Source organism: Dryobates pubescens, chromosome 21 (genome assembly GCF_014839835.1).
Source record: "Dryobates pubescens isolate bDryPub1 chromosome 21, bDryPub1.pri, whole genome shotgun sequence".
Classification (NCBI taxonomy): Eukaryota; Metazoa; Chordata; class Aves; order Piciformes; family Picidae; genus Dryobates; species Dryobates pubescens.
The window spans coordinates 10,117,472-10,257,269 of record NC_071632.1 but is presented as its reverse complement, the minus strand read 5'-3'; the positions used below and the strand labels follow the sequence as shown (position 1 = coordinate 10,257,269).

Below are 139,798 nucleotides of genomic sequence, written 5' to 3'. Positions count from 1 at the left end.
GGAGGAGAAGGCTCCAAGGAGACCTTACCCTGTAGTGATTAAAAGGATTAATAAGAAAGCTGGAGACAGACTTTTTAGCAGGGCCTGTTGTGACAGGACAAGGAGTGATGGTTTGGACACAAAGAGAGAGATTCAGACTGGAGAAAAGGAAGGAATTCTTTATGCTGTGGTTGGTGAGAGCCTGTCCCAGGTTGCTCCATGCCTGGAACCACTGCAGGTCAGGTTGCTTGGGGCTCTGAGCAACCTGCTCTAGTTGCAGATGTCCCTGCTGACTGCAGGGGTGTTGGACTGGATGACCTTTAAAAGTCCCTTCCAGGCCAAAACATTCTACGATAATGAACACAGTAAGCATGGTGAGGAAAGTCAGCTGTCACAGGTGACAAGTTAAACAAGACCAGGTTGACCTGGATCAAGAATGAGTGTTGTGACAGCCAGAAGAGCCCTGTCTTGGTAGGCTCACAAGCTCTTTGTCATGTTCATAGGGAACAACACAAAACATCACCCTGTCCCTGACCAAAGGTGCAGTTACTACCTCCACCCAAAGAGAGGATCTCAGACCACAGCCTGGATCTCATGGAGACCTCCACAGTTCAGGAACAAACACACTCTCAGGAGAGGTGTGGAGAGCTGGGGGCAGTTGAGTAACTTTATCCTGAGGCCCATACTCTTTACTGCAGTGGTAGTAACAAACTAGACCCCAAGCTTTGCTGCTTACCACCAGTTTCCCAACGTGACTCACCTCTCATGAGGGATGACCACAGGTGGAAGAAAGTTTGAGGCAGAGTAGATGTAGAGAGAGGCCCTAAACCAGAGCATTGACTCATTTGGTTGATCCAACAAGCAGCTGATCTTGTGTCCATAGACAACTACAGAGTGGAGACACTAATGGAGCCCGGGGACAGAAACTGTCACTTTAGGGCATAAGTCACTTGATATCAGCAGGACAGACAAAAGGAGGCACTTCTTCTGCACGTGGTTCTTCTGCAGATTCAAGATGCAAGATCTGTGGAACACCTTGCCTCCGGATGTGGTGATGCCACATTTCTCTCTCCTTTCTGGTGGACTCCGGGGGAGATGAAAGAAGGTCACAGAAAAGCAATTGGTCAAATGTTACTAAATACACAGAAGCAGCATCTGGCTCAGGAAGGCCCTGAAGTGCAGGTGGGTGGAAGCTGGGGAAGTGTCGTTTTAAGCAGTACTGCACAGGTTGTGTTCTTTTACTCTTCCCTGAACAATTGCTTGGCCAGGGCTGCAGGCATGATGCTAGCACAAGCTGCATTATAGATAGTTTTTGATGCCTCCTCTCTTTCTCTTCCTTATCTGTAGAAAAAGCCCATGGGAACCATCCTGGCTTTCATTTGAGATGGTTGGTAAAACAAACCTTATTGTCCATCTCTAGGGCCTTGGCTGGTACAGTCAGGAGAAATATTAGGCAAAGGAGAAGGTAGGCACATTCAACCTCCCAAATCCTCTTGGATATGGGCAGAGCAGCCCATAGAGTCAGGTCCACAGGGGCTCATGCTTGTGCTGAAGGACAGGCATCCTTCATGGCTTCAGAGCGGGCACAGTGGTAAGAGAATGTGGTGAGTAAACAGCTGTGGCAGGACGTATCTCCTGCCAGCACATGAGCATGTTACAGCAGGGCAAGCCTTGGAGACATGGCTTCTTAGTATCAGATATGGCCACTGTCTGGGACAGGTCATCTGAGTCCCTTGGGAGGACAGATCATGTTTGGTTTAGCTATGGAGGAGCTGTGGAGTGAGATCTGGCATAACGCAGCTCATTCCCTTATTGACTGAGAAGATGTGGTCATACAGACAGCTGGCTTTGGTCAGGGCAGTTCTGTCCCTGAGGAGACTGTCACCCCAGAGGTGAGTTCCTACTGGGCTTTTGACTCAGCATAGCTACCTGAGAACACCAAAGCCCCAGTAACCTATAAAGGTAATGGGGGAGGCAAAACACCCTGGTTGTCCTGCTGAGGGACGAAGTTCAAGAGGCACCTGAGAGAGGAAAATGGTATTCTGAGGGAAGGACAAGGCAGGGCAAGGAAAAGCCCTGGGTTCACCTAGGAGAGACTAAAGGGAAGATGGAGAATGTGCCGTCAAGCACTGCAAGAATCAGCAGAGACTTCTCAGCACACATCCGTGCCTGGAAGCCTGCGAGACAAAGGTGGATCTCAAGGATGACCAGGGGAGACAGCTCTCAGGCCAGACCACGCCGGAGCAAGCCAGCAGCGGGGCTGTGTCACTCTCGCCACAGAGGGGACACCTGGAGCTGCAGGACCCGAGGTGGCAGAGAGCGAGAGCTGGATCCAGCCGAGCAACAAGTCTGAGGCTGCTGTCCGCACACGCGTGGAAAGGCCGCAGCTCACAAAGGCGGGGACCCCGCCACAGCAACGGGAGCCGCCCCGGCCAGCACAGAGCGGGCTCCCGGGATCGGGGCCGCCACCTGCCCGGCCCGTCGGGCGCAGCTGATGCCGAGACTGCGAGCACAGGGGCGGACTCAGACCACGAGGAGCGAAGCTCCGAGCGGGCAGCGTGGCAGCCGCCGAGGCACAGGACCTGCCGCCGCTGCGCGGGCTCGGAGAGCCAGCAGCCGCAGCAGGGCGACGCCGGGAAGGCGGCAAAGTCCGTCACGGGGCGGGTTGCAGGAAAGCGAGGGAACCCCGAGTCCCCAGACCCGCGGTACGCCCAGGAAGAGGTATCGTGCCGGAGAAGGGGCGCAGCCCTGCGCCGCGTTTACACCGAACGGGAGCGGGACCGGGACGGGGACCGGACGGCTGAGCGCAGTGCTGCGGCCCGGGCTGGTCAGCGTCTCGCTGCCCTCAGACTCGCTCACCCCGGGACGGATGCCAGGACCTCGGAGAGCTCCGCGCCGCCGAGCCCTCCTCGGCTCGGGAGCCCCCGTATCCCACCCAGGGGCCTCCCCGACAGCGGTCGCAACGCGGCCTGAGCCCGGCGAACGGAGTTTGTCTGCGAAAGTTGCGGGTGCTGTGGAACCGGCCCAGAACAGAGGAGAACCGGCTCCGTCCTCCCAGCTCGGCCCGACGGGACGGACCGGGAGCGGCAGCCACAGGCAGCCCTCACCGCCACAGCGCATCGTGCCTCTGTCCCCGGCTCCTGTCCTGGTGAGCCCGGGGGCCCGCGGTGCAGCCCCCCAGCCCGTAGCCGCCGGTGAGAGCCCGGACCGGGGCTGCGGGAGTCCCGGGTGAGGCGGACAGGAGTTCGCCGTAGGCGCTGTGCTGTCTGCCGGGCGGGCTGGCCCGCGCCACTCTTACCTGCCAGGCCGGGGAAGGGGTCCGGGAAGTGCAGCGGCGGCTCGGGCGGCCCCTTGTCGCGCCCCCCCGGAGGAAGCTCCTCCGGCTCCAGCCCCTCGGTGCCTCGCCGGCAGCCGGCGTCGGGGTTGGCGCGCGGCGGGGGCAGCTCCTGCGGCGGGTAGAAGCCGTCGGGGGGCTCGGAGAAGCTGGGCAGGGCGGTGGTGAGGGCCACCATGGAGGGCACGGCCTGGCCCAGACTGGCGCAGAAGGTGTTGGTGAGGCGGCCGGCGAAGGAGGCGAGCGGGGCCAGCGGCGGCAGCCCCGACTGCAGCGGCGCGTGGGACAGCGCCTGCGGCAGCACCAGCGGCCGGTACGGCATGAACATGGGGTACCCGGTGTAAAGCAGGTGCCCGGAGCGTGGTGGCGGCGTCCCAATGAGCGAGTCGATGGAGAAGGCGGTCCCCTGGCCGCTGGGTCTCTGCATGGCGAGCAGGCGCCGCCGGCTCAGCCGGCACCAACTTTCCGGCGAGCTCGGGCCGCCGCCAACTCGCCGGGCCCCGCCGTGGCCCCGGCCCACGCCCGCCGCCTCCCGTGGGCTTCGGCGCCCAGCGAGAGCTGCCGCCCGCCCGCCCGCTCGCTGGCTCGGCGCGGCGGAGTGGAGCCGCGCTCGGAGCCGCCCGCCCGCCCGCCCCGCCGCGGGGGGGCCGGGCCGGGCCGGGCGGGGAGGGGAGGGCCGGGCGGGGAGGCGGGCGGGGGTGTCGCCCTCTGCTCTCATCCATCTTCCGCACATCACGGTCGAGTTCCTCCTTCAGCGCCCGCTCCGCCGGGGCTCGGCGCCCCGCTCCCCCCGGCGCGGCCGGCCCCTGGGAAGGCACCTCCCCCTCCCGCCTCATCAGCTGTTATTAATGGTGATTGATGATTAGCAATTATGGGGCCAGCACAAGGGTTCTTTTGTGGGGACGGGACGGGGCCGCGCCGTTCGGCACATCCTTTCTCGGGCCAACCCTGAGCCCGGGACAACAGACGAGGCGAGCTGCGACCGTTCCGCCCCGGCCCCGCCGCCTCCCGGAGTCCGCCTGCGCCGACTCCCCTGAAGGCCGAGCCGGGGTTACCGTGCTGTACCGGCAGACCACCGGGCTCCGTCCGTGGAGCAGAGGTGGTGGCCCGGGAAGGGTCCCGCCTGTCCTCTTCCAGGCCTCGGAGCTTCGCGGCGGGCAGGGAGTGAGGCCGGGCTCGGACGCGGGGCTGCTCGGAGACGTTCTCGGGACGGAGTGGGTACGGTGGGCTGGAGCCTGAGCGGGGAATGAGTATCCCCCGGCCCTGCCTCTCCGCTCCCGTCGGGCAGGACCCGACCCTGCGGCTGAGCGGGGCCGCAGCCCGGAGCCGACCTGTTGGAAGAGTGCCCACGGCGCCAGGAAGAGCCTGCCCGACAGGCTGAGCCCATCCGGACCCGTCCGCCCGGGAGGTCCCACGGCTGCAGCTGGGTTCTGCTGACCGGCCCGGGTTCACCGCCCGCCCGCCGTGCTCTGCAGCCGTACAAAGCCCCGGGCTTGCCGCTGCACACCCGCCGTGTGCCACACTTGTCCCCTGACCCGGGCCGGGCTCTCCTGCACCTCACTCGATCAACGGAGGGAGCGGTCCCAGCGCAGGCTGAGTGCTCCACGGTACGTATCCCGGGGAGCACAGTGAGGAGCCACCACGCTGGCGCAGAGCACTTGCCCTCCCAGCTCATCACTGGCCGTGCCGCCTGTCCGCAGGGACAGGGGAGCTCCCCATGGGAGCTGCCATGGCCAAATGGCGAGCAAAGGAGAGCCTTGCCTCAGGAGGGCAGAGAGATGGCCACAGAAAGCACTCAGAGGCTGGGAAATGCCAGAGATGCAGTTACATCTAGCTGACTGATGGTGTTTGCAGTGGTGTAGGCACACACCAGACTTCCATCTCTCTCCTGGAGATAGTCCTCAGGACCCCGAAATGTTCCTGCCAGCACTCATCCCTGGACTAGGGAAGCAGTACCTCTGGCTGCTTAGCTACCCAGGCTCCCTGCTGGCGTCAATGTCAATGTGAATGCACAGATTTCTCCACCCCTTTTCCTACCCTCTCCCTAAGGAAGTCTGGGGCAACACTTTGCTGCAGCCTTGCACTGTGTTTTGTGTGGGACATGACAGTCCAGCCGTGGAGCTGGACACAAATCCTGTGTGGAGCAAGTAAACGAGGCCAAATGGACCCAGCAGGCTAACGTGGTGTGGTACTTAGCCTTCCTCCACCAAACAGACTCAGTCTGAATCCCCAGGGTCCAGCTATGACACCAGCACAAGGGCCTGCACAGAGCCTCCTCTTTCTTGCCTTTTGTGCCTGTCCCTATGGCACATCCTTGCTGTCTCAAGGAAATATCTCCCCATGGCGAGAGCTGCCCTACCCCCAGACAAGAAAACAGAGGTGTGAGGACCTCATGTTAAAATAGTCATCAGGACTCAAACAGTGAATCATAAAACTGAGTCTCAGCAAAAGAGATTCCTCCTACCACTCTGATGCGAACACCTCCTGCTAGCTGATGGCCCTTGGATCACGAAGAAGAGATGTACACATTTGCTGGGCATGGCCCATGTGGACCCTGATCTGGGGTGAGGGCCCTGATGGGAGGCTGGGTAGGAGGCTGGCAGTGACTAGCATCTGGATGAATCCAGCTTAGGAATTGGTTTTGACATGGTGAGGGACCGGCTCAAGCTCTACAGGTCAGCATCCATACTCTATCTCTCCTTGCCTCAGCTCTCCTGCCTCTTTCCTGTGTGGGAAAGGAGCCTTTGGGTTGGGGTCATCTTCACACACACAGTGTGGGCTTGTTCCACTGCTACCAAAACACATTAGACCATGCAGGAAATGAAAGCACAGCCATGTGTAAGGCACTGGATCTCAAGACCTGCACTCGGAAGGGTCCCAGTCAAGGCTATGCAAGCAGCTTCCTAACTCCTGAGCAACTGCAATTTGATCACCTGTTCACTGAACCTTTTCTATGTGACCTTCAACCTCACACCCTCTTACAAATTAGCAGGATATTTGAGAGCAAGAGGAAACTCTGATCTTCAGGGACCTTGCTGGGGAAACTGGGAAAGCTGGGGAGGAACTACAGCTCCTGCAAGGAAGGACTGCCTGTGTCCCAAGCAGCAGGTCTTTCCTGAGGCTCCCATTCTGACCTCTCCAAATCAATAGCTTGCACCCTGCAAATTCCCACATGTCTCCAAGGAGAAGGCTCTGCTTGCGTGATCACACACTTCCTTTACCCACAGCCCTTGTGTCTCCTCAGACCCTGAATCTCAGTTCAGTGCCAGGAGCAGCCAGGGTGGCTGCTCCATAAGGAAAAGAGCTTCACTACAAGGCTGTAGGCCCACTGAGGGAAGGTGAGCAGAACCGATCTGGTGACAGAAATTAGTCCAGTGGTTACCCAGCAAGTCCTGTTCTCTGAGTGGTAAGGCAAATCCAAGGCCAAGCCAGGGAGTCACATCAGTAGGTTGGGATCAGAGAGGTACAAGATCAGAAGTACCTCCAGCTGAAGTCAAGCAGAATCTGAGGGTGACAGCCTGAGTGCAAAAGAAGCTCCTCAGGCAAAGAGGGGCAGAGTCTCACTGAAGTTCCCCACATACAGATGCATTATCTAAGGTGGTTCTGACGTCAGAGAGCCAAAGCCCTGGGAAGACTGGAATGTACCCAGGGCCCTGACAACTTACTCTACTCTGATTTACTTCAGCTCCTGGGACTTTGAAGTAAAGGTAGAAATTAATTTACCAAACTGTAAAGCAAAGATCTGGAGAAGAAAGGATTGAAGTACTGGGAGGAAAAAGGGAAGGACTGGCAAAGAAAGGGCAAGCAAAGCAGAGCAAATAGTGTACTACTAGACTCTGGTGTAGATATTGAACAAGACATGTACACATCCTTGCAGGGTGAGCCAGACTGGAAGGTTCAGGGTGCAGGCTGCACATAGACTTCACCACACCTTAGACCTCCAGGGGCTTTTCCAATTCCTATATCCTGTATCTAATCTTCACCGATTCTGTCTAGTGGAAATGCAGTTTCCATGGCTTCCACTTGAGGCTCAGACCTCCGCTGTTCAGTTCACTCCCTGGGCGTTTCTGCCTCCCCACACGCCTGCTCTGTGGGGAGCCACTTTATGCCCTTTTATTTGGCTCCACCCCCCTCACAAGCAGCTGCTGTGTCCCCATAACGTGCCTGAAGATGCACCATCCGACACCAGGCACACGAGAAACGGTGACTGCATGTGGAATTTGTGAAATCCCTGGTCTCTCTGCTTTTGGCAGTTGTCCTGAGCAACCTCTCAGGACCTTGCTGGATACAGAAGACCTACACTCTCCCTTCTGTTTTGGGGTTGCTGGGTCATAGCTCCATCAGCACTTGGTCCTGAGTCTCAACAGGCTCGGCCCTGAGTACTGAATGGAGGTCCTGCAAGCAGTGCCCTTAAGGAGGTACAGACCAGCCTGGCCCACCTCCTCCATCACCTCCTTCTTCAGCCTGCCTTCACTTCCCACCCTTCTCCTTGTCCATTTTCCATGTTAGTACTGCTGAAACCTCTTCCTCTGTTCTCTGCTGCAGCCATGTGAGCATGGAAGTCAGTTTGCCCTCACCTCTGAAGTCAGCAGGCAGGATGGGAAGGTGTGCTTGATGCCTGACCCTTTAGACACAGTGCCCACGTTGAAGAACTTACTTGATCTCTCTGGTCAGCACAGAGGATCTGAAACAACTTCAAACTGTTCAGCATAGATAGAGGCTTCCTGGAAGACAACTATCAGGCTCTAAGAGTGTCCTTGCTTGGTGCCTGCAAAATAAGATCCTGAGAGGCTGGTGCCTGTGCTCTTGGGTAGCAGAAGAACCATCCAAACCAGCTCTCCTTCCTGCACTGCAAGCTGCTTCTCCAAGGTGGGGGTTTAGAGGTTGTTGGCTACATAGAGGCCAATTAACTTTAGCTGGAGCTGTAACGGGAAAAGCTCAGCCTGAGATAGGCACTCAGCATGGCAAACCACAATGCAACAGGTAAGGTTTAATAACTGGCTGGCAAATGAAAGCAGCTCTGTCTAATGGAAACTGCTATGCAGCCTGAACTTTATGCCTCTACCTGCTCCACTTACCATCTCAACAGAATCTAGCACAACAGGACTACATCTAGTCACAGCCTCTAGGCATTCCTGCCTGCAATATAGCTACTAAACATATTAAAAGCAAGGAAGGGTAGTGCTGCAAAATCATTTACTCAAAGTTTGGAGAGTCTAGAGAATGGGTTGGCTGTGAGGCTGTGTTGACAGCAGAAGCTGAGCTCTGCTACCAGACTTGTACACATGAAGCAGTGCAAAGGAAGCAACCCTGGCCTGAGCTTTCAGGGTCTGTGGGCACTTCAGCCTGGTAGGCAAGAGCTAATGTGCAAGCCCTGCCCCAGCAGGGAACCTGGACAAAAGGAGCCCCTGAAAACTTGGTTCCAGCTGGCCTTTGCAAACAGTCTCACAGGCTTTCACCCCACTGTCAAGTTGCCCCATATGATTCTGTCTACTTTCTACTACTGTCTGCAGCAGCTGAGAAGGTATCTGCCTGGGGAACATATTTCAGAACTAGCCCTGTCAGAGCCACAGCTGGCATTAAGAACCCAGTAATAGTAGACAGAGCATTCCCAGGGACAAACTTTTGCTGCAGACAAGATCTCAGAGCAGAAAAAGGCAACTTCCAAGGACCTGTCCCAAGCCACAACTTCTGAAATAGAAAGACTTAAAGAGAGGAAAACTCAGTGGTCCACCCTAGGACTCAAGGGTAGAGCTAGCTTTCTAAAGCTACACCCCGTCCATTTCTTCTTGATAAGCCTCCCACAAGGCCAGCAGTAATGGTGGCCTGTCTTGTGTACCACCCTCTTTAACCTCTCTGGTTCAGCAGTCCCTAGAAGCTGCCCCTAAGATGGGTCTTCCTGATCTGAAACCCACTTATTTTCCCAGACTTGCAAGCAGAGGCTTTCTTCCCAGCCACAAAGGTCTCCCAGCAGGACCTATAGTGGTTCACCTCCCAGTTTGCTCACTGGGCACACGCAGAGGACAGGATCACAGCAATGGAATACTTTCTGAGAGTTGGAGGGTTTGCTGAGGGCACACAGGCCATCTAAGAGACCAACTGTTTCAGCAGCTGGGGCCACAGCCCCAACTATCAGAGTGTCTGCCTCATCTCTCTTCCTTCATGCAAGTCTTTAATAGCTCTAGAGGAGTGGCAGATGCAGGACCTCCAGGTAACTCCCTTGATGTGTCACCACAATTTCACTACTGATAGCTGACTCTGATGAGGGTCTTCTGACTGCTTCTGCTCACATGTAGTAACAGGCCACTCTATATTATTATTCCTTCATTTTCTTCTGAGAATCTGAAGTGAGAAACAAGGAGGTTAAGACTTACAAGACCCATAACACCTGCTCCTTCTGTCCCCTTCCCATAGGCCCTTCAGCCTGATGCAGAGGGAAGTCTGAACTTTGCACATGTCCAGGCACTCACAATTGGCTTAGTTACTTGCTGTAGCAGTTTCCAGGGGCTGAAGTAAGGCTGGCCAGGCATAGGAGCAAATTTAAGCAGTCATAGGCTGCTCTCAAAGATGTGCTTGTGTTTGGCAGGAGCACACGTGGTCCAGTAGCCGAAGGGACAGCCTTGCAGCTAGGAGCAGGGAGATGGGTGGGAAGGTGTGGATGTGAGCAGCGTTGCTGACATCTGGTGATGAGCTGTGGAATGGAGCAGGGGATTAGGGGCCCTTGTACCAATGGGCTGTGCTCCCCTGGGTTCCATCTGCAGAGCAGGGACCTCAGAAGCATCAGCATCTGCTTCATAGCACCTGGGTAGAACAGAAGTGCAGGAAGCATTTGCAGTCCTGCTCCCAACAGTGAATACCAGAAGCACCAAAGCAGACCCTGGAGTGAGTTCAGTGGAGGTCTGCCTGTGGCTACTCAAAGAGGGGCTGTGTTGCTGAGCGAGGTTGGGGCAACCACTAAGGCCCCTACTACCATGATCCAAGACCCTTGGAGTGTCTCCTCAGGTGGGATCACTGCAAGGGTCACGGGCAACCTGCGAGGTCCTGACATACTGGTGGGCTACCTTTGTGTGTATCACATCCAGCCCTGAGGTCCTTTGGCAACCCTCAAACACTGCCCAGTCCCAGGGTGAAACATGCTCCCTGCCTCCAAATAGCTACAGTCTCCAAGCTAAAGCTTGTGAGAGAAATTGACTGAAAGCAAATATGTAAATAAAGTTATAAGGCAGCATCCCCATTTGTTTCAGGATGTCTATTTCAGCAGTCACCACAGGCAGCAAATTCAAAGGAAGGAAGCTGAGGGAAACAGTACAAACCAGCAGTTAAAGAATGAGGGAAACCAATGGAGAGTTAGAGACATCCATGAGGTATCCATGAAGTGATCAGGGAAATGAAACTGTTTGACTGCCCTAGGCCAGTCCTGGGGGTGACAGAGGCCAGAGGCAGAGCAGCATGGCAGGGTGGCAGGACTGTGGATCACAGATGTGTAATTAAGCAGTCACTACTGATCACAGATCTCTGTAATTAAGCAGTCTGATCTCTTTGGGACTGGGCTGAGCACCGTGCAGGATGGATTCTGGGCTGGGCTAGGGCAGATTTTCCAGAGATACAGAGATGAGGAATGTACATCCACCACGATAAGCTATTCTAAGATGCAATTATCTAGCAGATTAATCACCCTCGCTATTAAAAACGTGTCTCGCTTCTAATCTCTGTTTGTGCAGCTTCCCTTTCCAGCCACTGGCTGCAGTTCTGCTGCTGAGTGTCCCTCAGAGGAGCTGGCAATGCTGGCTGTGCTCTGCAGATGGCCTCAGGGAGCCTGGCACGGTGCAGCCTGACCAGTGCTGGGTGCCAGAGGCTGAGCTTAGCCCCTGCCCATAAAGCTTTGTGAAAGTACTGCCAACCTTCCCGCCCTGTCACTCTGAGACCAAAAACACAGCTGCCTGCAACTGCACACTGGTCCCCAAGGATCAGCCACAGGCTGTCCAGCCACCACCCTCCCACTGTTCTGCCACCAGAACCCACTGGCATTCCATAACCTACTTCTGGCTCTCTCTGAGCTCTCTCTGAGCCCTCTCCCATTTATCCTGGGTTTTGAAAAATGGACCCTGGAGCAGGATGCCCCAGAAGCAGAGAATCCAAAGGATGGCAGTCACTGGGCATCTCCCCCAGCTTTCTGTGTGCAAGCACAACATTCTATGTAAAGAAAACCCAAGAACCCCATAACCATTTCTGCTCTGGGTTTGAAACGGTGGATAATAGTTGTATTTTGCAGTGGTAACAAAACACTTTCTATTCCATCAGTAATTAAGGAAGATGCTAAAGAGAAACTATTTAAGCAACAATTTTTATCATCTGCAGGAAGATAACTCACATCCAAGAGTATTTAATTGGCTAATGAGTTCACTGAACCATTGAGTTTTTTTCTCCATAACAAATCATGGCACACTGGGGAACTTCACATAACTGGGGAAGGGGAAAAAAAACAAACCACAAAACAACCCAGGCCTGATGTCTTACCAGCCTCTATACATGCTCATGTGCACACCCAAGAAGGCACAGAACAGTTAGTCCAGCATACAGCATGAACTCTTCTGATTCAGTTCTGAAAGGGGCTTTCTTTGCTTGCTTTCTTCAGTTAAATCAGTCAAGCTCTAAAAGATGTTCCCCAGTGCTGTCCTTACGCACAATGAAATCCTGCCCTTCAGTGCCAGCAGGAGTGCAGGTGAAACCTTATCTGTGAAGATTTGTGCCCAGGAATGGCTTTGCCCCTTTCAGCCTGACCTCAGCCCTCCAACTCACATGGGATCCTGGTAGCTCAAGGAGAAACCTTGGTGATTTCCCTGGCACTCCCTGCATGGTTCCTTCATCATGACTGGTGTCCATCTATGCCAACATGCCTTTGTACAAAGAGGAACTGGCAGTGCCAGGAGCTTGATGCCCATGTATGCAGTGGCACCACATGCTCCTAGGTTTGCAGAAACAAATCACTGTACCCAAGCTGCCCTCATCATCCAAATGCAGATCTTCAGAACTACCAAAGCAATCAGCCAGAGCTGAAGTGTGGTTTCAGTGGGAGGACTACAAGAAACAGTTAAAGTACCCAGCTCCAGCCTTCCCCATCCTCAAGGACCTTAATAGCTGAGCACAGATTACTGAATTTGGGTTCCACCACCATCAGTGTGCCTGCAGTGATAGAGAACCAGTGAAGCAGTCCCACACACACTGCTCTGCAAACAGTCTTTCCCACCAAACAGATCCAGCCAGGCTAAGGTAATTCCAGCCTGTGCCACCAAAAGGGGCAGACCCTCCTTTTACCATTCCTTCTCTCGTTACAGATATGATCTGGCTGAAAATGAACACACTGAAGGGGTAATCACAATAAGACTATGGGACCTGATCCCATAAACAGATCACCCTGAGCAGACAGGTAGCCTGCAGGAAAGTGATGACTTCAGACCAGGTTCCTGCACTGGTTCAAGGAAAAGGATCTGTGGTAACAGCATAGACCTTTTTCCAGCTGTTTTAGAAGATTTGACTTCCCTGCTCACTTCCTCCCTGTTTTGCAGGTACTCTTGATAGGTCACCTCAAGCCAGCTCCTCACCTCTCTGCCTATGGATGTTATAAAGCACATTGCTGAACTTTCCTGAGGTAAACCACCTACCTCTATGCTGCTGCAGCACTTACAATGCATAGGCTGCCACAGCAGGCATCCTGACACCTTTGGTAAGGCTGCAGCCACATTCCTGCTGTACTCTCCCAGTACTTGCTGTGGTGAATCGATGGTGTGAGGGCTTTAGGAACAGCACCTGGAACCTCACCTTGTCCTTCCAGCCTCACTGACTCTGAGCAGCACAGTACAGCTGTGTATGGCAGTGCAAACTGAAGGAGCAGAGCTATGCCCTGTGTCCCCAGACAGGCAGAACCAGACAGAAGCACTGCATCTGTCAAACTGCCCACCCTTTCAGGTCTCTGCATTCTAGGGTTTGGCTGCTGATATGGTTATTAACTGAGGCCTTGAGAGACCAGTGTACCAAGAAGAGTGACCTGCAGTGCTGCCCTCATGCACCTTCTGCCAGCCAGCAGCAGTTCAGACACCAAATCATAAGCAGCAACAGAATTAGCTTACAACAAATCTTTGAAGGATACTTACTGCTTGGATTTCTTTATAACTATGCCTTGAAATCACAGGACCTAACATTTGCCTTTCCTTTGGCTAGTGTGTGGTGCAGCCCAGCAGCACATGGCCCCACACTGTGCTCTGGTAGATGCTGGCTGCTTTGCACCCAGGGGATCAGAGTTCTCAGGACGTCCAAGTCCTCAGTGCTGGCACAAGCATGGCTGCTCTGCCCCAAGCTGCAAAGGCAGGTATCCCCAGGCACTGTACCTTTGTGGGGAGTGTTTGGGAGGCCTCTGTCCTACATCCAGCAGACATTTCTCTGTCTCCTGAGCAGCAGATGAATGGGTAGGTCAGATAGGAGACACCACTGCACACGGCCTGGAACATGGATGAGCTCTCTCAAGACTGGCATCAAGGCAAGGCAGAAGCTATACTCTGGCAGGTATAAAGAATGACCAGGGTTTATTCCAAACACCTTTGGGTACAAACTGTAAACAACTCGACTGAAGACAGGATCCCAACAATGTCAGAGGGCCCTAGATGATTGGTTCAGGTCAGAGTTTGTAGATTTGGGATAGGGAGACTCATTCTACAACTTATCCTGCAATCCAGGAGTGTTTGCTTCTTATCCCACAAAATGCCCTGACCCCTATATCATCTTGCTTTTTTTAGTGAGTCTGGAGTTTGTTTACCCACACCAGTTAGGACAGAGTGCTCCAAAATAGATGCTGAAGGCCAAGCACAAAGCTGGCTGGGGCAGGGATGTGACAACAGGTTTGGCTTGGGGAAGTGATATGGACTGGCAGGAGGTGTGTAAGGGGAAAGGGGGAGCTGGGGAGATGTGAACTGCAGCAGCAGAGATGGACCATCTGCAAAGAAGGGCACAACAGGGCTGGAACTGCAGCCCTTAGTAGAGAACATCCTCAAAGCCAAGCAGCAGGAACTGGTGCAAGGCCTTTGGCAGGTGCAGCTGAGGAAGGACCAGAAGCAAACGGCCCTCCAGGAAGGTCCTGAGCGCACAGCGAGCCAGGTGCTGCAGAGAGCGAGGTCTGTGCTCCAGGGAGAACAGTGACTGGTAGAAACATGGGTATTTCTAGAAAGAGAGAGGACCAGAGGCAGGTGAAGCTGAAGATACCACACTGGAAGCAGTAGAAGTAGACATCCCTTCACTTGAATCGCTATGGTGCATCCTCCCTGTCCCCTGCAGCACTGTGCCGGTGCCCAAACCCTCCTCAGCCCCAACCCTGCTGCAGTGCCCCAGCTTCCAGCACACATTCCCTCACCTGCACAACTTCTTCTGGCACCGCTTCCACCCAGTCCTCAGAGACACGCACGTGGTCATAGCTGTTCATCAGGGCCTCCACGACACGCGGGCAGCTGTGGCAGTACCGCAGCACCTGTGCCGGGGAGAGAGCAGCTGGGCAAGGTCCTGCAAGCCCCACTTCCACTTCCTAAAAACCTGCCTCAGTAAACCTAAAGAACTAACATCCTGGCCTCATGCTGCCCCAGGAGATCAAACCTATTGGTGGTGGGAACTGCCAAAGCACAGCTCCTGCAAAGAGGGTGACTGAGCCCACACCCAGCATGGCTGTGTTCAGCACAGCTAGGTCCCCACAGCCTCTCCTCAGACGCAGAGACTAACACACATGGCTGGCATACAGACCTCCTTCACCTGCCTCACTGCTGCCAGCACTGTTTTGTGCCAGGCTCCTTTCCCCACCTTGTTCCAGTCAGAGAACAAGCTGTTCCGAGGCAAGGACTGGATCTGCTTTGTGAGCAGTGACACCACAGCAAGACATGCCTCTGGGGGGCTACATGGGGATCTCAGGGCTGTGAGGGTGCCCATTCAGCACCAGGCTACAGAGACAGCCCTATCTGTTCCTGCAGTGGGTGCCCACCACACTAGCTGCTCCACAGAGCCCCAGAGGGCATCACCCATGCTTTGTGCAGCACAGCACTGGTGCGCTGCACGTCTGTGCAGGTGCAAGCAAACCACTCATGCTGCGCCTCCTGCACTGTCAGTACGACTGCAGAGCACACCCCACCCACCCACCCAGCGCCATGCAGAGGCAGAGCCCCCAGCTCCTGGCTCCCACTCCCTACGGCCCAGGCCAGCAGTAGCTGTCAGAGCCTATTCCGGCTGTACTAGTGATCCTCATTATCTGGCGTTAATAGGAGATTAATTAGTGTTAATTGTTGATTTTCCTGTATTTTCCCAAAGGGGAGAGCAATCTGCTGATCTCCGGGCTGGGTAATTATTGCACTGCTCAGGAATTAAGACAGGAAATTAACCCTTTTGTTGCCGGTGTCTTGCCAAGACAGGCGGAGCTGGAGGGAGGGTACGTCCCAAAGGGAAAACACATCCCCAGGAGGAAAAAAGCCCAACACTTTCTGGGGCAAGTGATTACAGAAATCAGGCAACTACTGTCCACACCACAGAGCAGAAGACTCTTACAGCAGTAGTTGCCCCAGAAGAAGACTTTGGGGAACCCATTACTAAGTCAGTTCCCCCTCTCCCAGCCCCCAGGTAGAGATGGGCAGGACAGCAAGCAGACTGGCACAAAGCAAGCCCCACTGTGACAAAAGCTTGCTCTGCCTGGGGCCCTGGTGTTCAGAGTCCCCTCTTCCCACCACACCTTGAGGAGGGAGCCAGGCCAGACACGGACGGCGCCATGGTTGAGCAAGGCTTGCACCACAAGCTCTGGATGGTGCTCCAGCTTGTAGGGTGCTGTTTGCAGGACATTGTGCAGAGCCATGTTCCCGCTGTAGTTCATGACGTTGACATTTGCACCCTGGGCCAGCAGTAACTCCACGATTTGAGCATTTGAGTTCTTGCAGGCCAGGTGGAGTGGGTGCTGACGGTCCTTGTCTGCAGCATTGATGCTGGCACCGCTCTCCACCAGCAGCTGGCAGACCTGGTAGTAACGGCCCATGTCCTGGGGCTGATGGGGCTGAGCACAGGCAGCGTTCAGCGGTGTCTGCCCCTCCTCATTCTCTGCCTCCAGCTCTGCCCCGTGGCACAGGAGCAGCCGGACGTGCTCCGTTAAGCCGTGCCGGGCTGCTATGTGCAGCGCTGTGTCGCCTTCCTCCTCCGTGCGGCTGTTCACACAGGCACCATGCTGCAGCAGCTGCTGGACACACCTGTGGGGCAAGATGGCTCAGTGACAGGCTCTCCTCTCCAGCTCCTATCCCATTTCCTACCCTCCGTGTATGTACAAGCCTGCGGCTTCCACTTTTCCCAGGAGTCCAAAAGCCCAAACTCCTCGTGGCCTGGAGCAGTGTTTTAAGTGAGGATGAATGGTGAGCTGACAACTGCCACCCTAACGCCAGCTACCTTTGCACAGATTTTCAGTAAAGTGCCACTGTGCCCAGTCTTCTCCCACATGCCCACAGAGCTCTGCTTGCACATCACAGGCCCTGAGCTGTGCAGTGGGCATCAGCAGCTCTGCACTGCTGTCTGGACAGCAGCACCAAGCTCAGCTGCATCAACTGAGGACTGGATTCTTGCAGCCATCAGTTGGACTTCAGAGCTGATCCTGGTCCAGGAACAAGCAGCTGGGCCACACCAGGCACCATGCAGGATCCCTGCCACGCAGGGTGAGGGTGGAGAAGGAGACAGGCCCTCATGCCCCCTGGGCAGCACTCACTCGATGGAGTCTGGACTCTTGCAGAGGTGCAGGGGCTGGTATCCGTCCTCCGAGACGGCCTGAGGGTCGGCGCCGAAGTCGAGCAGCAGCCGCAGACAGTCGGCGCTGGCGGCCCTGCATGCTTCGTGCAGCGCCGTGCAGCCGCCGGGAGCGAAGTCGACAGCAGCGCCGCGGAGCAGCAGCAGCCGCAGGCAGGCGGTGTAGCCCCGGCTGGCCGTGATGTGCAGCGGCGTGGTCAGCTCCTGCTCGTAGCTCAGCGACCAGAGCCCTGCAGGAGAGAGAGCTCAGGGAGCCGATAGAGAGAGTGCAGGAGCCAGGCCTGCCATTGCCCTAGGGCACCCGCTGCACATCATCCCACCTTCAGAAACTCAGGGTTCCCCTCGAGGCACTGCCCCTATCCCGCCAGTCCCTTCCCTGCCCAAGCAAAGCCCTAGGGGTGACTCTTCATTGTGGAGCCATGCTGGCAGGGAGGTCAGAGGAACAGGAGCTGTGGGGCAGGGGCTGTGCCCAGAACGTGCTCTGCACCCACAGCTCCCTCACTCAGCTCAGGGCTGAGAGCAGCACAGTGGCTGGGGAAAGCACCATGAATACAGGGAGTTAGTAAAGACATATTGGCCAGGCTGCCAGGCACACAGGAGATTCCAACAAGCCCTGAGCACGATGTAGGCAAGCATACTTCAGCAGACATAGGACATCTAGGCCCTAGGAGTGATCAAGGGGCTGAAACCCACCAGCTCTCAAAGATGCTGACCCAGCTGGAACTATTGCTGAGCAAGTGCAGTCTGCTAGCAAACAGCCTGCAGTGGTTACAGGCAAAGGGCTCCTTAAATGGTGGCTCTTGCTGCCCATCTGGTCTGGGATAGAGGACTCCATGACATGCTCAACATCCCTCTCACCTCTTTCCTCACAGAAGCAGCACATAATCAACTGTGTTTCCCAGGACCAGGTTCAAACGGAACCATCTCAAGGACCTAACACAGGGCTGTGACAATTCCTTACCTAGCACAATTCACAGCGAATCAGCAGCTCAAAGGCTGCACTCAAAGCAGGCACATAGAACCAGGCTACAGGGACAGTCACAGCAGGACAACCACCTGGAGTTCAAGTCTCCTTTGTGGAGCTGTGGGAACCCAAGCAGGTTCCAAGCATTTGCACTACCCCTGCTGGAATGACCAGGTACCCCAGAGGCACTCCTCAGGCTCCCAGGCACATGCAAATTCTCCCACAAGCAGCACAGGGGAACTTGACCACATCCCAGTGCTCTCACTCCCATCCCCACCCCTCCACAAGGCAGACAGCTCCCATCTCAGCCCCAGAAGCAGCAGCAATGCCCTGCAGCAGGCACAGGAGGCTCCAGGGCGCTGCTCAGCCTTGCCGCTGCGTACTCAGCCCGCGGATGTTGAAGCGGTAGTTCTTCCACTCCTCCAGGTCACTGGTGTCAAACACAGCACTGGGACTCAGGTTGTTCTGAGGCTCACTGAGGATTTCAGCCACAATCTCCTGATCCCCAGTCAGCAGGGCCTGCCAGTAGGCTTGGCCAGGGCCATCCACTTTGCGGGTGCAGATGGGCTCCCGACTCTTGTCTCCTCCGCCTTTGATGCTGCCCATGATGCAGGGCCCAAACCCTCCACAGAAACCAGTGCAGAACCTGCTGCTGCCTTCCTCAGCCAGGCTCTGGGCTGTGGGTGCAAGCACACCAGTGCCCTGTGCTCTGGCTGGTAACAGGCTGCCTACTCCAGGGGGGGCTCACAGGGAGGAGAGATGTCATGCCACTGCTTGGCCCAGCTTGGGGACAGCTCAGATCTCAGCTGCTCTATTCTGGGAAACCTTGTGACCAAATGTTAAGGCCAAGAGGCTGCTACAGGCACTCCTTTCAAGCAGCAGTATCTCTGCAGCCTCTGGCTATGAAGGGAGAGTGCCAAAGCAGAACAGGACAACAGAGCAGGGTAGAAATGGAGGCAGAACACCACTAAGAAAACAGAAAGGGAAGTGGTCTCATGTCTAGCTTTCCTGCTGTCACCCAGCTGCTGCCCAGACCTCACAACACTGCTTCCCCCAAACCTCCACTGCACACCTTTGCCCAGCTGCTGGCTCCTTGCACATCTCCAGCAACACACACAAATGCTAGATCTACCCAAGCCCTTGGCACTAGATGAGTTTTCAAACAAGCCACCGGAGAGCTTTTAACCAAAACTTAAAGCCAAAGGACAGGTAGAGTTAGGGTACAAGGATGGGAAACAGACACAAAAGGTAATTAGCCTTTATACCACTTCCTGCTTTTCCTTGACATTTACCCTTGCAGAGAAATCCTGGGCTTAGCACTCCCTTTCCCACCACAGTCCTCTCATTGGCAGTTCCTCACTGCAGTCCTTTCACCCGAGATTGTATTTCACCTGCCCCCTCTGCCTCAGTTGCAGAACCCTTTGCTCACAGGTCATCAGCTTTGTGTGCTTTTTGTTCAGACCACACGTTCTAAAGTATGTCTCAAGCTGCACAGAAGAATAGCAGTGTTTAGTAGTTTAATTTTGTCTCATGGACTTGTTCAGACCAAGCAACAATTAGCTGGGGGAGCAGGGAAGAGCTTAAGGCAAGGAACTTCATCCTTCTCAGTAATGAAAATAAGTGTCCAGGTTCCCTACCCAGAGTCTCCAGCATGCTGTCTGCAGACTTCACCACCTTTTCTAGCTAGAATGTCATGTGTGAAAGGGTGAAAAGAGGGAAGCACCAAGCAGACTTCCTCACCTGACAGGACCCTCAGTTTTCCCAAAGACAGATGCAGGTACCCAAACACAAAGGGGATTGCCAGGGAGGCAAAGGCTGTGTGAGCTAAGTGTCAGTAACACCATACCACTTACACTTCCTCTGGGCTTCTTAAAATATCAGTAGGGATGACCTGGGAATGACTGGGTCACCAGAAGCTACTTCTAAGGTCACCAGCTGGATAAGTGTTAAGAAAACTACCCCTGCAGGCTAGTGAAAGGCATAATCAACACCTCAGATAGGGTGAAGGTTTGCTTTGGGTTTTGTTCTGTACCCTGAGGAGTTTGGCAACATATTTGCCTTTTTTTGGTAAGCACACTGTAAGAACTCAAAACCTAGGCAATACAAGTCATAGAACTCAGTAAGTCTTCCCCACCCACAAGCCTACCTTGTCCATTTGGCTCTTGCTAGTGTGGACACCCACAAAACTTTGTCATGGCCAAGCTTTACCCATGTGGTCCACAGTTCTGTGCCAGGAAACTTGGAAATAACCCCCATCTCTGGAAAAGTGGCCTTCCTCACTAGCTCCTCCCTCCCAGCAAACAGTGGGTTTTGCCACCCATCTTCTGTGGAAGAGCAGTGGGATTATGGCCCCTTCACAGCTGACACTCCCCATCTTCAGTTCCAGGAGCCTGCACCACACTAACAGACAAGGGCACTTCCCAACTGCTGAGCACATCTCTCCCTGGAACACATTAGCTGTGATGCTGACTGTAAAGCTGAGAGATTACACTGATGAGAAGGGAAGCAAAAAGCCCAGAGAGTGGAAGCACATGAGTAGCCACAGGATGGGACAAGGTACAGCGAGGCATACAGATGGGAGTACAGCTTGCTTCCACCATCTCTCTGGTAGACTAGATCTCTGCTCCTCTTGCCCAATCCATCTCACAGAAGAGCTTACAGGGTGCGAACCCTGTAGAGCAAAGGCCCCTCTCTAGCTGATCACTGTTAGCCCTTCCACATCAACTCCCCTGCAGCTCCTCAAAGCCAGTATTTAGAGTAAGGATTGCAATGGCTGAGTCACACCTGGAGTTCACCACAGCAGCAGGCAGATATGGAGCAATTGTGGCTCGGTCCCCAAGCAGCTGCTTACAAGACACAACCACGCCTCTTCCTTGGGACAGGGATTATGGTCTGCCCAAAGGACAGGGCTGACACCTCTCTGCTGTTCCCAAAGCATGTCACAGCCTTTAGTTTCTAATGACCTAGAGTAACAGACACAACTGAAGACATAAGGCAGAAAACCCATCCTTATGCCACCTGATGCCTTCTCACCCAAGCACTCCCTCCATCTCACACGTTTCCCATCTATTCCAGCAATCTCCAAGAGGACAGTCCTGATCTTCCTCTCCAGCAGCCCTGTTACCACCACTTCTGAGTAGATCTGCCTCTGTCCACCTTCAACAAGCCTGCTACCATTTCTCCTACAACCCTGCCTCATCCAAAAGCCTTTCTTCCCAAATCTCTTCCACTCCCTCTTCCACTACCCTGGGGGTTCTTCTCAACACTTCTCAAATGCTTTCTCTGGTCCCCATCCTGGACACTTTCTGCTGCCCCCTGTCCCAGCCCTGCACACGCACCAAGCTTCCTGCAAGTCCAGCGCAGCTCCTCGCCCCTGGCCTCAATGATGAGGTTGATGGCTGCATTCTTGGGGAAGAACTTCTGCACCATCTCCAGGTCCCCAGTGAAGAGTGCATTCTGGACCAGCAGGTCCCGACACTCCAGTGGCTCCAAGCGGCTGTCCTGGCGTCCCTGGCCCACACTGCTCAGGCTGTGCCCACCACGGTGGCACCAGAGCCTCACATGCTGAGAGCGCTTCCAGTGATCCCCCTGCGGTGAGCGCCGTGTGGCAGGGCTGAAGGGGAAGGAGCAGTCCATCACAAGGGACAACAGGACAAGGCTGATCCTTGCAGTAAACAAGCTGCTGCAGGCCAGAGCCTCCTATCCAAGGGTATGTCCTTTGCTAGCTGCTCCTGGGTTACAGCTCCCTGGTGCCTGGCTGGACTCAGGCATAGTCCTGACTCACCCAGTATAAATAGTCCTACTTGGCAGCTCCCCTCCACCACCTCCTCTCCTCCCAAGAGCTCATTTGCAGCTGCTGGTTGCAATCACTAGCACAGATTAGGTACAGGAGAGGGAGAGCAGGCAACCAAGCTTGGAACACTCTCCATGTGCTTGCTTGTTCGCTGTGCAAAGCCTCTACTCTGCACTGTGCTCCCACCTGGAAAGAAAGAGCTGGGACTCATCGGGGCAGTCACAGAAAGGCCTGCAGCAGAAGTGGTGCCAGAAGTTGTAAGGGGCTGAGAGCAGAGGCCTTCCCACCACATTTTCCAAGCACACTGCAGATTGACTCACCTGCAGTGAGATGGGGAGAATTCTGCATCCCAAGAACGTTTGCTGCCTCAGCCACAGACAGGCCTGGTGTTTTATATCCTGCCTTTCCTCCCCTGATTTGACAAGCTTTGCTCCTACTCCAGCTTTGCTCTTGCCCTCAGACCCACTCAGCAGTGTTTTCTGAGTGAAGCATGCTAGAGCCACATATTTCCTACCTAGGAGAGCAGCCAGCAAGGTCGCTGTGGAAGTGACAGAAACGTCAGAACTCAGTGTGCAATTAACCTGGGGGCTTGATCCTCACCTCACTAACATGGTCACAAGCTGGCAACAAGCAAAGCTACAGCTAGGAGGCTGACCATGATCAGAGGGGAAAGAAAGACAAGGGCATAAGACTGAATACTGCTCATGCCACCAAGGCAAACATGACAAGGACAAGTGGTACCAGGAGCCTTGTGCTACCATAGGATTTCTACTTCGCACAAGCTGGGAGGACAGTGGAGAGTGTCCATGCAACAGTCAGAAGAATTGGGACAGAGGGACCACAAGAAGGCCACTCTTCCATTCAGCTGTTGACCAGCAGTCAAGGATCCACTGCTGAAGCTGCTCCATCTGCTTTTTCATGCCTGGTCCTTTAAGCTCAAGCAGTTTCCTGTGGTCATTCAAGAGCCCATGCTGGCACTCAGCTTCACAGTCACCTAGCACTAGTGCTGCAGCTCTTCTCTTAGCTGTGCCTGGAGCACAGCAGCTGAAAGCCTTGGGGCTGCAGGGGCTGGAGCCTGCAGTGGGCCAAATGCAAGGACTTGCAGAAAGTGAGCACTGCTCTGACTGAACACGGAGAACACAGGAAGGACGGGACACAGGACACAGTCCCATCACCAAGAACGCCCCACGCCAAAGCCAGCACCCAACCCTTGCAACCATGGTCCCTCCTCCTCTTGCCACAGATGACACCAGGCCTGCCTTATCAAGCAGATTTCTCCCTAGTGCCGAGCAGAAGCAGCCATGTCGGGGAAGAAACATTGGGAGCATCAGAGAGAGGTTGTGTGGGGAGCGAGCAGCGTGCGTGTAAACGAGCCTGTAACGAGTTTGTAATATGCATGTGCGGCGCGCCCGCGCAGCGTCATCACAATGGCACAGGCACTTTCCCGCCTCATTGCCTCCCAAATGGATTTTAAATATCATTCCGAGGACACAATTATTTAAAACGCTGAACTAAACACTCGCTAATGGGAAAACGGCGTGTGGCCTGCAGCAGCCATTGCTCATGGGGACACTCCGCCGCCCGTGTCAGCCTCTGCTCCGGCCCCACACCCTGCAGGGCCCCACACGGAAGCATCCTCTTCCCGCCTGGAAACCATGCAGGGCAGCACTAGGTAACTGTCCTGAGCCCAGCCCTGCAGACTTTACTTCTGTGAGAACACACTTTTTGTCCTTGTCCCACTTCTGTCCTCAGGACTGCTCAGAGCCACTCTGCCCTCTCCCAAGCTTCTCAGAACCAGAAGCACCACATGCCAGTCCCTGGGGCTCTGACAGCCCTGTGCTGCAGCTCAATAACACCAAACACCTCACCAGATCTTCCAGTCTCCCTCTGTGCCTGGCAGCAGGAGAGGACATTAGAACAAGGATGCCTACTACTCCCATTGTTACACAGCCCTGGAAGTTATGGGTATCAAATAAGACTTTTTCATATAATTAACTTCTGAATATGTGCCCAGTCCTGAGCAGGGAAGATGAAGGAAGCAGCTTTATTGTTGACTATATCCAAGACTCCAAAGTGAACAGAGTACAAAGAAAGAGAGCAAGCAAGAAAACAAACTATCTGCAGCAGTCCTTGCTGGGGAGAACACAAATGTAGACACAGCTCCAAGGATTCCACAGACCCTCAGCCCCACTACAGTGCTGGCAGCATCAGGGATAATAGACCCTCAAATAGCAGCACAGGCTCATGAGGAAGCATCTGTCTGACCTTTGATCATCACTCATCTCCTGTTCTCCAGGCAGAGATTCCAGCCCACCACAAGTTATCATGGGACTCAGTTTCCATTACCCAGACAATAGCAGCCTACCTCAGACCACACTAGGCAGAGGATGTGACACAGACCAGCACTGTCCCCTCACACAGCTGAGCACAGAAGCTTGAGAGTCCCTTGCTGGAACCCTGGCTGCACTTCAGAGGTTCATATTTTAACAGCTTTGGCATCACCAGAGCTATCCATCACCAGCTCATTTTCCTCTGAGTGCTGAACCATTTCTGCATGTGCCATTTGGAACAGTGTCTAATGATGCACCAGAGCAGCCACCTGGCAGTACTGCTGACAAGGGACACCAGTACAGGAGGAGAGATGCATACAGGTGTACACACTGGTGCCAGCTACCACTGCCCAGAAACCTCCCTCCCCTCCAACCTGCCCCACTCCTCACACACCAGAGAAGTGCTCTGCCTCATGGCCTCGCACCCTGTGAGAGAAGAGCGCACATTCTCAAGTCACTGTTCTCTTACAGAAGGGAAACCAGAACACAACACTACTATTTTTATGAACACCTTGATACAGTTTGGCACACCATAGTGTTCTTTTTTGAGGAATGTGGAGAGTGGACCAAAGATAAACAAACAAAACAACCAAAAAGCCCACACACAACAAAAAAAGGCTGTTAAGAACACATCAGGCAGACAGACATGGGGCTGGGGAATTGCAATATGTCCAAGAACTCACTGGAGACTTGCAAGGATGCAGGCAAACACAAACTTGCACAGGCCAAGGCACTCCCAAGACACTGACAATGCCTACACAGGCCCAGAGCTAAAGTCTGCTTTCTACTGTAAGCTGAATACTTCTGGGTAATTCTTGCAGTGCAGTTTCTTGTGACCACTCCACCTCCCCCGGTGGCAGTCTCTCAACCTCCTAAGGCAACTTCATCTGGATCTTACCTCATCCACTAGAGCATCCCAGTACAAGCAGGGCACAGAGCCGCAAGTTCAGCCTAGCAGAAGCTGAGCTGTGGAGCCTGCTTACAGAAGCTGATCTTTGCTAAGCATGCAGAGTGAACCCTTGTGTGACATCCCACACAGGTGAAAGGATAACTTCACAGGAATGGAATCTGGGGAAACAAGCAGTGTGACCCCAGTGGAAAAAAAATGAACCAATGCTCATGTGGGAAACAAGAAAATCTGGGCAGGTTCAGTGCAGAACTCCTCACTCCAAGAGCAACCTCTTCCTGCCTCCCCCACCTGGCACATCTGTGCTGCAGGCTGCCCTTCCAGGCCTGTGAGAAAATGCAGGGATCCAGTGAGAGGGATATGGGGGCAATCACCAGCTCCCATCATCCAGCGTTTAGAGAGGGAAAAGAGAAGGGTGGGGAGGAAGAAACACAGAGCAGGATGCACAAATTGCAGTACTGGAGAGCAAAGCATCTGCACCACTACAGCCTTACTCCTTGGGCTCACCCAGTACTGGATGTTCTACCACACAACTCCGGGAGAAAGGTTCTCGTCTCACCACACATCAGCACCTTACCCACACAGGCGGTCGGTTATCTCTAAGAGAGCCCGGGTGGCACAGAAGGAAGCTGCAGGTCCGCAGGCAGCCTGCTCGGAGCGGGGCAGCAGCGGGCTCCTGCCCACGCAGCACGAGCATGTGCATCGTCGGGTAGTTGGAGAGAACCACCTCCAGGGCAGCAGCAGAACTGCAGTTCCAAGCCATGCAGCAGCACTCCATCCCGCAAAAAGCACGACTGCAGGGCAACGGGAGTGCTGCTGACAAGGGGAGCGCACACAGACGCTGGCCTGGCGAGCACCAGAGCAGACCGTGCAAGGAGATGGGCTGCTCACCTTCCAGACAACAACGGAGCCCGCACACGATCCTGCTCTTCGGCTGGACGCTCCTGGAGTGGGCCCTAGCTTTCCACAAACGTGCCCCACAGTCTCTGCTCCTCATTGTATCTGGTTGTTTTCCTACAGCAGCTGTTCCTCCAGTCACAAATAACCCAGGCAGCCGGGGCTCAAACTGCCTCACGATTTACAATGCAGAGATTAGGGACATGAGTTTCATACATTTATTCGCAGGCAGCTGACAGGAGGCCTTGCCTCTTCAGTTGCCTAAGACCGAACACCCACTCCTGCAGGACTCCACAAGAAGGAAACTCTCCATTTGTGATGTGTTAATAACTTGCTGAGAACTAAATAGCTCAGAAAAATCAACTTGCCATTAGGTGCTCCATAGCTGACGTTCAGCAATTAAAGCCAAGGGGAATCTTTCTACAAATTATGTGGCAAATCTGTGCCATTATCAATCAAGCCTGTGATTGGGTAAAGTGAGATATACTCTACCTAAATCACTTCAATTACTCATATTCCAACACTTTATTATCAAGCAAGTCTTGGGGCAGTCTCCTTTATTTGGCCTGTAATTAATTCTAGGCTAACTGACCCGCACTAACAATGCTGCCCTCCTTTCCCAGAGTGAAACATTTCCTCCCTGGTCCTTTATTCACCACCATTACTGGCCCATTTTTTCAAACCCCAGGTAAAAGTTATGGCCATACCCATCTGGAAGCAGCTGTCCCATCATCAGATTTCCTCCCCCCAACTTATAAACGATCAAGGAAGTAGCTTATTTTTGTTTTAACTTTAATCAAACAGGAAAAAGTTCATTACAGATGGTATTTTTGTACTTCCTGCATACTTTGTCATTCCAGGACCTTCTCTTGTTCATGTAGAACCTTGTATTAATTTCTCTGCTACCTACAGATGCTTTTAACCTGCTTCATGCCTAGAGTCAGCGAGTGTTTTCCACTTACACTCTCAACTACTCTTCTGTTACTCCAGCCTCCAGCACACCAGGTACAGCATTTTCTGAACCAGCCTCAAGTTTTAGTTCAATTTTGAGCTCCTTTCATCAGTAGGTATTAATTCCATATACATCTGAAAAAGTTTTAAAACACTCTTTATCTTGACCCTGCCTTCTTGACACTCATTTGACAGAAACCTTTACTTACCTGTTTCCTCCTCTTGTGACATCATTAACACAAAAGTTTTCCACCTGCTTATTCTGAGGACAAGACATTATTAGCAGCCAGCTTCCATGTCCAGTGGCTTGTCCACTTTTACCCACTGGGAAGGAACAAGACCGCAGACCCCTCAGAGCTGCAAGGTCATACTGGAAAAGGATGTAGAGGAGCCACAGCAACCTCCCCAGGTTGTGCCCAGCTTGTGCTCCCCACAACCTCCTCGGAAGAGCACCTAAAAGGCAATGCAGCCACTGCTCGGTGACAAGCTGGGGCAGCCTTGTGCTCAGTACCCTGTCTCGGTTACGACATCCAGCACACCCCTGGTGGAGGCAGACCCTGGGCTGCAGTTCTGGAGGCGGTGGGCAGCATGCCCGGCGTGTGCCTCGGCTCCTGGGACCCTCGCTTTCCCCCCAGGAGCGCTCTGCCTTGCACACCGAGCTTCCTCCCACTGACAGCAGCTCCCCACCCGGTCGGGCCCCCGCACACCGCGCACACCGCCAGCCTTCCAAGGCCTTTCCCCGGGCAGCAGCGGCGGCCGCTCCGGCAGAGGAGAATGGGCAGTAGCAGGGCGGAAGCCTTCTCTCCCCTCCTGCCCCGGGTCTCCAAAGTGGAGGCGGCCACTCGGGGCAGGGGAGGTCTAGGCGTGCCGCGCCCGGTCCACCAGAGCAGTGCTCGGTTGAGGAGCGCTCCCCCGCACCCGCTGGGACAAAGCTGGCTCCTGGACTCGGCAGCACCCGGCACACTCAAGCCCCCCGACAAGCCCCGGCCTCGGACACGGGGCCCCGGCGCTGCCGGCAGGACTCGGTTCCGCGCCGGTCGCCAGGGCAACCGTGCCCCACCCCGCGGCGCCATGACAGGCGGGGCCCGGACGGTGTACTGCGGTTTTATTAGGATCTGGTCGGTACAGCGGGGCGCCACCGGGGCCCGTCACTTGCTGCTGGTGTACTTGGTGACGGCCTTGGTGCCCTCGGAGACGGCGTGCTTGGCCAGCGCGCCAGGCAGCAGCAGCCTCACCGCCGTCTGCACCTCGCGGCTGGAGATGGTGGAGCGCTGGTTGTAGTGGGCTAGGCGGGACGCCTCCGAGGCCAGGCGCTCGAAGATGTCATTGACAAAGGAGTTCATGATGCTCATGGCCTTAGAGGAGATGCCAGTGTCTGGGTGGACCTGCCAGGTGGTAAGCAAGCACCATCTCACACACTCATCACCCTGGGGAGATCAGCATCATTTCCCCCCCCAGGCAGGGACTCTAACGTCGAAGGGACCCACAATGGCCACCCTGAGGGTCTCAAACTTTCTGCCTCTGAAGAGACACACCATGATGCTGCAGTGGCTTTGTTATTACACTGGCAGGAACCTGGGCACAGTCCCCCGTGGAAAATAAAGTCCATAAGGAGTGGAAACACTCATGTGCTCCAAACCCTGCCTACAGCCTCATGCAGACAGCTGAGGCCTGCACAACTCATGGCCACTTCTCAAAAGTCTTGTTCTCATCTCCCCAGCAGAAGTTACCAGAAGGATTTTAATACTCACAGGGCCAAGATCAGCTGCTCTTGCTGTGCTAACTTCTACTCAATTTAGGCAGAGCCAGGCACCAGAGCCTGTTCTCGCTTTCTGATCTGGATACATCTCTCACTTCCTACCCCAAACCCCCACACACACTTTCAAGACTCAGCTGAGTCTGTCCTATCCCCACTCTCTTTTTTTAATCTCACTAAAGAACAGATTTTCTTTTCTATCTCTTTATGAGGTTAACATTCAGTGGGCAGAAATAACTTTACATACCGAGTTTCTACCAGGAAAAAGCACATTTACTTACCTGCTTCAGTACTTTGTAGATGTAGACTGAATAGGTTTCATTTTTCTTAGACTTCCTCTTAGACTTCTTGTCCACAGAAGCGGGAGAACAACCATGCATCTTCCCAGCTCCTGCACTCATCTCACCCTGCAATAGAGTAGCCCCTTAGTGCCATGCTTATATAGCACCTGCAGCAGTACCTCACCTGCTTCAGATGCAGCTCCAAGAAGCAGGACAGACACACATCTGTGACTGATGATTGCACATTGCACTAAGTGAAGGGCAGGTGGTCTGAGGGGGTCTTGAAAGAGATTGGTTCAAGTAAGCTTTCAGACCTGAAAAAATGTTTGAGGGTAACATGGCCAGAAAGGTGAGCAAGAGCAGTAGTGTCTCATTCACATGGGGCAGAAGTGCTAGGGAAGAGCTGTTCCCAGGTCCAGCCAGGGTTTTGGTGAGAGGAGGGTTCCAGCTTTGGTGGAAGGATGTAAATCAGAGTACTCAAGGTGCTGCTTCCACAATCAAGTGAGTGGAACCACTTCTGTGCTATGGAACAGATAATGCAGTCAGCACAGACTCAGCAGAAGGAATGATGGTCTAGTGACTGAGCAGCAGCACTGCAAACATCCCAAGAGCCAGCATTCCTCCCACCATCTCAGCTAGTCTGCTCTGGGAGTCCTGCCTGCTACACACAACAGGGCCTGAAATCAGTGGAGGGAAGGCTAACACCCTGAGCATGCATTGGGTCTGCCTTGGAAACCAGTGACCACGCTGGTGATGGTTGTTATGATGCATGAATTAAACTAAGCCAGGCAAAAAATATGCAGCACCACAGCAGAGAAGTGAACAAAAGGGAGGAAATTTTCTGTCCTTCAGCTAAAGAAGGAAGCCCTTCTCTGAGAATGCCCCATGACAGGTACCTGCTGAGACACTAGTGTGGTCCCTTTGGGGAGGGAATGCTGGTGTCCCTGTGCTGCCATCACACTGTCCCCACTCGGGGACACACCTTAAAGAGGCATGTCCTCAACAAATTATATCTTCTCAGGACTGAGTGTGGAGACCTGCTCAGCAGTCACTGCAGTGCTTGTGCAGCCAAGAGCAGTTCAGTGAACTTAGCTTGTTCTAGGTGTGTCCTCATCAGGAGGCCACCTGACCGCTCACCCCTCATGCAAATAAATGTCACAGTGACAAACAGTATCTAAAGCATCACAGAAGGGCTTTTTGCTCCCAAGAACTAAGACAGTGGTGATCAGATGTGACAGGCTGGAATGGTCACATCAGCGCATCTGTGAAGGGGAACAGGGCTGGGCATTAAACATACGAGATGGTGGGATGCCTGTGGGAACAGGAGTGGAATATTCCATGCTTTCTGATGTCAAGGAATGTTGGTGGGTGACTCACACGGGTTGTAAAGAGCAAGCAACATCATACTTCTGTTTTGTAAGAGGTCATGGATCAGCAAGGCACAGTGCAGGTCTTCCCCCTCTGGTGTACCTTCCACCCACCCTGATTTACAGAGCTGTATACAACTGAGATCTCCATGCTGGGGGAGGCTCTTCACTGCCACTGAAACCCATGTCACTTTGCCACAATTCATGACATACAAGGGCTCTCCCATGCCAAAGGGGCCCTTAGCTGTTCTATCTCCCCCCAGCTGCAGCTCTGTCTGGCAGCAGCAGTTACACACAGTTCATTTTTCTGACCGAATGCTTAGCTGCCTTTTCATGAACCTTTTAATTGTTTTTAAAATACATCAAAAATTCATTGAAGCTTCCATGGCACAAGGTGAGGTTTAAACACCAACTTTTCTAAAGGTTTGTTACTAAGAACAAATATAAATGTTAAACTAACTTAGGTTGCTTTGGTCTTGTTAAACTTGCAAGGAATGAACCGAGTCTTGTTCCTAGAGCCATACAACCTGGGCTGAAGGGAGAAGCACACACCCCAGCCATGCTGCTGTAGGGCACACACTGGTGAGAGTGATGTGCATTGTTTCTTGCTTCCATCTTGAGAAATAGCTCAAGTTATCAGTCACCCACAAAAAAGCCACATCTTCTGTCAGCCTGGTCTCACTGTGGTGGAGCAGAGGTCTCCTACTCATTGCTCTGTACCCGAGCTCAGGACTCGGCACTTCGTGCGTTCCACAAGTTCTGGTCATAAGTTTGGTTGCACTGAGGAACTGAACCTTCACCCCACTGTAAAGGTTCTGCATCCTCACCCAGAGCTCAGCACTAAACCCAAAACTGATGTGCCCCAGTAAGTACCACAGCTCACAAAACCAGACAAGAGTGTTCTTCCCTCTTTATTGACTGATGGATTCTCAGGCAGATCTGTTAATTACACTGTTAAATAATAGTTAAAAACAAACCAAGGCCAGAGGAGTTTGAAGTGAAGTATCTAAACTGAAGCAAAAATTGGGAAGGAAGAGGCGGGAGAAGCTGGGCTGGGAGCTCCACTTCTGTACCACTGCAACTTGGACACCCTAACTGCCACTGCCATGACACCGAGGCATTAGATTCCAAGGCCTGGTTCAGATGGGACATCATCTAAATACAGAAATGGTTGCCCAGACATAGCCAGATCAGGAGAGAAGAGCTCTGTCCAGATATAGAGGTGCAAGGCAAGTCAAGGGGAAGCAGTATTGCAGCATCCTAGAACACAGCCAGAGATAGCAGCAGTCCCGTTCCAGCTGGCAGACAGGTGAGTCACATTGGCCACGGGCAGTCTCCACCTGAGCCACTGCTCCAGAGCTCACACGTTGTGGGTCTTCTTGGTGAGCTGTGGATCCTCATCCACCAGCTTTGACTTGAGATGCTCCTTGTAGGCAAGGATGTCACCCTGCCACTTGGTGATTGTCTGCTTCTCACAGACCCAGATCTCCTGTGCAACCTGGAAGCAAGCACAGGTTTACAGCATCTTGTAAATGTAGCAAAATTATATAATTAACCAAAATCTACTCGCTCCACACTTCATCTCCTGAAGAAAAACATCTGCAATGAAATTATGGAATGGTTTGAGTTGGAAGGGACCTTAAAGATCATGCAGTTTCAACGCCCCTGCCATGGGCAGGGACACCTCTCACTAGACCAGGTCACTCAAGATCTCATCCAACCTGGCCTTGAACACCTCCAGGGAGGGGGCACCCACAACTTCTTTGGGCAATCCATTAAATGGTGTTTTCTGCACAACTTATATGAGATTTTAGAACTAAATAACCATCAACATTTCCTTTTATGTTCATCAACTGAGAAGGAAAGCCTTTCCTACTAAGCTGGGAACTGGGTGGTGGTGGGGGGGGAAAGGTAGGTCTTGACCTGAACTACCTGCCTGTAGCACACTGAAAAATAAAATTATACCTGAACTTGCAGCTGAAGCTATAGCTGATAAATCAGCACTTGACATTTGTGTGTATGTGGTGCAATTTCCTTCACATGTGCAGACTGAGTGATAAAGAACTGCCAGAATGTCTCCAGTGCAATTAAAAGAAAGAAAAAAATCTGCTTAAGGCTCCGCAGTGTTTCAGGATTTCCATTTCACTTATTCCTCACTTCTAGAGTTTGGGGATTTATTTTTTCCCTTTCAAGTACCTCACGTTTTCCTAGGCTAGCTCAGTGATTTTTTCATGTGAGCATGTCAAGGGAATGGTGTGCAGTGATTTTTTCACTCATACATCTTTTTGGGATGAGTAAGAGCTAGTCAGTTGAACACACCTTGTGTTACAGTGTTAGAAAGGTTCTCTGGCACAAGCCACTACTGTTCTTACCTGTTGGATGAGTCTGAAGTCATGGCTGACCAGCATCATTCCTCCTTCAAATTCATTGATAGCATCTGCCAGAGCATCTATTGTCTCTATGTCCAGGTGGTTGGTGGGTTCATCCAGGAACAGCATGTGGGGGTTCTGCCAGGCCAGCCACGCAAAGCACACGCGGCACTTCTGCCCGTCAGAGAGGTTCCTGATGGGGCTCACCTGGCAAACAGACACTGCTGGCAGCTCTGCAGGGAGCTGCAGGCTGCCCCTCCCACCACCTCACATTGCTTGCAGCAACTACATGACATGAGAGGACAATGTTTAGCCAGTCTTACACCTAGACTAAGCCTCTCTCCCAAGCAGAGCAAGAAAATTCCAGGGGCTTCTGAAGAAGGATTGGCTATAGCAAGAGTCAGCTTGTAGTAAGAGGCTCCAAAGGACAGTTAACTTCCTGTGTTCACTGCATCCTGGCATGACCACAAACCCACTCTCAACTTCTGGAGTGACAGAACAGTGTTCTTCTGGGGAAGAACAATGTAAAAATCAATGCTGAACTACAGTGGTGAGGACAACTCCTGCCATACATGTGACACATGTCATAGAGGAGCATGTCATGTTAGACTTGGAGCACCACTGCTGATCCTACCCTCTTGTTTGAAGCAAGTAGTTCCTACTCCCAGGTGAGAATGTTTTTAAAGTATGCTTGAGTGTAGCACTAAGCCACAATTTGTCATCTCTTCACCTGGACTCTGAGGTCACCCATTTCAACCAACATGGTGCTCCAATGCAAATAAAGTTCCTATGAGCCATGAGTTATTTTCATCTCAAATTTCAAAGGCAGAGATGCGTTCTGCTGCTGTGGTGTGCCGTCTGCATACTGCCTCACACTAGCAGACACCAGCAGAGCAACAGAAAATGAAGCAGCTGCATTTCCCTAATGAGCAAAAGAAACCTTAACAGCTCATGCTTACCTGTTGCTTCCCTGTCAGACCATATCTGCCAATGATCTTCCTCATCTCCTCCTTCTCCTTGATCTCTGGGTAGCATTTCAGCATGTACTCCAGGGGTGAGAGGTCTAAGTCCAACTGCTCTTGCAAGTGCTGACAGAGAAGAAAAATCAGCTTCAGGCTGTGCGGGCCACCCACTTCATGGCCAAAAGTACTTCACCCTTATACTCCTCTGGTACCAGCTGAGAGGCAGAACACAAAGCCAAAAGCCCCACTCACACTATAGCCCCTGTGCTGAACTATTATGGAAGGAGGCTGCATTTCAGTAGCAGCAGTGTTGCTGCAGAAGAGCAGGCTTGTGCACCACCAAGCACAGGGCAACCACCTCTCCCTTAAGAGCAGAGAGACTGAAAATAAAGGACCACAGGAAGCCTCTTTTCAGAGTAAGAACATTTGCTAAAGCCCATTCACCAAACAAACAGTGCCTTCCCCTATCTCCAAACACAGAAAGGCAGCAGTGAAAGAGGCCTTAGAACCAGAAATAGAGGGGTAACATTCCTGACAGCTTTTTCCTCAGCATTTGATGTTCCCCATGGCCACTGCAGGCAGTACCTGGTGGTATCTACCAATCTTCACATGTGAGTGCTTGCGAATCATCCCATCTGTAGGCAGCAGCTAGAAAGAGAAGACAAAGCATTTCACCAGGAAATCCCTCCATTTGCTGTGTGCCAGAACCACAGAATCCAACCATGTCTGCTCTGGCACAGAGGAGGCAGCCTGAACAGATACTATTAGAGAAAAAAACCCCAACATTACACCGCAGCAAGACCTTCGGATTTCCAAGGCCTGATTTGGGTCCTGTAGCAAATCAGAGCAACCTTGTTGCAGACTACCCCAAGAATAAAGGTCCGGAACAGGGCAGACAGTGTAGGGAGCATACCTCTCCTGTGAGCAGTTTCAGCAGTGTTGACTTTCCAGCTCCATTGGGTCCAACAAGAGCTACACGGGTATCCAGATCAATCCCAAACTCCAGGTTATTATAGATCCATGGCTGCAAACAACAAAAATCATAACATATATTATGTCTTTCCACTACTACCCAGAACCTCCATGCTGCATCTGCAATGCTGTCCTCAGAAGACTCAGGATTAGCACTGCCAAGAAGCTTGATCCGCTGGTCACATGCTGCAGCCTGCCCAGAAAGTTTGGCCAAAAGCCTCATGCTCCCAAACAAGGCAGGAGAGAAGTGACCTCCACACAACCCATGCACACTCCCCACACTTACCCCATCCTTGGTGTATCTGAAGCTGACATTCTGCACCATGATGACAGGAGGGGGGATTTTCCCACATGGCGGGAAATAGAATGACAGAGTCTGTTGACACAGAAACAAAATCCACCTGTCAGATACCCTGGAGCACAGGATAACCCAGTCATTCTGCTGTAACCACGCCTCCCTACAAACATTATCTGTAGACCAAGGTACCAGACTGAATTTTTATGAGCCCCTCTGGCAACTCATTCACAGATTTATTCTGATTGGTGGCTTGTAATCCATCTGCTGGCTAACAAGTCCTTGCTCCTTTCCCCTTGAACAAATGTGGGTTCATAATACTAGCAACTAGCAGTTGCTCTGACCATTCTCCTCCATCTTCTCCAATCCTTGGACATTAATTTTTGATTTCTGTGCCTGCACAATAGCCTGACTGATATGACAAGTGCCCTTGTCTCCCCTAGAAAATTACTCCTCCTCTTTCCATTCTTCAGCACTAGCTTGTCTTCAGTACAGCCACACGCTGCATCAGGAAGGTTGTAGCATTTTTGCTCCCAGCTGTGTCAGCTTCTCCACTCTAGCCATCAGCTAAAGACCATTTTGCTTATCCAGCCCGTGTTTCCAACACTGATCTCTAGATGCAATCCCATGCCTGATCCTACCTTATCATTCACAACTCTCTCTGTCAAGCCAGAAGCCATCATTTTCTGAAGGGTCTTCTCCTTGCTTTGAGCTTGCCTGGCCAGCTTTGCACTACCATGACCAAATCGTGCAATGTAATTCTGCAACAGAACACAGAGTGAGCCAACAACCACAACAGCAAGGTTGAGGAGGTGCAGGGATGCCCCCCTGCATGGGTAGAAAGATGTTCATGCAGCTAAGCAGCTACCTTCATATGGGCAATCTGATCTTGTTCCCAGTGGAATCGCTTCATTTGGTTTTCCTCTAGTTCCAAGCGAGTCTTTACGTACTGGTCATAATTGCCCTGGAAAGAGAGCAGAGGGCATCAGCCAGGCCCCAGAAAACAGCTCCCATCTCTGCTGGCTGTACATTACTCACTGTGTAGTACTTGAGTTTACGGTTGTGCATGTGGATGATGTTGGTGCAGACACCATTCAAGAAGTCCTGGGAGTGGGATATCAGCACAAGGATCCGCCTGAACCTGTGGCCCCACAGAAGTTATCAGAGACTAAGCTAGGAAAAGGATTCACACTTCTTGGCCCAGACAGTGACAAAGGATTTGCATGCACCAAGTCTCTCTTGCCTACTGGCAGATTAAGAACAAAAAGATAATAGCCTGGAGATGTTTTGGGAAATCTGGAGTAAAGCAGCTACAACCAGCAAATACTGCAAACACCTTTTGTTGTCTTAAAACACTCTTCACTGTAAGAGTCTCTGCCCATCTCCACAAAAATACCAGAGCTGGTCACCCATATGGTCCACGACCAGAGCTCCTGGTGCAACTGACTCCACTGCACCACACTTCTGAGAAGGTTCATCCTTTGCTGCTTACTTTGACCCTAATGCAGACTACCTAGGCCCACTATGTCTGGCTCCACTTCAAATCTGTACAATCACTGGTTAAAGCCCCTCAGAAAGAGAGGTTCAAATTGCTCTCCTTTCTGCTTTTCAGGGAGGAGGCTTGTCTTGAGTTCAGTACCCTTGCAGAAATAACCCTTCTGCAAACATATACAGCAGCAAGCAAGGAGATGTTGCTGTTACTGCAACGTAGACATGTAGATCTCAGACAGTTATTGCTGCAGCTCTTCCTCACAAGATTTTCAGCAGAAAAGCACAACCCACAGAAGCAGCAGACTCCTTTGTGCTTACGTTTTCAGCTCTTCCTCCAGCCACACACAGGCATCCAGGTCAAGGTGGTTTGTGGGCTCATCTAGCAGCAGCATGAAAGGCCGAATGAAGAGGGCTCTAAAAGGAGAGGGGAGATGACAGCACGGGGTAAATGCAGGTAACCCAAAGTCTGCTCTGAGTTCTCAGAGCTGTGTGTGTGGCTCTGCAGGGTCAGGAGCAGGCAGGCATTCATCCAAGAGGCAGCAGACAGCACACCACTCACCTGGCAAGAGCCACCCTCATTCGCCAGCCACCACTGAAGTCCTTCAGCTTCTTCCTCTGCATGGCTGGTGTGAACCCCAAGCCATGAAGGATCCGTGAGGCCCTTGCTTCTGCCTTGTCAGCATCCAGCTCCTCCAGACGTTCATATAACTCCAACAGCTTCTCACACTCCGCTGAAAGAGAACCTGCCTGTCAGCACTTCTACCAGCAACGGGCTCTCAGCTGCACCTCTGTACAGCAGGAAAGCTCTTAGTCCATCTGCTTTACCATTATGCAGCCCTCTCCATTCCCAAACCCAAGATGCTTGCTAAGAAGCTGCAGGGAATAATTTCATCCAATGGACTGTGATCACACAGGACTTTTCAGCTAGTACAGGGCAGCTGGGGGAAATGGGTACAGTGACATGAAAAGCCTTCCAAGAAACCCAAGTGAAATCTTTTCTTTGGTGGGAGGGGCACTGGAGGAAACGTCCCTTGTCTACAGGGACTCTGAGAAGCTTTACCATCTTCGTGAGCCAGACGTTCTGCCTCTCGTTCCAGCATGGCCCGCTCGGTATCCACCTCCATCACGCACTGCAGAGGAGTCTTGTCACTGGGAGGCATCTCTCGGGTCAGGTGGTAGATGTCAATGTGCTCTGGGATGGGCACCTCTCGTTTCCCAATAGCTGACAGAAGCATGGATTTCCCTGTGTGCAGAGAGACACTCCACAGTTAATTGTGGATTCAGTGAGGTTCGTCACAGAGAAATGGACGAGAGGCAGTCAGGTCCCATTGACTCCCTCCCTTAGGAAGAATTAGAAACAGAACAGAGCCTACTGCCTCACTGCCACAGGCTGCCCTCCCAGCTAAGGCTTACCACCCCAAGGACAGTGGAACAACACGAGGAAGCTCTCTGGAAATCACTGCAGTGCAGCCCTTGCCTGAATTTAGGGAATTTTCTCTTTGCTTTGCAGTTCCTGCTGACTAACCAGGTCTGACATCAGTTACCAGGACACCAGACTCAAAAGGCTCCTAACACAGAAGAAAGTAACACACCACCACTAGACAGCCCAAGTGTTTTAACCAGCTGGTCACTCTGAGTAGCTTTTCTTCAGTTACACCCACATCCTGCACCGCTCCATGCAGAGCATCTCTTCTCCAGGGGCTGTACAGCTCTTTTCCCATTCAATCCATGTACCCCCTGCTCCTTCATACTCTGCAAGTTCTTTGACCAATAGCATCAGGACTGCGTTTATTGGCACTGCTAAACCGATTTTGCAAACAGGAATCAACAGTAACAGATCCCAGACAGCTCTCCAAAGCCAGAATGCAAGCTCGTACTTCTACCAGCAATCCTGACAATTCCTTTTCCTGGGTGGGGAGATGAAGAATGGGAACTGCTGTGTGTCCCAGTCATGTCTAACAGCCTTCTTTCTAGTTTCCAGCATTTACCACCTGCACCTGCCCAGCTGCTCAGCAGCACAGCATCTCTGCCAAGCCCCAGGAAGCCCACGCCTCTGCCCCACGGCTCACCGATCCCATTCAGTCCTATCAGGCCGTAGCGTCTCCCAGAGTTCAGCTCGAGTTTTGTGTCACTCAGCAGCTCCTGGCCGTGGAAAGTCAGTGAGAGGTTGATGATGTGCACATCAGTGCTGTTGGGATGGGAGGCCAGCACTCCTGTCACAGCACGGGCGGCAGCTTTCTTTAATTCAAAGTCCTCCAGTTCCTTGGTGAGAGCATCCACCTCTGCAAGCAGGCACAGAAGTGTCAGTAGCTTACAAGTACAAGGGAAGCCATATGTCCCTGTAAGGTCCAGGACCAGAATAACAAGTCCCACGGCCTCATTTCTACAGAAATGTTGAGGAGCTGCAAAGGCAACTCAACTTTTTGGCTTAGGAGATGAGTATTTACGGTTTAACAGGAGCTTCCACTTGCTCTCTAAATAAAATCTGACCATTAGAACTAAGTGAGCAGCCAAGACAGCTGGCCTGGTAGGCAGGCGTGATGGAATGAACTCTCAATGCAGGAAAGACTACAGTGGGAAAAGAACTTGTAAAGTGTTGCTTGCATGCTTAAGGAAAAGAGCTGGCCAAACAGAATCTAGCTAGAAAACAAAGGGAAGGTTGAGAGAAGAAAAGATGATGCAGCAGCACTGGAACATGCCCTAACAATTTTTTGAGAGCTAATGTGCCCACATGCACACCTCCCTTTCTTCCTATGGTATAATCAAACCTTCCCTGTCATGCTGACCTTCTGCTGCTGCCCTAAGTGACAGCCCAGTTTTCATTCCTTGGTGAGACACTGCCATCTGAATAAGAAAATGGCATTAAGGGTCTCAGCAGTGCCCCAGCTGCTCAGAACAGAGACCAGGTGTTCAGAGTGCTCATGGTCAAGACAGCAAGGAACAGCCTGGCTGTCCACAACCAGCACTCCTGGCAGAAGTACTCACTTGGCAAAAGCACTGTTAGAGAATCATGAAATTGGTTAGGTTGGAAAAGACCTTTAAGACCACGGAGTCCAACTGTTAAGCCAGCATGATCAGATCACCACTAAACTATGTCCCTCAGCACCACATCTCTGCAGCTTTGAAACCCCTCCAGAGATGAGGGCTCCACTTCTTTCAAGGAAGAAATTGTTACTTGTGTCCAACCTAACAATCCCCCTGGCACAATTTGAGGCTGTATCCTCTTGCCTTCTAATGTTTGTTCCTTGGGAGAAGAGACCAACCTCCACCTGGCTCCGACTTCCTTTCAGGAAATTGTAGAGAAGAGTAAGGTCTCCCCTCAGCCTTCTTTTCTCCAGGCTCAACAACCCCAGGTCCTTCAGTTGCTCCTTACCAGCCCTGTTCTCCAGACCCCTCACCAACTTTGTTGCCCTTCTCTGGACCAGTGTCCCCAGTACAGAGGGATGAAGTCAGCAATTGGGGCCACACCATTGCTGATCGAAGCCAGGTGGCCTTCTTGGGCACCTGGGCCACTGCTGTCCCATAGCCATTATTATCGAGGCAAACGCCCCTTAGCCCACAGGGGCCCCTCTGGCAGCACGGACAGCTCAGGCACATCAGTGAAGGGCCAAGCGAACCAGACAACTCCCCACTGGCCGGCGTCCGCTTCCCAGGGAGCCGCCGGTGCGACCTGCACGCGTGGGAGGCGCTCCGCGCCCTCCTCCGTGTACCCCTGCCCGCGGCTCGGCCCCGCCGCGCTCCGCCAATAGCTAAGCGGAATGCAAATAACCCGCGAGAGCGGCCGGTGATTGGCCGTCTCGGTCCGAGCGGCGCCGGGCCCGGGGGTCCGCCTGCGGCCCGAACCCCCGGCCTCGAGTCAGCGCCCCAGAACGTCCCCGGAGGCGAGCCCACGCCTGGCCTCCGGCTGCCCGGGATCTGTGCCACGCACCGAAGGCCCTGAAAGCGACGCAATGTGGGCTGAGCCCGGGAAAGCTCATCTGCCCCGCGGCTGAGGCCACGGGTGGGCAGGAGGAAGGACAAAACTCAGCCCTCTGTCTGTAAGCAGCTCCTGGCTTGCTTCCTTCAGGGGGCTCAGCAGCTCTTTGTTGCCAAACCCACTCTCATTAAAGCAGCCGGGGCTCATGGTGTCCCAGAGAGGCAGACAAACAGAGGCTCAACAGCAATGTCAGTAAGAGCAGTAAGAATTTGGGCACTGCCGTAACTCCTCCGGCAAACTAAAAGAAAACAACCTAAAACGCCCACACCGTTGTGGACATCAAGTGCCAGAAGATGTGGACCGTACTTGTTTGAGAGAGACAGTGGCAGAGCCGTCCCCTGCGGAGCACACGGGCCCAAGCCGGACACCCGCCGGCGCAGTGGGGCTTGCACTACTGTAGGGCCACACCTCACCTGGCAGCAACGTTCCGTTGGCCTCTGGGGGCCGGACCTCCTGCGGCTCCGACCCGGCATCGCCGTTCTCCTCCGCGGCCCGGCGCGGCCGCTGCCGGGCCTTGGCCGCTTCCTTCTTCTTAGCCGCCTTCTTCTTGGCCAGGTCCGAGGGCATGGCGCGGCGGAGGGGCTGCGACGGAGATGTAACAGGCGCCGTTAGGCCGCGCCGATCCGGGCCGCCCAGCTCCCCGCCTTGGCGGCTCCGCGAGCCGGCCGGCCCGCAGCACGCGGCGCCGTCGGGCCGGGCCGGGCCCTGCCGAGAGCTGCCCGCCCGCCCGCTCGCCGGCCCGCTCGGCTACCCGCGCACGCACTATCCTACCCGATCCGATCCGATCCGGTCCGGTCCGACCCACTAGTCCTAGTCCTACGCCGCCGCCGCGCCGCGCGCCCCGGCCTGCACCGCCCGCTCGGACCGCACCGGCTGCTCCGCGCTTTCCTTCTGTCGCAACAGGACAGCTGCTACCGCGTGCGCACGCCCCGCCCCTCCGGAGCCGCAGCCAATCGGAACGCTTAGCGTCACCCGCGCCGGGCGGCCCTGCGGCTCTAGAAGGCGGAGTCCGCGCCCCCTCCGCTGGTAACTGGGTACTGCGCTCCCGGCGTGCACCGCGCCGCTGGCGCCAGTCCCGGACTCTGGTCCTGCCTCCGGCGCACAGCTTGCGCGCCGCGCGGTACCATAGAGCCTGAGGCTCTGCCTGGCAGAGTGTCTGCTGCGCTATACAGCGGAAAGCGGAAGCGGAAGCGCGCGAAGGTCGCGATGGGGCGGCTGAGGTGGCAACGGCGGGATCGCGGCCGGGTGGGAGCCACTGTTACCGCTTCTGCGGCTCCAGCCCGGAACTCTGGGCTGCCTCGGCCCCTGCCACCGGCCTGCGGGCAGAAGGGCCACGCTGTCTGCAGGTGAGCGAGCCCCGGGGCTGGTGACCTGCTTGGGCCGGCGGAGGGGGCTGCTGTGTGGCCCCACAGGGACTACCGTGTTCTTGCCCGCCGCAGCCTGTCCCGTGCCGCCCGGGCGCCCTGCGCCAGCCATGTCCCGTGGCCGCTTACTCCCCGAGTGTCAGAGCTGCCCCGTGAGCCCCCACCGGGCGTAGCGGTCTGCAGCAGTCTCCACCCGGCCAAACCGGACCGCCCTGCCCCGCGGTTGGACGTCGTCCTACTGGGGCTCTATCGCCATGCGCCTGGCAGCGCTGCTGGCTGCGCTGCGGCCCGTGCTGCCGCTTGTCCTGGGCCTCTCTCTCGGCTGCAGCCTAAGCCTGCTGCGAGCCTCCTGGACCCAGAGCGGAGGCGAGGAGCAGTGCTCGGGGCCGCCGGGCCGGACCGGGCCCCTCGCCGGCGGACAGCATCCGGAGGAGGCGGATGGAGGACCTGGCCCAGGCCATGAGGACTTCAGGCCTCGTATTGTGCCGTACTACAGAGACCCCAACAAGCCTTACAAAAAAGTGCTCAGGTAAGAGCTGTTCTTTTAACCAAGCTTTTGTCTGAGAAATAATCACCTAGGGGAGGGTGTTTGGGACTCTCAGTCTTCACATAAGCTAACAGATTCACGGTGGAATGTGCTGTATGAAATGCTTATGTACCAACAGCATAGTGCAAGGAAGCAAGAGCTAAGGTATCTTAAAGGGCTGCAAAACAAGTGTCAAGGAAGTTATTTTTTTATTAAAAAAGGCAACAGATACAGTCAAGAAGATAAATACACAATGTGAGATGGTTGTTTTCTTGAGGGAAAGAAGTACTTTTACAGCATTGTGTTTTGACTAGGGAGTTTTCTCTTAAAGTTCTGCTTTTAGGCCCTCTGGAGGGATGAGCCCAGAGAGTGGTGGTGAATGGTGCCACATCCAGCTGGCGGCCAGTCACCAGTGGTGTCCCCCAGGGATCAGTACTGGGCCCCATCCTCTTTAACATCTTCACTGATGATCTGGATGAGGGGGTTGAGTCAGTCATCAGCAGATTTGCAGATGACACCAAGCTGGGAGCAGATGTTGGTCAGTTAGAGGGTAGAAGGGCTCTGCATTAGGGACCTTGACCGACTGGACAGATGGGCGGAGTCCAATGGGATGGCATTCAACAAATCCAAGTGCCAGGCGCTGCACTTTGGCCACGGCAGCCCCATGCAGAGCTACAGGCTGGGGTTAGAGTGGCTGGAGAGCTCCCAAACAGAGAGGAACCTGGGGGTGCTGACTGACAGCTGCCTAAACATGAGCCAGCAGTGTGCCCAGGTGGCCAAGAAGGCCAATGGCATCCTGGCCTGCATTAGGAATAGTGTAGCCAGCAGGAGCAGGGAAGTCATTGTGCCCCTGTACTCTACATTGGTTAGGCCGTACCTTGAGTACTGTGTCCAGTTCTGGGCCCCTCAGTTTAAGAAGGACATCGAGACACTTGAACGTGTCCAGAGAAGGGCAACAAGGCTGGTGAGAGGCCTTGAGCACAAGCCCTATGAGGAGAGGCTGAGGGAGCTGGGGTTGTTTAGCCTGGAGAAGAGGAGGCGCAGGGGTGACCTCATTGCTCTCTACAACTACCTGAAGGGAAGTTGTAGCCAGGAAGGGGTTGGTCTCTTCTCCCAGGCAACCAGCACCAGAACAAGGGGACACAATCTCAAGCTGCACCAGGGGAAATTTAGGCTCGAGGTGAGAAGAAAGTTCTTCCCAAAGAGAGTTGTTAGGCATTGGAATGGGCTGCCCAGGGAGGTGGTGGAGTCACCATCCCTGGAGGTGTTCAAGAGGAGATTGGATGTGGCACTTGGTGCCGTGATCTAGTCATCAGGTCTGTGGTGACAGGTTGGACTCGATGATCTTTGAGGTCTCTTCCAACCTTAGTGATACTGTGATACCATTGGTAGGTTCCAGCAGATAAAGGCTATACGTAAAAGATGTGGGTAGACTGGAAAGGATCCAGAGAGAGGCCATAAAGATGATCCAGGGACTGGGAAGCTGCTGAATGAGGAAAGGCTGAGAGAACTGGAGTTCATCAGTCTGAGGAAAAAGAAGACATAGGATAGACTTTCTCACTATGCTCTAGTATGCAGAGGGTGGGTATAAAGAAGATGGAGACTCCATTTTTATAAGGGGTCCTATGGAAAAGGTGAGGGTGATGGCACAAGTTATTCCTGGGGAGATTCCCACTGCATGCAGGAGGAGATTTTTTCACAATAAGAACAATCAGCCATTGGAATAATCTTCCCAGGGAAGTCAGGGAGTGTCCAGCACTGGACATGTTTAAGATATAGCTAAACAGAAGCTGGGGCAATTTGTTTAGACTGTGTTTGTCCCAAGAAAGGTTGGACCAGATGATCCTCTATGTCCCTTCCACCTGGCATTCTGTGATAATCCTTTGATTGTCATCATCCATGTGTTTGTCACACAGCTATGTCCTTCCTTTACAGAACCCGCTACATCCAGACAGAACTGGGCTTCCATGAGAGACTGTTTGTGGCTGTGCTGACCTCCAAGGCTACCCTGAACACATTGGCAGTAGCTGTGAACAAGACCGTGGCCCATCACTTCCCACGCCTGCTGTACTTCACCGGACTGCGCAGTGCCAAGGTGCCTCACGGCATGGTGCTGGTGGCCCATGGGGATGAGCGTCCCATTTGGCTCATGTACGAGACCATGCACTACATCCATCAGCATTTTGGATCGGACTATGATTGGTTCTACATCATGCAGGATGATACCTATGCCCAGGCTGAACAGGTGAAGGCTCTGGTGACACACCTGAGCATTAACCAAGACGTCTACCTGGGACGAGCAGAGGAATTCATTGGGGGGGACGAGCAGGCGCGGTACTGTCACGGTGGCTTTGGCTACCTGATCTCCCGCAGCCTGCTGCTGAAGCTCCATCCGCACCTGGACAGCTGTCGCAATGAGATCCTCAGCGTGCGGCCAGATGAGTGGCTAGGGCGGTGTATCATTGATTTCCTTGGCATCACTTGTGTGTCCCAGCTCCAGGTACTACTTCCTTTCTAGGGGCTGGGTGGTAGCTAAGCCTTGCAGAACCTGTGCTCTTGCTTGTCCACAGGCAGCAAAAGGGCTTTTCTGTGAACCTCTGCCCTGGGCTTGAGGAAGAAGGGGATGTGGTGTGGCAGTGTTGGTGAGAGGCCCATAAGCAAAGCTGAGACACCAGGGGTCAGAGCATGTAAAGTATTTGGATTTCAGCCTAGGGGCAGCTGCTGATCCACAGGTTTTTGGAGGTTGGATAAAGTGCATTGTGGTACCAAGAAGCAAGTGGGCATGTAGCGTGGGGGGTAGAGTTGGGGCAGGCAGCTGTTATGTTTTCATCTTTGGGCACTGCAGTCAGCACGTCAAGAGGAACCAATGCATGTTTGCAGTGAAGGGAGGCTTCCCTGTGAGCTTGACTTCCATGCCAGTCTTTCTGACTCTTATCCACTTCAGGGCCAGCATTATCACACCTATGAATTAGCCAAAAATACTGAGCCGGAGAAGGAAGAGGAAGAGGAGTTCCAGGCAGCTCTAGCTGTGCACCCTGTGTCTGACATGACCTTGATGTACCGGCTGCACAAGCGCTTCAGCAGGATCCAGCTGGACAGGGCCTACCAGGAGATCCAGGACCTCCAGGTATGTGGTGAGGGATATCTGCAAAAGCTTCTCCACCGAACAGCTTTCCTTTTCTTTCAAGGCAGTGGAGGAAGATAATTGCTTCTGTTTGTAGGTGACTGCCAGACAGACACAGGATATAGTCCTGCCTCTGAGAAATAGTACTTCTGAGGCTGTGTCACCTAAAACTGACGGTGTGATGCTGCCACAGTACAACTCTAGGTGTTTGTCCATGTTTAGTCTGTATTTGGGCTAAATTGCAGCAGTTGCTCTGTCATCTGATGACCTCTCCCCAGCCAAGAAGGGGGATCAGGAAAGGAGAAGAGATCTGTAGGTGCAAATAAATAGATTTAATGAAATAACCAAACTATACCAGTGCCTGTAGAAAGTTATAATCAGCCCCCTGAATGTACGACTGTCACAGCAAACAGGAAGGCAGTCCTCAGGAGCAGAATGGTGAGCCCCTTCAGGGATGTGGAGAAGCAAGAGAAGGAAGGAGAGCAGGAGCAGCCCCCATCCTCAGCAAACTTCCAGCGCTGCCCAGGCTATCTCCAAACTGTGGATGGCCTGAAGCCATGGCTGGTGGAACTGGGTGGGAGATTGGCTCCAAGAAGCAATAGGGATCAGTGTGCCTTCTCTCTTTGCACAGATGCAGATCAGGAACTTGACCTCACTGACCCCTGCAGGTGAGGCAGGCTTGACCTGGCCAGTGGGCATTAATGCCCCATTTCTTCCAAAGTCACGTTTTGAGGTGATCAGCTGGGACTACTTCACAGAGCAACACCTCTTCTCCTGCCCAGATGGCTCCCCAAAGTGCGAGCTCTCTGGAGCCAGCAAAGCAGATGTCAGTGAGATCATTGACTCTGCACTGGAGCAGCTGAACCATCGCTACCAGCCGCTGCTGCGCTTCAGCAAGCGGCAGCTGCTGAACGGCTACCGGCGCTTCGACCCCACGCGGGGCATGGAGTACACACTCGACCTGCTGCTGGAGGCAGTCACCCAGAAGGGCCACAGCCACGTACTGGCCAAGCGAGTCAGCTTGGTGCGGCCCCTAAGTAAGGTGGAAATTATTCCCATGCCATATGTGACCGAGGCCACACGGGTACAACTGGTGCTTCCCCTGACAGTGCAGGACCTGGATTTTGTGGCAAACTTCCTGGATATGTTTGCTATGAACACACTGGACACACACGATAATGCCTTGCTGACTTTGCTTTTCATCTACCACCCCTACGATGCCCAGCGAGTCAGTCAGGTGGATGTTTTTGCTGGAGTCAAAGCCATGGTAGGAGAGCTCGAGAAACGCTATGCAGAAGTTAAAATCCCCTGGATCAGTGTTAAAACAGAGGTGCCGTCCCAAGTGAAGCTCATGGACATAGTCTCAAAGAAGCACCCTGTGGACACACTCTTCTTCCTGGCCAGCGTCTGGACGGAGATCAACATGGAGTTCCTGAACCGCTGCCGCATGAACACCATCAGCAACTGGCAGGTCTTTTTCCCAGTGCACTTCCAAGAGTTCAACCCCGCGCTGGTGTACCGCGGGGAGCAGGCCGCGTCCTCTGGCACGGACTTCCTGCGGGACGGGCACTTCGACCGGCACTCCTTCGCCGAGGCCTGCTTCTACAACTCGGACTATATGACAGCACGGACCAAGCTAGCAGCCGACATCCTTGACCAAGATGAGGTGCTGGAGAGCATGGAGGTGTTTGATGTCTTCCTCCACTATTCTGGTCTGCACCTGTTCAGGGCTGTGGAGCCAGGGTTGGTGCAGAAATACGCTCTGAGGAGCTGTAATCCTCGGCTTAGCGAGGAGCTGTACCACCGCTGTGTGCTCAGTAACCTGGAAGGGCTTGCGTCCCGCTCGCATTTAGCCATGGCACTCTTTGAGCAGGAACAGGCCAACAGCACTTGAGAAACGAGAAACATTGCAAGATTCTCAGCACCTTAACACTTGGCACTTTCCACCCCCTTCCCAGCCTTGCCATGGGTGGAGGGCATGTGAGGTGAAGGGAGGAGTTAGACTTCCCCAGCCCTGCTCACAGGCATAGGCTACAGGGGGAGGCTGTTTCTGTGGGGAAGTTTTGGGGTTTGTTTTTCCTTTGTTTTGTTGTTGTTGTTTTTTTTTTAAATAAAAGTTTCTTTCCAGGCAGATTTGTGTGCTTACTTGCAAACACTATAGCATCTGGGGTGATGTAAAACAAGCTCTAGGGTCCATCTTGTGTTGAGCCACTGCTGAGCAGTGCAAAGGGACAGTGAATGTGAGCTGTGTGCTGCAGCAAAGCTACCACAGCTGTGCTGCACTCAGTGGAGCACTTCCTGTAACCTCCTGGCAGCACCCTTATGCAGCCCAGGATGCTGCTGGCTGCCTGCCTTCACTCCAGGGGCATGCTCCTGGACTATGTTTGTTACCCACCAGGACCCCCCACCAAGGTTTTTATTGCAATGCTTTCAGCTTTCCGGGCAGTATCCAGGAACTCGAGGGCCAAAGCCTTGATGTGAACTTGGGTGCTGGACCAGAAGGGGTGACTGACCCTCTTTGTGGCTGCTTAAGCACTGCTTAAGGAAAGGGGTTGTGTTTGTCATGCTCACAAGAAGTGAGTTTGAAATCTGATGTTAGCATCAGATTTCAAAGGAAGTGTTCAAAGTCTGGACCACTGCTTCAAAGGGGATAGAAATCTTGACATTTGTTTAAAGAGAGATGTCTTGGTATCAAATCTCTGTCTTGCTGGGCTGCATGTGTGTTGCTAAGCAAACCTTCAGAGAGAGAGAACAAGAGGAGCTAATTGGGAAGCTGCTTGTTATGAGGAACGGTTTTGTACAAGGAGGTGCTGATCTATTATGAGCCCAGTAGAACAGGCACTCAAAATTATGTAAGCTGTCATATAAAATATGTTCTGTTAGAGATGATGCTACAAAGAATAGCATAGCTAATCTTGCATCCTTTAGGTCTGGGAAACCCTGAGTGCTGGACTATTGAATGGGCTTCTGATATACACGTGGCACATCCTACAGACCCCACCTATAGTGCAGGTCCTCCCATTTTGGCTATTAGAGGGTTACAAGAAAGAGGAGAAAAGGTGTTTGCTTGAGAATTTCTTGCCTGTCTTTTGGCCAAAGGCAGGCCCTCACAGGTGACACAATGTCCAGACTGTGCTGACAGCTGCCTGCAGGTCCTTCCATGACATTGAGCTGGTTGAGGCCATGCTGTGAGTGAGGGGCTTGAACAGCAGAGTGCAGGCCTGCTTGGGTTGGCTGGTGGTGGACCACTGTTGCCTGTCCTGGGGGCTGGGTGTTTGTGTTCTTCAAGGAATAATGAAACACAGCCTCACGGTGCCTGAGAGGAAGCATAACTTGTCAACACAGATTTTGATGTGGTAATATCCAAGAAGAATTCCCTGAATCATTCTGGATTGTACCTTTGGGAGGCCTGGCAGTGGGCAGTAGATGCTGTAGGAAGCTATGTGAGCAATGCAAGTGGTCTGCTAGGATGTGTGGGGTAAAACAGCGTCCCGTTGATGTGGTAAGTTAACTGCCAGGAAACCTCTCTTTGGTAACAATATTGAAAGCTGTAGGGGATGTGGCAGTTGAGGATATCCATTACGTAAAAGGAGCTGCTACAAAGGTAACTTTAAAATGACATGGGACAAGCTGGAATTATTAATGAGGATTAGAGAAGAAGTACACTCATAGGTAACAGGATGGTGAGATTTGCTGGACTGCCATTTAAACAAAAAGGTGTAAACTAAAAAAATCAGAATGGATCATCATTTTTTAAGTCTCTGCAGGTGGCAGTGCACGTAAGACAATGATGCAACACTGCTCTTAAGAGTATCTTGTGTCTTGGGAGAAAAATGAAAGACAAAGCTTTTTGTTAATCCAGCTCTGGGAAAGGAAAGGCAGGAAATGCTGCCAGCAAACTACTGAGTCCATGAGCTGAAGGTTCTGCCTTGCTGATCAAAACTCTGTGTTCTGAGGTGAGATGAGCCACTCTGGAAGGAACAGATTAACTCTCACAGTTATGCTGCAGCTGGAGGAAGAGCCTGGGGATGGTAAACTAAAACTGCAGTAAGGAGAATGCTGCAAAGAAGGGAGAGTGGCAGTTTCCCCAGTATGTTAGAATTTCCTTGGTTGGTGTAACAGACTGCCGGAGGCCTGTGTGAAGTTTCCTGTCATATCTAAGTGGGCAGAATTAATAGTCCTTCATGGCCTTAAATTTCATGACTCTGAATAGATAGTGAATGGAAGTTGCAAGAGAAATCCATCAAAGGCTATTAACCACAAAGCCAACACCTCTGTCAACGTGTGCCTCTGAACCACAAATCACTATGAGCTAGGAGAGCATTCAGGGAGGTGTCACTCTGTGCCTGCCCTGCTTTTATCATCTTTTCTAGACATTCAGTGTTGGCCCCTGCCAGGAACAGGGTAAATCAGCCAAGTGCACTTATAATTTGACTCTGTAGCACTGCTTTTGTATCATTATCTGCAAAGAAGGATTAGATCTTTTTCAAGGACATACTTCATCTAGAAATGATCGACTGTGTGAGGATCATGATACATAATTCATGGACTACAGTGGGGTCATGTATTGGCCAGGAAGACAAAACTACCATGACTGTCATCTTTGACCTTGTAGAATGGAGAAAACAAAATCCTGCTGCGGTACTGGTTGTACCTTCAGCTGTGCTTACCCTATCACATTCCTGGTGCCTGTACTTTTGTGTGTATCTTGCTTTCCTTGGGCTCCATGTCCCTTCCTTGTCTTCAGCTGTAGGATTGGTAACTTGCTCTTTTGGTTGTCCTTGACAGCTCTCCTATCCTGTTGGGATATCCTTTGACCACAGAGACAAAAAAGCATGTATTCTGCTATAAACAGGAAGCTTTTGCCCCAGCTGCATTTTCAGCTTCAAGAAACGGGTGGAAATAGTGTTCATCTGGTGCAAACTGCTGTAGAAAAAAGCTTAGAAATGTGACAGAGACGCAAAAGGCAGTCTGGAAAAGCTGGAGGCATGTAAATATACAGCCCTCGTTTCCAAACACCAGGGAGACACAAATCCATGCCATAATATTCACAAGATTTGATTTCAGCTTTTGGACTTACACCCAAGCTGGCAGAATTGCTTGGCTTTGGCTCATCAGGTGCCCCCATTTTACACCCAGTGCTTTTCCTTCCTTCCTTCCTCCCCTTTCTCAAAGGGACTCACTTCCAGTGCTCACCCTCTACCCTCTCCCGCCCTCCATCCCTCACTTCTTCAGTACTGCTTCAGTTTCTTCCTTTAAAGTGTCCTTTACAATCATCTTCCGCTTAGTAGTCGAGTGATGTTTTCCCGCCACAATTGGTACCGTGCGACAGGCCCAGGGGCTTCGTGGACCCAGAACCCTCGTCCTGCCGGGAGCTGCTCTCCCCCAGGGGCAGGGCGCGCAGAACGCGTGCGAGTGCGGAACAGCCGCTCCCGGTAGCTGCCCCGTGAGGAGCTGCGATACCAAACAGCGCTCTTCGGCTGTCTCCGCCCGCGCACTGCCGGTAAGCGGCTGGTTTCGCATCACCACCGAAATCCCTGGCCTCGTCCTGCCGTGCCTGCCGGCAGCGCGGCGAGCCTCGCTCGGCACCGCCCCTCGAGTTCAGCCGTGAGCCGGGCGGCTCCCCGGTCCGATCCTATCGCCCGGTGGGTCCGCGGGGAGGGTGGGAGAGGCAGGCCGCTACCAACGCCGTCGCCAGGTGGACCGGGGCGTGGGCTCTGGCGGAGCCCGACCTGCTGGACGGGACCGGGGCCAGTCCGGGTGGCGGAGACGCTGCGGTGGCGCGAAGCTGCGGCGGCAGGGGGCGGTGGGTAGTGAGGGGCGGCCGGCGGAGAAGGGCGCTCAGGGAACTCTGTCTGCGAGTCGGGACGCTGCGGCGGGTGAGGGGCACTCCGCCGCCAGGGCTCAACTGCGGCAGGGGGCTGGATGGCGTGACGGCGGGAACGGGCTGCGGTGGCGGCGGACCCACAGCCTGTCACACCCTCTCCCGCGGCTATCGCGGACTCCGCCAGCGGGCAGGACCGAGCTTTGCAGGAGCAGCAGGGCCGGGGCGGCCCGAGGGGCTGGGAAGGGTCGGGCTCTGCTCCCGCCCGTCCGCGGGAGGAGCTCCGCGCCGCGCCGCCCCCGCAGGGCCGGGCAGCGGGGACAGGGATTGCGGCCACTCCGCACTGTAGCCGCTGAGGCGGCGCTAAAAGCCGAGAGGCCGGAGCGTGGCTGGGTCACAGAAGCGGTGGCTTCCGCACCGGGATCTCGCCCCCGGCGGCGAGGGCGCTACGGGCAGTCGGTCCCAACCCGGCGCTGCCTCTCCCGCTCCTGCGCGGGCGGCGAGCGCTGCGCACTTTGCAGACGGTCCCTGCGCCGCTCTCTGCAGCGCCGCGCAGGCGCCCCGCGCCCGGCGCTGGGACGGCGGCCCCGGTGCGAGCGGGAGACCGGCACGGCGGGGAGGAGCATGGACGGGATGGTGAGCCTTGCCCCGGGTCCCGCCGTCCCGAGCTTCCATCCGGCTTGGTCTCGCGGCAGCACTTGACGTGACTGAATCCCGGGCACCTGCGGGGGGTCTGGCTGCGGAACACCTCCGCCCGGGTACTGTGCCCCGCCAGCAGCAGCCACGGGCCAGGCACGGATCCCGGGTACTGGCGCCACTCCCGCCCCGGCGGGACTGGCTCCAGGGGACTGGCGGAGTGAAGGCAGAGCCTCCGTGCTGCCGGTGTGCCGCCGGCTGCCCCTGTCGCGCTGCTCGGCTTCCCCGCAGAGCTAGGGTCCGGAGCGCCCTGCACTCGCTCTCGCCGTTCTTCCCTTCGGACTCGGCGCCTACCCGGCCCCGGGCCCGCCGTTTTCCCTAGTGTCCCTGCATCCTCGGCCGCGCTGCGCCGGTTCTGCCCCACAGGGCCCCAGCTGGTTTGGAGAGGCAGGCAGAGAGAGGCAGCTCGTTTGCCTCTCCCAGACGTGGACTGCGAGCCCCCGTGTGAGGCTTTTCCTCAGCAGAGACTGTACCGGGGATGACACCGGTACTCATCTGGAGTCACCCAGCCTGCTCTAGCATAGTCCTCTGAAGAGGAGGCTCCTCCTCTTAACACCCTGACCCTGGAGACACTTCACACCTCAGTGCTGTCCTCCTACTGACAGCAGTCTCCAGTGCTCCAGGAGCAACCAACCTACATGAAGGAGTTAGCACCTTTTGGGAGAGGATTTGAGGTGCTTCCTCTCACCTGTTTACAGAGCAAGGTGTGTAGTCCCAGATACTCCCTCAGGACAAAATGATCTGTATGAGGCTAACGCTCTGTACAGCCTTCTAGATCTTCTTGATTTCCCACACAGGCAAATCATCTCATGTGGTGCCATGAGTCTTCTGCTGGAGACTGCTGCTCCTCCTGTTCCCTGGGGCCTGAACTCCACTTACCAGCCTGGCCTGTGGAGGGAACCTCTGTGCAAGTTGCTGGTGGGAAACAGCAAGGTCTAAATTAAATGGACTGAGAAGAAAGCAAGGTCATTCACCAGTTAGCATGATCTAGGGTGTGTATTTGTGCAGCACCCTTGCCTAGTGCTGCCAGCACACTGCCCTGCTTGGAGAGGCTTGGTCTTTATACTGCTGCCCATCCAGAGGAGTCCTGCATCTTCTGAAAAGAACCACTTCCCTGATGCTTCCTCAGGAGCAACAACAATCTACTGTTTACCATGAGGACAACACTATGAGAAACCAGCCCATCCTCCCTGGCAGAAGCTCATGCCCTCTGTCAGTGAGGAAGAAGCTTGCAACCTGGCCTTGTCCCTAAGGCAGGGTGAGGGTGAGATTCCCAGCACTGTCTTTGGTTGCCTCCCTTCCCACAGTGCTGCAGTGATGTTCCTTTCTGTACCTCATGCACTCTCCTGGCCAAGCCCTTCTCACTGACTCTGTTGCTGTGTTCCGCATCAGCCCCGCTCTCCTGTCCTTCATTGACTTCAAGTCTATTTTAGCCCAATTCACCATGGTCTTTCTATCTTGTTCTCTTACTTTGACCCTGCTGCACCTAGAGCCTTGTTACTGACCCTGATGGAGTTGTCTGCTCTTGTGCTGATCATCAGTGCCTAGGCTGGCACAGTGATGCTTGTATTTCCCCCTCTTGCCCACTTGAACAGTTGCTTCTAACTGCATGACCAGGTATGAGCTTGCCCCCATGAATGCTGTGCATGATAGTGTTCACATCTCTTTTGCTGTAATGATTTTTTTTCATCGGCTACAGCAGAGAGCTGCCACAAGAAGCAGGGCTTTGTATGCACAGATGAAGCTGGTTCAGCTCTTCCCAAGTTGCAGCTCCTTTTTCCTTCTTATCCTGGTTCATCTTCCCTGGCACTGATGACAACTATGTAGACACTGAGGCTGCCTGACTAAACCCAAAATATGTGGGATCAGGAGTTCTCCCAGTCAGCAGCACTCTCACATCCTATCAGGGCAGAGTGTTCTTATAGCCCTTAAGAGTTTGATGTTAAAGAATGAAAGCAAGCTGCCTTGGTTCAAGCTCCTGGACTGGCCTGCTTTCCCAAGGGTTTCCAGAGGTGTCTGGTGGCAGAAACATTGCTGAGAACATCTCCATAAGAGGACAGCCTTTCTGTTTGGTTAGGCCAAGCAAATTCCTGTGATCCCCTCCAATCTTGACCACCTTCTGGTTCTTCAAAAGCATTCCTCACTATGATGACAGGTTATAGACAAGCAGTGTATTTCTCCCTACAATACAAGATGGCTTCCATCTGTAGGTTGATGATGGCCTACAGCCTGAGCAAAAGTCTGCTCTGGGCAACATGGGCATGCATCTCAGTGTAGCTGGCTGCAGAGAAATCCCTAATTGCTGTCTCAGTTGCATCTTCTCTTGCTTTTCTCCTCTCTTTTCACTTGTGTTGCTTATGAAGTTGTCACATGAGTCAGTGTTGTTCTGGGAAGTTTTATTTCTGTTGTATTTTATTTCCCTCTCACTCAGTGTGTACTTTCTCTTTTCAGAGCTGGATCCAAATGCATCCTCGGCCTGCTTAGAGCTGTTCCTGTTTCAAGTAGATGAAGCTCTCTGCCTCTAATTCATCATGACATAGTAGCTGGTCTCCTGCCCCATCCTGCTGGATAAGTTTCCTGCATCCTCTTGGTCAATCCACATGTGACTCTGGGTGTTCCTCAGCTACCTAGTCTGGTGCAGGTAGGTTTCAGTCCTTTGAACAGCGGTGGAAGAATGTGTCTGTGCTGTGTATGGGGACTGGAAAACGTTTGCCTTTGGACATGTAGGAAAAGCTACTTGTGAAATCAGTCCTGACCTGCCTGCTTGCTGCTATTGAACTAAGCTGGTCCTTGGACTAGTCAGGCACTTCTGTGTTAGTTTCTGCTGGTGCTGGTCAGGCTGGCTCAGAGCAAACAGTATTAGAGGGCAGTTGTTGAGAACAGGCCTAGCAGAGGCAAGAGCTAAGAGGGTATTTGTTGTGGCAGTTCATGACTCCATTAGCTCCAGGTAAACATGATTAGTTCTTGTCAGCTGGTTATTGATTTGTAGGGTTACTGTGCTTCTCCCAGCAGGTATAAATTGGCACAGTTACCTCTGCCTGGCTGTGGCAGTACACACTGTTGTTGGATCTGCATTGGTCATCTCCATGATAAGGGACTCAAATCTGCTGCTTGGGTCTTTATTTTCTACCATTAGTCTCATTCTTCTTGTTTCTACTGGTGAATATCCTGTGTTCATCTACTTTTTGTTAGTACACAGGATACTTGTGTTGAACTTTGGTTTTCCCCCACAGTTGGCTCAGTGCCTTTTCCTCTTTTACAGCCTGCATGAGTTGCTTCACTGTAGTGTTAAGTTTTCTGGTAGAAAAGGGCTTTCCAATTTGCACTGGAAATAAGAGGCCTAGGTTCTAACTTAATTTTGTGGTGGCTGTTTTAGAATTTTGAGAACATTAGGCTTGTTGTGGTCATCTGAGTTGGCCCTTTAACAGACATGTGGCTTATCCTGCTGCAGTGCAGGTGTGAACTTTGCTCAGTGCCTGCCTCTGGGCTCTACATTCTGGCAGAGCTAAGAAAGGTCTCTTACAGAGGGACATCAGCACCACCCTGCCAGTCGTAACTTACATGAATTCAACAGATATGTTGTGCTGAGTCAAACTAAAGTGTCTTGAGGCAAATGCTGTATTTTTTTAGTTGCTTTTTTTTCTTGCACATACCTTTTAAGTTTTTGCAGCCACCATCTAACTATGGGGTCAGTAGTTTGGAGTAAGCAATGCCAGAAAATCGTCCAAATTCTTAGGTCTGACCTTTCATTGTTCTATTCATTGGGAGGAGCTGTTAACAGTTCTCTGTGACTGAATTTTCTGTGATTGTTTTCCATCACTGTTCTTTTCTATTCAGTTGAATGTTCTCTTGCATTCTGAGTCCTGGGAGGACTATAGGACCACTCACTGTGATATGTTCCTAAAAGTACCCACTTCCTAAAGTGGATAGCTGTATCCAGCTCATGGCCATTGCTGAGTAAAAATAGGGCTGTTTGAGAGGCATCTTGGTATTTTTCCTCATTCCTGTTCCAAATGACAGAAGACTAAGGTGTGGATGAGAGATGTTTGGCAGGGAGAGAGACCAGACAGAAAGGGGGTGACTACAGATGCTTGGCAAAAGAAACTGGAAGGAAGGAGAATGAGAATGATAACCTGCTGAGAGGAAAGCAGTTCTGTGGTTCATTTACTTGCATTTGCACTTACAGATGGTATTGAGATGGCCACTGAGTGCCAGACAGCAAGTATGGCAAAAGGCTTTTTTTCCCTAGTTGACATCTGGGAAAGTTTGTTTCTTTTTCAGTTCAGACACCTCACTCCACTTCTTTGTGTTTCTATCACATGTTATGCTCCTTATAGTGATTAACATGTTAAGAACTCTTTGATGTTAATGTGGAATATACCTGCTAACATATACCTGCCAAGCTGGAATCAGAACTTTTTGATGAAAGGTGTTGACTTTAGCCTTCAGTACTGTGAATCACTTGGAGCTTCTTCATTTTCCACTTCAATATTCCATTGTGGTTTCTAACAGAGGGCTTGGGCTAACACCTGGAATTTGCTGATCTCCCCTTAAATTGAATAACATTGTCTGAACTTAGCTTTTCTGTAGATGAAAAGAGCTATGCTAGAGATCAAGAGTCATCACCAAGGAAAGGTGAGGTTCTGTGCATAGAACATATGGCTGTGTGATGAACTATTGGGCAACAGGCTTAAGCAAAAACAGTTGGGTTTTTTTCAGCTCATGTCAAATCACAGAATGTTAGGGGTTGGAAAGGAACTTGAGAGATCATCCAGTCCAACCCCTTTACCAAAGCAGGATCATCTAGAGTAGGCCACACAGGAACGTGTCCAGCAGGGTTTTGAATGTCTCCAGAGAAGGAGACTCCACAACCTCTCTGGGCAGCCTGTTCCAGGGCTCTGTCACCCTCACCGTGAAAAAGTTTTTCTTATGTTCATGTGGAATCTCATATGCTCCAGCTTGCACTCATTGCCCTTTGTCCTGTCATTGGACATCACTGAGCAGAGCCTGGCTCCATCCTCCCAACACTGCCCTGCACATCTTTATAAACATGAATGAGGTCACCCCTCAGACTCCTCCAAGCTAAAGAGCCCCAGCTCCCTCAGCCTTTCCTCACAGGGGAGATGTTCCACTGCCTTCAGCTTCTTTGTGACTTGTTGCTGGACTCTTTCAAGCAGTTCCCTGAACAGGTCCTCCACAGAAGTGGACACAATATTCCAGATGGAGCCTCACCAGGGCAAAGTCAAAAGGCAGGGGAGCAGTGGTGGGCTAGGAAGCAGTGCCTTGAAAAGTCAGGAAAATGAGCAAAAGAATAAATGATAGAGGAAGGGATAGGAAGCTCTGGGGAATGACCAGAGTTCTCCAGAGTTCTGGAGGGGAGCTTGGAGGTTGTTTTGAGATGCAATGCAGATAAGAAAGTAAAAAGACAGCCAGCAGCAGAATATACAAAAAGTAGGGAAGAGAGCTGTAAATTTTGAGAGCTTTCTTTATCCAGCACAAGTTAACCTCTTTTGCCTGCCTGCCACCTACTCATACTTCTGTTGGAGATACATAAAAAAACAAAAGAAAAAGAAAAAAGGAAACCGTGGCAAGTGGCTTCAGTTTGTCAGGGGAGAACTTCTTGGCTTCAGGAATGGAGCTGTATGTGATGGCTGTGTGGGAGGAGCCTGATTGGCTTTTGGAGATCCTCATTTTTATATTGTGATGTTACTAGAACCTGCAGTTGTGAAGAGAAGTGCTGTTATGCAAATTAGAACACATTAATATCATACATTGCCTTTATGAAAGACAATCCCTCAAAAGTATTACAAATTAAGGTGGGCAATAATCTTACAGTTATGATTATATTATGAAGCACTTGCTTATTTTCTCTGTTAAGTGCTTCAGGCCACATCTCATTTACAGACTTTCAGTCTAGTTCCTGCAAGCTCCTGTAGGTCATTGCCAAATTTTCCTAACTTTGCAGGTATGAACAGAATGGATGGGGATTCTCCAGGAAAACTGGCAGCAACTACTTGGTTGTGCTGGCATGGCTGGGCCTTGAGCAGTACACTTATGAAAGGACCATATCTGGATTGCACTTAAATCTCTTCCTTCTTTCTCCAGCTCTGCCAAGCATCCTCAGTGGCTTCTTGTTGGAATGCTGAGCCTGTGTGGATAACATGTGTGTGGGCCACACCTTGAGTACTGTGTCCGGTTCTGGGCCCCTCAATTTAAGAAGGACATTGAGACACTTGAATGTGTCCAGAGAAGGGCAATGAGGCTGGGGAGAGGCCTGGAGCACAAGCCCTATGAGGAGAGGCTGAGGGAGCTGGGATTGTTCAGCCTGGAAGAAGAGGAGGCTCAGGGGAGACCCGATTGCTCTCTACAACTACCCGAAAGGTGGTTGTAGCCAGGAAGGGGTTGGTCTCTTCTCTCTAGCAACCAGCACCAGAACAAGGGGACACAGTCTCAAGCTGCACCAGGGGAAGTTTAGGCTCAAGGTTCTTCACGGAGAGAGTCATTCGTCATTGGAATGTGCTGCCCAGGGAGGTGCTGGGGTCACCATCCCTGGAGGTGTTCAAGAGGGGACTGGGTGTGGCACTTGGTGCCATGGTTTAGTAGTCATGAGGTCTTGGGTGACAGGTTGGACTTGATAATCTTTGAGGTCTCTTCCAACCTTATTGATTCTATGATTCTATGACATGGCTTCCCTGAGTGGCTGTTACTGCCCCACAGTTTCTCTTTGCATTCTGCCACTCAGCAGGGGGACAGCTCCTAGGAAACTCTTGCATGGTGCATGGCAGAGGCCATGTGAGATTCTGCCCATGTATCCTCTCACCCTCTTGCATGGCACTGGTACCATCTAAAACAACTTGGCTCTTAACTCTGTCCTGCAACTACTTCCTTCTCTTTGGTCACTGATGGTGCTGACAGAGATTATTTTTTAATTATTATGATTTATTTTTATTGTTTCTGTTTTGCCAGATCTGTGCTCTCATCTTCTTTATTGCCCCAGTAACTTCCTTGTGCCTTCTTTGTGGGCCTCCTATGTCACTTTCTGGTAAATGTTTTTTGTACCTCTTTAAGTCCTTCCCTGATCCCTTTTCCTGGTCTGGTCTGACTGTGTTTTCTCCCCATCTTCATGTTTTGTACTGACTTTATTTTTCCTAAAGGTCCTGTTGCTGTTTCCCTTCCTCCTATTTGTGTTATTGCCTTGTTCTTCATGGCTATTTTGGGGTACCAGGATGACTTTGTTGCTGCAGTTGTATGCATCAGCTGCTGGCAGCAGGTTGTCCCTGGCTCACTCCAGCTCTTGCTTTGCTGGGACAGTTTATATGCATTGTTTATTCCATGTTTCTAAAGATGTTTTTAGGTTTCTTGCTTCCCAGGAGGGTACATCCCATGCAATAAGTGGTCTGTCTGCCACCTGCACACGTATTTATGTATAGTTTTTTGTTCCCAGTTCACCAGATGACTTGGATAAGAGTATAAATGACTTGTCCTGACTCCTTGTGACTTATGCAAGCTTAATTAGTGTTAATTTCCATTTCATACTTTCTCCTGAATCACTGACACACATATTCCGTGGTGTTAAGCAGACAACAGGTCCTCAGAGGTTGGAGCCAGGTGGGGAATGGTCTCTTATCCAAGTGATGAAACACAAGTGATAAAAGACAAGAGGAAATGGCCTTATTAGGTACCATTTCTTCCCAGAAAGGGTTGTCAAGCCCAGGAACAGGCTGCCCAGTGCAGTGAGAGAATCCCCATGTGTAGGGATGGCACTTAAAGACATGGTTTAGTGGTGGACTTGGCTGTGTTAGGTGTACATTGGACTCAGTGATCTTTAAGGTCTTTTCCAACCAAAGTGATTCTGTGACTCTGTGATTAGTGACTGGACCTTGTTCCCCTTAACTGTTGGGCACCGCAGTGGTTCTGCAAGTTTCGATGTAAGGGTGGGGAAGGGGCCCTTCTGCTGCCAGGCTCGCCCATCCTGGGAGGCTCCTGGCACCACGGCCTTCGGCTGCCTCTGCTTCCCCACGTCCGGCGGACAGGAGGCAGGGGCTGTGCTTCAGGTGCCAATCCCTGCCCAGGCTGCAGGCCTCGGTGACCAGGGTCATGTGCTCGGAACGGATGGGGAAGGGTCGTTGAGGAGAGGGGTGTGAAGAGAGGCGCCGGCTGCAGCGGCCCGCGGAGCCGCTCCGCCGCGGCCGGAGGAATGTTCCCGAGCTGGTGGTGCTGCTCCTGCGGTGTCCCGGTGCGGGGCCGCCTCCCTCCGGTCCCGCACTGCAGCACAGCTGCCGGTTTGGCGCTGTCGGGGCCGGCCGCGGCGGGGCGGTCGGGCCCCGCCGTGCTCGGTGCCGGGCTCCCCGCCTGGCTCGCCGAAGCCGCCCGGAGCTGCTCTCCCCCTTGCTATCGACGCCGGGAAGCACGGCGGGGACCCGCCGGCTCCCCCGCTGTGCTGGTGCTGCCCGCCAGCGCTGCGGCCAGCCCGGGGTCCTGTGCCCGGAGCCCCTTGACGGTACCAAAGTGCTTTCTGCTTAAAAATAATGGAGACGGGAGCAGGCGGAGGAGGGAGGCTTTGCCAGCCAGCATGTCTCCTAGCACAGATCAATACCTCTGGAAACCCCCAGGAGGAGGGAATTGGTTTCACTGTGGGCTCGGCCAGTGAGAGGCAATTGGGAGTTACAGGAGTAGGAGAACCTTCTGAGCATACAGGTGTTGAGGCTGACAATGTCCTTTTTATGATATCAAAAGCAGATACTAGGAATAGTCTGACATGATATCAAAATGGTTCTGAAAAGTAGAAATGTGGAGGATGATTGACATGCTGAACTGGGAGGGGGAGGGGTGATAATGCCTGTGTAAAGCTCCTTATGATTTTAAAGATGCTGCAGTGCTTTGGGCACAATGTTCACCAGTCTCAAAAAGCACTGACTGTCTCCTCGGCAACAAGAAAGGCTTGTGTCTGTTCCCATGGAAATGAACTGTGAAGCCTTCACAGAGAAGATTCTGTTCTGAACACAACAGCGCAGGCTCCAAGCTCTTTGTTGCTTGTACCTGAAGCAGAGGCCGTTGGCACGTCCTGGTGCTCTGATCCTGTAGCTGACAAGGAGGAGTGAGCAACAATAGTGTGGTGCTGCTCCTGGCTCCTTGGATCAAACAGATTAACTGCTGCTTTTCCCATCTGAGGAGTGCCTTCCGTGCTCACCAGTTGCCAGCCTCGAAGATGGCTTTGCAGCTTTCGATAAGGGAAGCAAGGCTCTTGCTAGCCTGAAAGGAATGGGAGAGTTTCTGATTCTTTCAAAGGTGCAGGCAGATAAATCTGAACAATGAGGACTAAACTGTCCTGTCTGCAGGGAGTGTGCATCTCAGCAGTGCTTTCTGATGCTTGAAAGGAGAACTATGCAGAAGCACTGACAGGTCTACCTGCACTGAAGTGGGAATTGCTACTAAAGTAAATAAGTCATATATAATAGACACCACTCCTTCTAAACCCATTAGGATTCTCTTCTAAGGGAGCAAACTTCAATTTAGCAGAGACCAGAAGTGGGATCCAAGCATGGTTTGATCTTTTTGATTTTTTTAGTATGAGGTGTGACATGCAGACATACTAGTGGAACAGTGATTGTTTCAGTGTTGGGCTGTGACTAGCCTGGCTCTGCCTTCTTTATGCCTGTTCATCAGGTATTTGCACATATTGATAAGATACCCCACTTCTCATCTCCACAGTAAAAAAAATCCCAGCTCTCTCAGCCTTGCCACATGATAGATGCTCCAATCCCTTAACCATCTTTGTAAGCACTCCTTCCTGTATGTCCATGTGTTCCATGTACTGGAGAGTCCAGAACCAGACCCAGTGCTCCAGATGTGTCTCACCAGTGGCAGGCAGAGGAGACTGATCACGTCCCTTGGCCTGCCCTTCCCATGAGTCCCCTGCATTGTCTGCTACCTTAGAATTCAATACATGTTTAGGATGAGAAAGGTAATGGAGGGAGTGACACTAACTGTGTGCAGATGTTGGTACAGCTTTCTGTGAGGAGAGCCCATCAGCGTAGCAGCAGATACTGAACCTTTGCGATAGGAATCAAGACTGTACATCACATCTTCATTCATAAGTCCTAAGAGAGTGACCAATTCCTGCTGTCTCACTTGTTCTGCTTCAGGACAGATACTAACCATTTTTATCTGGGGAGAGAGCAACAGGATCAGAAGCTGAAGGACTGTTAACTATTTTAGTTGTGTGGCTTGTTCTTCAGCAGCTGCCAGGCAGGGCAGTTATTTTCTGAAGGCATTCTTCAGGGCCTTGTCTGGTTTGCCATGTCAGAGAACTGCGTCCCATGAGCATTTCAGCCTGTTCACAGAGCTGGTCCTTTGATAGATGACTGGAGTTAATATCTAAATATACAAAAGGGGGAAACAGGGCAGAACAATGGCCTTAAAATAAGGTCATAACAAGGAGAGGGGTGTAGGCATGCAGCTTATTCCTCACAAGGAGCTGTGATTGTTGACTTTTGCAGCGCCGTGGTGCACATGGCAAAGCTGTCACAGGGTGGGGTAGACTCAGCAAATGGATAACACAGAGGGATGCAGAACAAACGGGCACTTTCTTAGTCCTATATTTGGCATTTTAGATAGTTTCAGAGCAAGTAGTATCCCAGCTAGATTTAATTAGAGTGCAAAAAAAAAAAAAGCATTTGCCAAGTTCAGAAAAGACAGAAATGCAGTAATGAGTTTGGGGAAGGGAAGAGAGTAGCAGAAGGAAATGGAGAAACTGGAGAGAAAAAAACAACAACAATCAAAACCTAAGATAAAATCAGACAAGTGGAAGCACTGTTGTAGATCAGATGCACTAGGAAAGGAATTGGTTATGTTATGATAAAAGAAGCTTTTCTCAAGAGCAGAAATATGATGAGCTTTTTTGTTTGTGTGATTCCCCCCACCCTGGTATTCTGCTCCCTGTATTTCTCGTGGTTGGAGTATTAGTGACTGACCTTCCATGACATAAACTTTTCTTTAGTTTTTAAAGCTTGTTTTATGCTTGTTTAGACTAGGTAAACATCCTGCTGCAGATTAATATCAAATAACTTAAAGGAATTTAAAGAGATTATTTTCTTGGAAACTTAGGCTTATAACTAACAATTTAGAAAGCCCTTCTCTTAACCTTAGCAGAAATTGATGTTGTATTCCTTGGCCTCATAATTATAATTAACAGTCAGTGTCGCTGTGTCGTGCACATGGACTAACTTGGTTGTGGCATCTGAGTGCTGGAGAATCTCTTTGAAGAATGAAGCTTACTTAGCTCCCAAGAAAGCACAGGATAGTCCAAATCCTGCCCCCCCAAGTACATTATTTCTATGGTTTCGAGTTGCAAGCTGAATATAAATTGATCAGAAAACAGGTGCCAGGGATGGGTGCAGCAAGCAGGAATTTAGTGGCTATTCAAAGTGAGCACAGTGAGACAGCTGGAGTGCCAGGCCCACTGCCTGTCATCCTGACAGGCTCTCTGTTACATTGCACCCTTTCTATTTCCAGCTTTTAACTTCATTGGTAAACTGTAGATGCCAGAGACTGCATTGTTTTTCTCTACATCTCCTAGTACTCTTGGGCTCTAGAAACAACAGAGTACCAGGAAGGGGAAGAACTGTTGAATGTGATAGATAATATGACCTAAGGTCCAGCACAGAACTCTTTTCTCTTTCTCAGTTTACATCCACACATGAACATACTCTGCCACGTGAGTTTTACCACTGTCAGTTCTGTTTATTTTGCAAAGTGCTGAGTGCTGTAATGATTCAGCTTCTGTTTCTCCTGCCTGTATTTCTTCTATGTATATTTTGAAGCCCATTTAGCAAGTAACTTGTGCCACCACTTGCGTGCCTTGTCATCTGGCCATGCTTTTCTTCTGGGAGCATGTGCAGCGTGTTGCTCCGCACACTTGACAACTTCACAACCCCATTGGCAAGAGCAGTTTGTTGCTCTTAAGCCGTTGTGTGCCAGCCTGCTGTGCCTGTGCTTCACTGTGAGAGAGACGAGGAGACAAACCACTCCATTGTGCTGAAGCCAGATGTTTTCCACTTCTGCAACACCCAGTTGCTCAGAAACAGCCTCAGTTGAAAGCCTGGTGTCCAGCTGAAGCCTAGATGCTGAAACCATGTCTCTTGTGTCATCTCTTGCTGTGCCTGGCATTTCCCTGTTGTTGCCTTTTAATGTATGTATTTATGTGTGAGGTGAATGGAGCACTAAAAAGGTTAGAAAACCATCCTACCTGCTGCTACAGACACAGCACAGTTCTTTTACTTCAAGATCTACCTTCTACCACCTACCTGAGCTTTTCCAACTTAAACCTTCTAACATTTCAGACTTGCTTGATACTGTCTTTTTCTTTCTCTCTTTTTTTCTTGTTTGTTTAATCCTCTGTCCTGACTGGCTGTGAAGCTTCTTGGAAAATCTTCTCATTTGAGGATTTAGTCAACATGTCTTCTACTGCCCTCTTTTAGATCTTTGATGATGGTAAAACAATCTGGATATAGCAGCCCTCCTTGGAATCTTTAGTAGCCACTTGTTTTTATCATTTATTTATAAACTTTTGTTTATAACATGTCAGTAATTTTTATTTTTTTCCTGGCAGTTACTGATTATGTTCATGTTAATAATTCCAGGCACATAGTGATGTTGTACTCCATTACATTTAAATTATGTCTGCCATTTCCACATAAACATAAGGAAAAAGCTTTTTCACTGTGAGAGTGACAGAGCCCTGGAGCAGGCTGCCCAGAGAGGTTGTGGAGTCTCCTCTGGAGACATTCAAAACCCACCTGGATTGTGTTCATGTGTGACCTGCCCTGGAAGATCCTGCTTTGGCAGGGGGGTTGGACTTGATAACTCTTGAGCTTCCTTCCAACCCCTAACATTCTGTGATTTCCCACTGGCTGCCATTTCCCAAAGTCACGGATGTTTGCTGTCATTGCGACCATTTGAGGTCAAATTTGACTTTTTTTGGAGGTAATCTATTGGTAATTGTTGTAGTTATTCTACTAGCAGGTCAAGGGAGGTGATTCTCCCTCTCTACTCAGCTCTAGTGAGACCCCACCTGGAGTACTGAGTCCAGTTCTGGAGCCCCTATTACAAGAGGGATCTGGACATGCTGGAAGGTGTCCAGAGAAGGGCCATGAGGATGATCAGAGGGCTGGAGCACCTCTCCTATGAGGACAGACTGAAGGAGTTGGGGCTGTTCAGTCTGGAGAAGAGAAGGCCCCAAGGTGACCTAATTGTGGCCTTCCAGTATCTGAAGGGGGCCTTCAAGAAGGCTGGGGAGGGACTTCTCAGGATCTCAGGTAGTGATAGGACTAGGGGGAATGGAATGAAGCTGGAGGTGGGGACATTCAGACTGGACATGAGGAGGAAGTTCTTCCCCATGAGAGTGGTGAAGCCCTGGAATGGGCTGTCCAGGGAGGTGGTTGAGGCCCCATCCCTGGAGGTGTTTAAGCCCAGGCTGGATGAGGCTCTGGCCAGCCTGATCTAGTGTGGGGTGTCCCTGCCCATGGCAGGGGGGTTGGAACTAGATGAGCCTTGTAGTCCCTTCCAACCCTGACTGATTCTATGATGCTATGGTACTGCCAAATAAAAAAAAGGTAAAAAGACACTTGGGCTGGGCTGGCCATGCCGTTTTTTACGGTTACCAATATTTCTTCTTGCTTTGATTCCATTGTGCTCTGCTTCTGATGTAGCTGTATTCACCTATTAATTATTCTACTAGTTCATTTGAAATGGGAGTGGATTTATTGGATGATCTATGCCCAGATTGCTCTGTCTTCCTTCTTTGGTTATGTGCTTTCTCCAGTCTCTTTGTGCTTTCTGAGACTGCTTCTCAGTTCCTAGGTAGCTTTGCATATTAATACATCCTGCAGTCAGTATTTGCCTACTGTTGACTTGCTTAAACTATAGATTCTTTTCAAGCTACTTCCAGAACAGGACAGAATTTCTAGCATTATTATTAATCAAAATGGCCTTAATTTTTTTTCCCTGATAAAGAAACAGGAAATCCTGTTGGATTTCCTATAATACAGAAGGGCAAGAATGCTCTAGGCAGTTGTATTAGTCTGATCCTTAGTCTGTATGTGGTGCAAGAGTTTTGAAAGAGAAAATAACTGAGCACAAGGAAGATGGAGATGGTAGATAGGATAAAGGAACAGCAGAAGTTTACCAACCTGCTCTTCCTCAGCTAATTTTCTACACAAAGGAAATGGTGCATGTCTTATTTATCTAGACTGCAGTGCAGCCTTCAACACAGTGCTCTCTGAAAATTTAGTTGGGACTCAGAAGACAGAGAATAGAAAAATTGCAAGGGAGTAAGTTGCTCAGTAAAGAAGACAGGACAGACTCTGCTGTGTCTTCAGGATTTGCCATGGGATTGATGTCATGTGATATTTTCAGTAATGTCCATGGCACAAAAATGGGGAGTGAAGTAATTGAATTTGTTGATGATGCAGAGTAGGTATTGTTGAAGCAGAAGAGAGTAAGTTCTCTGGAAAGAATTGGATGCTTCTGAAGAGTACACAATAGAGATCAGGTGATATAGGATGACAGCAGAGCTCATTGTTGTGCACTCTGGGGCTTGCAACAGGAATCAGCTCTGTAAATGGGAGGCTTTACCTCATGGCAGTGATGAAGAAGGAGAAAAATCACCTTGTACATGAGTCTGCATGCAGGAGAAATTGGGGTTATCACTGTTGTGATAGTGTGAAAGGCAGTTGAGAACCTAGCAAAGTTTGGTAGAGATTTGTGCTAGTTTCAGGGCTATTTATCACAGTATCACCAAGGTTGGAAGAGACCTCGAGGATCATCGAGTCCAACCTGTCACCACAGACCTCATGACTAGACCATGGTACCAAGTGCCACGTCCAATCCCCTCTTGAACACCTCCAGGGATGGGGACTCCACCACCTCCCTGGGCAGCTCATTCCAATGATGAATGACTCTCTCTGTGAAGAACTTTCTCCTCACCTCGAGCCTAAACTTCCCCTGGTGCAGCTTGAGACTGTGTCCTCTTGTTCCGGTGCTGGTTGCTAGAGAGATGAGACCAACCCCCTTGTGGCTACAACCTCCCTTCAGGTAGTTGTAGAGAGCAATGAGGTCACCCCTGAGCCTCCTCTTCTCCAGGCTAAACAATCCCAGCTCCCTCAGCCTCTCCTCATAGGGCTTGTGCTCAAGGCCTCTCACCAGCCTTGTTGCCCTTCTCACATGATTTCATGGCCTTCTGGAGGCCATAGGTACAGCTCCACTTGCCCTTGTTCTACAGGGATTAACTGGGACTGAAAGGAAAAAGGCTGATGGAATGATGAACAATGAGTTTTAAGAGACTGAATAATAGTTTCAATTGTTTAGTCTGACAAAAGGAGGAGTGCGTGTTGGTATGACTGCTGCATATACATGCTTCAAAGCATAAACATTAGACAGACAGAACCAGTAAGGACAATGTTGGTTAAAAGAGTAACTGGGAATGGTAAGATACACTGAAAAACATACTCAGTCATTAAAAGAACTCTTGTTTTCTAGCAGCTGTCCCATAGGAATGCCAATGTTTAAAGGTTTGTGTTTGAGAAGGTTCCATATGCCATGGTTGCTGTGGACTATCCAACAGTGACTTGCTGACCTAGCCTTCCCCTCTCTGTACCCTGTCAATTAGTGATAGCAAGTGAATTGTTTATGATGCTGTTACCAAGCCTACCCTAAGGCCATTGTTCTGAACACCAACTATCATGAAGACACAAGGCAGCAGCAGATTTGGGGGTAGTTTTTGATAGGTCTTTGTTTCTGTTTCCCCCAAAACTCCAGACCAATATTTCCCATTTCCTTCACTTTTTCAGGACAGAAATCCAGACTTCCAACAAAATCTCCTATCTTCTTTATTCTCCTTCCAGGACCAAAGTCTACTAACTTCTCACACTGTACAGCTCTGCTTTGATCATTGGCTAGAAAATGAGTGTTGTGGACTGCTGCTTATAGCATTCTGCTTCATTGCTAAGAAGAGGTGAGAAGCTGTGCACAGATGTCACTGCACAAGCTGTGGGTTTGGTGAGGATGGAAAAGTGGAAGCAGAGCCATAGTAGGGCTAGACAGCTTACTATGAGATCACACAGAGTTGTGCAGAATTGGGTAAAATATAAGTATGGTTGATACCATGATAATACTGATGGCCTCTTATTTTGAATCCTATTCTGTTACATATTTTTTCTGTCCCTGCTGTTGCCTTTGATTGCTTTTAAAATAACCAGAAGCTAAGTTTGTAATTCTCTCTCTGCCTCTGCAGAGTAATATTTGCCTCCCTGGGAGACGGTGACAAGCACTTTTCTTTGCCTTCATTGATTCTTGTTTTCTGGCCTTTATTTCAAGTATTATTTCTTTATGCATGCTACACATTGCTTCTGGTATTTCTTCACTGCAGATAGATTTTAGAAACAGTTAGTGGGAAGGCCTAAGATGAGAAGGTAGGTCAATGAAACAGTGATGCAAGATGGTAGTTGAAGATACACGAGTCAAGGAAAGACCCAGAAGCCACAGTGTAAAAGCTGTCTGGTACTTGGGAAGTCCCAAAGCACAGCAGGCAGTGATCTGCTTATGTAGATTGCTTGTTCTCATTTTGTTGTATCAATGAGCTGTGTATTTTTTTCCAGAATAAAAGAATTAAGGGGCCCTTTTCCCCCAGCTTTAACTTGTTTGCAACAGATCTCATTCTGTATAGAAAACAAGCAAACAACAAAAAACCAAACCACCCAAAACTCCCTTACCTTTGTCTTGGGAAAGTCCATACAGTTTCCATAGGGGATGAGCATAGTTCCCTGCCTTGCCCCAAGTCAGAATCTACACCATTTACACCACTCTGTACAGATGCTTGTCTAACCAGTTCCAGAAAGACCTTTGGTGATGGAGAGTCCCATCCTTGCTGGATGTCTCTGTGTTGGATGCCTGCTGTACTCTTCCTGGGAGGAGTTTCAATCCTTTATTTTTTGTTCTTTGTATGGGGAGCAGCTGTTCCCTATATTTGCAGCAATCTTTTGGAGATCTGGTTGGATATGGAGACTGTTACATTCTCTTTTTGCCCTTTACAGTTCTTGTCACACTCGCTGTTCTCCCTTGAACCATCTTGATTTACCATCTTGATTTCTCCCACACATATTTTCTCTGATGCTCAGAGCCCCAAGCTGCAAAGACAGAGCCTGTCTGAGACATTAACAATTCCTGCCACAGGAGAAGTATTACTTTGGGAGGGTTCCTCAGCAATACTGGCAGAATTTAAATTTGCAGCCTCAGAGAAACAATGAGGTGAGACTGCTTGTGCCAGCAGAGGAGGATAAGGGATGGGGAAGAAGCAGAGACAAAATGTGGAGGAGAAAAAGAACCTGGAGTGGTGTTGTCACTGCTTCTGCTGCCACCCAGGGGATGAGGGGAGTGGGGCAGCATTCCCTTCCTGATCTCCTGGGGCTTTTTACCTGCTTATTTTGTGTCAGTGCAACACTCTAAACACACTTTTAGTTTATCTTCTATTATATCCCTAAATATTTATAATGGAAAAACAACAGTCTTCATCCAGTTGTTGCCCATCTTCTGTTTAGACAGTGCTTGATTTTCACCTTGATATGGAACCTTGCAATATTTCTGATTGAATTATGCTCTGGTTTTTCAAGCCACCTCTTCAGCTTCTCAGGATTTCAATTTTAGTTGTCTCTCTGAACATAACCTGCAATCCCTCCAAGATTCTATGTTGCTAGAAAATGTTTTCTAGTTCATTATCTGTATCATTAATGACAATACTGAATAATTCTGAACTTGGAGCAAATGGTAATTCCCTTAGAATAAGCAGGGCCTTGATCTTGGGGTATTTTCTTTCTGGTGTTGTGTATTCTGTGCCATGTTGCATCAATATTTTAACTTTCAGTGAGCAGAGCACTGCTTACCATGCCTCTTGAAGGCAACCAGCACCTTCATGTGCTTCTTAAATTACCTGCAAATCAAAAACTTGAAAGCACATGCAAACATTATCTTCCCAAAACAACAGCTTGGTTCTTCTAACCTGGCCATCTTAATTTAACAAAAGCTTGAAGAATAATGCAGAAGCAAACCAAAACACATTAACTTGTGGGAGAAAAGGTGGCCTCAGAGCTCTGAGAAGTAACAATGAAGCATGTCAGCTTTTTTCTTGAAACCAAATGGGCTGGGAACACAGCAGCAGGTGTGTTTGAGGTGTGAGCAGAGGTGCCACGACACCAGTGTGCTCCAGATGTGCTCAGGCTCCAAGAACAGGTGAAGGAATACAAGTGTTCCAGAGCAAGTCCCATGCCACCAACATCTGGTGGACTGGAGAGGGCTGGCAGCTGCCACCTGTGGCAGTGGGGGAGACTTGGGTTGAACCAGCCACCTAAGAACAGACTTGTTTTCTACACAGACTTATTAAAACAACATGTAGGGGAAAAAGAAAGAACTTTAGAGAAAAATCATGTAATTTTATTTTGTGAGATGTTCTTCACTGGAACCTTCACCCAGCTGTGCAAATGCTTGGTGTGGTGGTTTTCCTTGAGGGCAAGTGAAAGAATCACAGGAAGCAAGTTTCATTCTCAGCTAGGTAATGTTGGGCAAGTCACTTCTACCCGTTTGTACCTTTTTTTTTCCATTTGCAAAAATGAAAGAGCTGCTTCTACTTATTTCTAAAGTACTCAGAAAACCACAATTCCATTATTACAACTGGGAGGTTTTTGACCTTTACTCATTCAGTCCATGGCTACAGTGAGTCTGCCATTCCTTAATTTTCAAGTGTCTGACCTTATGTTCTTTTGAGGAAACATCTTTATATAATTTCTGCTTGAAATATCCAGGTAGAGTGTAATACATAGGGTGTGATACTGCGTTGAAATTCTGTAACACTTCGGAGCAGTCCTCCTGCGGGTAACAAACTGGCCAGCTACTGCTGGAGTTGGGGGCGACAGTGGTTTAATATTTTGTGACCGGTTACAAAGATAAGCAAGCCTAAAACCTGCAGCCATAGCGCGCCCCTCCCTGCTGGTACTGTAGTGACAGCGGTGACAAAAGGGCCGTGGGGCGGGGGCGCGTCCGGCCGCAGCCTGCGCGGGCTCCGGCGTGGCGATGGGGCCGCGGGTCGGGGCGAGCCCAGCGGCGAGTCGGGGGCTGGGCCCTGCAGCCCCCAACTGCATCTGCTGTCAGGGAATCGCAAGTGCCCGGTTCTCCTTTGTCTTCCACTTCCCGCCCGGGAAGCCTGGCCGGCAGCGAGCCGAGCCCAGCCCTGCGGCCTGGCCCGGCGCTGCCCGTGGCACTGAGCTCCGTCCCCGGCGGGGCCGCGGACAGGCGGAGCCGTCCCCCGGCCCCAGCAGCGCTGCCATATGGGCTCGCTCCGGCAAGCCCTGCCGTCCCCCACCTCTCCATGCACACCGGCCGCCACCGGGCGGGGTCGGTCGCAGTCCCCGGCCCGGGCGGGCTCGGTGATGGCGGCGCTGAAGGGGTTAACGCCGCTCCCTCCCGCACGTCCAGCTGTCCCCGCCCGCGCGTCCCCCGCTAGGCCACGGCTGACCTTCACGGGAGCGGCGCCGGGCATGCGCGTCGCCGCGCCCGGCCCCGCGGGGACCTGCGGGCTGCCCGCTTCGGTTCGGCCTGGCCCGGTCCGGCCCGGGGCATAAGGCCTGGTTCTCCGGCCGCCCGCCCGGCTGCCCGCGGCGCGCCCGGGATCGCGGCTGGCGCACGCCCTGCCCGTGCCGGGCGCGCCGTTGCCATTCGGTGCCGACGGTGCTGGCGGAGGAGCGCGGGGGGACGCGAGGGGGGACTGCGCGCCCCGCCGCCGCCTGCAGCCGCGCCCCGCCGCCGCCGCCGGCCCCTTCCCGCGCTGTGTGCGTGGCCAGGGTGGGCGGGCGGCCTCCGTGTGCCGGTGCGCGGACCCCAGCTGCGAGGGGCTCCGTCGGCCGGGCCGGGGTCGGTGTCGGGGCCCGTCGCCGGGCCGTCGCTCTTCGCCTGCAGCCTCCTGCAGCGAGCTGCTATTTGAGGCCATTTCGTGCTTTGCGGGTGCGTGCGCGGTTCCCCTTGGGATATGGGGACAGCGACGCTTGCCCAGGCCCGAGCGGTAACCGCACTGCAGGGAGAGCTGGTACCGGTCCGGGCAGCGCGGGGGCCAGCAGTCAGAGTGGTCTTGGCGTGTTTTGTTGCTGGGAGTGGGGGAAAGACTGCCAAGATGGGAGCCAACATTTTGATGTGCTTCTGAGATGTAAAATAAAATTGTGGATGTAGGCCAAATGGTACCTTACCAGGTATGCAAATCACTGGAATAATTTTGGTTGTGGGAGACTCGAGTCCAGATGTTGATCCATCACTGTTCAGTCCAGTGTACACATAGCAGTTTGGTTCCAGAACACATAGGAACCTCGGGAGTAGTTCAGGCACTGCATGAAGTTACAGCACTTTGCTAGGCACATTTCTTCTGAGGTTGTTAGAGGGAACTGATAACGATGTCCACCCTCCTGGGTGGCTTGGGTCCTGACATTTCTGGGACCCAAGCCACACAGTAGTGCTTGAATGGGTGTCAACTTAAAAATCAGTGGAAGTGCATTGCCTTTATCCCCATGTCTAAGAGACTGTATGATCTTCGTGACTTGCTCCTCACTACTGCTCAGGCTGCATCTTTTCTGTGCTTGTTTTTATTACTGGTTGAGGGCAGAAATCTATTTGTTTCAGATCTGATTCTCTTACGTTTGCTGCCTTGCCAGAAAATGAGCAGCTCCTAGACAAGAATTTCAAGCAGAGGAATAGAACAAACCCCTCTCGTAACCTGGCAACATCTCGCCTATTGCTGCGTTAGGCAGGCTGGGGAGCATCAGCCCCCGGTGCGCTGTCGGGAGGCAGATTGGTGCCGCAGGCCGCTGCCGACTGCTCTGCCATTACGGAGGAGCCAGCGCTGCTGCTCGCAGCATGGCCGCCACGCTGCTGCCGGCCGCCCCTGCCCTGCCCCGTGCCTGGGCTCTGTCCGGGGCCCTGGGGCCGCTACAGCCTGCAGCTCCCTGTCCCCTTCCCCTGAGTGGCAGGTGGGCTCCGTGTGCCTTGCGGTGTCCCGGGATGACACTCGCTGTGGCGCAGGGCTTTGTGTGACAGGCAGCAAGCTGCTGTTGCCTGACGGCAGCTGTGGCGTTAATAATTTGTCTGCGCCTGTCAGTCACCTGGGTCGCTAACGGATCTGTCACAGTGGTACCGAAGCATCCCGAGGGCAGTCATCCTGCGACAGGCTGTGGGCAGCTGGGGGGAAGCAAGCTATGGCCGCCATGCTGCCCCCCACCCCCCTTCCTCCTGCTGCTCTTACACTGTTTTCCCCCTTCACTCTCATACTGTCCCTCCCTATTCCCAGCTTTCTGCCTCCTGCTGTTTCTCTCTCTTGTCCAGAGGGGTTAGTTCTCAGCCTCACATGCTGGAAATGCTGCCAGCGAATGTTTCTGTGTGCTGCCTGCCAAGTCCCTGGGGAAAAGGCCTGGAAATGCAGTGCAGGAGGAGCAGTGGGAGCGAGGGAAACCCATTGTTTCTCACTGCTCTCCTGCTGCATTTTCTAATGGGAAAACATTCTCGGTGAGGTACTGAGTTTATGTCACTGCCGAAGTTGCCCCCTCCCCCTTCCCCTTGCCCCAGAATTTACCATCCCCTGGTGCAGAGGAGAGGCTGCAGCACTGCCGTGGTGAAGCTGAGACGTGTTTTCAATTTACCTCCTGCTTATCTCTGCTGTTTGGACAGAGAGGTTTAAAACGCTGGATTTTCTGTCCCTGCAGAGTAAACACACAGAACCCGGCAGCACAAACTATTTCTGGCTTATCAGTGGAGGAATGCAGCAGCTGAGGCTTAGAGAGAGTGGGCCGTCAGGAAGGCCCTGAAGGGGCCCCCTCCCCACTCCGTGCTATTAGAAGTGTGAGAGCCCAGCAGGACTCAGAGGGGAGAGTTGGAGAAAAAGGCAGAAAAGGGAAAGAAAGAGGAAGAGAGAGAGTGAGAGAGGCTGAGCAGACCCTGATGGCTACAGACGAAGTTACAGGAGGGGCTCGCAAAGCTACGAAAAGCAAACTTTTTGAGTTTCTGGTCCATGGGGTGGTGAGTCGGGAAAGTTAGTGAGCTGGCTGGCTCTGAATAGAGGGATGAGCTCTGTGCTGGGCTGGATCGGCTCCTGCAGGGTGCTCCCGGGCACTGCTAGCTGCCTTGCCAGGAGAGCAGCGGGCTCTGTGAAGCCCCCAGAATATGCACAGATTCATTGCTAATACAAGCTTGTGTCTGGGGGGATGTGTGCTGTGGTTTTTGCTGTGGTTCTCCATGAATGGTGAATAGCGTGCTTTTGAGCCTGATCATGGTGCAGGATCTGCACTAGATCTGACCCAAAGGGGCTTGTAGGACACTTTGTTCTGTAATCAAACTTGGGTTTTGAAAAAACAATTCAGATGAAAGCTTGATGAAGCCGTGTGGTACTGCCTCTGGTTCTTGTCTCCAGCCTTGGCTCTTATGTATCCTCTGGCTACTTAACAGGTGACTTTCAAAGGGGCTTGAAGAGATTAGCTCTGCAGATCTGTAACAGTGTATGGGAACTCACCCACGAGAGAATGTCAGGGTACCGTGCTTAATTTAAACAATCCTTCAGGTCTTTAAAAATTTTCCAGCTTTTGTTTAAGAATCAGGTCTTCGATCTCCATTTAAGGGGAAACGCTAACCCTGTTTTGCTGCCATTGGAAGCAATGTTCTTTAAAGGACTCTCCAGTGACTGAGAGCAGTCTCCATTTCTAACATTTGAATTTCTTGTACTGATGCACATTTTAAAAAACCAAAACTGTTAAAGAGCCCCAAGGAATGCAGATACTGCTTGCATACCAATAGTCCTGAGTGTTTTCTCTCTTGATGATTCTGACACCTTTATGAAGACATCAGCAGGCTCCTGTGCAAAGGTCATAGGCATCTGAGGACTTCACAGCAGGCTCCTAAGTTGTCTCCCTAAGTCAGGTGTACTCCAGTTGTATATCTAGCATGTGTCCTGCAGATCCTGGATATGGTGACACTAAGGACCTCTAGGTGACATTCTGTGTTTGTGAGAACAGTGAACAGGTGATGTGGTGCCAGTGTGCAGCAGCACTCTGCTCAGAGCTTGGCGGGTGCACCGGGATGGTTGAAGAGCAGGTGTGCAGCTCTGCAGCAGTGGTTTTGTTTTGGGCATGTTCCTGAAGAGAGTCTGTTTCAGAATGGCTGTAGATGGGCAGAACCTTAGGCAAGCTGGGAGGGGTGGGCATATGGGATGCTTTTGCCTTTTCCAAGGTTTCTGTTCGTGTTTGCACACCGGTGGTCTTCCTTTAGTGTCAAGGAGAGTGGCAAAAATAGTTGTGCGAATTTGCCTCATCCGCTTCTCAATGGACTTGTTCTGGAAGCAGCATGCTAGCCTCTTAAACATGGGAAGTTTTAACTTATACCAGAAGGGATATAGCAGAGCTAATTTCCCTGACTTATTTAGATGCTGGAAAAGCCTACTTTTTCTGCCCTGGGAGTTTTACCACCAGTGGCATCTTACTTGAACATCTGCGTTTGCCTGGAATAGCTGCATTTGTTTGTCGTCTTCCTGTTGCTTATTAGGATGCTTCTTGTCTGTTATTCACTTGCTTGGACACCTCCATATATGACTCTCCTTTTCTCCATGACAATCTCCTTTAGTCCTGCTTTTGTTTCCTTGTTTGTTGTTTCCTTTGGTTTCTTCCTCATCTCAGGCTTGTTTTGATTGAAACGCAGGTTGGGGTAGTCAAGTCTTCCATTACTTACAAAATTATTCTAGAAGCTAGAACTTCATTTTGTCTCTTCAGGTTCTGCATCCTACCAGATAAGGGAATGTGCCATCACAGCTGTTACTTGGAGTTTGTATGTTGTTGGCTATTGAGTTTTATTGCCATCCACAGTGCATCAGCATCTGAATTCGTTGAGAAATCAAGTTAGATAGCGAACTTCACTGGCATTTCTCAGAGTCAGATCCTGCTTTGATTCCAGGGGAGAAAAAAAATAATCTCTTCAGATTACTTTATTTATGATAATATTATTTGATTTGATTATTGCAGGCTTCTTCCCTACCTCTAAAAAACCAAACCAAACCAAAACAAAAGGTGGGATGGTAGGTAGGATGGTAGGACGAGGTAGGATGGAGGTAGGATGTTGTGAGAAAGTGATTTGCTATGTTCACACTTAGGTGAAGAGGATAATTCTGCAGGATATTGCACAGGCAGTTAGTTCTTTTGGATTGAGTTGATCTTTCTGGAAACATATGTTCCTTTGCTAAGGTCACTTCGCCCTTTGCTCTTGTGTGCCTGATCCTGCCTTTGTTCTTTCCCATACTGCCAACATAGAAGATCTCTCCTCCCTTGTTTCTCCAAGTTAAATAGGATACCTCTTGAAAGGTGAAATCTCTTCATGGTTAGAATTCTCAAGTGCCATACTTCGTTCTTGTCCTGCTTGGGTTCTTGATCATTTGTTACACTGCTGGTTAGCAGTTCTTCTTTTGAAAAGGTTAAACTTCTTTCAGGTACTTATTTTTACAGTTCTTTTACTCTGTTTCATCAGGTCTTGCACATTGGTTTTGTGAGAAGAGAGAATTCATTTTTTTTCCTAAAGGCTTAATCCTTTGCGCTCTTTGCGCTCTTGCTAAGATTTTTGTACCTTTCTGCTCTCTCTCTCTAGCATTTTTATGGATAAATATGGCTTTAGTCACCATATTTGTGTTGATTTATCATTGTATTGATGCATTTTCTGCCGGCCAGTAGTACATTTCAGGCTGTCTTTGTGACATTTCTTTCTGGGTATCCAGCTGTTACCTTAAATTTTGTGACCCAAGCCATTCCTTTGCTCAGCTTCTTCTGTCCTTTAGACCCTGTCATAGGCCTCCCTGCTGACTGGCTCTCTTCAGAAGATGTTACTTGTGTCTCTCTCTCTTTTTTTTTTCCCCTTTTCTCCCCCCCCTGCCCCTGCTCTTTCTTTTTCTTTTTCTTACTCAGACAGGCATCTTCCCATATAGCCTTGAGATGGTTCATGGTGCAGATCTTGTCAAATCCTTTGTCCGGACATCTGTCCTCTTGTGACTCAATTGCAGCAATCTTCTCTTTGGTGGCTGGTACTGTCGACCTTGCCTGTGTCATCTTCACACGAGAAGCTGCTGAGAGGTTGGTTTTCTTGTGCTGTGTTTCTGACCTTTTTAATCTGCCCTGTGTCCTTTGTCTGTTCCCACTTTATCTTCCTTCCAAAACCAATCTTCTTGCCTTTTATAGACAAGATGCACCTATAATGGTCTATGTCCCTTTCTTGACTATCAAGTCATATCTGTATTTACAATACACTTGCTGTCAATTCAAATCACCTTCTTTTTCCCCACTGTGATCTTGTTCTTTGTCTTCTGTGCCGTGCATGGGAAGCTCCTCCTGTTAACAGAAGTCCTTATCCATAAAATATGGTTTTTTTTTCATAGTTCCTGCTAATCTCTACAGTTTAATATTAGTGACTCATCAAGACTGCTAATTCCTACAAATCTCTATATCACTTATGTGACTCCCTTGCTTATCCTCAGTCTTCTTTTTGTCTGGTTATCTATCTCTCCAGCCTGGTCATGGAATTTTCTCATAAGTACAGAAACCATTTATGAAACAACATTGAATACAATTAAAAGAAGGGTCTCAAAACAGACCATAATATAAGCAAATATTTAATAGACTGATGAATAACTCATTGCCAGCGTTAAAACAGACAAAAAGATGTGTCTGGTACCCCAAAGATGTGTATGGAGTGTCTAATAGATTTAGCAGGGATTTGGGAAAGGGGTTTAGCAGTGAATTTGGTACATTTTGCATCTCCTCATACATTGCAGCATTTTAAATGAACTGGAACCATTCAGGAGGAAGGCTTGGATGTCACTGCATGCTGCCTCATGTGTAGCAGCAGCCACTGCTGCTAGGAGAGCAAGTGCACGGCTAGCCTGATTACAAAATGGGGCAGAGAAGAATACAGAGGCAATTGTAAATCTGTGGCATGTGCTTACATGAATATTTTTCTGATTCTTTGGTCATCTGCATGACTAACAAGCAAAAAGAGAGAGGTAACTTGGAGAGCAGGCCTGTGAAGACTTCATCAATAATAGAATGGGATTTTTTTTTGTTTGTTTATTTATGATGTCTAAGGATGGAGACTGATTAGAAAAGCTGTAAAATCTCTGTCACTGGAGGCTCTTAGGCACTGGCTGAATAAATAACTATCAGAGATGATGGAGATGCTGCTGATACTTGAGGTGAGGAAGGACTGGATGACCTCAAGGACTTGTATTTCAGTATATTATAAAAATGATATTTGTTTTATTAAAGTGGGAAGAGCTAAGGCTCTTCTCCCCAGATTGAATGTCAGTCTGTTTTAAGTGGAGGAAAGTGACTTGTTTCTTCCAGCCAGTCATCAATTTGTAGAGATCACTGCTAGAAGTAGTGAGATGAGGAGAATATTAGTGGGTGTTCTTTGGTTTTAAGTAGAATTTTGCTAATGAAAAAGATTCCACTAATTTTTATGCTAACATGGTTATAAATGCTATTTGGTGAGAGCATGAGGAAGAAGTTCTGCACTGTGAGAGTGGTGAAGCCCTGGAGTGGGTTGTGCAGGGAGGTGGCTGAGGCCCCGTCCCTGGAGGTGTTTAAGCCCAGGCTGGATGAGGCTCTGGCCAGCCTGATCTAGTGTGGGGTGTCCCTGCCCATGGCAGGGGGGTTGGAACTAGATGGTCCTTGTGGTCCCTTCCAACCCTGACTGATACTAGGACAGTATGATAAATCAGCTAGGACTGGAAAGATTAGGCAAGAGCCTCACAAAGTGGCAATTTTGGGCAATTCGTTCTCCTTCCCTAACACAGGGACATTGTCAGGGAGCAGGACCCAGAATGGAGTTCCTGGTTTGCTGCTGTATTACTTGTTTTGTTAAACCAGGAGATGTTTGGGGGTTAGTGTGGAGCAGCTGGGAGGAAAGAAGGGACCTTACCACAGGGAGAAAATGTGGCTGGGAAGGTGCTTGCAGGAGATTGGCAGAGTGAAAAAGTTGTGCGGCATTCAACCGTGTAAGCCAGCTGCCAGCAGAAATGGGAGGTTTGTCCTTTCCTAGCCGTGGACTAATTGCAGGCTAATGAATACAGAAAAGTTTGCACATAATTAAGAAAAGAAAAATCATATTAATTCTAGCTAGGGCTGTAATAGAGGTCAGTGTGGCTTTACACAATTCGGGCTTGTTAAACTCATTCGAGTTGCTTGTTGAGAAAACTTGGATTTGCTGATGAGTATAGGTGTAATTACAAATTACAGATGTAATTGATCTGTGAGATGTTTGAATTGCTCTTCTGATTTTAAATAAGGAAATGCTGTAGGCATGTGAAAGCAGTCACACTGGCTTATTCAGCCCAGTACCCCCAGTTTCAGGGAGCAGCAGATTACTTGGAAGTACAGGAAGAAGGCAAAAGCCTCATGATGCTTCTCTGCCCTGTAACTCTGGAGGTTTCTGGCCCAAAGCTGCCCTGTTTGTGTAGTACCTCAGTCTGGATCTTGTGTTTGGATTGTCTTAAGCTTTGTTTAAAAATAGGTGGAATGCTTGAACCTTGCCTCTGGGATGAGAGCTTTTGGGAAACAGGGGAAGGTGAATATGGCAGACAAGCAAGAAGAATTGCAATACTGATGTTTTTGTTTACTAAATGTCTAGCAGATTAATGGTCATTAATTAAGAGGAACTCCTATGAGGTAACATCTGTTGTTAAAGGAGAGGAGAGGAGCCATCCACAACTTTTCTTCTTATACTTCTGAGTCCATTTTGAATCAGCTGGGAAGCTGTTTGTACAGAAACCTGTCACTGTCAGACATTATCAGTCTAGTCTAAATTTTTGAAGTGTTCCAGGTACTTCTATGGCCCATTCTTACTTCCAGCCTGTATTGGCATCTCAAACATCAGCAGCCTTACAAAAATCAGTGGCTGCTGTAATGTCTTGGTGTGATATGTTGTCTAGCCAAGGTAGCTTCTCATTTGAGAAGATGCACTGTTTGTATGCTTGCTAATTGTTGTTGTTCTCAAAAGCTGCCAGTGTCTCTTAAGGAGAAGCCCGTGGCTGCCACTGCATGCCATCAGAGTTCTGCTGTGTAGAGCCAAGGTGGACAGAGTCTGTATGTCAGTGGGGACCTGCTGTAGACATCTATATTGCATTGCAGTGACTCCTCTCTCTCTGTAAGATCCCTTTCTAAGTTACTTGTAGATGGTTTTGCTTTTCTTTTCTTGTCACTTTCTTTTACCTGTTCAAGTTTGGTTTTTTTTTACCTTTCTCTGGTATGTCCAGATAGGAGCCCTCCTGGTTTTTGTCCTTCAGCATTTTGGCCACTGTGATGTTGATGTCCCTTGAGAAGACTGCAGTAGAAATACACAGAAAAACACCACGCCAGTGTCTCATTTCTGCCATCAGATGGGAGAAGTTCACTTGAGGAATGACAAAGAGGAAGAGGAAAGAGACACTCCTTCAGTGTGGCAGGAGATTCAATTGGGGACGAAAGTGGAAAAGCCAAATACATGACTTGGGAAGCTGGGTGGTGGGAGAGATGGGGGCTTGGCAGCAGTTGTTGGGGAGGTGTTGGCTGGTAGCTCTGACCATGTGCTTAGCTTTGGAAGGATGTAGCCAGGGATGGATTGTGCAGGAGCTCAGGCAGTTGTCAGAGTGCAGGGACCAGCATACATGCACAAGATACTGCCTGTGTGCCTTCTGTGTGCCACTGTTCTTGGCTGCTCTGCAGGCCGCTCTTTGCCTCACCTGCGAGCTCTGAGAGTGGTCCCTTCAGCTGCAGTCTTACTTGTTTCCTGTGGCCCACAGTAGTTTTGTCCCTCTGTCCAGTCAAGGGTTTGAAGTAGTGCAGAGTAGAGCCTATGCGTGGAATCAGTGGAAGAAGAAACAAAATAGATCTGTGGGTAAGAGCAGAGTTGGGATGGGTAGAAGGATCTAGGGAAGGAGTATGGGTCAGTGCTGTTTGCACATCCTTCATCACGGACGGTATGTGTTTAGGACAGATGCCATCCCTCTGAGGAAGAGGGGAAGAACAGATAGTAATCCATAGACAGGTACAACTCTAAGATGTCCTTCCACAGATGTGATGGTATTGTCATACTCTTTATCAGGACTTTTTTTCAGTTCTGAAAAATTCGGTATGTTGTCTGTGACTGCTTTCTCTTGCACATGTTTGAGAACAAAACAAGCTTTCAGATAAGGTAGGTACTGCTCGTGTCTTCTCCTTTTATGAAAGTTTAGATAGGGAAAGCATTTCTGTATCCCAGGAGTCTGGTGGGCTTGCAGTAGGGAGATGGCAGTTGTGTAGTGACTAATATTTTATCTAGGGGTGATATCAGAGATAGGAACGTGAGAAGGGAGGGGAAGGAATGAGGCAGGGCAAGGGGTGAGGTTGAATACGCTTTTGCTGGAGCTATCTCAGTTTTGTCCTTTCTCTGTGCTTCTTTATTCTGATGCTTAACAAAGGGAACTGAAGGAAATTCAAAGATGTCAGACTTAGATCGAGGGTGCATTTGTCTTGCTGACCTTGTTCTCTAAGCCTTAAGGTGTCCTTTATAGAAGCAGGAAAGTGGGCCTGCGGTCTGATCCTTGTGGCCAGACAGTCTCCAGGAGGGGTGAACATGAGATGGCTGTGCTCAGGATCTTGTCTTTTCTAAATGACTGTCAGATGTCCCTAGCTGATTGACAGGCAACAGCAGGCCCAGTGGCCTGCTCTTTGCTGGAAGAAAGCCACAATATGTAGATTGACAGACAACAGGGAGACCTTCAATACAAGTGCAAGTGAGAAGCATTTTCTGGGCCGTTTGTTTCTGCTGACTCTGCCTGGGTCAGAGGGTGGGGGTGAGTATGTGGGAACAGAGAGAGCTGCTCTGTTCCAGGAGTTTTTGTAGCTCCCTGTTTATGGCAGAAGATGTTTCCAGTCCAGCACAAAGGCTGTGTTCTGCCTGTTTGCTGCATCCTGTTGCTGCTCTGCTCAGTGGCCATAACCACCATTGGTTTCTACATGAATATGTGTTGAGGTCACCTGCTTGCTGGTCTTTCTCCTACCTCAGCATTCCTTCTCTGTCAATACCAATTATAGCCATTGGCTCTTCTCTGGTCATTCATTCCCCATCTTTCTTCCTCCAGTTTCCTTCAGGCATGCAAGCACAAAGCACAAGGAATAGCTAAGACTTGTGGTGATCAGGGAGGGCACTGAACTGGGGCTGTGGGGGCTACAAGTGGATTTGGGTGGTTAAAGCGGAGATGCAGGTCCAAATTATGTTAAGAATCTTATTTTAATTTATAATTATATATTTAGAAATCAGGATGAGAGAGAGTCATTCATCATTGGAATGGACTGCCCAGGGAGGTGGTGGAGTCACCGTCCCTGGAGGTGTTCGAGAGGAGATTGGACGTGGCACTTGGTGCCATGGTCTAGTCATGAGGTCTGTGGTGACAGGTTGGACTCGATGATCTTTGAGATCTCTTCCAACCTTAGTGATACTGTGATAAAGGTGAAATAATTTATTTCTTTATTCATGGTCCAAACCCCATTTTCTTCCCACCTTGCTGTGGACTGTCCTATATACCCTCTGGGGTGCATGCACCCCACTTTGGAGAACACCTGTATACTTCTCCCTAGTACTTTCAGTCTTTAGCTGTTGAAAACTCAGAGAATATGTTTTCCATGTTGCAGCACCTCTTTGGAAAGAGATTCCACAGGCTGACTATCCACTGTGTGGCAAACTACTCCCTCAGGGTTGTCTGACTACCTCTGGTCTCTGATGGCCAGAGTTTATTACTCTGGAAGGGGCAGTAAATAGTGAATCCCCCCCTGCCCTCTCCAGGCTGCTCAGGATTTTGCAGAGCTCTAGGAAATGCCCCCTTTGGATCCCCTCTTTCCAGGTGGGAACTCATAGTATATTCACTTACGTGGATGCAGTTCTGTATCTTAATCATTTCTGTGCCATTCTTCACACTTTTTTCAGCTCCACCATCACTGAACTGCAGGATCCAGAACTGCACACAGCATTCAGCATGTGGGGAAGTCATGGACAGTGGCTCAGTGGTGTTCTCTTTCCCTGCCTTGCCAGTTCTTTTTTTTTCTGTTGTTACCTCTAGTGAACTGACTTTTTTTCCCTGGAGATGTCTGTTGAAGCTCCAAGATCTTGCTCTTGTCAGGCCACAGTCAGCTCAGAGCCCATTGTTTCATGTGTGATGATTTGATTGTGGTTTTTTTTTCTGTGTAATTCACTTCAGTGTATATTGAAGTACATTTTCATCTTCCTTTTAAGTATTCATTCAGTCTCATAAGGTCCTTCTACAGTTCTTTGAATCTGGCCTTCATCCTTGCCAGCTTGAATAACTTTGTGTTGTCAACAAACCTTTTCACTTGCTTGCTTTCTCTCTCTCTCTCTCTCTCTTTTTTTCTCTTTGGGTTGCTTGTGAGTATGTTGAAAATCAAAACTCCACATATGCCTTCCTTTCATTTTCAGAACCAATTACTTTTACCTTATTTATATCATTTAACAAATTATTGTCCCTGCCTATGGCAGAGGGATTGGAACTTGATGGTCTTCATGGTCCCTTCCAGCCCAAATGATCCTGTGGTTTATCCATAATGGATGCCATTGCTTCTTGGTTGCCTTAAATGACTTTGTAGAGGGACTTGACTTTCAAAAGGCTTTTGTATATGTTCTTTGTTATTTACATAGTGCTTCAAATGCTTACAGAGTGTGTGTGTATTTGTATTTTCACATACGTGTAGACCTGTAATAAACATGCATCAAAAGCAGTGTGAGCAGCAGGACAAGGGAGGTGTTTCTGACCCTGTACTCTGCTCTTGTCAGACCCCACCTGTGTTTAGTTCTGGTGCCCCCAGCATAAGAGGGACATGGAGCTGCTGGAGCAGGTCTAGAAGAAGGCCATGAAGATGATCAGAGGGCTGGAGAACCTCCCCTGTGGGGACAGGCTGAGAGAGTTGGGCCTGTTTAGCCTGGAGAAGAGAAGGCTCTGGGGAGACCTTAGAGCAGCCTTCCAGTACCTGAAGGGGGCTACAAGAAAGCTGAGAAGGGACTTTTTACAGGGCTTGCAGTGATAGGATAAGGGGCAGTGGCTTTGAGCTTGAGGGGACATTTAGACTGGACATTAGGAAGAAATTCTTTCCAGTGAGGGTGGTGAGATACTGGACCAGGTTGCCCAGGGAGGCTGTGGATGCCCCCTCCCTGGAGGTGTTCAAGACCAGGTTGGATGAGGCCTTGAGCAACCTGGGCTAGTGGGAGGTGTCCCTGCCCATGAAAGTAGGCTTGGAACTAAATGGTATTTAAGGTCTCTTCCAACCTAAACCATTCTATGAATCTTGGTAATTCCTAGGATTAAACTAAAGTCTTCTGTCTGCTTTAAATTGCATTTTACAAGTGGCAATTATTTTACTGGTGGTTTTCCTTGATGACTGGAAAGGTTTAGGATTTAGAATTGAGTTTGACTTTGTGTCTTGTACAGAATGAAGCTTGTGATTTGGCCCGAAGTAGCTCTCCAGAGCAAGCTGAAGTCCTTGCAAATGTCAGGACTTCAGGATGCCTAGAAGGGCTGCTGGCAAGCTACCACATCTTGATCAGAGACATGACTTTATCTTGAAGGATTCTTGTTGCTGGGTGAACTTACATGGCTTGCTGGTGTAGATGAAGGAGAGGGCTCCTAGTGGAAAATGTTTTGTTGTAGTGTTTTCATGGTTCCCCTTTGGTTGTTAAGTCTCCCTGCTGATCAAAGCAGCCTGCTAGTCAGTGCAAACTCTGAAGCCCTGGAGATGTGAGCTTGCTTGTAGCTTTGATGAGTGCGTGAACTGCCCCAGTTTGGACAGCTCCTGGGTGCACTGAGCTTTTTCTTTGTTCTCAAGAGCTTTCTGCTGTAAACTGGCCTGGATATGTTACTGACCACTGGGTGTTTTTCCAAGCCAGTATTTTTCATCTCTGTTTCTTGTCACCGAATACCTCTGCCTGTGTGGCTGATCAGAATGAGGAACGTGCTAGAGCTAGTGTCTGATTCTTTACAAATGTCTTTGCAGCTGGAGAATCAGGGACCAAACTGGCTCTTACTTCTGTTTTCCTTCTTGTCTAGCGACCTGGGATGCCATCAGGAGCTCGAATGCCCCATCAGGGGGCTCCCATGGGTCCCCCAGGCCCTCCTTATGTTGGCAGCCCCTCGGTGCGACCCGGAATGCCCCAGACCGTGATGGAAACAACAAGAAAACGCACAGCACCGCAGCAGGTCCAGCAGCAGCAGGTGCAGCAGCAGGTGCAGCAGCAGCAGCAAGCCACTCAGAACCGCACTAGGAGGTGAGTGTTCAGGAAAGACAATTTGATGAAGAAAAAAAGTATCTTTCTAGCAATGTGTAAGACGTCTAAGATCAGATGAGCCAGAATAGAAGGTGTGTATATTGTCAGTTTCCTAAAGCAGGAAGATTGTTGGCAAATTTTGTGCTTTGTTTTGGGTGGTCATGAACAGACTGACCTGTACTGATGTCTGGTTTTGTGGTTGTAGTGCTTTTACCTAGCAGCTCCACTGGGCTCTAAGCCTGGCAGTTAGACCTAGCCTTTAATGTTAATGACCAGTTCTACTATAGTACAATTACTGTATTATTTGTTACCTGTTCTGGAGTTTCTCTGATTTCTGACTGCTTGACAAAATGGTTTGTAAGCTACATGAGTGGGAAAAAGTCCTGTAGTCACTGAGGAGAGCCATCACAGAACTTGCAATTGTCACAGGCATTCTGACATGTAAAGAGATATGCACAGGAAATGACTTCATTGAATTAGAGGGGTTTTTAAAAAGGAGCTTTCTTTTTGCAACATGCCCACTTTGCACAGTGCTGAGTGCATGCTCTCTTTAATAACAGTGTGCTGATTGCCTTTTGGAACTTACTAGAACTCATCAGTCTTGAGTTCCACGTGAGAGCCAGTTCCTGATGATACCTAGGGTGCAGCCATTTAGGTTGTCTGCCTTCTGCAGAATCGTTGTAGTTTCAGACAGTCTTCTGGTGGTGTCATTGTATCTAGTTGTAGGTACAACATGATTCTCTAAGCTCTGTCCAGGTTATATGCTTTGGGTCAGCAAGACAGACTTGGGAATGCTTATATCTGGGATGCATCTGGGAAGGACACCAATCCTTACACCTGAATAAGGTTGAATACAGTGGGGAATGTGTGTGAGTGCAGCATGTGAGTGCAAGAGCTGCGTGGGCATCTCGGAGGCCTTACCCAGCACTAGCCCAAATGCACATTCCCCAGCACCTCCTAGAAGGAACTCCAGCAAACTGCACAGAATTGTGCCTAATCTTCAAATACACAGGGTAGATAGGGCCTGAAAAATTGTCACTGCTGGATATTTCAGGTAAACTTTAGTCACTCTCTGGTTTCCAGAGATCACTAAAGAGGAGCATTTTTGAAAAGCTGATGGCCTAGCTCACAGAAGGAAGCAGTTCCCCTTCCCCAGTTCTTAATCTCAGTGCTTCTAGTTTGGAACCCAGTAGTAGTCTCTACTGAAGTGAGTCCAGCTCACACCACTGCTTCCTAGGTACTCAGGGAAGTTTCTCTGTTTCTTCTGCCCATGCCTTCCCTTCAGGTAACCTGTTGAATGTTGTCCCCTCATTCATTTCCACCTGTCTGTCATTTCCCATTGAAATCCTTCTGAATTTTCTGGTGAAACTTTTCTGTCACCCTGACTCCAATGTTGGGAATAATTGAGTCCAATGTTTTATGGCACAAACAGGCCAAGAAGGCGTAGTCATCCTTTCTTGGCGGGCTTGGTGGAGCCAAATGTCTCATTTCTGTAATAGGCTGCTGGAGAACTTGTTGAGACCCAAGATATTGGGAGGTTTTGTTTGTTTGTTACTTGCATTTTGGTTGCAAGCCTTTGGGTTTGTTGCAGGTGCATACATATTCTATTTTCCTTTGAGGGGGTTGGAGCTTGCTCAGGCATTACTTCCAGATTCTGTGAAGTGCTTCAGTGCAGATGTGATGTTGTGAGCTGTGGAAGGTGTTGGAGGTTCACACCACACAACATTCCAGTCCCATTATTCCTGAACCTTTAAAAAGGGATGTTTTTCACTGGTGAAGTTGGATCTGATGTGGATCAATTTTCTGTCCCTGGGGAAGGATGCAGTTTGCACCTCCAGTCATAAAGAGGTTCTCAGGCTTCCCTTATCTGGGTCTGGGGAAGAATCTAAGAATCTGGTACTTCAGACCAGGCTAGCAAAGGCAAGAAGGGAATATGCCACATCGATGTGTGTAGAAACAGCTTCTGTGTGGACATAGCTTATGACAGACTTCCTGTATGAAAACAACGAGGAGGGGCCTCCTTGTGACATGAGAGAGTGGCAGCAGGCGGTTTGCTTTCTTCCATGTGTCTGTCACAGATGGAGTGATTCACCTCCTGCTCAACATAAAGGCCTCACAAATGACAGAGGTGAAGGATATAAGGCCTGAACTCCTTCTTGGCTGTGTTAGAGGAAGCTAGATGACAGGTTTAGTGGGCACAAATGGTTCTTAGAATCTGAAGAATTCAAAGGACAATGCATTGGGCAGTTTTCTGACAGCACCATTTCTCTGGTTGCTGTGGAAGTACACGAGCACTAGATTTTTTAAAGCATAGGCACATAAATGTGCTTATATGAAAGTCTGGACACATTATGTATATACACTGTAGGCACAGGTATATCTTCTCACATGTGTGTTCATGAGCAAATTTGTTTAGTTTGAGGAAGAGAAGGCTGAGGGGGAGACCTTGTTGTCCTCTACAACTACCTGAAAGGACAATATAGAGAAGCAGGTGCTGGTCTCTTCTCACAGGTAATTAGTGATAGAACAGGAGGGCACAGCCTCAAGCTGCACCAGGGGAGATTTAGGCTAGACATTAGGAAAAAATGTTTACTGAAAGAGTGGTCAAGCATTGGAACAGTCTGGCCAGGGAGGTAGTTGAGTCACCATCCCTGGATGTGTTTAAAGGTTGGTTAAATGTGGCACTTAGCAATAAGGTTTAGTGATGAACTTGGTAAAGTAGGGTTAATGGTTGGACCTGATGAGCTCAAGGGGTTTTTTCAACCTGAATGATTCTGATTATGTGAAATATGGAAATGTCAGCCCAATGACCTTTGCACATCACTTGTGCAAGTCTGTTACCATAAAACAAGCGTTGTATCTGTGGGTTCTCATCCCTCATGTGAAATGCAGATGTATCTGTGGGTTCTCATCCCTCATGTGAAATGCAGATGTATCTGTGGGTTCTCATCCCTCATGTGAAATGCAGATGTATCTGTGGGTCTCATCCCTCGTGTGAAATGCAGATGTATCTGTGGGTTCTCATCCCTCATGTGAAATGCAGATGTATCTGTGGGTTCTCATCCCTCATGTGAATTGCAGATGTTATCTGTGGGTTCTCATCCCTCATGTGAAATGCAGATGTATCTGTGTGTTCTCATCCCTCATGTGAGATGCAGATATGTCTGTGGGTTCTCATCCCTCATGTGAAATGCAGATGTATCTGTGTGTTCTCATCCCTCATGTGAGATGCAGATATGTCTGTGGGTTCTCATCCCTCATGTGAAATGCAGATGTATCTGTGTGTTCTCATCCCTCATGTGAAATGCAGATGTATCTGTGGGTCTCATCCCTCATGTGAAATGCAGATGTATCTGTGGGTTCTCATCCCTCATGTGAATTGCAGATGTATCTGTGGGTTCTCATCCCTCATGTGAAATGCAGATGTATCTGTGTGTTCTCATCCCTCATGTGAAATGCAGATGTATCTGTGGGTTCTCATCCCTCATGTGAAATGCAGATGTATCTGTGTGTTCTCATCCCTCATGTGAGATGCAGATATGTCTGTGGGTTCTCATCCCTCATGTGAAATGCAGATGTATCTGTGGGTCTCATCCCTCATGTGAAATGCAGATGTATCTGTGGGTCTCATCCCTCATGTGAAATGCAGATGTATCTGTGTGTTCTCATCCCTCATGTGAAATGCAGATATGTCTGTGGGTTCTCATCCCTCATGTGAAATGCAGATAGATCTGTGGGTTCTCATCCCTCATGTGAAATGCAGATGTATCTGTGGGTTCTCATCCCTCATGTGAAATGCAGATGTATCTGTGGGTTCTCATCCCTCATGTGAAATGCAGATAGATCTGTGTGTTCTGATCCCTCATGTGAAATGCAGATATATCTGTGTGTTCTCACCCCTCATGTGAAATGCAGATGTATCTGTGTGTTCTCACCCCTCATATGAGATGCAGATAGATCTGTGTGTTCTCATCCCTCATGTGAATTGCAGATGTATCTGTGTGTTCTCATCCCTCATGTGAGATGCAGATAGATCTGTGGGTTCTCATCCCTTGGTTCTGAGCACGAAGGGCCAAATGTGTGTCGGTGGTTTGAACAAGTCCACGCTGTGTTTGCAGGCAGGCAGCCCTGTACACGTGCAGATGCATAGCTGTGTCTGCGCACCTCCACACGTGCAGGCTGTCCTCCTGCATGCTCTTTTTTGTCTCTGTAGACAGCATGTGCATATGCACTCGCATACATTGCCGCCCTGAACCAGAGAGGATGCTGTGATCAAAGAACTTGCACACTTCTTTCCGAGATGCATAACAGACAGCCCTGATTTGTTCGCAGTTAACTACCTCCCCAGGCTGCTGAGAGAAGGGGTCCTAGGTCCTGGGCATGGGTGAGACCCTTTTGCTGATGCATGCACAGCTGTGCACCAGCATGTGGAGATGTCAGGATAATTTAGCAGGTGGCCTCGTTACTCCTAGATCTGTCACCATGGTAACGTGTTTTTTTCTTTAAAAAATGTACAGTGCCAAGAGGAGGAAGATGGCTGACAAAATTCTCCCTCAGAGGGTGAGTCGCTTTCATTTCCTATTCCCTTCACAATCAGTTCAGCATCTTGCTGTAATTAGAGGGGTTTTAGAGAATACTTTCACTTTTTGTTTAAAAATCTAATTAAAAAGTAAGTAGGCAGTGGGTGCAAGTCTGGAGAGCAGGGCTGGGGCTGGGGCTGGGGGCTGGGAGTGTGGAGGGCAGCCGGCCTGCGTCGCCTGCGCGCTGGGTTAGCCGAGCCACCACTGCCACTTGCTGGAGGGACAGTGGTGCTAGGCCACCAAGTACACGACTTGGTGCTGCAGCCCTCTGGGTCTTAAGGATGTTTTTGATCAGTGCTTGAGGCTGGCCAAAAGCTGGCTCAGAGCACAGCTGTACCTTTAGGAGAGGGGTCGTTCTCAGGTCTCTCAGGCCCAGTAGTGCTGCCAGGTTCCAATTTTTGTGGCTGTGTCCTGGTGGGACTGAAGTGAACCCGTGTAAACAGCAGACTGCAAGGGGCCTGCATTGTCCAGAGAGTCCCTAATTCTCTTATCTCTGAGGATGTGTTTAGCTTTTAGTGTCTGTCTATGCTTGATCCTCAATGCTGAAATCTTCTACTTTCTTTTTAAACATTGGAATTTCTTTCTGCTCCCCTTCTCTTTCATTATTCCCAGACTTTTCCTTTCCTGTGCCTTCTTCAGTACAGTTCCCCCCAAAACCTACTTGGTCCCAAAAGGTAAGCTTCCTTTGTCTTTGAAACACAGTCCCTTGTCACATCCTAGCCCCAGTTTCTTTGGCTTCTGGTGCTTTTTCTGGGCTTGGAGTCCCTTTGGCAGGTGTGTAGATCTCCCATGTCTTCCTTTTCAAGACTACCTCTCCACTATTAGTGTAAACCCAAACTTGTTGGCAGCCTCCAGGTTCTGTTCTGTGACATTGCACAGGTACTTAGTGCCAGCCACTTGAGGAGGTGAACCCACTTTGGTACTTCTGATGTCATATTATCACTTTATCACTTCTTTTCTTGTAATTCCCGCCACCCTCAGAGAGCACAGCCTCTCCTAGCTTAGCCATTGGTTCTCTCTTGCTGCTCTCTTGAAAGGATGAAGCTACCATTAAGTTCAGAACTTTGAATTACTTGCAGCCTCCATGATATTTGTGTTAAAGCCTCATTGCTGCTCTGCTGGAGTCTGTACATACTTAGAATGAAAGCTGTGTTTCTTGTGCTGTCAGTTCTGTCTGTCCCACACAAATTGGTTTCACAGACAACTACACATCTTGTATGGTGAGCCTATCACTTGAAATATATGTCTGTTTCTAGGCTTTTTTTTTATTTTCCTCTGTCTTTATAAGATAAGGTCTCAGAACAGAGGTAATCAAACTTCTTTGGCAGTAGAAGAGTTGTGGCTCTTAATCAAATCCATGATAATTCTTGAAGGGGTAGAGCTTTAATCAAGGATGTCACAAACATAGATATCTTCAGAACCATGCTGTCACCCAGTCTTGGCCTTTCAGTTACATTGCTGCCATCAGTAATTTTAACTGGTGGGGTGATAAGGTAGCACAAATTGCTAGACTTTTGTCTGCAGTGGAGTTTTTATCAGTGCAGCTGGAGTGCTGGTATTGATGATACTGAGAGAAGTAATTCTGCCACTTTGCTCTGGTAAGACCTCACCTGGAGTACTGCATCCAGTTCTGGAGCCCTCAACAGGAGATGGAGATGGACCTGATGGAGTGGGTCCAGGGGAGAGCCACAAAAATAATCAGGGGGCTGGAGCACCTCTGCTATCAGGACAAGCTGAGGGAGCTGGGATTATTCAGTCTGGAGAAGAGAAGGCTCTGGGGAGACTTAATAGCAGCCTTCCAGTATCTGAGGAGGGCCTACAAGAAGGCTGCAGAGGGACTGCTTCAAAAGGCCATCAGTGATAAGACAAGGGGCAATGGTTTGAACTTAGAGAAGAGGAGATTCAGGTTGGATGTTAGGAGCAAGTTCTTTAGCATGAGGGTGGTGGAGCACTGGAACAGGCTGCCCAGGGCGGTAATTGAGGCCCCATCCCTGGAGATATTCAGGGTCAGACTTGACAAGGCTCTGGGCAACCTGATCTGGTGGAGGATGTCCCTGCTCACTGCAGGGGCATTGGACTAGATAACATTTGTAGGTCCCTTCCAACCCAAACTATTCCATGATATTCTGTGATAGGATGCTTTGTATGGATTAAGGGAGTGCTCCATTAGGCTGCAGTCAGTGATCTGAACCTCTTTTATGCTCACCACTCATAGGATGGGAAAATGCCGAGTGCATTGGTGCCCTGCCAGGGTGAAGGTTTGCACTGGTGGCTATGGAATGCATGCAAAACACATGGTAAAACTTTCTGGTGCTACTTCTGGAGTGTTTTTCAGCCAATCAGCATCTGTTACAGGCTTTCTGCACACTCCTGCTTGTGTTTTCTGGGAACTGCAAAGAAGAGAAAGGAAGATAATAAATATGTTCCACTCTTGGAAACAGTCTGATGGAATTGTGGAAAAAGAGGTGGTGGCGACTCAGGCAGTTGGCTCAGAGCACTTCCTCTTGGATTTGCAGGCTCTCTGATCAAACCTGTGCTCCACTGCTGGGGCATATTGCTGCTTGGGTAGGATTGGTAGCTGCTACAGTTCATCTGTTTGAGAAGGATTTAATTGTGCATGGATATAATTGTGTGGGAAAGTTCAACCTAGCAGACTGTTAAAATGTAGGAAGATAGGATTATGGACCTGCATGGGACATCCTGGCACATCCAGTCTGCTTCCCTCTGGCATAGAAGCCATGGCACAATTCCTGCCTGAAAGCTGGTTAGATTCCTTACCTCTGAGGTACTTTGGTTCTGGCAGCCTATTTTGCTAGGCTGGGCAAGGCAAGTGCTTTTAGTTTGCCTAGAGGGTCTGCCCACAGTTCTGATCCTCACAGTCCTTCATTGTATGTATTCCAAGTTAAACTCACCTCTTTCACACCTCTTTAAATCTACCTCTCAGGAGACCAGGACTATACACAGTGTTACAGATTACCAGTATCACCAGTACTGGAAGGCCACTAATGCATTTTTTTTCCTCCATGGCAGTAGTTAGTGGTGCACATGGGGACCACATTTATTTTTCATGGCCTTACCACATTGGTACAGTGTATGGTCATTCTGTGACTAATACTCACAAGTATTTCTGCTTTTTACTGTTTGCAACTGATGAATGCCCATGTTAGAGTAGGAATTAAGGTTATAGACTCAGAGGAACATGACCCTGTGCTTTTTAATGCTTTATTTCATCCCAATTCTCTTATAGAGGTCTCAGGTTCCTTACACTCTCCGGACTATCCTCAGGCTTATATTGATGGAGACACCCAAATCTGTCATTACTGAGTTTTGTTAGCATGCTTCTCCTTTCATGTGCTGGAGCTATTAATGAAAATATCTAAATAAAATCAGTTTCAAAAATGGTCCAGGAGGTATTTCCTGCTTAATACATTTCCCCCCCCTGTACCACACACTGCTCTTGTTCTAATCCACCTTTTTTCAGTCTTAAATAGTGGTTCCCTTTATGACTCTATGTCAAGTGCTTTACTCAAATGCAGGCTGATTGGATCTACTGCATATCTTTTGTCTAACATGCAATTTTAATGACAAGACAGACATTTTTAAGCCCAGGCTGTCATACTGTAACCTAACAAGGCTTTGCATTTTTTTGGTAATAGTTTGTTCTACATTCACTCCAATTCTGTGCAGCAGGCTCTGTGCCACCCCATTCTCCTTACCTCTGGTTCTTTCCCTGTTCTCAAATTACTGAAACCCTGATTCAGTGTTGGAAAAGGTCATAGGCATCTTCACTTTACAGCTGGGGACCTAGATTGCTGCAACTGAGGTGGTCTTTGTCACCCAAGTCCAGCAGTTGTGCCTCAGTTTCAACCCCAGGCCACAAATTGTCTGTGGAGAAACATGACTGCACATCAGATTGCACTTCTTTGTCCTCCAGGCCTTGTCTCCTCGCTACTGCTGGCCAGTGTCTTATTTTCTCTTAGTTCTGAGTCATTACATCTTTTCCCAGGCACCCTGACTGTGATTCACTGTTCTGTGCCTTCAGCTTCCTTGCCTGCCCATTCTGATGCAAGACTCATTCTGACTCTATAGCTCTCTGCTTTTCCTCATTTAACCCGCAGAGTGGAGTGCAACTTTGAAACAGCAAACTGTTGCTCCATTAGTGGCATGCCTGTCTCAGTGCTGGGCACTGTTCTTCTCACTGGGTCTGAAATACCTGTGAGGACTTCTTGTCTAGCAGTGCTGTCAGGTTTTTGAACAGCTGCTCTCTCATTTTCATCCTCTCTACTTCATTCTCTGGTACACAAACACTTACTCGACTCCTGTTGCTGTTCACTGACCACCATATGGGATTCTCTGCACAGATCCCATCCCACGATAGCTGTCCTGCTGTTATTTGGTCACTGTGTGGCTGTTGAGAAGAAGGTAATGGGGAGCAGTGAGTATGGATCTACCAAGGGTGAATCATGTCTGACTAACGAGTGCCTCCTATGGATCTATGGCTCTATGAGCAATCTTGGCTCTAGAAGGATTTTTGGCACTGTCTGCCATAATAGTCTTGTACCCAAAATGGGACATTTTAGTGTAGATGGGTGGACAACCACCTGGTTGGATGCTTGGGCTTAGAGGGTAGTGTCTTCACTGAGGAGTGAAGCACTGCAGGTGCCCTGGCAGCAAAGATGACTAACATTGTCCTGGGCTGCATAAACAGGAGCGTGGCCAAGAGGTTGAGGGACTAGATTATTCCTCTTTGATCAGCACTCATCACCTGACAGCTGGAGCACTATGTCCAGTTTTGGCACCCCATTTCAAGAAAAACACTGGCATAGTGAATATGATCAGCAGGTTGGTCAGAGGGCCAGAGCAGCACGTCAGGGGAGACTGAGAGAACTTGTTCAGCCTGGAGGAAAAATGGCTTTGAGGGGACCTAAAGCAGCTTGCCAGCTCCTAAGAGAGGATGATCGAGAAAGTGGACCCAGACTTTCCAGTGGAGCATGGCAGGAGAAGGAGAGCTAGCAAGCATAATCTGAAACAGGAGAAACCTTTCATGTGAAAAGTCAAGCATTGTAACCCAGAGAGACTGAGATCTCCACCCTTGAAAGCTTTCAACCCCCAACTTAACCTCACTGTTGACCCTGTTTTGAGCAGGAAGTTGGACTAGAGATCTCCCAACATCCCTTCAAGCTGGTACCTGTTACCCAGATGCTGTCCCATAGAGAATCTTTAGCAGAAGTCTCCAGAGGTGTTCCTTTCACATGCCATCCGTCCCCCTGCTCTGAAGTTATGCTTTTCCATACTGACTGACTTTGTGGTCACCTCTCCAGCTGTTTCTTTGGACCTGTATGCCTCATAAGTGTGGCTGCGTCATAGATGCTGCACAGCCACTGAACAGAGAGGAGCTACTGAGCAGCTTTTACTAGAAGTTTGAGGGTAACTCATAAGAATTCTTCATAATCCTAATTTGTAGTTGTGACTGTAGCCTTCTGCTGTGTAATTGAACATTCACATATAAACAATGGATGAGACAGAATTTCCTTGCAGAAGTGATACAGCTAGGTCTCTTGATATTGAGAGGAATAAATTTGGAATTCACCTGATGTTTTTCAGTACTCTTCCAGCCACAGCAGTAATTAGCCTGGAATGGGCACGTTAGATACACTTTTGTCACGATGTGTGTCTCTCTCTGTAGCTTTGGAGACTGAAGCAGAGTTGTTCCTTTGCTGTGTTTGGTAGAGTTTAGTCTAGATTTCAGTGTCCACAACTGTGTTTCATTACTGGGAAATGTTGATGACACTCTGCTTAAAACACTGTAGGGAAGTCAGAGTCAATCCCTCTTGTATCTTGCTTTTATTTTTTAGCTACCCATAACAGGCTTACCTGTCCTGGTCCCAAGTTTCTTCTCTGCTTTAAATCAAAAGGCAACTTTAGTCTTGGGTTTTCTTCCCATAACTCTATGGCTACAAATGGACAAATATTTTCTCTCATGAAACCCTTTTCCCTTTGCTTGGTAATGAGGTAATTTGGTAATGAGGTAGCCAGAACAAAGAAAGCATTCTAAATAACTTTGCAAATGCTCAATTCCCCAGCACGACTACATTATTTTGATGCTGATGGTTATGATGAAGTTGGGGCTCAATGGAAGCTAAGACTAGGAGCTAATGGGATTGCCAAGTGAAAACAGATGGGAAAAGGTGTTTGAATTAGAGCATGACTTTTTGAGGGTTGGGAAGTGGAGAGTGGGGATTCCTCCTCTCTGCCAAGGATTGCTGGATTAGGTTACTCTCTGCTGCAGACACAGAGAATGGGGGGAGAACGCACTTCTGTTGTTTACACAGTGTTTTTCTTATGTTCTCTCTGCTTGACAGCCACCAAATCCAGTTAACTGGGTTCATTCACAGCCTGCCCTTTGCTTGGTGACAGATAGACAGCTAAATAAAAATGCAGAGCTGAGGAATCCATCTTCTGCTTTGGAAGGTTTTTGTGCTCTGTAGATGAGGAAGGATCTTGTCGTTACCTGCCTGGGGTTCTCTTGATCTCTTTGTAACTTCTTACTTTATCTGAGGAGATCCTTGTGCCTCTCTGTACCTGAGTGAAGACATCTGAGCACTTTGATGCCCCATAGAGCTGTGCAGCTTTATGAAAATCAAATGTTTTTCAACAAGCCTGTCTTTTTCTGAGGAGATTGCAGGATTTTTTTTGATAAGAGAAGTTGTGTTGATACTCTTGGATTTATCAATATCTCAATTAAAAATCTTAGTGTAAGTAAGTATGTTAGTTTCCTTAAATTAAAAGTCCCTCACTGTCAATTTGGAGACATATCCATGAGTGGGTGATTTGCCTGCTCAGCATTTCAAACATTGATTGGATCATTCCACTCTGCTTTGAAGAGGTTATCCTTGAAGTTAAGTCAACTTCCCTGAGCCTCGTTGTTCTCCAAGGATCCCCCTGTCCCATAGGATTCTTTGGAGCAGATCCCTGGACAAATCAAACCTCTTTCTTGAAGTCCAGATCTTGCTTTCTTCTCTCAGGATTGCAAACTCTGGCATCTCATGGATGCTGCAACCAGGGCTGCCTTTAACCTTCACATCTCCAACCACTTGGTCAACTTGTGTCAAGAGATTGTCCTCAATCCAATCCAAGAACCTCCTGTAGTGCTTGTGCCCAGTGTTTTTGCTCACAAAGCACAAAGCAGATGTCAGGGTGGTTAAAGTTTCCCCATGAGGTCTGGAACCACATGGCTCCCTCTGGATGCCTAAAAAGGCTTTGTCTCCTTCTTCATCTGATGGTTTGTAGGAGACGCCTCTCACACTATTGTCTGTTCCAGCGCAGCTGTCAGTGCTCGCATGAAGCCTTCCCTTGTGTGCAGCCTGTGGTTGTGTCCTCCCAAGCTGTCACACAGTGCCAGTTGCAAAAGCTGTTCTGGGGTGTTCTTCATATCCCAGAAACTGCCATGTTGCAGCTGTTCTCTGGTTTCTGGTTCTGTTTTACAAGCCTTGCAGAAAAATGAATTACTTGCTACTGGCTGGAGTAGCTTGGAGTATAAATCAGAGTATCTTTATCTCTTTGAGCTGAGAAACAAAGAAAATTCTTCACTGCTGGGCCTCCTCTTTAAGTTTTCTCACACCTTTGAGGGGAAATTGGGCAAGAGTAAGAAACTGGAACATTATTATGCCTCCAAAAGATTATTGCAATAGTAGGGTGAGAAAACAAAACATTTAAAGAGCAGCAAATCAAGCTGCTCTTGACTGTGACCATATCATGTTTCTAGAGAGAAGAACAAACACAGGGAAGTACAATTCTTCTCCCAAGTACTCTCCCACCATGCAGCCATTTAGAGTCTAAGGAATTATATGCAGCATTATTTTTGAAGGCTAATTTTAAAGTGTTCATGCTTTTTTAGCATCTTACGGTGTTTAACATCCACTTTGGCTATAGGAGTGGAATAGGAAGCACCCTTTTGCTTTCATGTGGTAAGAGATAACAAAAGTGGGGAACACAAGTACTTCTTGAAGATTGTTGCTGTTTCTACAAACTGGAGTCCAGTACTCTGCAAACCAGCTGGAAAGGTTGTACCACAGCCATGGCATAAGTGTTAAGGCTGTGTAGGCCAGCTCCCTGCTTCATTATGTGCCTGGGAGTTCATGGACTGACTGTGCTGAAACTTAAAGGACTGAAACCATTCTGAGTCCAGGATTTTTAATTGCTGATTAATTTGCTCTGTGTGGAAGGAAATAAGGAATATTTTCTTCTGTGTGAGACAGCATGAAAGCATTGGGGCATTTTGTTGAGTGCAAAGATGTGTATTCATTGTGGGGGATGAAATATGGCCTAGCTGTCTTCAGTCTGCAAGCCTTCTGGCAATTCCTTGATGTTTCCAAGGCAGTGCTTGCTCTTCATGCTTCACTTTTACAAATGTTCATGCTCTTCTATTATTCTGCTGAAACTAAGACTTTGTGAAGGAATGCAAGCAGTTGAAAATAACAGTGGTTTTGTCTCCATGGCTTCTGCTTGTCTGGAGTGTTAGTCCTGCTGTAAGCAGAGCAGGTGTTCTAGCATCTCAAACCAGCCAACTAAATAAGGTTGAAAGAGACTTTTGACAGTCTTGATCTGTCTAAGTACAGAAGGGAGGAATTGTTCCCCTTCAGACTGGGAAAGGAAAACATTGAGAAAGGGATGACAAGAACCTGTAAAATGTATAAGCAGTATGGAGGAGGTGCATAGGGGATGCATGCCCACTGCTGTTCCAGCTATGCAAGGTGGCATCAGATGATGCTGGCAGATGGCAGGTTCAGAACGAGCAGAAGGAGGAACTTCTTCATGCCTTGCTTGTGGAGGTTCTGAAGTACCAGACCTCAGGCACTCGTAGGTACTAAAGGGCAACAGCTGTCAAATACTGTCAGAGGCACACTGCTGGGGTTGTGGCTGTGACCACTGTTGGGATGACCTCATGCCATAGTTCTTATGTCCTTGAGGTGAACAGGTGTATGTCTGGTGTGTCTCAAATAGGTGTTTGTGTCTTAAGCCAAATTAAAACTGTAGACTTGTGATTCTGAAGCAAAACAGGAATACCAGCTAGCTTGTAATTCCTGCAGAAGTATCCTAACAGTTAAATATTTCAGTTCTGTAGGTGAAAGCTGGAGTGAATGTCATAGAAGTAGGCAAGGCATTCCAGCAGATTTATTACAATTGCTTACAGCTTCTTTCCTTTATGGCTTGCCTGCATGAGTTATTCCCAATTTAGGATAAACTTTTTCATGTCAGGGTATACTTGCTCATTTCTTGCTCAGATCATGGGGTCTTCCTCCTAAACTACTTCACATCACCTCTGCTAACTTCTCTGGAAAAGGGAAACTAAAAAGGGGATTTATTAATAGGACTAACATAGCTTAGCTCCTGTACTAAAATACCACAGATTGTAAATTGACAGCTCATAGTTGGTCATATTGAAATTTTAATGTGAAGGTCAATTCCACTTCAGCCAAAAAGATGTGTTGACAAGGTTTGACTTTATAAAGGTCAGTTTTTCTTACAATGGGTAACACTTGTTTTTAAAACACCAAGGTGAACACACACCCAATATTTTCAGTCTGGAGAGTTCCAGCCCTTTGCCAGTTCAAACAGGACAAATTCACTGTCCTTTGCATTGCTGAGAGCAGTGGCTCCCAGGCTGCTTGTAGCTGAGTCTCACTTGAGAAAAGCAGCCATGGTTGAGGCCTCTTGAATTCCACTGGGGACTGCCAGAGTTCTTCAGTTTTAGTGTGCTCCATCCTTTCAGTCCTATGCTTGTGAGATGCCACCGAGCCCTGCTCTGCGAACTGCCAACTGCCCCTGAGGGATAACTCTTCCTGAGCGCATCTGTCTGAGGGCTGGGATGGTGTCACTATTGCTGCTCTGGAACAGAGCAGATTCTTGCTTCCAGTGCTTGGATATTCCTTGCTTCCTTCTCAGATCCGGGAGCTGGTTCCTGAGTCCCAGGCCTACATGGACCTGTTGGCCTTTGAACGCAAACTAGACCAGACCATTATGCGGAAGCGTGTGGATATTCAGGAAGCACTGAAGAGGCCGATGAAGGTATGTCAACAAGAATGTGTAGTCTGAGTTAGGGGGAGGAAAAAAGAATCCTTGTGTTATTAAATGGCAGAATGGTCTTTCCAGTAAAAGTCCTGTGACAGAGGTATTTTGAAACAGGACAGAGAGAGCTCCTAAGAATAAGCGTCTGGGTAGCAGCATGCATGGGGAAGTGGTGGGGAAAATTCTGTGGGTATTACTAGCTCTAGCATCTGAAAGTCTTTAATAAGGGGAATGCTGGCTTCTGGTTAAACAAACACTGGGCTTGGAGCTTTGTGCTAGAATGATGCAAAAGAAGAAAATAAGAGATTAGAGGGTCGTGGTGAAGAGAGATATTCAGTTGCCTATTAGAAATCAGTCAAAAGCCAAATGTGTTGGAATTACAGAACATGTGATGGGAAGGATGACTGAAAAATTGTTACAAACCTTGGAAAAATGTACACATTTGCATAGTCTGTGAAAGGATAATTCATGCTAGAAAAGAATGGGTGACCTCTGCAATTTCTGTCTGATCAAGTCCAGCTGTGAGCTTTTCCTAAGTTTTCTGAGTCCACTCAACTGAATAATGGAAAAGTTTAGGTAGGAGGGAGCTGTGTAAGTCGTCTAGATCAAGCTCCTGCCCAGAACAGGGCTGTCAAGACCTTGTTGAGTTTTCAAAATGGAAATTTCACAGCCTCTGCAGGCAGTCTTGTTCCAATGCTTGGCCACTCTCATTGTGAAGAATTTCTTTTTGTGTCTTACTCGAGTTCTTGTGACTATTGATTGCTCATATTCACAGAGTAAATCCTGGAGTATGAAGTGTTCTGTAGCTGTCTGTCTACTGTGAAGTAAAGTTGTCCTGTCTGTACCACGGTACCATAGGTATCAGCTCAGCAGAGATCAAGGGTCCATTCTGTTTGTCACTCTGCTGCTCTCTGATCAGATGTGGAAGCCCTTTTGCCTCTGATGTTTTTCCAGCTGATATTTATGAACAAAAAAAGGAAAAAAACTTAAGTTCCATTATCATACCTATTTTAGAGGCAGGAAACTGAAGTGCAGGTGGTTTGACTAATTTGTTTGTAGTCAAAACATTTGTAGTGTAGTCACCAAGGGCTGTGTATAGTAGGTTGGACTCTCCGAAGGAATAACATGTTTTAGCTTCCTCATATGGGTAGAACACCATTAATTTAAACCACCTAGGAACTTGGCCATGTTTACAAGTAATGGAAGACTTAGACTGGCAGGAAGGTGTTTATTCAGCAGCAAATGCCTGAAGTTTTTAGATTATATATTGTAGGAAAGATTTCTTTACTGAAAGTGTGGTCAAGCACTGCAACAGCTTCCCAGGGAAGTCACTGTCCCTGGAGGTGTTCAAAATCCTTGTAGGTGTGGTAATTCAGGACATGCATTAGTGGGCATGGTGGAATTGAATTGATGGTTGGATTCCATGGTCTTAGAGGTCTTTCCAGCCTTAATGATTCTATTATTCTATGATAACTTGGGAATTGACCATTGCATGAGGTTACAGCTATAAGCTGTGCAGTGAAGGTACTCAGGTCCTATAATGGGAAGCAGTATGGGAGACACAACACCCTACCGAAACTGCAGGTAGAAAATTCTTGTTTCCACCTAGAGCTCATCTAGTTAACAACTGAAGAATGATCAAACAGATGTTTTTCAAATTCATGTCTAGACTTAGAGTGTCTAACAGCTGTGAAATCCAAGACCTGTCAAAATAGAGCTAAGCAGAGATAAATTTGGGTTGTTCTGATGTTAAGTGTTTTCATTTTACTGTGGGAGCTTTGGTAACAGCAATGAAAGTTAGCTCTACATTTCCATTTCTTACAAAAGAATACTTGCCTTGAAACAGTGGTTCCCAAACTGGGAAAAATACAGCTTTGCCTGAGGTATGTGATAATATGTAGGAAACATGTATGACAGCTCTGAATTATTAGCTGTAGTTGCAGATACCATACTGGTCACAGTGATGGAGCTGGAGCTACAAAAAGTCTTTGGGAACCACAGGTTTGTGGTCCAGTTTTGCTCAGGTTGCTTTTTTCTGTTTGAAGACTAGCCTGGAGAAATGTTAAGGGGAAATGTTTCAAATGCTTTTAAGTGAGGACAGTGCATAAAGGATGCTGGGCCTGTTGATCCTTCTTGGATCTTCTGTGGACAGCTGTGCTGTTGAAACAGATGACATCTGTGGGATTGCTCAGAAAGCAAGGGGACCTTGGGGCTGTGAAACTGGTTGAAGGGGAGGAAATAGCCTTCAGCACCTGCCAGCTCTCTTCCCCACTGTCAGCACCCCTCTCAGCTGCCAGCTTTTCCAGTCTAGAGCCTGCCTTGTCTTTTTCTGCCTGTTGGGTACTAGTGTGTTCCCTCAGTGTTTGCTGCATGCCGCTCATTGCGAGGGTCCCTGCAAGGACGTGTTGGGAGACTCACCTGAGACTCAGAATTCCAGGAAGGACTTTCTGGGAGTGAGTCAGGCAGACACAGGCTGTTTGGCTGCATTGTGGCTGAAGGTACCGCGAGAGTTTACTGAAGGCATCTTTAATTTTAGCAGTCAGTGGAGATTTGTCCTGGGGCTATCTCAGAGATCATGATGTCTTGAGATGCTTGGTTTCTGACTTGATCTTTTAGGGATTTAACACTAATGGAAACTGAAGAAAATAGAAAAGAAAAAGGAAAAAGTGGCACTATAAACCGAAGGTAATTTTCTGAAGGATGTGACAGATTTCCAGCATTTTACCCATTTACTTCAACTTCAAGCTGTATTGATTTGTCTGAAGATGACATTGAAGAGCAGGAGGTGTATTTCTGCTGCTCCCTCATTCCTGTCAGCCTCCTGTTTAGATCTGTTCCATTCCACATGAGCTGACCTGCCATTGGCGCTGCTGGCGTAGCGGAGACCTTTGCAGCAGTTCATTGCTGGCACGACCCATCTTCTGTCACATGTGCTTTTCTTTTCCTTTCTCTCAAGGTGAAAATGTAAGTGAGGCACAGTGCTTTTGGGGCAAGGCTTCTCTTCTTAATGACTGCTGTTTCAGGTTAATTGTGTGGAGGATGAGTCAAAGATGCGTGGTAAAGACGCATATCTTACACTCAGAGAATAAGCAGATGAAGCATTTATTGATTTTTGGACAAGAGGTTGTTTGATTCACAATGCTGATCAAGTCTCCATGAAGTTTCCCCATGTTGAACTTTGTGGGTGAGAAATTTTGAGTGTTATCTGGAGAGATTAAATGTCATGCTTTCTTCTTGCCCTAGAGTTGTAAATTTTCTCTTTGATTTTTGCTCCAAGCTACTGAGAATCCTACCAGGAAAACAAAACCCCAAACAAGGCCACAGGTTTTGGTCAGGTGCTCTTCTGTTCTCTGAGAAGCCACCATACAGAGAGGGGAACAGATTTCAGATCTGTGCTATAATGTGCATTGCTGAGAAGTGTGCAGAATCTGATGCAGGTCAGTGGCCTCTTGCCCAAGTGCATCCTTGCATTGCTGTGTTTAAGCTGCAAAGCAACCAAGTTGCACATAACTGATTAGATGGTGTTGGACTCGATGATCTTAAAGGTCTTTTCCAACCTGGTTAATTTCTTTTCTATTCTATTCTATTCTATTCTATTCTATTCTATTCTATTCTATTCTATTCTATTCTATTCTATTCTATGCCGTGCCGTGCCGTGCCGTGCCGTGCCGTGCCGTGCCATCCTATCCTATCCTATCCTATCCTATCCTATCCTATCCTATCCTATCCTATCCTATCCTATCCTATCCTATCCTATCCTATCCTATCCTATCCCATCCTATCCTATCCTATCCTATCCTATCCTATCCTATCCTATCCTATCCTATCCTATCCTATCCTATCCTATCCTAATTCTATTTTTATTCTATTCTATTCTGTCATTTCCTACCTGGATGAGATGGAGTTGCTTAGCTGGAGATGGAAGAATCCCTCACACTCAGAGCCTTCTGGGTACTAACTTGACATTGTTGTGGAACCCAGGAGTACTGATAAGTGAACTATATGCAATGATTTTGGGGAACTTTATGGTCTCCATAGTGGTTTTAAAACACCAGCCAGAGGTGTTCTTCTTCTGGATCATATCTGAGCTGACAACTCCCAAGATTGGACATCCTTATGATAGCAGGTTGTGGTCAGGGCAGAAAGAAGAAAAACATGGATCAGCAATTCAGAAGGGAAGGAACAGGAAGTGAACATACTGGCAGTAGCTTCAGAGAAATACTTGTGGAGGCCTGAATATTTCTGGGTTTGTACAGAGGAGGACATGTTTGCATGTTCAAGCAGTGTTCAGAAGGTCAAACCTAACAGGGCTCTGAGCAGCCTGATTTAATTGGAGATGTTGCTGTTGACTGCAGGGTGGTCGGACAAGATGAGCTTCAAGGGTCCTTTGCAGCCTGATGCACTCTGTCATTCTATGCAGAGCCTCCTGTCTTTCTCCATTTCTTGTGGATCTTTCCATGTTTGTACAGCCAATGGTTTCTGAAAGGAAGTTTCCAATTCAGCTCTTCAGTGCCTTTTCTTATATATAACCAAATCTTAAATTCCAGTGTAACCTGGTGCAACTGTACTAAACATACTAACTGTGTAATTATCTCCTCTCCTGTGGCTTCCTTAGGTCTTGAACTTAAACTGGAAATGTACTTTTCTTTTCTTTTCTCTGTTTGTATAACAGCAAAAGCGGAAACTGAGGCTCTACATCTCCAACACCTTCAATCCTGCCAAATCCGACGCCGATGATTCTGATGGCAGCATTGCTTCCTGGGAGCTGAGAGTGGAGGGCAAGCTCCTGGATGATGTATGACTTACCTATGCTTCAGTGGGGCTGGCAAGGCTCTAGATACTGTCCTGTGGGGTGCTGGATTTTACTGGGGACATCAGCTCAGACAAGACATCTCTGAGTGGCAACACTGGGTTGTTGCTGCTGGGAAGGTGCCATGTATAGCTGGAGTGAGGGAAAAAGGCCCTAATGGGAATGTTGAGGAGGGGTGGGCAGGGCAGGAGGAAATGGACCAGCCTTAAGGACAGGACAGGTAGGAGGGGATGGAAAGAACAGGGCTGAGATGATTCCCTTAAAATATATGATAGGGTTCAGGTCCTGAGAGGTGTGATAAGTCAGGCTTACAGCAGGCATTGCATCTTGTGAAGAGCAGACTAACAAAGAGAGGCGAGGAGTGCATGCTCCTAGGGAGGATGAGAAGATGTATGGATTGTCAGAGCAAGGATGGAAGAACAGTTATATCATTTGAAAGTCATAAGAAACTTTGGTGATGGATTTAGCTTTCCTCAGGGAAGGCTTGACTTGGCTAATAAAAGTGTCACCTATTTGAGTAGACTCCACAAGCTAAGTGTTTGATAGGATAAACAGATGGAGAACATGCCTGTGTGGAGAGGGCAAGACTTTCAGGGCACATCTGCTTGTCTGTAGGTGACTGCACATGAATTAAAATCATCATCTTGCTAGAGGATGAAGGGGTGACAAAGTGCAACATTTGGAAATGAAAGTTAGACAGATTCAGCTTAGAAATTGGAGCCTAGAGTATAACAAAGATAGAGATTCTGTATTGGAGCAAAACAGCTTCCAAATTCCTAGCAAATTTTAAAGGAGGCTGTGTTCCTAAAAGATTATCTGCTTGGAATCAGAAAAAACTCATTAAAATCCTGTGGACTCTATTCAGATTAGGTGGTTGTAGACCTTCCAGTTTTCAATTTAGTGTGAGCTGTTTGGCTCACTAAATGGAAAGGCAAAATGTAAAAAGAAACACTTTTACTTAGTGTGTGATTAATCTGTAAAATTATTCTCATCTGATCAATCAGACTAAGAAATTAGCATTCATCAAAGAAACCAAGAGATTAAAATAAAAGGTATACAATGGTCTTAGGTTCATAGCATGTTTTGGGCTGGAAGGGACCTTAAAGATCATCTAGTTCCAAGCACCCTGTCATGGACAAGAACACTTTCTACTAGACCAGGTTGCTTAAAACCCCATCCAACCTGGCCTTGAACACCTCCAGGGATGGGGCATCTAAAGCCTTTCTGGACAACCTGTTCCTGTGTCTCTAAACCTGGCCTCTTTCAGTTTAAAAACATTGCCCCTTGTCCTGTCACTACTGGCCTTGCTGAAAAGTCCCTCCCTCCATCTTTCCTGTAGTCACCTTTCAGTGTTGATAGGCTGCAGCAGGGTCTCCCCCAGAGCCTTCTCTTCTCCAGTCTGAGCAACCCCAGCTCTCAGCCTGTTCCCATAGAGGAGGTTCTCCAGCCCTCCGATCAATTTCTTGGCCTCCTCTGGACCAGCATTCACTTATCAGCCATTCCTTTCCAATAACATGGAGGGATTCAGGGAGACCTTCCCTGGAGAGTTCAGTGTTCCACCACCATTAAGATTTTTACATCTTCCTGTGCGTTTTGTCAGAGGCAAAACTCAGACTCACTCTTGTGGTCTGTGTGGGAATTAATGTTCAAGAGAAAGAAGGCAACCTGGGGAGGAAGCATAGAACACAAGCTAATATACACAGCCTTAAACATTTCTTTTTCTTTTGATTCTACAGCTCAGCAAACAGAAAAGGAAATTTTCATCATTTTTCAAGAGTTTGGTTATTGAACTGGACAAAGATCTTTATGGACCTGACAACCACCTTGTGGAGGTGAGGAGGTCGTTCACCCTCTGCATCCGAACCTGATACTAGCACAGATAAACAGCTATGTGCCTGCTGTCTGCCTTGTTTAGTTACCTGTTAGCAAACATTCCTTCAAAGAATGGCATTTGGAAAACTTGAAGTTGCATTTGTTATCATCTGAGGTATTTTCAGAGTTTTCCAAATGCCATCCTTGTAAAGAATGTTTGCCTAACAGACTCCCTGCAGTCTGAGCCCATGCATGCAGTAGTGATGTAGTGCACATCCTAGAGCAGAATGTAAGGGATGGTGAGAAAATGGTGCAGTTTTCCCTAGCAAGCAAAGCATGCTAACAGCACAACAGATTGTGCACTAAAGTGGAATTTCAAGGACAGAGCAAGACATTCCTAGGGGATGTGTGTGTCTGGGCTGTGGTTTGCTTGCTTTTTGTTTGGGTTTTTTTTAATGGCAAGATCTTCAGAAGACTTATGCTTGTTTTATTCTTGCACAGCATACTGTGCAAGGTGTCCCTCCATGGACATCAGTGGAAAAAAAAAAAGACTGGCTGTCTTGTTTGTTTGTTTTTCTTCTTTGGCAGTGGCACAGAACTCCCACAACCCAGGAAACAGATGGCTTCCAGGTGAAAAGACCTGGTGACGTCAGTGTGCGGTGCACATTGCTCCTCATGTTGGACTACCAGGTCAGTGCATTGCTTTTGGTGTGGAAAATGCAGCCACTGGGCAGTGGTGCCACAGGGAAAATGTGTCCTTTCACTTACCTTAAACAAACCAATAAACAATGGTTCCTAGTCACTGAGGTTAGAATGCTACCAAACTGACACATTATTTGAAATTCAAAGCAGGCAACACATGGAGTAAGTCCCTCTTGTAGTCTAGTAAAATATTGTTCGTGGTTCTGTGATCATTTTTATTGCCCACTGTTGCCCAGGGAGGTAATTGAGGCCACATCACTGGAGATATTCAAGGTCAGGCTGGACAAGGCTCTGAGCACCCTGCTCTAGTGGAGGATGTCCCTGCTCACTCAGGGAGTTTGGACTAGATGACCTTTGGAGGTCTCTTCCAACCCAAACCATTCTATGATTCTGTGTTCTCTTATGCTTTAAGTCTTGGTTTGTTATAAAGGACCTGGCACCAACAGAGTAATCCTTGTCTAGTTATGTGGCAAATATGAAACTTGAGCACACTTGAAGACTCACAAATTCCAAAGTGTTCAAGATCTGTATATTACTAGAGCTGCAGAACAGGGTAATTGCAGAGAAATATATTCCATTGACTAGTTGTGGTCAGGGAAGTTTCCTGGTATGCAGCAGAATGGTGGAGACACGTGTGAAGAATGGAGTTGCAAGGTACTTTGTTGATGTGAGGCATCTGAGAAGGCATTAGCAACAACAGAAGGATCATCCTGACTCTGTTCTCTGTATCTGTGGTTAACCTCCAGTAGTTCAGAGGCAGGACCATTACTTTTCTTCTTACTCTCCCTAAAGTCAAATTATTGTTGTTGAAAAGGCAAATTCTTGCCTGAGTCTGCGTGCAGTGGCTGCTACCTGAGCCATGTGATGCAGATCATAGAACCATAGAATCAATAAGCTTGGAAGAGACCTCAAAGATCATCAAGTCCAACCTGTCACCACAGACCTTATGACTACTAAACCATGGCACCAAGTGCCACATCCAATCCCCTCTTGAACACCTCCAGGGATGGTGACTCCACCACCTCCCTGGGCAGCACATTCCAATGGCTAACAACTCTCTCAGTGAAGAACTTTCTCCTCGCCTCAAGCCTAAACTTCCCCTGGTGCAGCTTGAGACTGTGTCCTCTTGTTCTGGTGCTGGTTGACTGGGGGAGGAGACCAGCCCCCTCCTGGCTACAACCACCCTTCAGGTAGTTGTAGACAGGAATAAAGTCTCCCCTGAGCCTCCTCTTCTCCAGGCTAAACACATCTGCACAGATAGTCTGTGCAGAGCAAGTGGAGATTGTCTCTCTTCCTTTTCAGACCTGAGGCATGGCTCTTCCAGATCACTGACACTGGTACACATCTGAGCAAACCGTTTTTGCCATCTCTGCCATGGGACAGGGTGTTTCTCCTGAGGAACAGGCTGTCTCAAGAATTCAGGCTGAGATTTCATAGCTCTCTCTCTGCCTGCTTTTCTCCCTATTGCCATCTCCATCTCCTTCTCTTTCTGTTACAGCCTCCACAGTTCAAACTGGACCCACGATTAGCTCGCTTGCTGGGGATACACACACAGACCCGGTCAGCCATCATCCAGGCTCTCTGGCAGTACATCAAAACAAATAAGCTGCAAGACTCCCATGACAAGGAATACATTAACTGTGACAAGTACTTCCAGCAGGTAACTCCTTGTTGGACACAGTCTAGAATATCCAGCTGCAGATTTCTGGGGGGTTGAAACTCAGTGATTTTTATCCCCCCTTTCCAATCTGCAGTGTCTCTAGTACTGGAGGGCTTTCAGCAGCCACTACAGCTGGTGTAAGAAGCACCTTCCCCATGTGCCAGTGCTGTCACAAAGCACCTCTGGTGGTTCAACACTCCCATGCTAGTTGTGGCCTTTCCAGGAAGGAGGACTTTCTCATATGGTTTCTTTGCATTTGATTTACTGCTCCTCTCCCTCCCACCTCAGTGTATGATTTTGTATTAAGAAACATGAAATAATCTCCTGATTCTGATTGCTCAGTCATGGGCAGACACCTGAAACTGTTGTTGCCTGATGCATCTGCAAGCTGCTCCAGATTTTAGCAGCGATTTGCAGGGACACAAGTGACCAAAATCCTACTCTGTGTGAGAAGCCAAAATTAGAGCTTTTACAATCTCCTTACTTTTGAACTGCTGATCTCTTTCTCATTTCATTGCAAGTTAGGTTTTGGACAAGGATAACATGCTGTATTGCCTTCCAGATCTTTGACTGTCCACGACTAAAGTTCTCTGAAATTCCTCAGAGACTCACTAACCTGCTGCTGCCACCAGACCCTATAGTGATAAACCATATAATCAGGTAAGCTCAGCACTGTTATGAACACACACATATATGGATACATGTGCACACAGCCACCAGGCAGCATTTTTAGTGGTCCTAAGGCTACAGACACATAAGGGGAAGGGGAGAAGCAGATCACAAGGTGGCAAATATCCACACAACAGCAGAGTGCATGGACAGGGTGAGAGAAGAGAATTCGGCCCCAGTTCAGCTGCAGGAATGCTCACAGATTGCAGTGTTGTGTGTAAAACCATCACTACATAAAATACACAAACAGTAGCAGGGACCAGAATCCAGTTTTGTATAACTTCCAGTGCCTTGGACTTCGCTGTGTCTTCCTTCTCTGTGTCACTCTGGTCTGTATACGTCATTCTGCTCTGGTATCATAGTATCATAGTATCACTCAGGGTTGGAAGGGACCACAAGGATCATCTAGTTCCAACCCCTCTGCCATGGCAGGGACACCCCACATTAGATCAGGCTGGCCAGAGCCTCAGCTAAGACCTCAGCTGGAGTGCTGCCTCCAGCTCTGGAGTCCTCAATACAGGAAGGACATGGACCTGATGGAGCAGGTCCAGAGGAGGGCCTTGAAAGTGATCAGGGCAGGCTGGACCACCTCTGCTATGAGGACAGGTTGTGGGAGCTGGGGTTGTTCAGCCTGGAGAAGGCTCTGGGGAGACCTAATAGCAGCCTTCCAGTAGCTGAATGGGGGTGCGAGAAGGCTGCAGAGGGGCTGTTTGCAGAGGCCTGCAGTGACAGGACAAGGAGCATTTGAACATATAAACCAGAGTAATGAAAAAGCAGCAGATTGGTAGCTGAGTGTCTGCTGTCACTGAAGGCAGCTTGGTGACCTGTTTGATGGACCAAAAAAACCACTAAGATTCTCAGAGGTATATACTCATTGCCTTGGAGAAAAGTGACAAGGAACTGATGGTTGTGTTTCCCAGGGCACAGAGATGGCAAAGGGGTTCTGGAGGCAGTATGTTTTCTGGTAGCTACAAGCTAAAGAGCAGGACCTTCTGCAGAGCAGCATTCTCTAACACACTGTGTGTACCATGCAGTGTGTACCGTGCAGCACTGGCCAGCATCACCCTGCACTATGACATAATGCTGTGGGAAGCATTCATTTCCTAGGAACAGGGAATGGTTCTTGCAGTTGAGTCTTCACAGTCTGAAGCTAAGCTAAAGTAAATCTGGAAGTCTGGCACTGAACTTAAAGGAAATAATGTTTAGACTCATAAAATCACAGAGTAATGTACAATAGAAGAGATTGCTAGTGGTCATCTAGAGCTTTCCCCTCCCAACTCAGAGCAGGTTCAGATGTTTAGGACCTAGGCCAGTTTAGCTTTAAAGACTGTCACATACCCCTGCATTTAGTTTTTAAGAGTGAAGGTAGTTAGCCACTGAAACAATTTGCCAACTGCTTGTCATGGTCTAACCCCAGCCAGCAACTCAGCCCCACATGGCCACTCGTTCACCACCCCCAGGGGATGGGGAAGAGAGTTGGAAGGGTGAAAGTGAGGATACTTGTAGGCTGAGATAAAGATAGTGTAATAATTGAAATGTAATGATGACAATGATAATTTGTAATGAAAAGGAAAATAATGAAGAGAGAAATAGAACACAAGAAGGAGAATCAATACAAACAAAGACAGTTGCTCACCACCAACAGCCAATGCCCAGCCAGTCCCCAGGGAGCAGCCCCCTGCCAATTGCCCCACAGTTGTATTACTGAACATGATGTCCTGTGGTTTGAAATACCCCTTGGGTCAGCTGGGGTCACCTGTCCCAGCTGTATCTCTTTCCAGCTCTCTGTGCACCCCTAGTCTGCTCACTGGTGGGGCAGGATGAGGAGCAGAGCAGCCCCGGCACTGTCAAATGCTGCTCGGCAATAACCAGCACATCCCTGTGCCATCAAGGCTGTTTTCAGCACAAACTCAAACCCCAGCTCCACACTAGTTACTTTGAAGAAAATAAACTCTAGCCCAGCCAAAATCAGCACTCTGCTAGAGGAACTTTTTCATCACTGGTGATTTTAAACATCTGTGCCCTTCATTTAGGGAAATCCTCAGGCCTGGCTTTTATGAGAAAGCCAACTGCATCACAGTTACTCATTCTAGTTTTAGAGGATGTGTGCAGAGACTAAAATGTGAACTGTTCTGCACTCAGTCTAGAAATAACAGCATTTTAGAACCACTCTTCAGATACCAGCTGCCTCTCTGTTCTGGAAAAGGAAAAAAAACAAACCCAAAACAGTGGGGTTGAAGTGGAAATGAAATGGAGATGAAAAGAAATCTTATCTTGGTAAATATTTTAAATGTTAGGAAGACTCCAGGGTTGTCAAGCCCTGGAACAAGCTTCCTGGGAAAGTGGTGGAGTCACCATCCCTGGAGGGATTTAAAAGCTGCATGGATGTGATGCTGAGGGACATGGTTTAGTGGTGACTTGGCAGTTGAGTGTTTATGGTTGGACTCGACACTCTTAAAGATCTTTTCCACCCTAAATGATTCTGTGATTCTATACAATGTGTTGCTTGTTACTGAAATCTCCTTCAGTGCCCAAGGGGTGATAAATGGTTGTGCCAAAAACACATCAGTGCCAGTCCTGGATATTGGAAACCAATTGGTGCTACCTGTAGTAGAAAATGGAGCTAATGGATGTCGTATCTTGGAGAAGAGTCAATAGAGCTTCTGAAAGGAGAAGGCATGACTGGCTGTGTTCTTGGAAGAATTAAGCAGGCAACTTTACAAAGTCTTGGTCTCCAGGTTCACTGCTACCTTTAAGAAGCTGCTGGGAATCGTCACAGTGCTGCCAAAACAATGACAGTGCTAGCAATTACTAGAGAAGGACCTGAGAAGCAAATACAATGTCACACGTGCTCACGTCCAGAGGGGTAGCGTACAGTTCTGTCTGCCCCATCTCTGCAGTCAAGCAGAGACCATACCAACATGGTATTTACCACTGGGGGTTGCTTTGGAGGCCAGATCTATAGCAAGTCTCAGGAAGAGGTTATGCATTTAGTGAAGACTGTGTCCATTTGTAGCTATTGGTGGTCTGGGCAAAAGCTCCATTTCAAAGGTCTCTCGGTTGTGGCTGGTGGGAGATGAGAGGATGTACAACCATGTAAAGATAGCCTGTTCTAAAACTCTTCTCATACCATCTGCATCTTTATGGAAGAGTATTCTGGGGTGGCTGAGTATTTGTTCTGATTGATGATGGCAGTTCTCATGCTCTTCTGTTGTACTCTCCATAGTGTTGACCCCAACGATCAGAAGAAGACGGCTTGTTATGACATAGATGTAGAAGTTGAAGACCCATTAAAGGGACAGATGAGTAGTTTTCTCCTCTCCACAGCTAACCAACAGGAGATTACAGCATTGGACAACAAGGTACTAGCCCAGGAGTGGCATCCTGTGACATCTATATTCATTGTGCACCTTCATGTGGGTTTGGTGTCACACATCCGAGGCAGTAATGTTGTGAGGCAGGGATTTCTCAACTGAATGTGCTTTTAAGGGATGGATCAGCCATGTGTAAAGGGAATACAAAGAGCTGAGTGGCATTGCCCTTGAGGATTTCATCCAGGGCCTGACACAGTTGTTGAAGTGATAGAAGAAGAGTTTCACAGGGAGCGTAGTGAGTCCCCTGGCATTCAAGAATCATCTGAACTGTTTGACTTTATATGGAGGGGTCTTGCTATCTTGCTAAATTGTTGTGAGGCAAAGCTGGGAGAATCTCATACTCCAGGTGTGTCTTGTGCATGCATGGTTGCAGAGCAGCTTTCTGCAGTAGGTGCAAATATGGAAAATGCATGGCAGAAAAATCACTTGGAGCAGCTTGGCAGACTTGTTTTCAGTGTTATTGAAGGAGGATCATGTGGACTTCAGATGATAGTGACTGTCTTGGGCCAGTGGTGAACTCCACAGACTGTATTAGAAGTTCATATCCTGGGGCTGTTAGCCAGCTTTTGGCATGTGTGGATAGCCAGTTTGGCTTGGTAAGGGATAAGCAAAAGTGGCTTCTCAGGGCAAGGGAAGAAGGTGTGGCATCATGGACCAGAGATGATTTATGTGACACACAGGCAGGCTCAGTTCCTCTTTGTTTACCTCTAATACAAACAAATATGTTAAACTCTGGTCTTTGTGCAGTTTTAAAGGGGGCATTGGACACTGGCAGTCCTGTGGATTCTGGTCACTGTTGTAGCATCTTTGGTTTTATGTCTGTTGAGAAAGGTCCCTTGCAGCAGGGCAGCTGCTCAGCCAGTTGGTTCCCAACCCACAGAGGCTTGCATGCAGCATGCATTGAGTTGTTCTGTTTCCAGCCCAGCTCACCCTTTCTCGTGTCTGTATAACCTCTTCTTTGAGCATTTGCTACAGCAGAGGGCAAAATGCTATGAGTGAGGTGCAGAAGTCACTGAGTAAATAGGCACTGACTGCTACATTGCTGTCATCTCTATCGCTTCTTGCTGTGCTGCCACAGAGTCCTCTAGTGGAAACTTGGTGCACGCCGAGAGAGTTCTCTCCAGCATGACTGCATCGTTTTCCCAAATAAGGAATGAATTTAAGTTGGCAGCAGCTCTCTTCTGTTAACAGACCACATAGTTGATTGTGGGACCTCAGCTTCTCTTTGGAGTCTTCTTTCTTCCTAGATGGCTAATTCCTGTTTCTTTCATAACATTCCTCATTTTCTGTAAACCTTCCCCACTCCTGATTTCTCATGGCTCACACTCCCCTTCTTGTTGCAACCAGCGTGACTTAAATAGTTTTCTTGTAAGAAGAGTTCTGCAGGTCATGGCTCTTACATGAGTTTGTTTAACTGAGACTCAGTCAAGCTCTCCCTAGAAATGTTAAGGATCACAACAGTGTATTGAAGAGATGATTTACCAGGGGAACAACTGCTTTCCTGCACTGGGCACTGGTTAAAGACATACTTATGTAGCACCTTTCCTGAAAAATCCCAGGCTTGGCAGGAAGACTGCACGCAGGAGGGTCTTATGTTGCACGGTGCCATGACTTAGCTCTTCAGTGTTGTGTGCAGCATGGCAGCCAGCAGCCCAGCACAGGAGGTAAAGAAGAGTCCTGCACATCCTTGTATTGCAGAATTACAAGTGAAACCTAAATGGAATTCCCAGATTGCAGTTAACTCCCTCTTTGAAGGGAAAAAGCTGAGGTAAACCCGCACAAGTCTGCGGTGCAGAAGTGTCAGCCTTGGACTCTACAAGAAACACAAAGATGCTAAGGGGGCTGACCTCAGGGTCACTGGAGCATGGAAGGAATTAAGTGACATCTGCTTTGTTTTTTTCCCCCTGTCAGATTCATGAGACAATCGAATCCATAAATCAGTTAAAAATACAACGTGATTTCATGCTGAGTTTCTCCAAAGATCCCAAAGGATACATCCAAGACCTTCTCCGGTCCCAAAGTAGGGATCTTAAGGTGAGCTAAGGTTGGAAGAAGAATGAGCAGGATAACCACAGTCTTTAAGTATTGGAAGGCCACCAGAAGGTCTCCCTGGAGCCTTCTCTTCTCTGGGCTGAACAACCCTCTCTCAGCCTGGCCTCACAGCAGAGGGCTTATGTCAATACCTTAACAATTTTAAGCTGTTACCCTAGGTGTGGGTAACTACCAAAGCTCTTTAGATACATGAGCTAATAAATACAGTACCAGGGAGCTTTTCCTGGGCGCTGGAACCAAACTGTCCATGCTGTTAAATTGTTAGCTCTTGTGGCACTTAGCTTGGACAGCTACTGGTGTCTAGAATCCTTCTGTGGCACAGAGGTTAGGAGCTGTTCACAGTTAGGTAGGAAGCACACATGCTGTTCACTGGCCATTTGCCTTGGGCTTAGAGAACAGCCCTGAACATTCTTAGTGTAGTAATGTAGATCAATTTTGACTCTAGGCAAACCTGAGTGTTCTCTGTGTGGTAGAAGAGCTGCAGTGAAAAAAGTTCTTGTTTTTGTCACAGGTGATGACTGATGTGGTTGGAAACCCGGAGGAAGAGCGCAGAGCTGAATTTTATCATGAGCCATGGTCTCAAGAGGCCGTGAGCAGATATTTCTACTGCAAGGTATGAAGGAATTACCCACACTGCTGGCTTATAAATGAGCCTTCCTGCCACTGAACAACTGAAGCTGCTGCACTGTACAGTCTCTCTTTCTCTTGCAGATCCAGCAGCGCCGGCAGGAACTGGAACAATCTCTGGGAGTGCGCAACACATAAGCACTGCTCACAGGATCCCGCTGGCATCACGACCACCAAACCAGTGGACTTTTCAGTGTTACTTAGCTCACTGTTACACATGGACCTGCTTCCTGACTGGATGAGAGTATACCATCCACACACCAGTCAGAACACCAGCTTTTGAGTGACCTTTGGAACTCTTGCCCGCGGCGGGTGTCTCAAACCACTCCAGGCCAGAGACAGCAGCATACAAGTGTCAGTGTTACAGAAGGTCAAAGGTTCATTCATCAACGCACATCATTAAGTTTTAGTGGAAAGTTCAGACACTACACAGCAAATCCTATTGGGCTATGCACAGAATCATGGGTGGCATTGGTTTGGGGGGAGGTTGAGTTAGGTGTTACAGGAGACTGTACAGATGTAGAGAAAGAAATGCAGTCCTCATCTTATGTTACCTGAGACTCTCAGATAGTAACTTCTCTGGCGTTAGACAAGATAGTCTTTCTTACTGCCATGGAAGAGCTTTGTATTCCTGAATGCAGTTCTTATTCCAGCTGGAGCAGTGCAAGAAGCCATCTCACCATGAGAAAGAACTAACTGGGAGCTCCTCTGGAAGAAAGAAATCTAGTCAGGACATCTCTTCTGCAAACTCTCATTTTTTCTCTTCCCTTTGCCCCTGCACTAATAGAAAGACTGATTCCCCTGTCACTCCATGGGTACAATCAATGTGCTTTCCCCGGGGAAAGAGCTTTTTAGGCATCCTTAATATGGGTGGTAATAGCAAAGCTGAGACTGAAACAAGAAATGAGGCATTCTGAGCAAATGAAAATAACTTAATGGTGCTTTGGTGATACCTGCCTCGAGCATAGCAGGTATGAACAATAAGCATAGATGTAAAACAGGAGATTTCTTAAGTGTTTCTCTGTGTGCCAGTAGGGGATCAGCAATGAGATTTTTCCCTAGTTGTTAAGCTGGTGGAGAATCCAAGAAGCTTAACTTCAGACAATGTGGCATTTTTCTCTTTGCTTCAGGATGTTAAGAGAGTCCCTGGCTTAGTCTTACTTTTTGATCATAGGTAAATTGCCTCATACTATGAATTATTTAGTTCCCCCATACATGGTACATACTGGATATAGAGGATGCTCTTGAGTTATAAAGCACTATCAGCCTTAATTAGCACAGAGAGTGTATCCCTTGGAAGCCACCTCTTGTGTAAATGGGAGACAAATTCAGACTATAGGAACTTACTCCATATTCACTTGGAAGCAGGGACACCTTTGTTAAGTCCTTTTCCCCCCTCATTTTTTTGTAGTGCATAGATTAGTTTGCAGTGTATGGCCCAACATGGTTTCCAGTCCAAAAAGCAGCTGCCAAAGTATAACTCTGTCCAGATGATGTGGCACTCAAAATCCTCTTCTAGGTTACTCCTTTTCATCTCCTTTCTTTCACTTTCTTGGAAAGAGAATCAGATTCAAGTGTGGTGCAGAAGGGAGGCAGTTCTTCTGACTAATGCATTTTACTGTGGTCTCGTCCTTCTCTCTTGTGCTGTCTTTGCCAATTTCTTAATTGAACTCAAAAGGTTTCTTCTCTTCAGTCACAGGAGAGATACTCTTCTGCCCCTTTAGCTAATACCTCTTCTTTCACATTAATAGTGCCATAGCTTTTACTCTGTCTGTTGTATCCAGAGATGTCTTGGAGAATCCACATTTGCTTGCAGTCACACGATGGCAGCAGCACTGTCCTGCAAAACCAGGGCTGTGAGGAGCGTGGCTGTACCTCTCTGCCTGAGGCCTGCTACAGAAAGGGCTTTCTTTGGAACTTCCTTTGTGTTAAAACCTCTTTTGACAGTAAACCATGAGATCCTGCAGTCTTCAGCTGAGTATAGGGAAGGGCTGTGAGGCTGCCATTGAAATCTTACTTCAGGACTCCACTTGGAGGACTACAAGCAAGCATTATGAGGGAAAACAGTGGGGGTCATCTGCTACTGTGCTTCCATATTTATTATGCTGCTGTGTCAGTTGTGTGCATGCTGTCCAGTGTATAAAACTATTTTCTGTGTGTGGTAAGCAGAGCAGCTACAGTCAGGGGACGCTTTCAGTCTTCAGGAATAAGAAATGCAGAGAAAGATGAGCAAGGATTTGAGAAGGGCATGGGATAGGGGTAGATACCTGCAGGGTGCCTGCTAGGGAATTCTCTTTCCTGAGAACTTTCTGACAGAAGTGGTAGAGAGAAATTGCAGCTGTGCCACAGCTGGCAGTGGAACAGAGTCCAGCCTGCTTTTACAGTTGCTGTGTAGGATTGATTGGATTGTCTGTTGCCAAGTCTTTCCCAGAGCAAACTAATGAAACTAATGCAGTGTTTCTGCTCAGGAGCATCACTGGAAGGTGATTTTGTGTCAAGCACCAGTGCTGTACTGAAGTGTGTGCACATGCTTGAGTCAGTCCCTGTGGATGGCACTGAAGATGGCAATCCACAGTGTAAATTCTGACATCCCCCTCTCCATATGCTTACTGTACATACACAGAGCAGTCAGGCTGGGGGCTGAGATTTCCATGCTTCTCCCCTGTGTTCAGAAGGAGTTCAGGCCTTTCACTGAAGAGACAGTTGCAGGGGTGCAGCCAGCAGCTTGTTTGTTTGCAAAGAAAAAGGAAAGATACGTTATATTTGAAGATAAATAGTGAAGCAGTACTGGGGGGAGCTGGACTGAATGCTGCTTGAGCATACAAAAACTAAAGGCAGTGGGACTGAACAGGGCTCTTCTTGTGGCAGGCTGTGAATGATAAATTCATTTGAAGTTCAGAGAGTGGTTCTCCTTTTGTGTGCATAAAAGATAAGGTGGTTTTGGGGGGTCTTCAGTTGCCACCACAGTACAGCACAAATCTGCATACTGAAACTCCCCATTCTGTGCCTAGAAGCAATTGGTGTGCAGGTGCTAGAAAATAGAGCATCAGACTAGAAAAGGGTTAAACCAGAATCCTGGAGTGTCAATAGAAGAGAAGTGTGGCTTGGAGCTAAAGTGTTGACATGGCAGGTGTGAAACACACTTTTTAGCCCTTTCTGTTGTTGGCTATGAGTCAGAATCCAGGCCAATGGCATCCTGGGCTGCATCCGAAGAAGCATGGCCACCAAGTCAAGAGAGCTGATTCTGGTAATGGTCTCACCTGGAGTACTGTGTCCAGCTCTGGAGCCCTCAACGCAGGAAGGATGTGGACCTGATGGAGCAGGTCCAGAGGACAGCCACAGAAATGATCAGGGAGCTGGAACATCTCTCCTATAGGGGCAGGCTGTGGGGGCTGTGGCTGTTCAGCCTGGAGAAGAGAACACTCCAGGAAGACCTTAGAGCAGCCTTCCAGTATCTGAAGGGAGCCTACGAGAAGGCTGCAGAGGGACTGTTTGCGAAGGCCTGGAGTGGTGGGATGAGGTGCAATGGTTTAAATGAGAGAATTTAGGTTGGATGTTAGGAACAAGCTCATTATGATGAGGGTGGTGGAGCACTGGAACAGGCTGCCAAGGGAGGTAGTTGAGGCCTGGAAATATTCAAGGTCAGGCTTGACAATTTCCTCTAGTGGAGGATGTCCCTGCTGACTGCAGGGGGTTGGGACTGGATGACTTTGGAGCTCCCTTCCAACCCAACCATTCTGTGATTTTATGTGCAGGGTACTGTTGGGAATAGCACAGTCCTGGTGAGTCAGTGGGCTTTGTGTGTATGGGGTATGTGCACATGGAGAGAGCCAGTCCTGATGTAGCCTGGGAAATGGGCTTGCAGGACAGAACAGAGTAACTTTGCGACATGTTGTCAAAACATTCTCCAGCGTTCCCAAGAGGGATTCAGTTCCACACAGGAGGGTTAGTTGTTGTAGTGCAGACATTTTTTACACTGCCTTGCTCAGAATTTACCCTGTGGAAGCAGAGTGAGAATACTACTGCATGTATCAACATTGGTGCAGGCCCTAGGGCTCCTCATTTTGCCAAAACACTAGTAAGGTACTGGGGTGTTGAGAACTTTGTTATGGCAGTGCAAAGAGATGAGGGGGGAAAAAGAGAGCTCTCCTTTCTGTAACTGCTCTGTTGTTTAATAGGATGTATCTGTTCTGCCAGATCCTGTATGATAAACACCTTTTCCAATCTCATTGAAGAAAGGAACTCCATTAAAAAAATACAACCATGGGTTTGTGAGAGTGAGCAAATACGTGTATAAAGGGGAGAAGGAGAGAGGGGGAGGCTCTCCCTGCTCTGTAGCCACCGTATCTTCATTGTATGATGCCGAGTGATTCGTAGAAAAGCTTTTAACAATAAACACTTTGTTTCTTTGTATCTCTTGCACTAAGCTTTTTTTTTGTCTTAACAAAGACAGGTACAGTTGGTTTCTTTCTGCTCCTAATCCTAGAATCAGTCAGGGTTGGAAGGGGCCACAAGGCTCATCTAGTTCCAACCCCCCTGCCATGGGCAGGGACACCCCACACTAGAGCAGGCTGGCCAGAGCCTCATCCAGCCTGGGCTTAAACACCTCCAGGGATGGGGCCTCAACCACCTCCCTGGACAGCCCATTCCAGGGCTTCACCACTCTCATGGTGAAGAACCTCCTCCTCACATCCAGCCTGAATCTCCCTACATCCAGCTTCATTCCATTCCCCCTAGTCCTATCACTCCCTGAGATCCTGAGAAGTCTCTCTCCAGCCTTCTTGTAGGCCCCCTTCAGATACTGGAAGGCCACAATAAGGTCACCTTGGAGCCTTCTCTTCTCCAGACTGAACAGCCCCAACTCTTTCAGCCTGTCCTCATAGGAGAGGTGCCCCATCCTTCCTGAATTTTGGGATTTCTGTTTCCAGGGACATGGATCTACAGCTTTTAATGGGACCTGGCAAGGATGAGAACTGTTGCTCTTTAGATCTTTCTTACATGAATTAATTTCTTTCCTGGATTCCATTTTCAGGCAGGGTCTGGCTGCTCTCCATTGCTTGGCCATTTAGAATCATCATCATTATCACTGTTTTCAGTTGTAGTTAAAAAAACCCCAACAAAACCCAGCTGCAGCTGGGGCTAGAACTTGGATGCTGATGTTTAAATAGAGACAAATGTAAATGTTTATGCTATACACTGTTTCTAAAATGCCTCTAAATGCTATTTATAGCAAGAATTTAGAACCTCGACCCTCGCCTTTAAATGTCTGTCACAGACAGAGAAACACTTTCAAACCCCCCCACTTCTCCTTTTTCCCATTTTTCCATCCCACTTTTGGGATGATTGCCCCAAACAGGAGCTTTCCCCTGCAGGGCTGCACAAGCCTAGCAGAGCCACCCCCATGGCACAGAAATGCCCCCAAGCCTCTGACTCAAAAAAGAAAAAGCCAGTGGAGGTCAGAGCAAGACGACGGGTCGATTTCCGCCGTGTTGCCGGTGAGTGTGGCAGTGGTGGTCTGGAGGAGGCGAACGAGGCAGCAAAGGAGCTGAGCTGCTCACCCCGCATAGGGCCAGAGGCGAACCCCTCAGTGCTCGGTGCTGCCACCCGGTGTTTAATTGTTGACACTGCACCGCTGCAGCGGATTGTTCAGCCCGTCGGTGCTGCCACCTAGTGTTTATTCATAGGAACTGCAGTGCTGCTGGGCTGTGCGCGTCAGCGTTCAGCGCTGCTGCCTCAAATCTCTCCTTTTTAGGTCGATATTGACAAATTGCATTAGTTTCTTGTTAAAAACGGATTCAAGAGTAGAAATCCTATGTGCACTATATTATGGAAAGGAGGGGGGATGGAAAGGATGGAAAGGATGGAAAGGATGCTGCTATGGGGCCGGAGCATGGGGCGCAGGGCCACGCGTTCCCATGGAGTTGGCGCAAGCGCTATGGACCGTCGAGTTGCTATGGCATCGGAGACTCAGCGCTATGGAGAGCCGCTGGGGCTGAACCGAGCAGGACGGAGCAGAGCCGAGCAGGTCTTCGCTCTCCGACCGCGGGGGCGCACGCTGCAGAGACCCGCGGAGTGGCTCTGCCGTGGGAGCGGAGTGGTCGGGGGGAGCCCGAGGCTCGGCGTCTGGCAGGGTTCTGAGCGGCTCCGGGTGCCTGCGAACCGCCGTCCGCTCGGGGTGTGTATGTGTGTCTGTCTGTAAGGAAAACCTCACACACTGAGAAAGGTTCGTTGTCTTTCTCATACAAGGATTCAGCAAATCAGTTATCAGGGAAGACGTGTCTGAGACACATTTTAGAGCAACTTATGTAAGTATCTGGAGTGTTCCTGAAGAGTTACTGCTCGTTAATAAAGAGGAAGTACTCGATGCTTGTGTTGCGGCTCCCATCAGTCAGCTGTATTCTAAAAATCTCTCCAATATGTTGCGCTTGAAACAAATCTCACTCTTCCCCACGTGCCTCAGCAGGTCTGAAATCCTGCCACTGAGAGGCACTGTCGTAGAAGCAATGCGCGACCCAAGAACAGGCTCTGCACCGCGTAACCTGCACCGCGTAACCTGCACCGCGTAACCGGCTGATGTGACGAGAGATGGTTTCAACTTCCTAGCAGGGAAAATAGAGCACGGTGCTGCTACTTTTGCATCCATCATTCTTGCTGTCCTCTGCCGTCTGGCCGATTGTGCCCTTTTGTTCCGTACCATGCTTCATAGTTGTTTCCTAATAGTCACAGCGCATGCAAAACTCCAGAGTACTTGACAGCAGTCCCGGGTCGAATGATTCCCCAGGTCACTGTGTGGTTATTTCTTAGTTACCATGCTGTCAGAGAGAAAAACTCCCCCTGGTTTGTGTCATCACTCTGTACTGGATGGCACTCTGTACTGGCACAGCACTAACGACCAATTTCCCTCAGTTTAAGAAAGTGAGGTAACCCAACCATGCATTTGTGTATGCACAGATGCAAACTTGCACCTGTGTAAATAAATATTGTAAACATGCATTGGCTAAGTGGCAGAAAGTTTATGGATGCTGATCTTCAAAATACTTGATTTAAAAAGACAGGGAAAGCCAGCAAGAGCAGGAGCGTCACAGCTATGTGTTCTGTTTCAGCCTTGAAACAAGCCTACAACCCTTGGGCAAGCTTGCTCTGGTGCTGCAAGGTGTTGTAAGGGCTGCAGTGGAGCTGATGAAGAGGGAGGTGTACTCAAGCTTCAGATAAATCTCTTAGCAGAAAGTGCTGGCAAAGACACATTCAAAATGATGTGTCGGGCTAGAAACTGGAGCAGCTGAAGTGCCAGGGCACAGCCATTGCCATCCCTTGCTGGAGCAGAGGGCATAGCTGCTAAGAATATCTCCTAATTAATTTTAATAAATCAAAACCAACTGCCTAATTGTGAGAGCTGAAAGAGTTAGTTGTCTGTCTGCCCAGAGATTTCTCAGACAAGCATCTCATTGCTAATAAACTTCTGATGTGTTTCAGTCCTGTCTCCTGTGGGTTTCCATGGTATTGGGCTCTCTGCCATGCTTGTTATCATTCTGTTGATAAATGAGATTTGGGTCATTGAGTTACAGCTGGGCTATGTATAACTCATGATGGGTAGTTGTTGGGACTGTTTTCCCTTTCTGTTTAAAGGGAGTAGAAGAAACATAGGAAGGGGCTTCTGAAATGTCAGACAAATCCTTATGCAAAAGTAATTTGAAAAGTCCTTTGCACGTTCTTCCTCATTCACAAAGCACACACAAGCCTAACCCTCTGAAGCTGGGTAGCATTGGAGTCACAAGCAGATAAGGCCAGATAAGACTGGCAAGAACCTCTGTTGTTCATCCAGTCCAGCCTCCTGCTCAAGCCATGGTCAGCTAAAGCAGTTTGCCAAGGACTGTGTCCAACTGATGCTGAGGGTGTTCAAGGATGGAGCCTTCACTGTCTCTCTGGGCAACCTGCTCCATTGTTTGAATACCCTCAGAGTAAAGCAGGTTTTTTTCTTGTGTTGAGATAGAATTTCTTGCATTTGAGCTTGTGCCCATTGCCTCTGGTGCTGTCCTTGGGCACCACTGAACAGAGCTTGGCTTTGTCTCCCTTAAACCCTCCTGATGGGTATTTATAAGTAATTGTGAGATCCTCCCTGAGCCTTCTCTTCTCCAGGCTGAGCAGTCCCAGCTCTCTCAGCTTCCCTCAGTTCCTTAATCATCTTCATGACCTTTCACTGGACTCTCTATTATGTCCATATCTCTCTTGTACTGGGGAACCCAGAACTGGACACAGTACTCTAGATACGGCCTCATCAGTGCCAAGTGGAGGGGAAGGGTCACCTCCCTTGACCTGCTGGCAATGCTTGTCTAATGCAGCTCAGGATACCATTGGTCTTCCCTGCCAAGTTCCCCAAATCTTTTTGTTGCCTTTCCTGAAGAAGGAGGAACATTTGCTTTCTTCCAGTCCTCAGGAATCTCTCCTGATTGCCATGACCTTTCATAGATTGCAGAGAGTGGCCTCACAGTGACATTGGCCAGTCCCTCAGCACTTGTGGGTGCATCCATTGAGATCCCAAAGGTCCAGTTTGTTTAAACCTTCCCTAACCTGACCACCTCCACCAAGGGTAAGTCCTTCTTGCTCCAGATTTCTGTCCTGAGCTCAGGGAAGTCTGTAGAGCATGCTATAGCAAAGATGCAGTTTTGTTCATTCTCTGCACTGCTCTCAGCGTGCTGGGTTTTGTTCCCCATTCAATTCTACAGCATTCTCTAGAACAAAATGACCTCAACAGCAATGTTTGCATGTAATTACAGCCTCTCTATCTACCTTCTTTCCCTCCCTTTTCCTCCCACTCACCTCTAGCATTTTATTTCCAAATCCTCCTCCTTCCTTAGCGTCTGTGGGAGGAGAAGGGCTTTGCAGTGTGTCCATGGGCTCACATTACAAGCTCTGAGTGGCATAAGAGTGTCATGCTTAAACCCCTGTAGGGTACACCTGAAAATTCATTTTTGTTTTGCAGAGGAGAGAGCTCTGGTGAAGGCTTTCCATTAACCTCACCCCAGCCTCAGAGCTGACATCACCAAATCCCCCAGCAAGGGGATTTGCTGCACCTCCACAGTGGAAAAGTGAGATGATTCTGTTTAAACATAGAAAAGTAACTTGCTGCCCATGGTGCATTTTGGAAAACTGCAGAGTTTTCCTGAAAGATTAATGATGTTAAAAAGTGCTAATGGCAGGCAAGAGCAGCTTTTAGCTGCTGAAGTGGCACAGGCTGAGGGACTGCTCCCCTGCACTGTTCCCTGCTGCGGCTGGGGACCCTTGCCCTGGCTGCCCCATGCTTGGGATGGCATGGCACGGCACTAGAGCCCACCTGCCCCACCACGGCGAGCCCAGCATGAGTTGATTGTGCCCCTGACACGCCTTGGGCAGGCTCAGGGAAGAGTTGCTGGCAGTTGCTGTCAGGCGTGCCAGCCTGCACGCTTCCACAGCGCATCGTGCTCTGAAATGACAGGTTTTGTCCAAAGTGCTTGTCTGCCTCTTTTGTTTGCCTCCTCAAGCAGAAGAACACTCTGCATTAATACTCCACTGCAGCTTTTTCAGAACCATTGGCCTGGCCTTGGCCTGTCTGCCTGCAGAGCCCCTTGGGCCGGCTGGTGGAAAGGATGAGCCCCCCTCCCCATTTCTCTCTGCATGTGCCCACATCACCCCAGCAACCTGCCTTGGCCCCAGCCTGCTCTCTAGCTTCCTGTCTGGTTTGGGTGCCAAAGGCTGCCTCTCTGCCCCATGCTGATGGTTTTTTCCTTCTCAGCTCTTTCAGCGAGACCGGATCCTTCCCTAGTTTAATGGTGTGACAGTTGGATTTTGGACACTACTGTCTGGAAAGATTTTCTGTCCAAGAAAATATCATCCCACTGCTCCAGGATGAAAAAAAAGGAGAAAGAATTTAGCAGCTCCCATCCTGGAAGATGCATTGGCAGTGAGCATGGAGAGCCAGGCTTCATCTCCAGCTTGTTCCTGCACACCTAGACAATGTTTGCAAGCCCCAAAAGGTCACCCCATGTCTAAAGCCAAGTACAGAGTTGGTATGGTTGGCACACTGAATGCTCTAAGAGGTCTCTGATCCTTCTTAAAGGATTTCAGTGAAGTTCCATATTCTGGAGTGTATAGTTTTAACTTGGAGAAAGAGGAGGCTCCATCTGTAGGCTTGTCTAGAAAATGAGATGCATCCCATAAGTGTGGGGCTTTTTTTCTGCTTCCAATGAAAAATTCACTACCTGGTGTCATGCTCCATTGATCTGCATATGAGCAGGGTGATTTCCATAGAACCCAGTGGGCTAACCCCACTGCCAAGGCCTGATCTGCTGTGCAGACTGCCCAGCAAGGCACCAGAAGCTGGGGCGGAGGACACTGGTGGGCAAAACCCAAACCGAATATGCAGGTATCTGCCCAGGAAGAGCCACAGGAAGGAAAGCCCCAGTGTGGTGCTCCAGGCTGCTCTGAGGAACTGCTCCAGTGGAATGGACCTTATCCACACATGGCCTCTGTTTTGCCTCTGACATGAGGCAGGAGAAGCAGCGCAGCCCTTGCCTGCGCTCTGAGGCTGATCACAGCTGACGTTCTGCAACCACACTCAATGGAGAGGAATTCTGGTGATCTTTGGCTCTCCCCGGTGCTGGGACACTGATGAGCAGTGACAGTTGCACAACTGCTGTCCTTTTCTGCGCTGCATAATGAAGAAGTAAGAGCAGAGCCATGGTGGTACCTGCTGCTTCTTGCAGCCTGCTGCTGGGTGGCTTTTGGCCCCAAACATGCTTGCTGCTGTGTGTGAGAGAGAAGAACTGCACTGAAAGGTGCCTGGAAAAGCAGAATACATGTGTGGATCCACTGACAGACATATCAGTGCTTTTATCCCTGTGCTCTGTTTGCCCCAGGATGCATTCTCTCTTCAGACCTGTGCCACTCTCCAAATGCCACCAGAGCCAAACTGCCTCACGGTAACTCACATCCCCCCAGCTCTGCCCTCCCAAACCTTCCATCTGTGCAGTCCCTTCACTTACTTATCACAGAGCACGGTCACACCCATAGCCATGCATCGTTCATCTGGGCCCCAGTGGGAAATAATCCCAAACCATTCAGAAATACAAATAAAGCATGAAAGCCTGCAAACAGTTGTGAAGCCACAGAATCTGCACGGGTTTGAAGGGCTTGTGAGGGGTGCTGCGGGCACGTTGGTGTGCCTGCTGCTGAGGGGCTGGCTGCAGACCAGGCACGTGCTGTGGTAAGGTGAACGAAGGCGTCCAAGCAGTGCTGTCAGCGCCGTGGTATTCGGGCTGAAGCAACCCGCTGCTGCTTGTGCCAAAGTTGGCAGCTGAAAGGAGCCTTCCCAAGGTCTTTGGGTTTTGTTTGTCAAGGCTTAGTCTCAGTCAGCATCAGCCACGCTGACATGGCTGGTGGGGAGGTGGTTGATGCTGTGATGCTCTGGATGCCAGGCTTCATGGGGAAAAAAAATAATCAAGGCAACCCCTCCCCCCAGTTTTCCTGTTTTCAAAAGACACCAAGCTGCACAGGCACTGTGTTTGCAGGACATGCTCTCTCTTTTTAGGAGGAAAGAGCTTTTAGTGAAATAGCTTCTCATATAGCATCAATGCCATCCAGGACACTGACAGTAGGAGGACTTTGGGAGATCCAAGTGAAGGAGAGCACATTTAGCTTCGAAGCTTCAGTAGCCAGTTAGAGACAAAACATTTTCCCTGTAAGGTTCAGTGCATCCAGATTTGGCAGTAGAAGCTGCCCAGTGGAGTTTTAGCTGATTACATATTTAAGAACAGATGTGAGGCTGGAGTTCTGTTGTTGCTGGGCATCTCTCAGCTATTCTTTGTCATGAGACACTTGATATGTTTTATACCCCCAATGCACTTCCCCTCCCACTGCTGTAGTGCTGAAACATTTAAATAAACCCTTCATTTTGTAGAGGTGGAGAAAGGAAATGTATGCTTTGCCTCTCATTACCCTCTGCTCTCTCTCCTATCTGCCCAAAGGTTGTTCTGGACTCTCTCTTGGTCACACACGAGGTGAAAGCTTGGTGCTCAATTTTTCTGCCAGCAGGGATGTGCAACTGCTTTGCTTTTTTTTGGGGGGGGAGAGGGGGCTGTATCATAAACCATGACAGTGTAATGATTTTGGTTAAGAAACAGCAAGCCAAAGGGGGAAAGATGCATCTGTTAAACATATGTTGAAGCAGAGCAAATAGTTTACTCTTCTTACACTTCTGTTACAGAAGTGAAGTAACTATCTGATGGTATTTGAGATGAGATGCCAGGCTAGCTGTGGGGGCTTCATGCTGGAGGATGCTAGAACCCCCAGACAGGTATTAGGATGAGGACTGATTGTGCTGATTACTACTGGTGTAGTGGGTTGCCCCTTTGCTCCAAATCCATAGTGAACTGGTGTCCTGGGAGCTGCTGGGACTCATGTGCTAGCTAATGAGAGATGGGTTTGGAGGTCATCATAACAAGGAAAGCCACCAGCAACACAGTTGTGAAATGTGTCACCACTAATGTAGCCAAATACAGCATAAAGCCATGAACAGACATATTCCAAAGGGGCAGGGACATTGTGGAGTCTCACAGTTCCTCCTTGCTCCATCCAATGTGCTTCATTTCCAGCCTGGGACTCTGTGCTACGCACTCCACTCAGCTTCTTACTTGCATGTTCACCAAGCAGTGCTGTGCCTGGCCATTCCATCAGCCATTGTCACAGCAGTGTCTTTATGCTTTCCTGTGCTCTGAGCTTCTCTTCTAACATTACCAGCTACATGGGGCCGTTGTTATGAAAAAAACCCCAAATTATGATTTCCAGGAAGCCCACAAAAAAGTGGCCACAGCCTGATTTGCACAGATCACTTCCTCTAGTTAGGCCACAAAATGTGACCATTTCAAAGCTGATTTATAGTTCTAACTGAAGTTCAGGATCTTAATCTTCCTCACTGTTTCCCCTGTCTAAACTACACTTGGCTGTGTGCAGATTAGGGTCAGAGGTGGAGGGCAGAAGGAAGAAGGATCAATTGTTCTGATTGCAAAGGTAAACAGCAGTAAGTGCCCAATTGTTTCTGTATTTTTTAATCAAGTGGATTATTCAGACTGCTCTGAAGAGCCATCAGTGTGTGCAAGCAGCACAGACAAACCAAATCAATCCACATCCTCCTCCTCCTCTCTTCAGGTGCTTGTTTTTCTTGTCAGTGATCCAGGGTGAGGTCAAGCTCCTCCAGTGCTCCAGGTCCTCTATGAAGGACAGCAAGAAGCCTGCATCTTAGTGCATCAAAAGGGTGGTGTCCAGCCCTAAAGTGGGATAGGTCTGGAGAAACGATGGGAAATGCTGTGGGTCACAGCAGGGCAATGCAAACTGCATGTTCAGCCCAGAAAGCTTAGTCCTTCGTTCATGGCTGTCAGCAGCATCGAGGGACCACAGCACAGGGCTCTGACCCTCTGACAGCCCTTGGAGGCTGCAGGAGGGAAATTAGCTCATGCAAAAACAAGGCCTTTGGTCAGCACAGGAGCTACTGATGCCTCATCTCCTATGTGTTTGTTTTGTGCTTGCCCCAGGGAAGCATGATCTCCTATGCTATAATTTTCAGAGAAGATGGACCTCACCCAAAGAAAAGAAAAGGAGGGTCTCCCAAGAGCCTTACTCCATTTTCAGTGTCAGCCATGCACTGTAAGTCCTAGTCCTGATGCCAGCCAGGCTCCTCAGAGGTGTCTGGATGAGGCAAAGCACGCAGCTTTGCACCACACACCAGCACCTGGTGCTCTTCCTGCCTGCAGCAGCTGAGCACCATGGAAGGCATCACCCATTTTGGAACAAGCCCTCCTCAGACAAAAAGCCACAGATGGGCTCCTGGATGCCCACATGTCTGCACATTTTCCTGTCACCTCCAGGCTGCCCAGGAGTTTCCTCTCCTTGTCCTCCTGGAAATGTGCTGTTCATTTTCACCCTAGCACGTGTCCTTCAGAAACACGTCTTCGAGCTACTGAGAGCCCAACTGGGCTCTGCTTCAATCTGAGTTCAGCAGGAATGCACCTCTGCTGCCCAGCCCAGCTCCTCACAAAGACACTGATGGGTGTAGCTTCCCTCCAAGACAAGGGTGCTCGATGCTCTGGAACTGAACTGGGCTGTCATGGTGCTGAATGATATTCCTGTGCTTGAAATGGCCTTGTGAATGGTGAAACTGGGAAGGTGTGGATGAGTTTCCAGAAGTTGACTTCTACATCCTATGGATGAATTTTCATCACCCCTTCATACTTTTTTTTCTTAAGGTTTCATGTGTTTTGACAAACAGATGTAACCAGGATGCTGAGGGATTAACCAGGAGCAGAAAGACTTTCATGGCAGTTGTTGGCTTGGGCTGTTAACATTTCTTCTGCAACTCCCAGGGTCGCTGCCCGGCTGTGGTGTTTCTGCATGGGATGTAATGGGCATTGTACAAACCCAGGCTGCTGCACTGCAGGTTAACTGTGAGCAGAGCAGAGCAGAACAGAGGAGTTTAGCTTAGGCAGGAGGCACACCCTCTGTTTTGGCAAGAAGCAGCTCAAATTCTTACTCTGATTTACGCTCGTTTATGGAAACGGCTGCAGTGAACTCTCGAAGCATGTGGTAGTGTTTAACTGTATGGAACTTGGAATCAGCTTCAAGTGCTGCATGTGGGGAGATCAAAGCTAATAAACTATATATTTTATAGAGGGAATATTTGTGATGGAGAAACCAATCCATCTCGGCGATAGCCGCCAGGGAGAACCTCGTTCAAACACAAAGGCTGGTGTGGTGATGTTCCTCTGTTTGCTTGTTATGGAGGGAGATGGTTTATTTGAGTCTCCATTTGAACATAAACTCTGCAAAATTTTGTGTACTTTGCAGGAAGCTCCCTGTGCTCTCAGGGCTGAGGGCAAGGCATGCAGCAGCAGATGGACTTGGGGTCTCTAAGCATGTGGTGCTGGGGGTGGCGACTCTGCCTCCCTGCTAGTGAAGGGATGGGGGCAGAGCCTTTCTTCTCTGACAGCAACATGGAAAATACTTTCCTCCTGGTGAAGTCAGGCTGATGTAACTGTCATGCCATGTTTTGCCAAAAGGGGAAGAGGGAGAAGAAACCTTCACTTGGTTGTTTTGGCACAGCTGCTGACCAGTTGCCTAGTCCCAGCTCAGCAGGATCTGAATGTGACCTGTGATGCCTGTTCTAAGCAGCCTGGGGAAGGCCATGGTCCTCCTGCACCTCTTGATGCTGCTCCTACCCTTCCAGCCATTGCCATGGAGGTTCCTCACCGTGGAGAATGACAGCTGTTTCCACCACAGTCTTCTTCTGAGATCTCCCCTCTCCCTGGGCTTGCTTGCTCTCCTTGTGCAGTTCAGCTTTTAAGTCCTGGTTATTTGTGTGAAGTGGCTCTCCAGGGCTGCCCTGCGTGACTATTTTTGTCATTTCCTCCAGCAAGTTCCTGTGATTGTTGGGTTGGCATTGTCTGAGTCACCCACCACACTTCCTCCCATGTTCCCTCCCAGCTGGGAAAAGCCTCCTCCTGCTAATTTTCCTTTGTTAACTGAAGCATCCTGAAAGTAATTCCCCCTCTAACAGCACAAAGGCCAGGCTTGATGGTAGCCCCATGCTTTGCAGGTGCTTGCATCATCAACAGGGGCAGAGGATGCCACTGAGCTGTCTGGCAAAGTTACTGAAGATGGGAGGAACCAGCTGGGCTGATGTGCCCCTTCTTTTCTGCCTTCAGCTCCACGTGGCTGCCTTGTGCCCAGGACTCTAAGGTGACACATTTCAGCCAGAGCCACAGTCTTGCTCATGCTCTTTACAGGCAGAGCCAAGCATGTTGGGTGATGCTTGTCCACCTACAGTGATCTTCCTCATGGCCTCTCCTGCCCAGAGGACTCCTGACATTGCTGCCAACATCTGTTAGGCCCTGCACAGGCAGCCAAGACTGCCTGCTTTAGTAGACTCATGGTACAACCAACTCAGCAGCCCAAAGACACAAGTCTGTGAATGGAGCCCTTTTGGTGACAGGGCTGCTGGGTGCTGGCTGTCACCACTCCATGATGAAAAGCAGAGCTGGCAGGAGCTGCCCCAGCACGCTGGGTGTGCGCAGCGAGGCAGGAGGCTGTGTGGTGCAGCTGGGCACCACATGGCCATGGAGCACCACAGAGCACACCTGGCCAAGCAGCCTGGCCTGGCTCCCCTGCAAACAAGCTGCATGTGTGAGCACTGAGAGGCTCCAAAACATAGGCAGGGCAGGGATCTCAATATATGTGATGGGCCAGTGTTGAACAGCCCAGCATGTTTCCTTACAGTCCAACATGGTCCTTTTCATCTGTTTGGCTAGCTTTTGGCTTGTGCATGTCATCCAAAGCAAAAATGCCCTTTTTTTTCCCTTTGTCTTTCACCCTAAGCACCAGGCTGCTATGGGACTACTGTTTCTGCCCCCATAAGAGTGGAAAACATCATCAAGCTTGAGCTTAGCAGTTCTTTCCTTTTATCTGATGGAGACATAATGTTTGTCACCTCTGTGCTGTACTGGACAGACTAATCCTCAGGGAGGCTCCTGTCACACCAGCCTTGCCCCCGTTGAGAGGAGTATAGCAACGTGCTTGTAGGAACGTTACCTTTGGCCACTGGTACTTGCTGGAGGTGCCCAGGGACACCCTCCACCCTGGTGCTGCTGCCTTGCACTGAGTGTGGTTGAGATGCAACAAGGAGTCAGTTGGAGTGTGTCCAATGGGTGGGTGCTGAGCAGGTAGCCCCGCAGCAGGCAGGCAGGGGAAGGCACAGACCATGAGCATGATTTTTTTGTGGCCATCCAGGGGGATGCTTTTCTGAAGGTGACCCTGAAAGACTAGGGACCATACATGGGCTTTAAGCAGCCCCTCCTCTTTACAGGAGGAAATCTGGCATCTCTCCCACTTCACCAGCCGAGGCCATCGACTTGTCTGATGCTATTTCTGCTGCTTGTTAGGTTTGCTCTGCAGTAACCAGTGACACATTTCCCACTGGGAAAGCACTAAAATCATCACCCAGCTGCAAGGGGTATTTATAATTTCTGCTGGAGCCACCCTGATGTTTCTTATTAGCACCAGTGGTATGTGTGGAAACCTGTACCTCAGAGGGGGCGGATGGTGAAACAGTCCCCTGCAAGTGCTAGGAGAGGAGGAAGGCTGGACTGTCATCAGCAGAAGCATCTGCCAGCTCTGTGCCTGGGTAACATCACCCTGGGCACCACCAGTCTGGCAGAAGGTGGGAGGAAAAGGAAAGTTTTGAAAGGAGTTTGGAAGGAAAGCAAGCTCAAAGAAAAGGGGGCTGTGAACAAAATCTTATGACTTCTATTCTTGGCTTCATTCCTGATATGCTGACCTGAAGAGTCAAAAGGAAGGTCCAAGCCAGTGTCACAGAATCACAGAATCAGACAGGTTGGAAGAGACCTTCAAGATCATCAAGTCCAACCTATTACCCAACCCTAACTGATCAATTAGACCATGGCACTAAGTGCCTCGTTCAGTCTTTTCTTAAACACCTCCAGGGATGTCCACCCCACCACTTCCCTGGGCAGCCCATTCCAATGGGCAGTCCCTCTTTCTGCTAAGAACTTCTTTCTGAGATGAAGCCTAAACTCCCCACCTCCCTGCACAGCTTGAGACTGTGTCCTCTTATTCTGTTTCTGATTGCCTGGGAGAAGAGACCAACCCCCACAGAATGCCATGAACTCTGCACTGGTCTGTCCTTCAGCATCTCACAGAGCAGGGCCATGAAGAACAGCTGGTGTAGGTCTGAGGGAGGGTGCATGTTCTAATCTTACTGATGTCTTTTCACATGCAAGTGACCAGTTTGTCTCTCCTAAACCCTGTGTCCTTACCCCATCAGGAACACAGGGCCACTCTGTACGGGTCAAAAGGCCAGCAACACATCCAAGATGTCTCCAGAGACATAATACCCCTGCCACCAGACAGCTGCAAGGAAGCTGCTGGCTCTGAGCCTGGTGCAACAGCACATCAACACAAGGGTAATACAACCAGGCTTTTCCTTCCCTTTGTCATTTCTCAGAGCACCTGTGATCTTATTTCCTAAAAAAAACCCCCAAAGCTCAATCCAAAAATCACCTGAAGCTTGTCAGTATCAGGAGATCAGGAAGGCAGAAAGTGCCTCCTCAAAGCTTTTGGAGTTGTGCTACTCCTGGGGGCTGTGAGACACCTGAATTTGTTTCTCTAAAGCCTGTTGGGATGGTCATTTGTGGGATAGGCTGTTGGCCGTGGTCCCAGAAACACCCTCCTGAATTGAAGTGCTATGCAGGACCAGCTGATCCTTGTTGGACTTGCCTCTGCTGCCATTCAGAAGGGCTACTGAGCTTTCACAACAGCAAAAACCATTAAGGACTCTGCTTGATAGACATGGAAGCCCTGAAAACCCTGGGTTTTGAGCTGAAGTAGTTAGTGAGGAGAATGTTTGTTTTACTCCCAGTCTTGCTTCCTCCAACATGCAAAAAGCTGCAGAGAGTGATGGATTCTTTCTCTTTGTATTACCTATGCCCACAACCTTCTATCCTTGTAAGACTGGAGCACCTCTCAGTGCTGAAAGTGGTCCTCACATGAGCTCCCTTCTACAGGCAACAGTGGAAAGATCTTAAGGGTAAGTGAATTGCCAAGGTCAAATGAACGTTTGCAGCAAAATGGGATCACTTCCATTCCTGATCGCCACCAAAGACACTACAAGACCTCAGCAGGACCCTACATGCTAGGAGCAGGATGCTCAGGGGTGATTTAGATCCTTTGCAACCTCTGTGCATTTTGAGCTGTGTGTGCCTGCTCTGCTTTAAAGCCAGCTCTTTAAGCTTTTGGATTTTCTGGCAGTGGCACAGGGATGCTCCAACTGACCTAATTTTACTGATCTTTCTCATCTATAACCTCCATGGTTTGTTAACTACAGGGATTGCTGGGGTTCTCATTAGTGCTTAGAAAGTATTTTTATGCTCTTGTTCACTCAGCACAGAACACAGAGCAAAATCTTGCAGAAGGCTATCCTTTTGTGCAGGTCAGGGCTGCAGTCCACAGAGAAGCAGGCTCCTGCTGCAAACTCACCACTTTTCCCTGAGAAAGGTCCAGCCAAGAAAACTGAAATCAGACCTGCAGGATTCATGTAGAAAATTCTCCCAGTGTTGACATCTTATTTTCTATCTAAGCTATTTTCTGTGTAAGCTTTTGTCAGGCTGGCTCTCCAAGCACATAGCCCCAAACTACTATTTCATCACTGGTTGCACTTTTGGGCGGTGGAGCTGCCTCTCACGGGTTGCCAGTGGAGCTCTTACTGATGCACAGGGTTCTCTGATGTGTCTTTTTGTCCCCACACCCTTGGTATTGATGGTGGCAATGCTTCCCAGGCTCCTTGGCACCAGCTCGGGTGTGGGGGTGCAGCTGTGGAGGCAGAGGGCAGCGTCTTCTCCAGCTGCCGTGCAGAGCCCTTCACAGAATCACAGATCGTTAGGGGCTGGAAGGGATCTCGAGAGATCATCTAGTCCAACCCCCTGCCAGAGCAGGATCACCTATACCAGATCACACAGGAACTCATCCAGATGGGTCTTGAATACCTCCAGAGAGGAAGACTTCCCAGACAAGCCACCACAGTCCTTCCAGCCTTACACAGGGAGAAGGAGGAGCAGAGCAGGGATCCTGCTGTCTCTCTGCAAGGGAGTGAACACCCTGGCACCAGAGAGATAAGAAACAGGGCTGAGGTCACCATGAAACTCCCTGTGTCAGCAGGCAGGGGAGGTTGTATCCCATCACTGGGACAGCGCTATTCCCAGCATGGTTACATCTGTACTCTTCTTTCCAGGCTGGGGCTGAACATTGTTTCTTCTTGATAGTTGATTTTTCAGTTTCCTTGCCCTCCCTTTTGATGTCTCATGACCACCCACGGGCAGGGGCTCTACTCGGGACCTTCATGCACCAGGTGCTGGTGTGCCAGGCACCACGTTGCAGAGACCCATGAGGAGGTGGTGAATAGCAACACCTCCGAAGTGCTGCAGATACCCTGTAGGAGATTTTCCATTCTTCATGCACTGTGGTACTTCACTTTGCTTGTTTCCTCTTAAACATTGTCTTGCTGTTAATTAAGGAAGGGTTAAAAAAAAAGGGGGGAAACTATTAATGAAGTCTAGGATTTCACAAATACCTTCTTGGAGGCTTTTGGTGAAGTTCATGCACAGTATAACATTAAATATTTAGTGCACCCTCTCAAAAGGGATTTGATCTTTACATATGAAAAGGGGGTGAGAGAGAAAGATTAAACAGATCGTTTTATTATCCAGCTCCAGTGACTCACGGGAACAATGCAAGCAGCAGGAACTGAAGAGTTTGCATGTGGGGCACAGTGTGGACACCAGGGACAGAGCACAGGGCTGGGGAAGCTGCGCTGTATTGGCTGTGTCACTGGGAGAGACACAGAGATACCTCGGAGGAGGCTGGAGAAGCACCGACAGCCCAAAGGAGAGGGGCAGGAAAAAAGTGATCACCCCTGTGAGGAAGTGTTGTGAGACATTCAGATGTGTTGCCAGCCACCGAGTGAATACATCCTACTAAGCTACTGCAGTATCTCTGTACGCAGTGAAGCCCAGGAGTCCTCCCAAAGGACTCTGAAGAGTCCCTTCTGCTAGGCACTGGATCAAAACCACCACTTCTGCCTCTTCAAGCAGAAGAGCTTATGCCACAGGAATAAATATTTATACACACATGTGCAGGCAAGTTAAAAAACACAATTGTCAAATGTGTTTCTCAAGTAGACCAAAAAAATGTTTCAGAAGGCAGAAGTGAGGCAAAATTACAGCAAGAATACTTCAGATTTTGTTAAAATGAAGGGTTAAAACAGGGGGATGTCCCTGCTGCCACAAACCCTTCTCTTTTTCTGCAATTAAACAAGAAAATCATGAGATGAAGACAGCTCACGTTGGAGCAGGCAGTTTGTTTCTTTAAACTTCTCTAGGGCTTAACTAACATGATGTGGCAGCAGCACGAGGTAGGATGCATGAGGTTGGTGGAGACAACCAGAGCTGTGGGGAGGCTGCATTTCACTGCTACCCTGCCTGAAGCACCCTTTTCACTTCAGTCTTTCCTAAACAATGCACCTATAGTGTTTGGTTTGGAACAGAAAGCTTGTCTGACCTTCTGTGATGCTGGTTTCTGCCTTTTCCCCAGTCCAGCTCTGTGCCTTTCTCGTGTCTGAATGAGCAGTAACTACCTACATGGGGAAAAAAGTGATGGTGGCTCAGGCAAGAAAATAACCATTCCATAGCATCCCAGTTTCAATTGTGTCCTGCTTTGTTCTGTGGAGCAAAACCCTGGATTATTTCAGGTATTTCCCTTTTAAAAGAATTGCTTTCCTGATGCAGTCTTGGACGGTCCAAGCAAAGAAATATTTCTCTTGTTGGCAGCCCTGGTGAAGGAGTGGCAGATACAGCAAGCGGAGCCCTGGTGAGCTCAGCATTACTAATCCCTATCAGATCTGGTTCTCATCACTGTGGTGTGGAAACTTGAAAACCTCAAGAAAAGAAAAGAAAAGAAAAAGGCAAGTACTAAAGCTGGTGAAACCTGTCCTTGGTTTGCCATTTAGATGTGTTGAGTGCAGAATCAGAAGAGACTGTTTCAGACATTTACTCTGACTTCCCAGGCAGCTCAGGCTTGAGTTTCCCTGGACTAGTTTGTCTTTGAACTAGAGTATTTCAGTTTGAGAATTCATTATAGGAAAATTTCTGGGTTTTGAAAAGCCACCCCAGCCTATGCTAAACCACTCCCATCTTTGGTTAATGCCATTCCTCAGCTGCCTTCTTTTTGATCTAAACCCCTCGTGCTCCAACATCCAGCTCCAGACTTTGCTGTGCTTTGTGTTCCAGGCTTATGAGCTCCCCACCACCTACAGTGGGGTTCACCTCTCCTTCTTTTGGACAGCTGCAGTGGGGATGTCTCCAGAAGAACGAGTCACCACAGGCTCTTTATCCTCAGCTGAGGGAAACAGCTACTTTAAGCATGCAGCCTTTGCCACCTGTTTTAGATATCTCCTTTAGCACCCCTGAAATAAGCACCCCCGAAGTGCTTATTTCTTTGCACTGCCTTCAAAGGAAGTCTAAAGAAATAGCTCAGATACATCTGTCCTTAGTCAGATGAGACTCACCCAGGCAAGCAGTGACCCCAGCCCTCTGAACTCAGCTCTGACCAACTCCAAAACCACACTCAGAGCCTCCAACAGTGTTTCACAAAGTGGAGCTGTCACTCCTTCCAGTCGCACCCACCGAGCCTTTGGAGTTTCCCAAAGGCTTCCTGTAGCGGTTGCTGCTGTGAGTCACCAGCTCTCGCCGCACCCCAGCCGCACGGCAGCCGGGGCTAGGGGCTGAGCTGCCTCCCCGTGACGAGGGCGTGGCATCCTTATCATTCCTTCGGGATTTAGCTTTACTGCCTTGCCCGTGTCTGTGGAGAGCTCCAGGGTCGATCTTTGGAGCAGCTTCATGTTTGGAGCCACCTCAATAAGGCCAACTCCCAGGGCATGGCACATCTCCTCTTCCCTTACAAGACAGCAGCTCTGCTACCCCAACTGCCTTGTGCAGAGCATTGTGACTCACTGAGGGCATGAAATAGAAAGGGAGAGAGATGGTGTTGACTTGAGGCCTGAATGGGGTCTCCTCAGCAGCCAGAAAAGAGAACAGTCACTACAGAAAAAGCTTCTTGGGCTGGGGGAGCCCTGAGCAGAGATTAATGGATGTGAAAGTTCCTGCAGGAAAACCTCTGTTTTCCTGCTGCCAGAGCAGGTGCACATCTGGCTTCCTCCTTACCCCATGGCAGAGGCAGGCATCTCTGCAGCTGCAGTGACACCAGCTCAGAGCTGGCCCATCTAGCCCTCAGCCCCATGGCACTGCTGTGGGGTCTTTCCCTTGTATGTGTAACCACCATTGATTCTGAAACACAAGCCAGTCCTTAAGAGAGGTATTAATATGGGTAGTACATGGCATTGCTGTGCACAAGATCTGTTATGCAGATTTTTCTCAAAGGTAAGGCATGATGTATGTTTGTATAAAGGCATCATAGCTCCTCAAACAACTGGCCTGAGTATTGACTGTGAACCTCTTACTGCAAGACAACCCATTAAAAAAATCCATTTTTGCTCTGATCCGTGGAGCAGATGGTGAGCATGCACGTGGCAGGCACCAAGACACTGAGACAGGGCAGATGATTTTGGTGAGGGTTGTGAAGAGTGGCACAGACAGAAAGGAGTGGGTTGGGTGAACTAAGAACAAACCTCAAATATCGCTGTGGGTTACGTTCCTTTGCAAGAAGTACCTCTGCCTGTCTGAGAGGTGAAGGAAATGCTCTTTCACTGCTCCATTGAACCCCGTGTATTGAAGGGCCATTCAAATCCATCCCAGCTGTCAATGGCATCTTCTTTCCGGATAACCTAAGCCAGTGCAGCAGCCTCAGGCTGAATCCAGCCCGAGAGCACAGTCAGGTCAGTCATATCACTTCAGTTTGTCAGTGTCCTCTTGAGTCCTCCAGAAAATGACAGCTGTGTCTGAGGTAGCTTGTAGGTGACAATGCATGCTGATTTGTGAGGAAGGATTTTCATGGCCCATTTAGGGTCATCTAGAAATCCCATCAGCAGGAAGAGGGTGAGAGCACACCATTACCTTGCCCCTGCAATCACTGGGGGAGCTAGAGCTCGTTAGACATTGGTCCTTCATTAGGTCTGAGGCTGTCCCTGCACACCAGCCTCTACCTTCCTCTAGCCAGAGTTACCAACAGTGGCACATTCCCCAGGAGACTCCATTCCTGATGTAACCAGCTTGGGATGGTGGTCCTCAGCTCACAGGCTATCCGTGAGGTCTGTGACCATCCCATCAGGGAGAGCAGGATTTCTGCAGCATGGCACATGTGCAGCACTGATGCCAGGTGGCCTAGGAAAAGAAAGTCAGTATCTTTGATTTAAGGCTCTTAAGATCTGGGCTGTTCTCTAATTAACTGCTTGTTTAATAACAAGAATTAATAATGAACTCTTATCTATTCTTTTCCTTAGTAGGACTGAAAGCACAATACAGAACAGGTGATTATACCCAGTGA

General features: G+C 49.2%; 6 protein-coding genes across 13 annotated transcripts in view; 2 read left to right on the top strand and 4 right to left on the bottom strand.

Moving 5' to 3' along the window:
* GBX1 (gastrulation brain homeobox 1) overlaps positions 1-4,035 on the bottom strand; it is a 7,064-nt gene extending 3,029 nt beyond the window's left edge. The window contains 2 exon segments of the mRNA XM_054171323.1: positions 3,278-3,807; positions 3,809-4,035. Of these exon segments, the coding sequence (XP_054027298.1) occupies positions 3,278-3,807; positions 3,809-4,035 (757 nt within the window).
* A 10,155-nt stretch (positions 4,036-14,190) lies between these two features.
* Positions 14,191-25,813, bottom strand: ASB10 (ankyrin repeat and SOCS box containing 10). The gene is made up of 7 exons (XM_054171164.1): positions 25,688-25,813; positions 21,419-21,668; positions 18,464-18,757; positions 17,079-17,346; positions 16,068-16,572; positions 14,715-14,828; positions 14,191-14,524 (listed from the first exon to the last, which is right to left on the bottom strand). Exons 1-7 carry the CDS (start codon positions 25,811-25,813, stop codon positions 14,339-14,341), a joined length of 1,743 nt encoding a protein of 580 aa, XP_054027139.1. The 3' UTR covers positions 14,191-14,338.
* A 2,293-nt stretch (positions 25,814-28,106) lies between these two features.
* LOC104298483 (late histone H2B.L4) lies at positions 28,107-29,115 on the bottom strand. Its single transcript, XM_009898552.2, has 2 exons — positions 28,996-29,115; positions 28,107-28,343 (listed from the first exon to the last, which is right to left on the bottom strand). The coding sequence occupies exons 1-2, from the start codon at positions 29,113-29,115 to the stop codon at positions 28,107-28,109; spliced, it is 357 nt and encodes a 118-aa protein (XP_009896854.1).
* Positions 29,116-31,241: 2,126 nt separating this feature from the next.
* Positions 31,242-41,359, bottom strand: ABCF2 (ATP binding cassette subfamily F member 2). 2 transcript variants are annotated; one of them, XM_054171327.1, is made up of 15 exons: positions 41,298-41,359; positions 40,841-41,009; positions 38,521-38,733; positions 37,512-37,694; positions 37,011-37,182; positions 36,770-36,865; positions 35,999-36,101; positions 35,829-35,924; positions 35,602-35,721; positions 34,952-35,041; positions 34,607-34,717; positions 34,279-34,341; positions 33,691-33,819; positions 32,735-32,938; positions 31,242-31,860 (listed from the first exon to the last, which is right to left on the bottom strand). In XM_054171327.1, exons 2-15 carry the CDS (start codon positions 40,992-40,994, stop codon positions 31,723-31,725), a joined length of 1,872 nt encoding a protein of 623 aa, XP_054027302.1. In that variant the 5' UTR covers positions 40,995-41,009; positions 41,298-41,359; the 3' UTR covers positions 31,242-31,722. The 2 variants fall into 2 exon arrangements, with proteins under 2 accessions (XP_054027302.1, XP_054027301.1); XM_054171326.1 differs by having other exon boundaries at positions 40,841-41,010; positions 41,210-41,334.
* A 686-nt stretch (positions 41,360-42,045) lies between these two features.
* Positions 42,046-47,527, top strand: CHPF2 (chondroitin polymerizing factor 2). Its single transcript, XM_009898551.2, has 4 exons — positions 42,046-42,320; positions 44,253-44,817; positions 45,262-45,444; positions 46,073-47,527. Exons 1-4 carry the CDS (start codon positions 42,046-42,048, stop codon positions 47,333-47,335), a joined length of 2,286 nt encoding a protein of 761 aa, XP_009896853.2. The 3' UTR covers positions 47,336-47,527.
* Positions 47,528-50,877: 3,350 nt separating this feature from the next.
* SMARCD3 (SWI/SNF related, matrix associated, actin dependent regulator of chromatin, subfamily d, member 3) lies at positions 50,878-118,641 on the top strand. Of its 7 annotated transcripts, XM_054171227.1 has the most exons (15): positions 52,405-52,665; positions 52,759-53,225; positions 54,413-54,602; positions 85,137-85,354; positions 89,872-89,914; positions 99,880-100,002; positions 104,675-104,797; positions 106,549-106,644; positions 107,213-107,314; positions 108,825-108,986; positions 109,549-109,646; positions 112,882-113,017; positions 114,941-115,063; positions 115,593-115,694; positions 115,793-118,641. In XM_054171227.1, exons 4-15 carry the CDS (start codon positions 85,146-85,148, stop codon positions 115,844-115,846), a joined length of 1,371 nt encoding a protein of 456 aa, XP_054027202.1. In that variant the 5' UTR covers positions 52,405-52,665; positions 52,759-53,225; positions 54,413-54,602; positions 85,137-85,145; the 3' UTR covers positions 115,847-118,641. The 7 variants fall into 7 exon arrangements, with proteins under 7 accessions (XP_054027204.1, XP_054027203.1, XP_054027206.1 ...); XM_054171229.1 differs by lacking the exons at positions 52,405-52,665; positions 52,759-53,225 and adding an exon at positions 50,878-50,944; XM_054171228.1 differs by lacking the exons at positions 52,405-52,665; positions 52,759-53,225 and adding an exon at positions 51,069-51,086.
* Positions 118,642-139,798: the final 21,157 nt, after the last annotated feature.

Bases quoted from the DNA above. Each gene is read 5' to 3' on its own strand.
- ASB10 (XM_054171164.1), bottom strand. From the start codon at position 25,813: ATGCACATGCTCGTGCTGCGTGGGCAGGAGCCCGCTGCTGCCCCGCTC. The intron at 18,758-21,418 runs GTGCGTGTGCAG...TTGCACCCACAG, and splicing joins CTGGACTTGCAGGAAGCTTG to CCCAGAGCCTGGCTGAGGAA. The intron at 17,347-18,463 runs GTACGCAGCGGC...TCTCTCCTGCAG, and splicing joins CTTCAACATCCGCGGGCTGA to GGCTCTGGTCGCTGAGCTAC.
- SMARCD3 (XM_009898550.2), top strand. From the start codon at position 73,985: ATGGCTACAGACGAAGTTACAGGAGGGGCTCGCAAAGCTACGAAAAGC. The intron at 106,645-107,212 runs GTGAGGAGGTCG...CTTCTTTGGCAG, and splicing joins CTGACAACCACCTTGTGGAG to TGGCACAGAACTCCCACAAC. The intron at 108,987-109,548 runs GTAACTCCTTGT...ATTGCCTTCCAG, and splicing joins GTGACAAGTACTTCCAGCAG to ATCTTTGACTGTCCACGACT.
- ABCF2 (XM_054171327.1), bottom strand. From the start codon at position 40,994: ATGCCCTCGGACCTGGCCAAGAAGAAGGCGGCTAAGAAGAAGGAAGCG. The intron at 38,734-40,840 runs GTGAGGTGTGGC...GCCTGCTTGCAG, and splicing joins CAACGGAACGTTGCTGCCAG to AGGTGGATGCTCTCACCAAG. The intron at 31,861-32,734 runs GTAAGAACAGTA...GCTTGCTTCCAG, and splicing joins ACTTCAGACTCATCCAACAG to GTTGCACAGGAGATCTGGGT.
- CHPF2 (XM_009898551.2), top strand. From the start codon at position 42,046: ATGCGCCTGGCAGCGCTGCTGGCTGCGCTGCGGCCCGTGCTGCCGCTT. The intron at 42,321-44,252 runs GTAAGAGCTGTT...CTTCCTTTACAG, and splicing joins CCTTACAAAAAAGTGCTCAG to AACCCGCTACATCCAGACAG. The intron at 44,818-45,261 runs GTACTACTTCCT...TATCCACTTCAG, and splicing joins CTTGTGTGTCCCAGCTCCAG to GGCCAGCATTATCACACCTA.
- LOC104298483 (XM_009898552.2), bottom strand. From the start codon at position 29,115: ATGAGTGCAGGAGCTGGGAAGATGCATGGTTGTTCTCCCGCTTCTGTG. The intron at 28,344-28,995 runs GTAAGTAAATGT...ACCACCTGGCAG, and splicing joins TCTACAAAGTACTGAAGCAG to GTCCACCCAGACACTGGCAT.